The following is a 121,896-nucleotide window of genomic DNA, read 5'->3' as shown; positions in this document are numbered from 1 at the left end:
CGACCCTCCAGCAAGCACTCATTTTCCATTTTTAATCCCCGAGTCTTGACTTTGTCTCTGGACACACTCTCGTGGTTTTCTATTGCAGTCATTTGTCTCTCCTCCTGCCAATCAGTCGGGCTTCTGTTATCACTTTTCCACTGGTAGGAGATAAGAGTTGCTGTTGTGATTATAAACTGGGCTTGAGGATGATACAATCTGTCTCCATCTCCTCCCACTGCCAGTGCAGTTCTGATCCATAGTGGATACAAACACCGTCCCGCCTGCATCCTGGTGTCTGTAATCCACCGGAGAAGCAACATCTCATTCTCAGAGCCGTCTCCGTCACGTCCTGGTCTCTCACCTCTCTCACTAAAAACCTGTCAATATAAGACCATAGCTCACAACCAAAACTGATGCTACATACTGTACTTGTTAAGGGCACAATCTATAAATATATATAAAAAGCTAACAGACAGACAAACAAAAGCATAGTAACAAATAAATCATGACTTAGCAGTGTCTGCCACTCAAACTTTTACCTTTGCTACACTTTTTTGACTGCTTCTCCGTGAGTTTGTGGGTCGTGGTTGTCCGACGGCTCGAAGGCTTTCCCATCACCCTGTTTCCTTTTGGATGACCATCTCCCCCCCCCCCCACCACCACCTGCTCCCGATTCCTCTGATTGTGGTCTCTCAATCAATTATTTGTGGTGGCGGTTTCATTTGAGTTGAAATTGAAGTGCACTTCCAGATTCGATCCGTTGCACCTGAAATGTGTTCGCAAGGGCCGGGAAATCTTGTCACAATCTGACACCTGCGCCAAAGATAATTGGTTTAAAAGAGACTACCACACACACACACACATACACACACACACATGAGACAGCATGGTGGACGTTCTGTGAGCAAAGAATACACAAATCATTAGAATCAAAGATCAACTGAACAGCACTGGACAAAGAGGCAAAGTGATTTGAAGCTTTTGATTCAAAGCCTTCATACATATTTTCATCACAATATTCCTACCTTAGCTTCCATTTCCTTTATTTGCTTTACAAACTGCATTCTAACGTTCTGATAAGCCAAACAAACAACAGCTTACTGAAAATGAAAGAGAAAATGAGTAGCAGCCATTGGGATCCCAGAGCGGATTGCTCTGATTACAGGCTCAGCACACGTTTGTCAGCCGTGCACACACAGATGGAGACGGTTGCTTCCGGGGGCTCCTCGCCTGGGGCTTCTCAAAGCGTGGGAGTCTCAAAGACACAAATGCGTTTTATTCTCCACAACCCAGCAGGTTGTAATTATTGTCAACAGCGTGTCTCACTCTCTCAAAAGCCATCTCTCTCACACCAAACATTTTCCATCGGCCTGACTTTCCACCTGAGGATGTTGTTTACATGTCGATTTCCACTGCCGCTGCTTTAATATGGCAGAAATGTAAACGGTAGGGAATGCAGTATAATCAATACACTTATTTTTAGGCCATGTGCCACAGTCAGACTTTCTATTTCACCCCAGTTCTCTTTCATTTCTTCCAGACCTTTGCAACTATTTCCTCCCATTTTCCTTTTACCTCCCAAAGATAAGAGGAAATAAATTGTAAGGAAGAGGGAAAGCAAAGCAAAATGGAAGAATTGCGAGAAAATGGAATAGGAGTGTATGGAAATATGGAAGGGAATAGAAGGACCCGAGGCAAAAAACAAAGCAGGAAAACTGAATTAAAAGGGCAGCTGTTCTTACTTCTGAGTAGACCGACAATGCCATTTCAGTGCCTCTCCGATGGACGTGTAACGACTAAGAGGAGTCAGAGTGAGGAGGTGTTTTGGGAGGTTGGATTGTTCAGTTCAATTCAATTGTATTTTTATAGCGTCAGATCATAACAGAAAGTTATTTCAAGAGCAAGCACTTTGGAGACGGAGGCAAGGAAAAACAGTATGCATACAAAAGACGTTTGTGAGGACTTGCCCATTGAAAAGAAAGAGACAAGGTTACTTGTAGGAGATGGAAGACACAGTTGAGAGTGGAGAGCAGCAGAAAGCGAATGAGAAAAGGAGGTGACAGAGGGTGGTTACCTTGGTAACTAGGCCTCTGGTGACAACTGCCTCCCCAGAAATGTGTGTTCATTTCCCTTGTGGACCACCCAAACTGTGACTTCTCTTATTAAGAGTATTGATAAAGGGTGCTGGCACACTAAAGGCATATTTTACACCGCCAGGTAAAGGTAAGGTGGGACTCAGAACACATCCCCCAACTGGTGTCAGTACTCACGGGGTTAATGTCATGTTTTTCCAGGCCCGTTCGAGACAATGAAAACCGAGTGTGTAAATGACCAAAAAGAAATGATTTCAACCTTTAAGTAAGAGAAAAGATTCATTGACGTGAATCCAAGAAGCTTTTAACTGCATGAGAACTGCACTATTACTAGGATGAAGTACTGATTCATGTCGTCTAATATTTTAATCAAATGTAATCCTTACAAATCCTTCAGGACGCTCTCAGCTCAGCATCCTTTCTTCCGCCAACCGATAGCATCACGCCATCTTCTTACCCCATTTCCTCTTCTCTGAAGCCGGTCTCTGACAAACAGACTGCCATTATGCCAGAGATTTCTGATAAGAAATGCATTGCAGCAGACCTCACATACACACACACACACACACACACACACACACACACACACACACAGACAGGCACCATGCATTGCAGTTTTGCATCACCAATTAGATGGCTGATTAAAGATGTCACCCGCGCTCATCATTCCCTGCCGCCGCTCGGCTGCTACCTGGGAAATTCATGCTTATTAGTCTCACTTTCATAAAGACTCTTAAAGAATTTCATGACACTTTTGAAAGCAGACACCCGAGTAAAATCAATCAAATGGTGTTCCACTTTTTAATGTCATGGATTTATGCCTTAATACAGCTCCTATTTTTATTTTTAGTGATGTACTTTGTCACATGTGAATTAAAATATTACTTTTTGAACAGGAGTAGAACTATACCCTTTACAGTACAAAGTATTTCACATGAGCTTAGTCTTTATGTTCAGTCCATTCGCTGTAGATGGAATCTATGTATTTACAGCTGAATTTAACATGTTAATGTTTGGCTATATGTGATTTCTCTCTTTATTTGTGACCCTGGAAAAAACCAAAGCCCCATACCACTGGTTGTCACCCGAGGAAGGCTTGCTTTTATGCAGAGTTGGCAGTGAACCTCTAATAAATTCTGGGTGTAATCCACCAGTGATAAAGACACTATTGGTGTTGAGGGATTACATGTACCGGTACATGAATTTGGATAATGCGTTTGTTTTTAAATTATATGTATTATCACTCTCATCTCTAAGTGAAATGCGACACTGGAGCTCAGCTTAGTTTATCTTAATTTAGCTTAGTCTATAGATACGTAAAAATAAAAGAAGAGTACCAAAAGGCTCTACCCAAACTATCAGCTCTGTGACGTAGTACTTCAGGTTCATTTTTAGTAGGTACAGCCACTTTTCTTTAGTGTTTCAGCAAGCTAATATTTCTTAAATTACACTACACAAAATAGCACAAGAGATTGATGGTAATAATTTAGTGCTAAATTGCCAAGTTCCATTTAATCGGAAGTTTTGAACCATATTATAATAATATGGCCTTGTGATGAGATGGTAAAAATAGACTGGAATTACTATTTCTCCTGTGGAGATTATGAATATTTGAAACATATTTCAATCCATCAAATAGCTACGAAGATATTTAACACAAAAAATGAAAAGCCTCGGCCTCCTGTTGGCATCAAAGGGGTTCAGCTGCAGGAGCCCGTTGGCCCTCCTAGCAGGGCAACGTGAGCCGCTCAATCCAGCTCTGTCCCCATTCCAAAACCTTTCAACACAGCTCATCGAATAACTACTGACTGGACTAGTCTGACGGTGTCATCACGAATATTACCATGTTTTATGGAGAAAAAAATTAGTAATCCCTCCCTCTGATTGATTGCTTGTTTTCATTGGTCAGATTGACCCATCAGTTGCAGCTAGTTGCTTTGCTGATACAACAAATTTAGAGCAGCATTTCCTGGTACCCTCCTCACCTATCGGGGGTCCCTCCTGCCCCACATTCTGGCCCACTTCTCCTCTGGAGCTCCTCTTCGGTGCTGGAGTGTCTGATTGGCTTTGGGAAGCAGATGGGCCAGTGGTAAAACCTTCCTGCTGAAAAAGAAACAATCAAGAACAGAGAATCAAGCCTCCATGATTGACTCAACTCATAATGCACGACATTTATTGTGGATTCCTCTTAAATAGGATGGAATAAGAAAATCAAGGGAAGCCAATTCGTGCCAGATTAGGATGAAGGTCAGAGGAAGAGGAGAGGGATATATTCAGGAACACGATTGGGATCAATAAAAATGAGCCATTAAACCAGATTAAAAAAATAACTATCAGCACATTCATATCTCATTAATTAATTCATTCATAGTGTTGATATGCAGCAGTCAGGCATTAACCCTTGCAGCACTGCTTAATAGCCCACAAAAATTCAACAGTTGTGCAGTGACTCGTTTCGTGTTTGCTTGAGTGCTAGCCGTAGAAATTCCACATGATGAGGGTGAAGAGGAATCCGAATCCTATTTTTAAATGATTCCTTTTAGTTTCAGTCACTGAAAACAGAGCAAGTTAATTTGCCATGAATAGTGACTCATTATGCAGGATGTTGCCTGCTACAAGTCCTGACTACTTACAAATGAACGGGCTGCATTTCTCTTCATGCCCGACTAAAGTCCCTGAATGCTGCTGATTAGAAATTGTTGCACAGGTTCTGCAAACCAGCTGAAGTAAACGCTGGGATAAAGCTGGAATCTATCAAAAAGGTGTGCTACCACGAGGTCATCGATGAAGCGAGGGTATTTATATACCTCTTGATGCCACCACATGTGTACTACATGGTACCTTCGCTGGTAGCGAATGCTCAACCGTTGCATTGTGCACCACTGGCTGTGGTTTGCATTCATCTCTCCCTGCTCTCTTATGTGGTTGAATAATTTCAATCTCAAAAACGTTCCGATGCTGTGGTTTGGAAAGCGACTCCTGATGTGACATGGTTACTAAAGCTTCTTTTTTCCCCCTCAAGAAAGTGTGAAATCAGTAAAATAATGTACAAAATGATCTGGAAGAAAATAGACACATAGATGTCTTGTAGACAGTCATTACAGTAATTCCAATGTTGGTCGTTAGCTCTGCATTTACTGTAATACCAGTATCTTTCCTGGCTGTAATCCAGTCACACTCCTGCACACTTTGATCTGAAGTTAAGTCTCATCCATGTGCGACAGTATATGATACAGTATATGAGCTATAATGTATTTTTGCATACACATAATCCATACAAGCCTCACAATCACGTGTCCTGCTGAACGATCCCCGAAGTAGGAAGTGTGAGAAGCTCTCTGATGGATGGGCCGTCAGATTAAGGATTACCAAGCACCATCATTAAACTCACAGCCTTGCTTTTCTACTTTCGGCCCCCCCCCCCACCAGTTGTTTGTGAGGCCTGTCAGAGTGATGTGAAAAGTATCAAGGGTCTTAGAGAGAGGGCAGAAAGCGCTGGAAAGACGATGGAAAGGGATGACGTGTAGTGCAAACTGAGCACGAGACAATTATAAGGAGGCAGGGAGACGACGATGAACTGACTGTCGAAACGAAGAGCGCCAGAAGAGGAGAGTGTAACTGATAACGGCCGTGTTATCAGTCTTGATTTATGGAGCCGAGTAGCTTCTCCACAGCTTGCATTTCTAACACATTAACTTCCTCCATCAAACAATCTGAAAGCGTCTCTAACATTTCAACACTGCACTCTGCAGGCTGAAGATAAAATTCTACTCTCACAGGGGGAAAAGAAACAAAAACATATAAAGTGACAAATCGGTCTAAAAACACAATTTACCTCAACTACATAAATAATTGGACAAAAATATATTTTGTTTGGGGGGGTCGCCAATGTTGTTTTTGTCGCAAGGCCTTCTGGGAGTGACGCAGACAACACCAATCTGATCTCGCCAAAGGAGTTGGTCATCAAGCTGAATGTCTCCCCCCACCAAAAAATACAAAATAAAAAGTGAACTGAGGAAACTAACTCGCTACAAATTTTCAGTGAATGACATTTGTATTTCTTTTGTCCTGTAAATACCATGAAACTACATTTTCTTTATATTCAGAAATCATTCATTAGCTTGAAACCAAGACAATGCAGTACGAGATCTTTGTTTAGAATGTTTTATGAGATTGGACAGATCTTTGTGAGAGATCAAATATTCGGTGTCATCAGAAAAGGAACTGTAGATTTCGGGACATTAATGTATTCAGTACTGAATATATAACAAGTATGACATCTAAATGAATCAGCACAGCCATTTTCCACGAGTCCTTTAAATATGAACCTTCTGGATAACTTGACACCAGACTAATACCTGCATGAGTTCAGGTCATTTGTAAACACAAATCAACATCTCAACAAATGTAATAAAATCTATTCATACATTTTTGAATATTCCTGCTGAGAGTCAGACAAAAAAATGCAATATTCTGTACTGCAATACCATTCTGTCATCCTTAACCTCCATTATCCTAAGACCAATTTTAAGACTTGCATACATCAGAACTTTAAAAACGCTGCTGACCCAAGGCAAACTGCTGGAATGAGAAATCTGTCCTTGTGCGTGTGACACAAACCCCTGGAGGGAGGAAATCATCTGTTGCCCCTTATGTCAAACTGCACTCTAAATTATGTGTCGACAAATCTGTGAAGGATCACTGGTTTTCGGGATGAATCACCTTTTCGTGATGAAGGTTAATGAAGAAGAGGCTGATGTGCAGAATTTATCATGTCATTAGTTCTATTATGAATATCCCCCTTGTGTTTCAGGCGCAGCAGCCCCAGGAGTGGGGATGAGCAGAAAGTCCCTGCAGCTGGAATGTAATAGCCAACTCTATCTTGAGGCTAAAACCACCAGCAGAAATGAGAACCACAGATTCTTTTAAGATTTTATTCTCATGGGGAGGGGGGCACTCTGCAGAGAACAATCAACGGCTGCAGCTCTCCTGCTTTTACAGCAGGACAGAATGTATTTTAGTCACATTTTCTTTGGAGTACTGCAGTGCCTCATTAAAGACAATAACAAGATGTTTGTTTTTCGTTGCTGTATCTCCCTTTGAGTGTTCACAGGAGGAAATCCAGTAATCCATGGAATGGGTTCTTTGTTCCTCTCTTAAACCTTAGAGTCAACATTTGCTTCCACCTAGTGGAAAATGACGGGAAATACAATTCGTTTTATTCACCAGCATTAAATCGTTTGCACTCTCAATATTTTCACAAAATATTATTTTGATTAGCAAGTTAATTTTCTTCTTCTTTTATAATTGGCTAGAAATTAAGGCTTTAATCCACCTGCCAAGTTTCACTGTTCTCAAATTTTCATGCTATTTCTTTACTATTACGATTTCTTTTTCTTTTATCAATTCCTAAATTCTATCAAGAAGAATAAAAAGCTCTGAATGCAATGTTTTTCTGTGATTGGTGGTAATTTTCTTTTGGGTTTGAAGGGTAATTACATCCATAAATAGATTTATCTGGCCGTGCTTCTCACAATGCAACAATTTCTACATAAACAGCTTTTTGGAAAATGCACTTCTACGTCGTAATGTTTTGGATGGGAATGAATCTGTTGGGAACAAATGCAATGCAGTGCCTCCATTCTCTGTAAGAATCTATACATCTACAGAATATAATTTAACCTCACTGACTTTTTTTTCTCCAGAAGTCTGTGGTTTGAAATTACTTTATGGTCACAGAGCAAGGGTTTAATCGGAGGATTCGCACTATTGATCGAAGCAGTGCAGTTTGCAATTTGCACGAATTTCATAAACAACTTTAAATTGGCTTTGGAAAAACTTTGTGGGGCAGTGTGGCACCAGATAATTGGCAGTATAAATAAAGGAGCGGAAAGAGGTCACCAGGGTTGAGGCACCACTGAGGCAGCCGAGGACACACAAACGCCGCCGGTTGAATGTGACGTTCATCCGCAGGAATCGTTAAAGAAGCCTCATTCTAATAAGGCAGTTTTAACATCAAACTTAACGACCTATTAGCCACACAGGAGATATTTTAAGCCTCTCACAGAGCATGATTCATATATTTATTTATTTTTTCATATTGAGTATGCGCAACAGCCGCTCTGCTCCTTAAGAATGTTGTGTTGACTTAAGTCAATTAAAAAGAGTGTAAGCCTTAAGCTATTTTCCTGTCTGCCACAGTTCCTCGTGTAAATTGGTTGAGTTGCCTTCAGAGTAAGCCCAAGATAGATTTGAAAGATAACTACAAAACTATCTGTGGGAAGATACACAGATAGTTTTTCTTCTGACCCAAAAGACATTGTCAGATCAAGGGAGCCATGATCACAGTGGTGCTGAACTACTCATCCAGGGTTTGGGTTTCTTATTCATTCTTCACCCCGCCTAAAGCATCCAGAGAGCTGCCTGTATCAAGCGTCAACACGAGGTACCACTCGTACAGTGCTCTAGATCTTTTGGCTCGAGGCACAGTTTGGAAGTCTTTCTGCGGACCTCAGAAATACAGCTCGGCATCTCTGAAGAATAAATGATGTTAGAATACTGCTGGGTGAAATACAGATTAACTAGTATACAATAGTATACATTATTTATGTGGTTATTTTCTGAAATACTTTTAACTTTGTTTTTAGAAACTTGACCAATCAATATGGCCACTTGATTACATTTTTGGGCTATTGATCCCTTCTGTTGCCACAGCTTGGATAAAAATACAGATTTCTGGGAGTCACTATATCCTCCTGAGACCCAGCCAGCTAGCATGTCCTCTGTAATGGACATTTGTCCATTACAGAGGACGCATGTCAGCGGGCTGGGTCTCAGGAGGAGATAAAGCAAAGAGCCGGTGGCAATTGGCTTAGCATAGCATGAAAGGCGGCATATATATATTTTTAAAAAAGTCATGCATTTCTTGTTCGATTTTTCATTTGATATACTTTTTTGGGGCAGCACAGTTGCCTCACAATCTTTAGTGTGTTGCCATGCGATGAGCTGGTGACTCATCCGGGGTGTACACCGTCTGTTACCCGTAGCCAGCTGGGATAGGCTCCAGCAGACCGGCTGTGACCCACAAACTGGACAAGCGGCTGTACAAGAAACCAGACTGATGGATGGATGCCCTTTAAACATGAACATTTGCCAAACGTTTTGATGTATAATTGATGGAAAGAGTCTGAGATGACATTTGACTTCAGTGGGATAAAAAAAAAAAACTTTTATTGCATATAAAAATGAATTGCATTCAGACACTGAGTGACCTAATTTAAAGTGCCTCATTTGCTTGTGCTGCAGGAGCCTCATTGTAAAGCAAAGGAAACTCGAAAGTGATGCGGAGTATTTTAGAAATGATTGGCGCTGCCTTTGGCTTGATCGCCCGACTTCCCATCCTCTGCTTTGGAACTCTGTCGAAACATAAAAACATGTATAAGTTGAATAGAGATAAAATGACTTCACACATATGTGCTTGATAATAAATATAAGTACATTTGATCTTTCATACATTCAGATTGCTTTGAATAAGCTTGGATAGCTTAGCTTCAAACAAAAATAGGTATTTAGGTAACCTGGCTGTGTATAAAGACACAAAAATACATCCACCAGTAAAACAAACTATCGTATATACATACTGTTTAGTAGTTCACTGCAGAAGTACTGTATGTTAACCTTTAGATGGAATCATGCAAGTGGATTCCCCAGTTTTTATGCAATGTTAACCCTTTCCCGACTGTAGCTTCATGTTATTGATTGATTCCTATCATTGGCTCAGTCATTGCAGGGAAATGAACCAATCAACCAATCGAAACTGCGCTGATATTTCACGCTGGTGTTTCTCAACGCTGCCATCACCTTGGACTTGAAGAGGAGGTTGAGGACGCCCTTAGATCGTCTGTCCGCTGTCCGGTCAGAGGTCCCACAAACCGACAGGCTCTTACTGTCCCTCCGGACCCTGGCAGACTTCACTTCCTCTGCGCCCGCAATCACTGCCAAAGACAGGCCTAACGGCAGAATCAGAGTCTTACAGTCTCGCTGATTTAAAGGAACCCTTTCAGTTGTTCTACTAGTGAAGTCAGTGCTCTGGCAGCACCAGAGGCGCAGCGTGTTTGATCAGGGAGGTCACGCAAGTTCGATTCAGCAGTGCTAATCAGAGGTTGTGCTTTAGCACCAAATATGTCAACTCAGTTCAGCGTGACAGGATTATTCCGGAGCGAAGGAGAAATTATTATTGACTAAATGGATGGAAAAAAAAACCCACAAGTGTTTGATTTGATGTGATTCATAGGGTTAGCTGAGTGGCAGTATCCTATACAGCACTGTGTGGATATGTGTGTGTTTGTTTTCACCTGTAATGGCAGGCAGGGATCTGGAGTTGGCATTGGTCAACGACACATTTCCTACATTTTGCTCAGACAAGTTGGTGTCGCTGCGGAACTCCTGCTTCTTGGAGAGCTAGAGGGAGAAAGAGACTCAAACTCATCTTCGCTCAGCATCCTTTTGCTTTTCAGCCTCATTTTTATAGAACGCCTCCCCCCTCGTCTGTGAACGATCTCCCACTGAAGCTCTTCCTCACCCGTTTACAGTCCAGAGCATTTGCTCTTTCACTCTCCTCTGTGATGAAGATCATGCTGCTCCTTTTCTTCTTCTTCTTACTCTTCCTCAGTCTGACTTCTGCATCACCCACCGTCACCACCATCTCCTCCACTGCACTTGTGCTCACGCTGCCGCTGGAGCGCTGAAGAGTCCAGGAGGTTGGCGACTCGGGCGGGAGGTCTCTGACAGGAGAGAGGAAAGACGCAAGTTGTTTAGAAGATTTGATGTTCCCACACAAGGTTTTCTCTGGGGTGAGATTTTCATGATTCATCTTTACATTTTGAAATCAATTGTAGACTCTAGTTAGGTAATTTTGGTCCCCATTGTATTATTGTCATAAAGTTTATATATCCTGTGGATCCTAAATGCCATACTTTCATTATACTCTCAACACCAAGGTCGGGATTAATCTGTAACCACAAGATACCTGTCTGCATGGAGCCCAGTTGGAGTCCCACATTCAGAACCCTGGATTGAGGAGGTTGAGATGAGGGATTGACGAATGGAAAGCAGCACAGAGCGAGGACGAGTCGACTTCCTGTCATCCAAGTCTGGCTGGAAATAAAGAGTCGTACAATATGCCATCAGATAAAATCTACATATAAGATACAGTGAAACAACCCAAAGCTAGAGAAGTGAGTGTTAATATGAGCATTATCATCATTACTCAGTCTCGTGAGTTGAATCACTCCCGGAGGGTCGAGATAATTTACAGGTTAATGGCCACATTCAGCCTGAGTCAGACTCTCTCAACCCTGTTCTGCTAGTAGAGAAATATAAAGGTAAAATTTAGTTGGAGGCTTTTTATGAGCCATTTGCTCTTTAAAAATTTGCCCAAGTCAGCTCATTTCTGTCTAAGAGCCGGTCTACGTAATTCTCTTATATGTAAGACGACAGGACAGAAAGGCATTCAGGTAAAGGCTCCTCTTACCAAACTTCTCATCGGCCTCTCTCACCCTTTTCTTACCAGCTCTCTTAGGCCATACTCCTTTTCCACCTTCTTCCTCAGCAGCTTGAAACACTCCTCCATTCGCTCATGGAAAGGACGCAAGTCGTCCGTCACTCTCTTCCCATGGAGAGAGATCCCTCCGCCCAATAATGGGATCTAGAGATGCAAATGTTAGGCTGTTAAAACAGTCTTCACTGGCGACTGGTCATCAGAGACTCAGCCAGAAAGGGCTGTGCATACAAATCAAGATAATCATTTTCATATACAGTATTTTTTATTTACTACGCTATGGATACGGCATCGTTATAATCCAAAGAAATACTCCCTAATATTTAAATTCATGTCCTCCATGCTGATAAGATTGAGGTGCGAGTGTGAAGAGCATTTTTGTGGAGCCATGCATGATCTTTATGTTTTTAAAAACACCTGAGATTATGATGGAAGTATGCCTAGTACTGGTATCAATGTTTTACACATGTGTTAAAACACATGGTAAACAACTACGGTACACACGTTTAATGGCGTGTGTGTTATTGTTCTCACTACCTGCCATGCGATGAGGTCCTTGAGGCGCAGCAGTTTGTCTTCGTCTTCATGATGCTGCTGGGAGTATTCTTCAGTAAAAAATGCCTGATAGAGGGATTATCAAAAAGTTATGGCGTGGCTTTTCCACCCACTTTCAAATCACTTTCACAAATAATGCTGTATTTTATAAAGATGAATAATTGTGACGGTGAATGCAAATAATGTTCACTGCTATGAATACAGTGGACTTTAAGATGTTTAACAGCTTTAATGTAATATGGTAGATTTCACAGCATCCAGAAGTTACACTGAATATCATTGTATTCATCATGAGAAATTAATATCATGCTTCAAAACGAAACATTCAGTCATAACAACAAAATAAAATAAAAAGTACTAAGGTGGGGAATCACTGTCAGGCTGCTGTTTAAAATTCCACACACAGTCACAATGAGTGGGAACTGGAAGTGTAACCGGGGACATGCTGAGTATTCACCTCGTCCCACATAATCACAATCATAAGAAGAAATGGAGGGCTGTGGCACGAAAATATTTTCTTTGCAGTTTACCTTTTCATACTTGGCAAAGCCACCCATGACAGCTGGGTCCACGATCCCGTTGAGCAGCATGGACAGAGGGTTGATGGGAAGGCTCCAGTCAGTCTGATATTGGTTGATCATGGTCAAAATCTTCTCATTGGTGGACTCCATAGTCTCTATGGCATTCTCAAGTGGAGACAAGGTCGTCTGGACAGAGTGAGAAACATAGAAAATTGAAGGACGATGGGACCAAGGGGTCGGGGATAAGGGAATTATTCAAGCTACAGTAAAAAATAAAAATAAATAAACTAAAAAAATAATAGGTGTGAATGATTGTCTGTCTGTGCGTGGCCCTCCGATGAACTGGCGGCTTGTCCAGGGTGTGCACTGTCTCTCGCCTGTTGACTTCTGCGATAGTCTCCAGCACGGCCCGCGACCCGGTAACGGACATAGCGGTTTTGAAAACTAATGACTATCGACAAACATAAAGAGGGCGCAGACCTCCGCCAAGCAGCTCATTCCCCTCCTGATTGGATACACACATGGTGATCTGGATCATCATCATCAAGAGGTTACAAATAGTTCTCGGTATCTTTATACACCAACCATGAAAAGCAAAAGTGAATCAGAGTTCAGAGCATTTTTAACTGATTTCTGAATCCCTAAATGGGGTTTTCAATGTTAATATGTTTTCCTGACCTCATTCTGGATCAGACCCAGAGACATTTTGCATGATAGTTCATATCGGACCCCTTTATGACTATGATTTTTGGTGAGTGAATCAAATGCATCTATTTGGACCAAGACCCATCTTCAGATTCTTTTTCATCAAGATTCATGTACCGGTAGGTGTTTTTCTGTAATCCTGCTAAAACACAAACAAACAAACAAACAGACAAATGGCGTCTTAGCAAACGTAAAAAAAGTGAGGATGAAAATGAATCCTATTGGCGATGGTGAGGGACGTTGTTCCACTGAATCTGAACACCAAACACGTACATGTCAATCACGTCTTGGAATCATGCTCTACAGACTCACATGTTTCATGTCAGTAGCCTCAAACCAGCGCAGGATCCCGGGCAGCTTATACACAGTGGTGAAGGTCGTGCGTTCAATCCACATCGACTAAAGCCCGGAGATGAACGGGAGGAAGGATCAGTTAGATACTCATAACAAGATACCACATCAGCAGGTATTAAAGTCCCATTCACAGGAAAGCGTGTCGTGCTTGTTCAGAGGTGGGTTTAAAGACACACAGGCTGGACTCAAATACTACGAACAATGGTAGGGGGTGCAGAGGAGTCCTGTCTGTTTGGTCAGCATATTGCCGGTTGTAGACAAATCACTCTGTGGCTCTTCTTCCTGTCAAACCCCTCCAATCAGCAGTGAGGGGACATTGGTCTGAAGCAGCCCCAGCAAAACCCTCTATTTCAGCCATAGACTCAGGTTCAGTGTCAAACTTGTATGCAACCTTTAAAATTATGTTGAGTAGTTTAAAATGCTGTCAATAAATATATGCTTTGACTAAATTGGGTCGTAGGCCACTAGATTTTTTTCAGGCTGATAACAAGAAGGGAAAAAAAATGTTTATGGTCAAATTCAGTGATATATTTAATTAGTACTTTCATAGACAAAACAAACTTACTGCAAACTCATTGTTTGGGTCCACAGGTCCTTTCCTCACAGGTCTGGAATAGTGAAAACGCTGCACGTAGTTGGACTTGTAAAAGCTGATTTGTTGGAAGACAAAGGAAACAGAAGCGAAAGTCAAACAAAGGACATGGAAAAAAGAAAAACTTCAAAAAAAAGAGTGATGTTGTCAGAAAAGGCTATGCTCCAAAGAATATTTCCTAGATATTCCTGTTTACTTAAAGAACACATGGTGACTTAAAAGAGCTGTGGACTGACTTGATAATCTGGTCAGGAACAGGCTTGTTGTTCAGGCGAGGAGGAATCTCAAGGACTGGCTTCACTGTGAAACACTGGATGTCTGGTTCCGATCACTGAGGAATGAAGCGCTACAGGATGGAGCGCAGCCCTGAGCGCGTGGGAAGGCGGCGCTTCACAGTCGCTGTAAACTACGGATATCGTTTACATTGCCGCTTCCATTTGTTGGTTTGCATTTTGCAGTCTGAAGGATACACTGAAGTGGAGAGTTCCTGATCTCGTCTCCCGGCATGGTGGTGATGTTGAGGCGGACGGCGCTGGGGAACTGGCTCATCAGCTGGTTCTGGAATTCCTCTCTGCGTTCATACTCTTTGCCCCGGTGGATAAACACCTTGTTCTGAAACCATGTAATCAACACTGGAAACTTATTCTGCCCTTTGGTGTCTTTCTTGCACAAAACATAATTGTTTCAGTTACATCCATATTCAATTATTAGTGCATCATTATTTAATAATTAGCCTCAAATCACTGCCCTGTTCCCCTGAAAATGTGCTGTAGACTCCTTTCCAAAGCAGATTAAGAAGGCTAATGAATGAATGAGCTATTAAAAGTGGATTATTGTGCACATTACAGAAATACACACACACAGATCCACAGGATTCCATTGAAGCTCTTCATGTCTCATTCTGCCATGCCGGCGGTGTGTTTGGAAACTTGCCCACTGTAGCTTCGGCTCAGTGCATTTAAGGAAGAACAAAGTTTTAGGACTGATTTGCTCCAGGAAGGGAACTCATTTGTGTTAACTTGTACTCCTACCAAAGTGTTATATATATATATATATATTTAAAATACTATTACTACTGTTTAACTGTAAGAAGAACAAACCCTGAGGAATGGAGGGTAGCTCTGTCCGTAGTAGCCCACGGCAAAGTAGTCCGGCTTTGGCCTCAAGATCTTCATGATGTTCTCATAGAACTTGGCTTGTTTTTCCTGCACAGAGACAGAAGGAGTGTCCAGACTCGCAGGACGAGCAGCTGCAGCCGTGCTACCAGCTACCAGCTCATGTCAATGACAAACTTCCACTCAGCAGAGCTCTCGGACTCTGAGGGGAGGAAATGTGGAAATATATAGATATATAGCGCCCACCATCTAAGAGCAATGCCTGTCGTTTATATAAGCCCATCAATTCCGCATTAGTCGAGCTTGCCACTGCTGCACTCTCACAAAGAGAGACATTTTTCAATCATTGGAAAAAACTGGAAGTCTCTTTGGGCTGGAGGGGGGGAAGAAGAGTCGAGTGAAGGGGAGACGGAGGATAAGGAGGTTCTAAAGGACAAGTTACCATTTGGATGAGGAGGGAATGACCTCTGCTGCCTTGCAAAACCGAGGTGAACAAATAAAGTGTGATATGGGGAAGAGTGTAAAAATGGTGAGTTGAGGCTAAAGCTCCGGTGTCAGGACCTTTGGGGTCATGAGCGCGGTGGAAGTTTCCATTTGTAAGCAAGGCCGCGCTTTATCACTGATCATGCAGGTATGATTTAGCTTCACTGACACCAGTACAGTTTGAGATTTAAGCAAATTGATTACTTTGTGCCATTTACAGACCGAAATGCAGAGTTATATCACAGTTTAGCTGCGTAAGGCCGACTGCCAAACGGTAAATCGAGCACGGCTTCATCAAACAGCCGCTGCTCTAGAAGTGACTTACAGCTCTGCTGCTACGAAAAACCAAAGTGAATAAATTGCCTGAATTATTTTTCTTTTCCTTTAAATATCCCCTTGCACTAAAGAACATTCATAACATCTATTAAGGGAATTGTGGAAAGAATGCCGAGAGGAAAAATGCAGTAGGGAAGGTGAGATCATCATTTTAGTGGAGTCAGCGTTTCGGGTATTACAGACAAAGCTATTTCACACAGAAGACACAGCACGGCGGTTCGAGATAGAGCATTACCAGTCTCTTGCTGAGCAATTCGTAGTCAAAGATCTCATTTTCGTACTGCTCTGCCAACTCCTTGCACAGAGTGATGGCCTCTTCCCACATCTGAACACACAAAGCACAAACACAAGGAAAGACAAGAAGTGTCCTTCGTTACTCCATCTGCTCATAAACTGGCAGCCACCGTCGAGGTGGGAATTCATCTTGTGAACATTTCTGTTTCAAGGTCTCTTGAGAGAGAGGTGGAAATATTTATAGCTGGTTCAAAGAAAACAAAGCACTCATGGAGAACACAAATTGAGCACGACAACATAAGACTCTGAGACCGTCTCGCAAACATTTCAAATCATGACATTACTCTGTGAAGCGTGAAAACAGATCTGACCTTGCCCTTGTCAAAGTAGTCAATGATGGTGTCGTAGAGCGTCTCTTTCAGCTGCCGCTGGGTCTGTGAGCCGTGGGACTCAAACTGGGGGCTGCATATGTCGTCCAACCACTGGAATTGAGCCAGTAGGGGAAAGAAAGACACCAAAGAGAGGCCAAAAAATTAGGCTTCGGGCTTCTTTGCCGGAATGAATAAATATTAATCCAAAACTGAGCTCAAATGAAAACTTGTAGCCCAATGCTCATTTATCATATAAATGAGACAAACGTCCACCACATCCATTACACCCAAGCTAATTTAGGAACCAAACAAAAAGGGACATATTATTGGAACTGTTTTCTATGTGCAGCAACACGAGGCAGGGGGGGCTCTCTGAGACTCTAAGAGTCCCCCCAAAAAAGATATAAGAGATCAATCACACCCTGGCATGTAACACACACTGAATCAATCGCCATAGTGGTCAAGCTACAATGGCTAATATATACCATGCTTCGTGCGTGTGTGTGTGCATGTGTTTTTGTGCAAGTGTCCTACCTTGAGCAGGCGAGAGTGGAGGAGCAGTGTGTATGCCGCCTCAGTGTAATTTTCACCCTCCAAGTGAAGGTCCCTCAGCTTGTAAAGGTATCTGAACACAAACGGATTCACAGAAACACACACACACACACAAACACATGCATACACACATGTACACATACACTTACTGTCACAGATATCAGATTAAATTTAACATGCAACCTTCACTTTGCTCCACTAGATGTCACTGTTTGGCAACTTGAAGACCTGCAGATGGGTTTATAACACATTTATCACCATCTCATTGAATCTGTCTCTTAATCACACACACACACACACCATATACAACACCAAGCTCACAAAAACAATCGTGAAGTTCATGTATTTAATGGATTTACAAGTATTTTGTAGCCCAATAATGTTCTTAAATGCTGATCTAGAGCGAACTGGGACTGTTATTGGTTCTTCCTTGTTTGGGTTCAGACTCCCTCTCGATGGAGAAAATAAAGTAAAGGAGCAGAGGTTGCAAAGTGAACAATCACCTGTATGCCCAGACTTTATGGATGAGATCAGTCATTCCGTCTCGCTGACTCTTACATTCTCTCTCATTGAATTAAAACGTTTAGCTTTTGCACATTTGGATGACATTAGGGATAAAATCATATGCAGCAATCACGTTACTATTTTATGGTCATCTGACACCTCGGCTGCTCTCGAAAACCACTACTATCCACTACTGCCCCTTTGACTGGCGTGACCTTGGGAGACCTTGTAGTGAACCACAAATTGTTCCTGATGGCTGTTCCAGTGTATGAACATATGTATAAATGGCTGAGCCTAGAATTTATATTCCAGAGCACTTTGTACTCTTAGTGTTCTGTGGAGTAGGTCAGGTCCATGCATGGCAATTACTCTTATCACTGAATCGAGATGTGAATAGATGTCTATTTGAATTTATTGGTTGCTACCATTAAACACTGAGCGATTGATTCCATTATTCCCATAATCTACACAGGACAAATGGAGGCATCTGAACAATTACAGAGCGTTGAGCTCATATTCACACATTGAGATAACTAATTAGGTCCATAAAACATAACCAAATATGCACTTTGGGACCTTGCCGTGCCCTCCTCTCACTCCTGCCATCATCCTACATTCCCAGATTGCTCCACTTCTCCCTTCCTTATGCCCATCCCCTCCAGTCAGACAAAGAGCTGATCCTGTGGATTTTGACATTAATTCACTGGGAGTTTTATAATCCCTTGTCAGATTATGGAGTCTCTCTCACACTCACACACACACAGAGAGAGAGAGAGAGACGTGTGGACACACAGTCAGATGTACAGACAACACACACACATTTACAGTATACTATTTAAATTGCTGCACATAAATACCTGATATACATCCCTTCACGATTGATGTCCTTGTAAAAGTTCTGCAAAAACCAGAAAGCAGAATCAGGCTGAGGGTTTGTGTGTGTGCGTGTGTGTGTGTATGTGTGTGTGCACGCATTGGTCAAATGTTTTGAAAATAATTCTGGACTGAGCTGTGCTGTGGCTTAGCTTTCCTGTCATCGGTGTAAACATGGTTGTGTGTGTGTTATGTATGTTAAGCTTCTGATTGCTTGTGTGTATTAATGTGTGGGAATGCATGCATGCACGTTCATTAGTGCAGCATCTTAAACTACGAGTTAATGAAATGTAATGCCATCTAGAGAGGACAGAGGAGTGGAATGAACTGATACGAGCATGAACTCACCCAGAGACAAAAATGCAAAAGAAAAAAATAAAGCCTTCAAGTTGGGTTTGTTTGTTTATTTTGGCAGTGGTCTGATAAATTTTTGTTTGCATGGGTGCATTTTAACTCAGGGAAGCTTAATTTCCCATCGACACGGAGGTCACATGTCTTTCCCCAAAGCAACGCACGATGAGGCGGTTGATCAGTCATCCACAGTCATGTCAATATCCTATATGAGAATATCTGCTATACCAACAAGCTTTTGTGTACAGCTGAAAGTGTCCCCGAAGGGAAAGGTCAAAATGATCAGCGGATACTTTAAGATAATATGCATGTTCAGAATTATATTTGTTGGGGTGTGGGTGGAGTAATGTTTCAAGAGCCCACCAGAGCCCGCCTCCCCGCACATTCAATTTTCTTTAGTTGGCTAGACGAATAAAAGAGAATAACTAGTGGAAAACTGCTTCAGGCTAAAGGACAAATACCACTGCCTAATGCCATCAGCCTCCCCTCCTCAGGGAGGGAACCCCCATTATATAATACATACAGAATCAGATCAACTCAACATTAAATTATCTCACTAAATATTTGTACCTCTAAAATATCTACAAAGTAGAAAACATCAGCAGTGGCATAAAACTAAGTTAGAGGGAATTCAGAGGAGGAGCGCTATGATTTAATCTCCTCTGAAGACGATCGTGCGGTGGTTTGCTTTGATTCCCAACTAAACCCGAGGATACCGCTGGGGAGGACCTGATTCGGAGAAGATTTCAGAACAAGTATGAGGAACAGACAGCAGCTGATGCAATCCGCTGCAAACAGCGATAGACTGGACATGGAAATGAATCTTTTCCTTCAGATTAATTACCAAACAAATTCAATGTGGAGTATATGAATATTTGGCATGAGGATGAGATATAATCTGGGTTTCATGATGGACTCTGCAATCAGGGGTCTCTGGTATGGAAAATATTAACCAAGGTCTCGATGGAGCATACCCCCCCAGTTTACATGAGTATCTCATTTAATAGTTCTCTTATTGGAGGGTGTGCGCTCTGAGAGAAGTTGGTTCTTGCTGCCGCAAGGTAGACTACGTTATTCACAATACACACAAGTGTTAATATACAAAGATTAATGACGACATGCGCTACTTTGACAAAATATAGGAGATTATGAAACAGAGCATTTTGGCAAAACTAAAATCATGATGCTCTTGTGGAGGAAAGTCTTACAGGATCGTCATGCCGTTCCTGCTCATGCACTAGCTGTAGCCATACAGAGAACGCGTGAACGCTTGCGTTGTGCTGACTGCATGTGAAAAGCCCCAAAATGAAAGTACCGGTACATTGGAAGAAGAGGTCAGCGAGTTAAGCCTTCAATGGCAACGGGACGTACCAGGAGGTTGACGGTGCAGCTCATGCGGTTGTTGCGGCTGTCGTCGCTCATCACGGTGCGGTAATCAAGGAGACGAATGAGAAGTCCCTTCACCAAGGCGACAAAGTGTTGCACCTGTGGACTCAGCGTGGGTTTCTCAGCAGCACAGTCCAGCAGGCTGGCAGACATGCAATCACAAGTTAATCTGAGAGATCAGTGACATTTCAAAGTTTTAATGCAGAGGAGAACGCATTTTATCAGTTATTTATAGAGTATGTGGTTAGGTTGGTGTTGCTTCCTGAGCATCGGGGATAGAAATCAAAAGGGTAAAAAAGAACCTGAGCCATAGTGGGAAGGTGTGTGGAGATGATTGTGTCCCACTGACGGTTATCTAGAGTCTAGACTATGCTCTGACCATGTGTGCTGCTTATTGGAAGGCACAGACCACCTGCCTCAGCTTGAGTTTGGAATGCTTCAGACCAGTGATCTGGAATACCTCATTTCAAGTGTGATAAATATCTAAGGTCTTGTTTCCTGCACCATAACTGCAGGATTTGAACATAAAATATCCCTGCTAAAGATTGCACATGTACTTTTGGCATTTGAGAGGTAGCCTTGTAGAATGTATGTATTCTGTGCATTTCATTTGAAACTATATTGCAGAGAGTTTCTTGTCTGCACTTGTGTTGTTGATTTATCTTGCACTCCTGACTGTAAGCCAAGTTTCCTGTCTGCGATAATGAACGACTAAACTGAACAGAAGCAAAGTTAACTTTTGAGGATGAGCGTGCAAGCTTACATGGTCTCCAGTAGTTGCATGTATCGCTCGTCTCCTCCTCCACCCTCTACCTCGTGGTCCAGTTTCAGAATGATCTCATTCTCAAACTGCAGAGAGAGAGAGAGAGAGTAAAGTTGTCTCATATTTTTATTTACGTACACAAATGCAAATCTTCTCATAACTATGACTGCATTCTGTTTGCATGATGCTCTACCTTGTGGAAGTTTCCGAAGTGGCCATTCTCACAAACGATCATGTCAAAGAAGATAGGAATGGTGGCCCGACGCAGCTCCTCTTCTGGAATTAAAGTCATCTCCAGGATGGGCCCCACCATGCCAGGGATGAAACAGATCTTATGAGTACCTGGATGACCCACCCACAAAATGAGAAAGAGAGGCAAAATCATATCTGACTCATCTCCAACGGTCACCTGTTCCAACAGGTCTGCCTCCAATATTCGAACTTTGTATATATATTTTTTCCTTTCGGCAGTAGCTCATCTTCAGAATACATTTGAATGTAAAATTTGTGGAAGACTGATATATTATATTACACTGTAATGGTACTGACAACACCTTCATGATCCGGCTGCACTGATAACAAACTGAATGAAAGTGAAGACACCCCTTCATCCAAATACATATACATACATATATATATATATAAAACCTATTTCCGTACCTAGTTTGTACCACATATCACGTATAGCAAAGCCAATGAGCCTTCTCATATCTCCGTATCTGAAATGAGAAGTGAGAGAAGCACACAAAAACAAAAAGGGAAAACACATTGTTTAATTTGGAAACAAAAGCTGGATCAATACCACCATGTTGCCGTCACAACTTGAAAAGTGCAGCTGACAAGATAATGCTGCTCTAATCTGCCCAAGCAGAGCTAAATTGGATGCCTATCTACGGGCAGTAGATGCAAACTGCAGAAGATCATAAATCACTGAGAGTTTCAATAGAAAAATAGAATGAATGTGCGGTAATTATGGAAATTATATGGCCTCTCTCTCTCACTTGGCCAGAATCTTGTTCCTCTTAGTTGGTGAGAAATTCTGAAGTTGCAGGGATTCCTGGGTAATAAAAGCCACAGCCAAGTGGAAGTAGTTGTTCCATAACTAGACGGGGTCACAGAGAGAAATCCACGTTGAACGCAGTACGAGACAAAGCATGCACGTGTAGATAGAGAAACTTACCTGCACCTCAAAATCCTCATTATTGAGGAACTTTTGGTTCATGGTGTCTGCGTAGGTATTGATGGCTCGCAGGAACACTCTGACAGAATACAGCAACAAATCCAATCCATGTCAAATGAAACTGCAACCAGCGTGACAAAACACAGCTAACTGCTGAGAATGCACACATAATAAATAAAAGAACCATGACGGAAAAAGTACGAAAGAAAGAAGAATCTGTCGGTGACCATGAATGCCAGTTACTTGTAGTTTGCCTCGGAGTTCAAGCTTCGACTGCTGCTGCATAGCTTCTGACTGTACAACCGCTATTTCAAAGAAAGCTGTAATATTACGTCAGATTTAAAGATCTGCCACAATGACAGAGCATGACGCCGACTTCACACGGCACGCAGGTGCAGCAGCGAGGCGTGACTGTGCATTTCTTAAATGAAGCAGAAATCTGTGCCGTCTTTCAACCCCAGCACCTTCTATCTGTCATCATTATCCAGAGTCGACAGCCACACCTTCTCCCTCGCCTCCTTTTGTTGTCTTTCTCCCTCTCTCTCTCTCTCTGCATGCATGTCTCTTTTCCACCGCCGGACTGCAGACTCCTTATCAGTCTGTCCTCTCTGTGCTACCTTCACTTGTGCTGATATGCCTCTTCTCTTCCTCTCGCACAGCTGTCGCCTCGAGCTTACATCACAAAAATATGTTTTGCTTTTGCTTCATCAGGTCACACACACACACACACACACACACACACACACACACACATCTGTATATGTATGTTCACACTTGTATGGTACCTGTTCTGTACCATGATCATGGCCATCCAGTCAGAGGGATACACATGTTTCCCAATCAGGTCCTTGAAAAGTAGGAATGATTCCATCAGGAAATCCTGCAGTGAAAATATTAAGAGAGAGAGTGTAACTATCTTCACTCAGTACAGATTTAAAAAAGTGTCTCTGTGTGTGTGTGTTGCCTACCACAAGATCTGAGGTCCCACAGAACGTTTCTATGTACGTAGCATAGTGCCGATCCTCCATCTGACTGAGGATTGCTGTCATGCATGCTACGACTCTGGACTACACAGATAAAGTAAAGAGAGAGAGAGAGAGAGAGAGACACGCCATCACTGTTCAACCACCATGCAGCTGCCCTGAAATTGATTGCTATAACTCTCAAACCAAAGTCATTCAAATATATTCAGGTAATCTGGGGGTGTGCTTTCTGAAGTCCGCGTGAAAGGAAACGGCTCCAGTCATCTGGTAATTTGAAACATAATTTAAGACCAAACAACAGCGACATCCTGACACCACCTACTTTACCTGGAGTGAAAGTGTTGCTGTCGGAGAAGGGAACATTGTCGTGTTATTTGGAAAGTGCAACAAGCCACTTCGCCAACATTACTCGCACATAACTCTAATTATAGGGAACAAATGTAACCATGGGACACATATGAAAACATCAACAATATGAATCGCTAACGTATGCAAGCAAAAATATTGTTTAATACAGACATACAAATATACAGCCATAGAAATATGCATATACAAACACACAAACAACTGTGTGAGCACAAACACAACCAGAGAACGAGAGATAGAAAACTAAACTAAAGGACAGATTCTGTCTGTGAAAGCAAGACAGATAGTCTGAATACGGCTTTAGACATATTTATAAATGCACTTACGGTGGTTAACAGAAACGGCTGGAGCTGAGTGAAACTAAAATTCAGGGTTTTGTTAAACTCATTAGAGACTCATTAGAGGGAGAGAAGAAAGTGAGGAGTGAAGGTCAAAAACCAAACTGAGGACCAGAGAGAATAGAAACAACCGATGGTATGAATGTAAAAATAGTGTGCATATATTACAATCCTTAATCAATCAAACAATTCAAGTGCTAAAATATGAATTAGTACAAGCAGTGTAATCTAATGAAACCACTTCCATCTCGTCCGTCGACTCCACCGATCTGACATCTGACCTCTGTGTCACTGGATTCTACTCTCTTCCTGTCCAGCTAACAAAATGACCACCTGGAAACCTGAAACGAACCGCAGTGAGCTGTTATTTTTGGTCTTCTGGTACGATCAACATTGGCTGATCGTTCTCTCTGTTGTGCTTAATTACTGTAATGAAGCTCACAAAGTCTCCAGAGTAGCAGATGCCCGTGTGTCTGCCAGGGTTCCAATGAAATCCTCCTCCAGAGCCGGCAGCAGAATGGGAAACACGAAGACAGCAATGGAGGATGACGGATGACTAATTGGTGATGAAAGATGAATGTCATCTGATGTGGTGACAGCGTCACCTGACCAAAATGAACATTGTGTGTGTGTGTGTGTGCGTGTGTGCTTCCCTGCATATTAATAATAAAACATTCTAAGCCACACATAGACATGTTTGTCTATGTTCAGGATGGTGTATATTATTTGGATGCATAGCCACCCCCATCCTTTAATCAGCCGTCTCCATGCAGTGCAATCAAACCAGAGAACCTGTCAGCCCACTCCCTTCTTTAATATCTCTTTCCTTCTCCCCCTCTTGCTCTTCATTCATATTCAGTGTTGAACTTAAGCAATGAATAAGTCCTGCAAGTAGCAGTCACTAAAATGAATTGTTAAATTTACTTAAGCAAAACAGACAAGGCACTTAAATCTGAGTACAGAAATGTGAAATATAGAAAAATAGAAAACACCATAATTGCGTAGTGAGAGACTGATACTGTGACAGATGTACTCAGGAGCTCTACTCCTTCTCCTCACTTGTACTGCCGGCCCTGTTGCTGCTGTTGCCATTTTGCACTACTGCCTGTGATTCTCACTCTCTCTGTGTGTATATATATTGTTTCTTAAGAGAGAGAATTTAGTTTGTTATGATGTGTGCCTTAAGCCGTGGGCCTTCTCACGATTTTATTATGCTCGCATAATGACAATAAAGTATCTTGAATCTTGAATCTACTTCCGGGTGTGAAATGGTTAATCAGTAACAAGATTATGAAGACAAACTAACTGACTAACTAACTACTCTTTTGGAATTAGGTTTCACATTTGCTGTGTTTATATGTTGGAGTCTAACACATCACAACAATCTAAAACACACAAATTCATGATGATCCAGGAGCAAAATATCAAAGCATCAACTGTCTTCACATTCTAATGTGTTTCATTAACACGTTGCATTACGCGCAAAGACACAAGTGACGTGTTGGAATATCAATAAAACTATTGATTGCAGTGAGAGTGGGTTTATGGGGGGGTGGAGTGTGTGTGTGTGAGAGAGAGAGAGGGGGGGGGTGGTGTCTGGACTTGATGCAATACCGTTACACAACAGCAAAGAGATTAGTGACAAAACGGGACACAGATGCTGCGAGGTCTGGGATTTCTCGCCCTTCCTCTTCCTCCTCCCCCTCCTCCTCCTCATCCTCCTCCTCCATACTTTGCTTTTCCCCCATTTATCTACCCAGACTGTCACTCTGGACACTGTCATTAATAATCCATTAACAGCTTTAATTTCAGAGTTGCATCACAGTGATGAACATGCACCTGCGTAACAGCAAATGTAAGCCTCGTTAGGGACAATGGAACGTTCATGTCAGTCTGCAGTGTCTCCCCACAGGCAGCAGCGTCATGATGCATTCACTGTGCTCAGTTAATCCCTGGAGGTCCTGGGGGGGGGGGGGGGGGGGGGGGGGGGGGGGTCAGTACAAAGTCCTCACTGCAAAAGTCATCTAAACACTCGTTGGCAGTTAAAGCAGAGCATTTGGTTATTCCCGGTTTGTGAAGATGCTATCTTGTGTAAAAAGCAGTCAAATAGAACCGGATTACGTTTCTTACCTTTTAAAGTATTAAAGTATTACTTTAACAGTTGGTGGGACCATGCGCCAACTCTGAATAGAAACTAGTATCTGTGCAAGCATTTGCTCCAACAATGAATGATACATAATATATGCAAGGATAGCTGGGCGTGGGAACAACCGTACACATGTTTACATTTGTTTTGATGCTGTATTATTTGGGTGAGCAACAGGGAGTTATTAAAGGTGACTAGTGGGAAGTCGGTAGCTAATTCAAAGATGATGACACAAACTGGAGACACAGTAAAAGTGCTTAGAAATAGATCATGTTCTAAAGAAAGAAAGGCAGCGTGGACAACGGTCTTCTGTGCTTTATGATCTCAAAGTTGTAGCAGATTCATGATTAAAAACAAAAACACTCTGCTGAGCTGCGGCTGAAATTAATGTCCGGGGTGCCTGGGTTTGGCCGCCTCTCTGTGGCCTCGTCTGATGACCTGCTATCTGCCAGTAATGATCCTCCGTACCCCTCACATAAAAGACAAAAATGCTGGGTCTCTGAGGGTGCAGCTCTCAAAGCTGACCTACATCAATAACAGCTGCCGTTGTGTAATTAGCCTCGTGTAAATTCTTCACTGTTGTCTTAGCCTTATTAATTCTTGCTCACATCATTTCCACGGAGGCCAAGGCGAGCGGTGTAGAGAACATTACACCTAAATCTTTTCACCGTCGAGCAGCAGCCCTTCCTGCCTTCTTGCTTGCGGCTCTTCTGTTGTTATCACTCCCTCCTCTGCCATAACCCCAGATTGGAAGATAGGTGTGCCGGGAGCTGTCTCAGTGATTGTAGCACCCAAACCTTTTATCGTCAGATAAGCAGCACAATGATATCCCCCCCTGAAGCTCACCAACCTTTTCTGCAACAAACAATTGGTCAAAGCGAGGACATACTTTTAAATTAAACTTTCAATTGAGAGAAAGACTGTGCCAATTTTTTTTTCTTTCAAAATGGGCATCAACTCCCTTTATGTCCCCCAAAATTGAATTCTTTCTTTAATTATCCCAAAGAGATACCCTGTGTGATAAATAGTTCAACACAATTGATGCTATGAAATATAATTAACACATAATTCACTCTAAATGAAGACAGAGCATTAAAGCATTAATGTTCACAGTGCTAATTTGAATAATTAAGGTGTGAGGGTTTAATCTGTGTAAGAGGCACAAAGAAATGCTTCTGGCACGTTGGACAATTGTCTCTCGTGAGTATATGGGGGGGGGGGTTCAGGTATATGTGGGTAATTTTGGCAACTATTCTGGTGGTCTTGAGTATGAAAGGGCAAATATCCAAGATTTTTAGCCCGTTTTGAAGACAAGAATATAAAAAGTCAGGGAGCAAAACATTTTGATAATAATGACAACTCAATATCAGCTCAGGTTTCCAGCATTTATTTCGGGCCCATATTCTGGCTTTCTCCAAAGCATGGCTTCCTCGACTCTCTTTCGTCCTTTGATGGCTTCTCCCTGAGGTGGAACGTCATTACTCTGCTCTCAACTGTGATGCTTCACCACTTTGTAAAAATGGAACATCCAGAAAACACCGTCTCACTGGTTGCCTACAGCTTTCCTTGCTGTACAGACACACACTCATCTCTGACGCCTCTTCTCTTATAAACAAACACACACACACACACACACAGTTGTACTTGTTTTTCCCACACTTGGAGGCTGAGGGGAGAGGAAGTTGAGGGGGATGAAATAGACGAATTGTGCAGAGGTGTAATTAGAGCTCTGCATTTGTCAGGGTGATGTGACTGCGTGTTCATCTGAGGCAGAGAGGGAGAAACAACATGGGTGTGTATACACATGTAAACATGGACACTATTGTTTAGAAAGCAGATCATTGCGTCCGAGGACAGGGGAGGAGACATAATTACATGTTTGTAATTGCAAGGTCCAAATTGTAATTACTAAGACTGTCTCATTCATGGTGTATATTTGTGTTCACCGCTCTACTGTTTTTCTAAGGACTTCTGCACCATGTCTGCTTATGTAATGTGCACAAATTTACACGGTCACACACACACCCGTCTTTGCTTGTCTCACCAGAGGTCAATTGAAACACAATGCGATGTGAGCCAACCATTTTGCAGCAGGGACATGCATTGCTGGGTATTTTTGAGATGCTACTCAGAGAATGCAAGCACACACACACACCCACAGACACACACACTCAACCTTATTTCTCAGAAGTTCTACATCTATTTTGTAATTACTAATTCTGGCATCAAACTTACCATTATTTAATTAAAACTAGTCCAAGTCTGACTTAAAACTCAAAATGCTAAGCTTGCCTAAAAAATAAGTTAATAAATACTCCCGTCTTTCCTGACGCATGACCAATGAGGAAATTAGTTTAACCTCCCAGAGTGCCCTGAAGACAAAAAGTGTTTCAACCAAAGCTTTAAGCTTAATTAGAATCTGAAGTTAGGTAGCATTTAATCTCAGTTTCTCTATAATTCATCTCACTTTGTGTCTCAAAGAAGAAGTGAACATCCTCAGGTGGAATGAATAAGAGTAGAGGAATAATGCAAATGTGGTGGAGGGAGGGTGGGAGGAGGCTGCGAGATGAAGATGAAATAAGGGGAAAGAATGGCAAGCGATGCTAAAGTGGGGCAAAGGCACAGGAGCACAGTGACAAAAAAAAAAAGATAACAGGAGGAGAGGCGCCCCCTTAGAGAGAAAGCGACAGAACAGGACAGACAGGAGGACAGGCAGACAGACAGGGGTAACGGTAGAGTCACACACAGAGAGAGCAAAACCGAGAGTCGGTTTCTGTGTGTGGTCTGTTTGGGTTCTGGCTCGACTCCAGAGAGGAGATGCTTTCATGCTCCAAAAGTTACACTGAGCCTGTACCACCATGCCAGGGTCAGTGCACACACACACACACACATGCACACGCCAGGGCATGGCATTGGATTACCCTGTAAAAAGACAGAAATAGAGGCTGAGATAATAAAAGACAGTGACAGTGATAGTAAAGTTAAAGACTATAAAAGATCAATAGCGCGGAAGTCGGTACAAAAAACTGGAGCGAGTATTAGAAGATGGAAAGAACAGTACTGAAACTGAAAGAGGGAGAGAGAGAGGTAGATGGAGGGAGGGAGGGGGGAGGATCACTGTGCTCTGCGAGCATGCAAGGATCAGCAGCATCAGAGGAGACGGATGGAGCGGTAGAGAACAAGTCTGGTGAGAGTGCTATTGAGGACTAAAGGACTAAGACATGAGAGAGAGACACCGAGAACAGATGGGAGCAGGAGCATGCAGACCAAAAAGGAGAATAAGAAAAGGTAAGTGCTGGAGAAAAGGATGCAAGACAAAACATAAGACCATGCCCAGACAGCAAGCGTGTGCATTTCAGGCGGACAATTAAATCCGGAAATGTTTTCTTCTTTTGGTGAAGGCGCTCTGTAATTTCCTCACAGGTATTTTTTCTAGTTGTAGCCAACAGCAGCTCATTCAGGATTCAAGGTACTGGGCAGAATACCAATGGACGTAATAAAGATTGTATAGAAGGAAGTACCAAGTGAGCAATAATTTGAACGCCGCTAATGACAAAAAGCAGCAGCCTGCTGGCTTTAATAAGTACAAGCAGGAAAACTACTTAGAGCAACAATACATGCCTGTTTGTTCCAAAAACGCGTGTGAACACAGAATCAAAACTAAGAGTGGATCCATGCTGTCCCTTTTTACACTGTAATATTATTCGATTAAAGAATGACGTTCTGTGCGCTGAAGAACAGAACCTTCACATGTGTGGAGTGTTTGCAGTGTTTCTTCATCATATTAGTCTTTCTTGCCTGTGACAAATCTTTCTGCTGATTTACTTATGTATGAGTGTGCGTTGCCTAAACCAATCAGAACAGCTTCTGTAGCTTTAGTATGGGATTATACTCCAATAACCCGTTTCCTATACACTAATTCTGCTCCTGCGTGTGTTTGTGTGTGTGTGTGTCGGAGGGAGGTATGAATATATGCGGGTATGCTACAACAGTGCGGATAAACGTGACCCGTGCACTTAGCTCTTACACAACATTTATATCTAACTGTGTTACACTAAAATATGTTTCTTAGTACAGACAAATATATCAATGAATATAAAGCTGAGCAGCATTTTCTATTTTATTTAATTTGATTATTGGCTATTTTCCCACTGAAACAATTTCATATTTGAAATATGTATTAGGTCACAGTAATAGAGAATGGCAGAGACATGGAACCAGCTGAGAAAGTGCAGAACCAGAACCAGGTTCCGTCTATTAGATTCTATGCACCTGTCAAAGGCATAATGTTCCATCAACACTAGAAAGAAATGCATTCACCACCGCAGAAATGCTGCTCTGGTGTTCAGACACAAGGAATGAAGTGTTATTGCATAATTTGGCTAAAGACAGAAAGTGATGTCACCTGTAGTGAAAGCTGCGGTTAATTAAAACATTGATTTCCTGTGTATCACGGTGAGGAATTCTAACAGGATTGTATTGTGAACTCTCTTCTGATTGCTCAGGTTGAGTGACACTGGAGTTGATGAAGTTTTGTAATTGTATATTCAACATTTTGAATATATATTATAATAGATTTATTTTTGGCACAGGCACTTTGCTTACCCCAATAAGCCTAAAACAAAATCAGCATGTCAGGGCTACTGGAAGAGTATTTATGTGAATTGAGTCCTATGGATCCCCTTCACAAATAAATATAAGGTCCTAAAACAATTTCCACCTTCTAACATAAAATAGATTTTCTTTTTCCCCACATTGCCAGCTCATCACGGGGCCACTGAGAGAAAGACAACCACACACACACACACCACACACACACACACACACTCAGGAAAGGAAACTAGAGAACTCAGAGAAAACCCACACGGACATGGGGAGAACATACAAACTCCGCACAGATAGGACTGGAACCCGCAGTGAGGCGGCAGTGCTGACCACTACGCCACCGTGCCGCCCTAGTCTTTGATTATTTACGTTTTATGTGTGGAAGTGCAAATTAACGCAACACTTGTCCATCAAGCTTTGCCTAAATTGGTCAGCAATAATTTTCCTTTCAACGCCGAACTTGCCTATCGGGCTTACAAAGCTACTAGCCAGGTTCCCGCATGCAAAATCCAAATGAGGCCCTGGTCTACTGCGGAGGGCTAATAATGAATAAAGCAAGGCCTGGTTTAATGAACACTATGAAACGCTGTTTCCAAATATATGTGCACACGCTAAACCAGCATGGGCTCTCAGTGTTGGCTTAAATTACTTGTCTTATCTACCTCACTGTGAGCTCCAGGAAATTAACACTAAACTCAGAATCCCGATCCTCATTCATGTTGAGAGCAAAGTGAAATATTCATAAGGATGGCACCAACAGTGAGCCAGACTGGAGCCCACATTTACCCACGAGCAGAGGGCGCAACAGTCTGCAGAACAATGTTCCCAAGTTTGGAATCCGAAAATATGCACACTGCATTTTTAATAATGTAATACCACATTTACATGAACAATTTATTTTATCTTTCTCGCCTTGGCTGTGCATGACAACAATGAAGGAACAATTTGTTGGTGCATCACACCTTACGTGCAACTTTGATGAGACAAAGCGATGCTTCAAAGAGCCACACTTGTGCTGCTTTTGCTGAATTGCTTCCTTTTTGTGATGCATACATTTCTCTCTGTGCCTTCTGACTCTTCGGTGGAGATACTGTTTAAAGTGCTCTGCCCCTGAAGATACACTTGCGGCCAATTAAAGCGCAAAACAGGCTGCAGAGAGCGGAAGAAGCTTCATTTTCGCCTTGACGATCGCTATTGGATCCTTCCAATAGCGATCGTGATAAATGTTATACCATGAGGACAAAATAAAGCTTGTGACCAATTATTAAAGTAAAATAAAAATGATCAAATGGGCATGCATCTGCAATGCAGCACGCTATTAATTCACATGCAGAAATGAACCAAATCCAAATAGATTTTACTGTTGTTGAAAATACTGATGCAGTTTATACTCATGACGTGAATCTTAATTTCACATTAGAAGTCAAACAGAACCTGGCTTTTATTTCTAAAGCCAAACGTCTTCTGAGGAAGGATTCAAACTAATTCCAATGGCTTTCTTCTTATCATCACATCCTTCCAGGTGAAACTGTGAGGACTGTAATGAGCTGATGGTTCCAGCCGACCTGTCTGACAGACATCTGCTGATTATCAGCAGTCATTTTCAGGGAAGAGATCTTAATCGGAAAGCTCTCATTCTTACCGAGCAAATCGTGGTAGCAACTTTTGCTAACATCGCTCCATCGTCCTCCTGCATTTAAATACTCATCAACAGATGCCTGAGAAAGTTGTCCTGAAAGTCTGTTTCATCTTGTGTTACCACAATACACACCCATAGAATAGTAAAATAGTAAAAACAGAGAATGTTTTCCATAATAATTCAAAGTCACAGGGGAGTGCATTCAAGGGCAGAGCCTTTTTCTGCCAAGTACCATTGTTGTAATAAATAGTGATGAATTCTGGCATTTAGTGCTCCAGACAGAATAGTCTGTTAAATTACAGTTTTAATGGTTTGTATAATCTAAAAAAGAGTGATAATGATACATAAAAGTTCCTGAAACGGTATGTAAAATGTTAAATACACAATCAGATAAGTTTTATTTTGTTGCTTTGAGCCCAGAGCAAAGGGGGGGGGGAGATAACTACACTACCCAAAATGCAGTGGGTGGCTTGTCTCAATGGATGGAGATAAAGTGCTGTGTTTGTTCTGCTGTGGTGATGAGTGGGTGAGAGACAGTGAGTGAGAAGTAAAGCCAATCTCACTTTCCCCAAAACGCAAGCAGGGCCCGTCAATGGGCTGCTGACAAATGAGCTTCACCTTGAAACAACAGAGGACTCGAGTCGCAGGAGCTTCAGTGCTCTGTTAGCACAGCGCAGAAACGGGTCTGCACTCAGTGGCGCGCACACACACACACACACACACAAAACCTTGATGAGGCTGTCATCAAATTCTTGAACAGCTCAACCCACCAACTGGCAAATTAAACTCATTGCATGTATATACATATTTTAGTGTTTGTGTGTGTGTGTGTGTGTGTGTGTATGTGTGTGTGTCAGACCCTTGCAGTGGTTATTGATTAGCAAGTGGCCTGTGCAGCTTCCAGACCTCCTTGTTTCTCATCCTTTCATGCCTTCACGTATCCCTCTGTTCAATGCCTCTCTCTTGATTCTTCAAACACACACTATCAAACATTTCTAGAGATTTTATCTTTTTGGAAAATGGGCCTTTACATCCCATCCTCTAACGCACACACAGACAACCCGTTCATCTAATCTGAGATAGTTCTCCTTCATCTGATCTCTCCTGCTTATCCCTTCACCTGCATTCGCGTCCCCTTCATGCCCCCAGCGGAAACGGTTTCCTCCCCTTCCCCTCCAGAGTCATTTTACAAAGCCAAAGGTGTGATGTAGGAGAGAAAGCAAGATTAAATATAGAGCTACATGGAGGACACACACACACACACACACACACACAGAATCACCGAAGGTTGTGAGGCGAGCTACAAGACAATGGTTTCCACGGAAATATCTGAAATATTTGGTTTCACACCAAACCAGGGTTCTGGTTTTTTTATGAGGGAGGGGGGGAATGACAGGAATGCCGGAATGACAAGTTCTGGACAGACGGTCCAAACCCGAGCAAACATGTCAACATAATACTACAAACAATATTCTGTGAAACCATGTTGCTTCAGAAAATGATTTACTGTGTCACTGTGGAGGACAAATGCAGCGGAGCTCACAGGAAGCCGCTGGATCTCAGGCCGAGATCCGAGCCTCGGACTATCTAGCTGGTTTATAAAGTCACCCCATCCACATGGCTATCACTTCAACATTTCATTTTACATCTTGAATACACTTAGATTTGAATAAACGTTAATTGTTTATGATGAAACTCTCGTTGCATGTACTTTATATGTTAAATGTTTCATGTATCAAAGTTGAAGTCCATTTATTCCAGCTTTCAGTCCAAATATTCAGCGATTACAGAACTTTCATTCTACATATTCCAACTTTCATGCCATATATAAATCGTCCTTTTTTCTTTGATGTTGCCTGCCAACATCTTCCTAAGGAGGAAATATAATGTCATCTTCCCTCAATTTTATCATCTACTAAAAGATTCATGGAGTAACTTTGAAGTCATGTGAGGCAATTCTAGTAATGTGAAGTGACAACGATCAAAAGACTAACTTTGCTTCTCTCTCAGCTCCAGTGATAAAAAAAAAATGAAAAGAAAATGTATAAGGTGTCAACCAACTATAAATATTAGTATTGTGTAGGAAATAATCTACCAAAGTGAAAATCGGGAAATGGATATCTGTGAAAGATGCAGATCCATTAAGCAGTTTGCATACAATAAAAACGTCACCTGAAATGTGTCAAGAATTACAGACCAATTCAAGTTTGATGGAGACATATTCTATTTCCCCTTAAGATGTCCAGCCGCTATTCCTTTAAGAGAAAGCTTAATGTGACCTTTTGCCTCCGACTCTAATCCAACCTGCTGTTCTAAAAAGAGGTTGATAAATTTCTATCGATCTCGTCATCGTGTGCTTCCATGTCGAGGCCAAAGCTTTTAGATGCTCCTTTACGTACCTAATGACTTTGTCCTCTTGCCAGTTTGACTCTTTCTTGCTTTCTTCAGTTACTTCTATAATTTATTGCCTCTTTCTTTTCTCCTCAGAATCTATCCAACTCATCATCTGCAGGCCAGTGGGCACAAAAAAGCCGAACAAGTGAAGTCCATTCAGAAGTAGTCAGAATGCCGTTAACTGGAGGACATTAGGAGTATAAGGCCTCCTTGAATGTCCTCGTTTCCGAGGAACAAACTGTTACTCCGCCTCACAATATCACAAATTTATCCGAGTAAAAGAAAAGCTGGTCAAATTCCCACTCTCAATTGGATATAATCTGGATGCCATCACTTGGCTCCATCTTGTTCAGCTCCTCCGGGGGCTGACCCAGACTGCACAGGATTATGGGAAGAAGAGTGGCTGACCCAACAAATCCAGTGCCTGCGCTAGGGGTTCCCCTGGCGGGAGGGCGATGGGGTCCGCTGTGCAGTGTTGGAGTGCAAACATCTCCCGGGCTCCGGACTCTCCCCGCCATCAAACGAAACTGCAGCCAGTCAAGCAATGTAAAGCAACCAATCGCCGTGGCAGCAGACAAAATGACTGCAGTGCAGAAAGTTGGCGTGATCAAAAGTGACAGCGACAGTCTGCCAGTGTTCAAGGAGACATCTCAGAACGAGATCAACAGCCTGGCGCAGGACGACATGGGGTCACAGGGGTCAGGCAGCGGCGTCTATTGCCAGATTAAATCTACTGGGACAAATCCAAAGGACGCAAGAGCTAAAAGGATTGCTCGGTACACCAATGGCAGTGTGGTAGCCTCTGATGTCATGGGAGGGGTTTGCGCTGAGGCGGCAGACAGTAAGGAGTCATCGCACGAGAGGATGAGGGTGCAGTCACTCCGTGTGGAGGGTCATCGCTCCGTATTAAAGACAGGAAGCGTCTGCACAACTGTGCACGCCACCCCACCACGACCCTGTCGAGTGATGACAACTTCCCCCGCCCCTCTGTGCGAGACATGCGGGAGGAGGCGATCGCAGGTTACACCGTGCACAGGTGCATGTCGCAGGAGGGGGGCCGTCGATCACATAACGAGCAGCCAGACTTTACCCAATCCGCAGCAGACAGCTCTGAACCAGTCAAGGAAACAGTCTGCTCTGGACCCCCAGACCAAAAACACAGTCACCGCAAACACCTCGAGGCGCACGTCAGTAAAGACTACTCAGAGGCCTCACCTGTCACACACCATACCGAAGACACGCAGTTCACATCCCAATCACGCGTCGCAAACTGGAAGCAGGACAAAAGAGTCAAAGCAGCAGACAAGGCCGCATTCCGCAGAGTTTACAGATTACAAGGACTCAGCCACACAAACAACAGACACACACAACAACGCAGACACAACAGCCAACGCACATACGCCACAAACACGCACGCCTGCTGCAGAAACAGCAGCGTCGCAGTCGAGCGAGGAACACCAGTGCGACCGTTCCACAATCCAACACACTGATGAGCATAAATACACGCCGATCTGCATCACAACCAAACCGCCAGCGTCTTCCTTGCAGAGTGACCCTCAATCTACCATCGCACCACCACTCCCACCAAAAAACTCTCCTCAACCCACTCGCTCCCAACCGGACTCGCCCGCAGCACAAACCAAAAACACCCAGGAGACCACGGATGCTGATAAACAGCGGATTAAACTCAAGGACGACACAAAAAAGGAGAGCAAATCATTTGTAAACCACATTCTGCCTTGTAAAACTCATATGCAAGCACAATGTAACGGGGCTCCCGGAGGACTGCTGGGGGGGCCGGCAGGGAACGCGCCCCACGGGCTGGAGAGGCAGCTGCAGAGTGTGGAGGAGAACCTGGTGTCCAACCAGGAGAAGATCAAGGTGCTTCTCAATGTCATTCAAGACCTGGAGAAGAGCAAGGCCCTCAGTGAAGGGTAAGAGAGGGGGGTTATGGAGGGAAGAGAATAGAAATAAGATTCTAAAGAACTGGAGGACGACGTATTCAATGAGTTAAAAGAAAAGAGAGAGTTAGATATCAAGACTAGAGCAAAAAGGAGAGAAAGATAAAGATGAGGAACCTGAGAAGTGGGATGAGAAGAAAAAAGCGAAGAGAGGTGGAGATATCAAAAGTAATAGTACAAGCTTAAGTACAAGTGTGAGCGAGTCAGCTGCAGTGATAACGAGAAGAAAGACAGGGGAGGACAGGTGTCGAGAGAGACCACGAGATTAAGAGAGTGGATCCGAGGGTTTTTAGCAAGATATACCGACAAGCTTCAAATCTATGTAATGGATTTTATATGTCAGGAATGCCAGCAGGGAACTCCTGCAGTGTGTGTGTGTGTGTGTATGTGTGTGTGTGTGTGTGTGTGTTCAATCCCGTGGGGATGAGATACCAGGCCGCGCTGCTAGCAGGTCCCTCCTCTGTTCTTTAATGTAGTTTATCTTCCATGTTTTTCCCAGTTTAACTTGCCACTAAAAGATGTCATACTGCCCCCCCCCGACTTCAACTAACCATCTCTTGTTTTGCCTTTTATTCATGAATCCTCCCCTCCGGCTCGAGATCCACAGCCACATCCCAGCTGGCTTTCCTTATTCACTTCACTTTAATGAACACTTTCTCCCTTTCTCCGCTTCTGCCCTCACATCTCGTTGTTAATTCCCGTCTCTTCTTCTCTCAGTCTCGACCTCTGAATGTGAGTCATGTCTCAGCTGTGAATCACTTTCCCAACTTTGATCCTTCCATTGTCTCTCACTCTCACCTGCTGTCCTGTCATATGGCAGCAATCAGCGTGCTCAGGTTTCTGCTTCGTCTGCCGCTCTCCCGCCTCAACTTCGTCCTCTCTATTTCACCTTTTCACATTTACTCTCAGTACTTCTTCTCTCTTGTCCGCGTTCCATCCTCCCAACATACCCCCCCCCCCCCCCCAGTCTCTCATCGTATCCAAAAGTTATTTTTCCTTTCAAAACTCTATTATTTCCCCATCTAGGGATCTGGAAATCATTTTTCCTATTGCCGTTAATGTCTCCAGGTGAATCTGATCACATTTGAGCAATCGATATCTAAACTATTAAAACTGACTTCATCAGATCCTGTACTGATGATCTTGCCGCACAGTCAGTGTGTGACAAATAACATTTAAGGGGTTAAAAAGAAACAAAAAGAGTACAATTTAGAGTGGCAACGTATCTGATGCTGTGCCAGAAACGAAAGTACTTTCAGTGAGCTGAAAGTATTGGCCGAGTTAAAAGCTTGTTGCTGTGCTCAGCTTCTTTCCTGCAGCAAATACTTGTCTTGCTGTCATTGCCATTAATAAAGGGTGGGAGGGGAGGAAAGCCAACGCCAGTCACACTGCCTCCCTCCATCTTATTAAAATGTCTGCGATATCAACGTAAGCCAGCGGCGCGCTTGTCCTCATGGCTCAGAGGAAGGGCAGCCAAAAATATCTAAGAAATCGCAATAAGGCATTTTGATTACGCGAAAAACTTATTTTAGTTTCTCTTCATGTTCTGTGCTCCGTAAAACCTGAGAACACAGTTTGCATTATATTTTTAGGATCGCTCAAAAAGGAACGTAATGCAAATATTTTTTTCCCACTGATAATATTTACATGATGTAATGCTCTAAGACGCATTGATAGTCACTGAGGTCGGTGCGACTCCAGCGGGTCGATAAGTCCCGTTACCACTGGAGTGGAACATCAGATGACTTCTTGTTGTTGCACTGAAGAAATAGAGATCTAGATCAATAACCTTTATTATGACTCAGACAGTCAAGAGAGCAAGGAAGATGACTGTTTGTGTCTAACACAAAAAAGCCTTTCCGTTTCTGTATGTCAGTGCAGATTGGTATATTTATCAACCTCAATTTAACAGGGGGAGTTTCCAAGATGTCAAGATGGAGGTTCTTCTTGAAAACACTTATTTCATCAGTGGAGGATGAGTGAACAACGAAGGTGATCTGGAAGCCTGCGTGTGAATGCTTATTTCCGTCTGTTGTTTCCACAGTCGCAGCTCATACAGAACCGGTCAGGACATTAACAACTGCCCCACCTGTCAGAAGACAGCCTGCATCATCTACAGGTAACCTCATCGAGTCACCTGGCTTATTATGTTATAGAACCAACCAGACGAGTCATTCGTCCTGGGAGACAATACTACAAAGCGGAATGCCTTTTATAGCCATCAACGTCTTGAAATGTCCCCCCCCCCCCCATATATTCAGCGTGTTGTTCTGTTTTATGTTACGTATCCTGCTGTCGGCCTTTTCTCGGATGACAGTACGACTCATGCATTATGTCCCTATTATATGAACACTGCTAAAGCGTGAGCAAGCCCCTTCATATCTAAATGAATACATGCTGCATTAAAGAGATGAGAAGAGGATGCGCTCTCCAGGAAAGTTAGATACACATGACGATTCCACGCAAACAAGAATATTAATTCAGACCTAAATGATGCATCTTTCCTGTTTCTGCCATCCCTTTTGTGTGACCCAAATAAGTAATTGGATTCTTAGATCTGCAACTTGAAAAGCCAGGGCTTCACAATCTGATAACACATTCTGCAGTGTAATCCTCCCATTCCCACCGCCCCATCCTGATTTTCGTCTTTTCATTATGTAAATCATCACCATGCCTATTTGATTTCTCTCTTTCCTTTCCATCACACCGTCTTCCTCGGAACATGCTTGCCTCATCCTATGTGTCAAATGGCAAAGCAATAATTTGCCAGTTCTCCTCTCACAATCTCCTGGACTCTGACCTCCGAGATAGAAATTATGTTGTTTTCTTTTATTTTAAACAGCAGCTTCACTGAAAATACAAAAAATAGAGGAGAAAAGTAATTTTCAGATGCTGCGTGAATAATCTGGCATCAAATACTAGTCTTAGTCCAGAAATCAATACATATATCAATAAATATAATCATGCCTGGAACTAATTGTACTCTTTTGCAATCATGGCTCCCAACATGTGCATCCCTCCAGTATTCCTAACATCTGTTCCACTGTCGGCTCATCAATGCATTTGTTCACACACTTCTCCCTCTATGTAAAAGATCTGTATTGAACACCAAACTTAAAACGTTAACTAATTTAACTTGGTAATAAATGAGTGTTTGCGTCTCACATCTGTAGCCACAGTAGGCTGGCTGTGGTTTGTGGCCTCCAGGATTGGGGGAAAAGAGAGGTTATGGTGCAGATTGGCTGTTTTAGTATTATCAGTAATAAATGATGGGAGCTAAACAAATTTAATTTTAGATTTATTCCAAAGCTTAACAGTATAAACCTGCACAAACTAAAAAACAGACAAGCACATACACATACTTCCCGTAAGCAGGAAGATATAAATGGTTGAAATGTGACCTAGTTGTGGAGAATATGAATGTTAAGCCCGTCCACTGTGGATCTGAGGAAATCTCATGATTCACTTGTGGTTTAAGGGTGCCTTGAGCACAAATTGATTTTCAAAATAAATTCTTCATCTAAAGCCGATTTTTTAATTGCATGAATTGAAAATGTCAAGGTGGCATCACAGGTGCCGCTAGTGCCTTCCAGCAGGAAGGTCCTGGGTTTAAATCCGCCTGGGGATCTGTGTCCCTTCCACACAAAGTTTGCCTGGGTTGCCCCGGGTGATCTGGCTTCCTCCCAAAAACAAAGAACAAGAGCAATATAGATGACTTTGGCTATACGTTTCCTATAGGAGTGAATATAATTGTGAATATTGTTTTGTCGTGCCAAGTGTGGGCCGTGTGATGAACTGGCAGAGGGTACTTTCTCCCCAATGTCCGCTGGCATTGACCGATAAGCCGTGAGCACAGGATAAGAAGTGGCAGACATTTGGATGGATGAGTTGAACAGAATTTTAAGTGACCTTCTCCAGTATCTTGTATCAAAGCATTCGCCGATGTCCCAAATCCACTGCACTAATTAATTAAATTGAGCTAATGCTGCTATTGACGCTGCTGCACGTCTCCAGCATTGAAGAGCAGTCGCTGCCGCAGTTAGCTCAGTGGAAAACGATCGCATCACTCACATCCCTCTGCTCAAATATATCACTGTACCAAGACGCAGCGCAGACACGGGCGCTGTTTTAATGCTGCAGAGTGCACTGCTGGTCTAGTTCTTTATGACTAATCACTGATCAGGATTACAGTCTGGGTGATGCCATGGTAAGTATTGAAGGTATACATGTAGGCGATGCATGTATAGTCGTGCCCCTTTCCGCCCATCATCATCATGTTGATTTAGATTACTTTAGATAAGCAGCTGTTGACATTGGGCCATGACAGAACTGATTCAGAATTGCAAGTGATAAGGATCAAGATTCTGATGTGCATCACCCAAAACCCTTGCTGGCTAAATTATGTTATATTCCAAAACTCTATAGGAATAATAATCTAACTGCTTCTCGCAATGCTAACAAGCACGCACATATCCAGGCACGCAGTTGAACAAATGCAGAGGACGGCTTGCAGAATGAACGTAGCGCAGTAGCTTTCCCCGAAGTACAAAAATCAAAAAGAATACTGGTGAAAGTGGGGAAGGCATTGGTAGAGAGAGGAAGATAAGTAGTTGGAGAGATTGAGAGAGGGGGCATCTTGAAACCTAGTGAAGTGTGTGGGTAAAAAGGACCTGACAATGATAAGTCCTCCACTCAATCACAAGAACTGATTGAATGTAGTACAGGTGCTGCTTTATCTTTGCTTATAGATATTGTGCATCAGGCTGTGTGTGTGTGTGTGTGTGTGTGTGTGTGTACGTGCATGCTGAATAAATCTGTTATATTTTATTCATGGTAGCGGTCCCCCTCCTCTTTGCACGCAAGAGTTTTACCCCCCCTCTAGTTACCCCTTCCCTTGCTCTGTCCATCCCCGAGCTCTTTCTCAGTCATCTAAAATCGTTTCTGCCCTCCTTCTCTCCTCATCTCTGGTGGCCCTTATCTTCTCTTCCTTCACATCCTCCCTCTTTCTTGCTGTTTTCTCTTTCATTATTCAGTGATCTTTTTGCCCCCCTTTATTAAACCTTTGCTTTATTGCAGCTCTTCTCACATGAACCTACTCTTGTAGACAGAAACACTGTTTACCATAGCAGAGGGGAAGCTTATACCATAGTAGGACCTGCAGCAGTGGACACTTCAGAGATGAGGGGAGATGACAAGAGGCGAGAGAGGAGGGAGATGGATAGAGAAAGAAAAGCCAAGAGGGTCGCTTTGAACACATCAAAGGAGCAAAAAAGTTCCTCCCTTGCTCTTGCTCAAATTCTCCTCTCCTCTCTCCTGTAAACTGACATGCTGTTATCTATTGGAAGTGTATGTGTGTGTGTGGTGAAGATGAATGCATGTGAGAAAAGAACACCATTTTAAATATCCACATAAAACCGCGTTATGGGAAAGTGCTAATATGTTTTCACTATTCCTCAACTACATTGAAAACTTTCACTCTCCTGTCTCTCAATCTGTCATTTTCTAATCTCTCTCTCTCTCTGCTCAGCAGACCTCCACCCATCCTCTCATCCCTCTGCTCAACTGCATCTCTGGACCATGTTTAGTGTATTTCATCGGGAAGAAATCGATGTGACGTGATTTGACGTTACCCACATCCTAGTATAAATCATTCTCTCTCCTTTTTTTCCTCTTCTCATTCTTTCCCTCCTTTCCAGTGTGGAGCATGATTTCCGACAGCAAGAGGGACACCTACAGGGTGTCATGGAGGCCTTGGATGGGGAGTACGATGTGCCTGCCCCCACCTTGACCAAAACCACACCATCTCCTTCATCCACCAACCACCCTAGCACCAAGGGCCGAATCAAGAAACTCCGTAAGAAGTGTTTCTGGTGGCTATAAGATTTGGGGAAAGCGTGGGTGATGATTCCATCTCGGGAGACCCCACGGCGAAAGGTTTTGGAACAGAGCTTCTCTCTCGTGGTCCTGTGATTGCGCTTCAGCGTCATTAAAATGAGTGGGATCATTTTCCCACCTGCATCCCTGTAAATGGCCATTTTTCCCCAGAGAAATTGTACTGTGCTCTCAAAGTACAGCGGGGACCAGGTGGAGAAATAGGATAAGCATTATAGGAGAAGGAAACAGCTTAAAGTTCTCACCTACAAGGGAGGCATAACAGAGAAATGCAGCACTGGCACTTTGGATGACAGACAGGTGGACAGACTGATTCAAGCCTATTTGGGCTCATTTACAGCAATAAGCAAACTGGACCCTGGAAAATCCAAGGAATCTGGCATTTATTCGAAATACTGTATCTTTGGATGGCCTAATAGCCAAAATGTGAATGTAGCACTGGCTGAAGGGCTCCGAGGATGAGCGTGGAACTCAAGCTGACGAGCCCGTAGAAGCAAAGAGACGCTTCACTTGATGGATATCAGGGTTTCAGAGAGCACAATGGAGATTGCGTTCAGAATTCATTAACAGACAATGTGACGGGCAGCTGATCACAGACTTGCAGGCCATGTCAGAAAGTCAGAAGCCTGTCAGCGCTGACAGGATGATCGATTCCCCTGTATTAAAAATCCAAAATGGAAGCGTTTTGATGCAACGGCAGTCGTTTTATCAAGGCTTTTAACACACACAGAATTCTAAACAGGAGCACAAACAAGCATAGACTGTATACCCGCGCGCAAACATGATGACACGTGTGCACGTGTGAGCAAATTAAAGCTCGACGTTAACAAGTAATCACAGAATTATCGTTCTGTATTCAAGTTTCACCAATGTATCCGTGCATATTTGCAAAGTCTAAGATAATCAGGCACCGACTGTGTGTGAGAATTCTGGTGCATTATTCTTCATCTGATATTGCATAATGTACTTTTTGGAAAAACAAAACTACCAGTTTCATGGACTGCAGTTTCATAGTAAGTAAATACAGTCTACAACATTGAAAATTCAACAAACAAAATGAACGTGTGCTCAGGCTTTTTATTTATCCCACGAGTTGGTTAAACCTGTTTAGAGAGGAACCAATGATCTCCACGAGGGTTAGGGTCTTCAGTTGCTTCTGGATAGCAAGCTGCCACAAAGAAAAACCCTGGACCACTCCTACTAACTATCAGCCTGCGAGCTCCCACAATGCTCCTCTCCTCCTGATCCTCCTCTTACATGTGCAATAAAAGTCTGTATTTTAAACAAAATGTGCCGTCTTTAAAACATTTTGTGCTTCAGTATGAAATCTCATGGCAGACAGGCGCTGATGTAACGTCTTCTTGTTCTACTAGTTGGAGTGCAGGATTTCTCTGTACTTACAATGAGGGCATGCTCTCGGCCCATCGTGATGACAGTCCGGTTGATGATCCTCAGCAGAGACCCCACAATGTCCTGGATGTGTTGAAATGTTTGGCCCTGTGAGAAACAACGAAGCACAGACAAGTGAACAAAGATGGATGGAGAGAACGAATAAACAGGGAATAAATATTGTCACTCTTCCACAGGCGATAACACTCAAACACATGCAGATCAGAACAGTGACTTCCTGTCAGACTTCCTTTCTGCAGCCGTACTTCCCTCGCGTAAGCTCTCAGGACTGTGGGGAAAATCAAGCTGGCACTCACAGCCCAAAGCATCGTTCTGAATGGAAGGATTATAGACGAGATTAATTGAAAGCAGAGGGAAAGAAACTGTCAAAATATGAGTGATCTTTGCACGCGTGCTGCCAGCAGAGGCGACCTGCATCAAACCTACCGTTTCATCCATTTATATATATCTATGTTATAATAAACTTCCAGATGATGCAAAATCGTTCACAATATCATTACCTACTTTTCTTCGGTGCATTTTAACCATTTCACTACTACTTGATTAAGCACATAAAAAACCTTCAATGCGAAAGTACGTCGGAGTTGCATTTAGATAAAAAGCGGAAATGTGAGCATATAAATGTAATTTGTGAACACTTACACTAACATTACGAAATACACCGAACACACACACACACACACACAATGCTCGGTCAATATAAGCGGACTCTGGACTAACTGGGGGGCAGTAACTCACTAGCGAAGCATCTGCTACATCCTAACAGCAGATCAACATCAGCAGTAATGCTCAAAATGTGTGTGTGTGTGTGTGTGTGTGTGTGTGTGTGTGTGTGTGTGTGCGGGTGTGGTTTATGTTTGCCCATGAGCTGATCAGCAAAACAAAGAATGGGCCAAAAATAACAGATGCGCTAGAAGTAGATGGAGTCAAGTCTCTCTCTCTCTCACGCACACACACGCACACACACACCTACACACACACACACACACACACACACATCTGTTCATCCTGAATGGGCCTGAATATCTTTGGAACTCTCTATTCTGGTCTCCTACAACAGTTTCTGATGCAGTTGACTCAGAGCTCTCTTGTCCTGATTCTCTCCTGCTGAACACAAACAGAAGTCAATATTCTGTTTATTTATTCCAAACTGGTTCTTCATCTCTGCTGGTGACATCATTTAAAAAGAAAAACAGAGCACTAGGTGAAGAGGAGCCAGAACGCTGCGGCGATTTCTCTCTGACTCGCTCTCTCTTATTGTCCTCCTTTTAATCACACACACACGCACACACAAACACACACACAGTATATACACTTCCAAGTTACTTATGAATTCAGCATGCACTCTTCCCCAGTCAGAACTATCCATCTACTGTTCAGACTTCACCCTCGTTCTCCGTCTGCCTCGCTTTCTGCAGGTGTCCCTCGTTTGGAGGTATCTGTGTGACGATTTAATAAGGTCCCACCCAGAGAGAGGAAGAGAGGTGGAAAAAAACAGGGCAAAGATGCAAGGAAAATAAGAGGCGGAGGATGAAAAGGTGACACCTTCATCTGTCTCTCTCTCTCTCCTCTACTCTGTCATTCCCCCCTCTCGCTGTTATCTTGTTCTCCCCTCGTCCACTTCCAGACAGTCATCTCCATCTTATAGTCGATGAAACCTTCAGACTTCAGACAGACAAATAAAAGTTTGCATAAAGGTTTGGCACGACGCAGCATCATTGACGTCACGTACAGTATGTGCACAGTTTGATGAAGCTAAGCTACATGCTCTGGATATAAAATATGGGTTATGGATGAACAGAGGGGACTGAATGGACTACAACGACGAGCGTCCCCAGTCATTCTTGCATCAGGACAGATTTAGAGGTCAATGTCGGGCTTTCGGCAGGAACACGCTTCGCTATGAGTTCAACACCATTTCTCAGCACAGCATGATGGCAGGGTCTGTTTCCTGAATCAAAATGATTGTCAGTATATTTGCCGTTTCGTAGATCAAGCAGGTCAGAACTCACTGAACTACATTCAGCTTTGCTCTCATGACACTCCTAAAGATAGGTGGCCTCCCTATGCCTGCCATACACAGATGTGTGAGGCCGCCAGAAACACACGTCCTCTGGACTGGGACACCATGCACCAATTCTTGGGTCTCTGCAGCAGGGGAATAAAGGCCTGCAACCTTGAGTTCTTGATGGAAAGGGAGTAATGAACCGGTTGCAGACCAGGACTTGTCACTGGAGGAAAATCAATGGTGGACTCAACATTAGTGACAGCTCTGTTCCAGTGAGCCTCCCAGTATCAGGTTATAGTGAGGACTGTTCCCTTAATAAAGGCGAGTAGATCACCCCCCCAGATGTCATCAACAGTCTTAAGCCACGCGTGCAATGGGAACCAGTACACACAAGAGCATCGCCTCTTCAGAGTTGGGTTGACCTCAGTGCTGTTCAACCGGTACTTCATCCATCCTTGACTCTTTGGTTTGAGCTGAGTTTGAGTTTATTTATTCATTTACTTGAACGGGTTTACGCTGGAACCTGGCGGGGCACACCCTGGACAAGTTGCCAGCTTATCACAGGGCCAAATAGAGAGGCCCAAATGAACATACAGTGTGTGTAGATTTCTGTAGTACATTCTCACTTATATTATAATGGAAGTGGTAGTTTGATTTAAAAAGAAAAAAACAACAAAACAAACCGTATGAGGCAGTGTGTGTACTTTTTATTAGAGACTTCCATTCGATTGGAATGATGTGCTGTAATGTTGCACCTCAACTTGCTTTTATTTAAATTTCATAAATTTGCCTCCTCTCGAGTCGGTCCATTCTCCTTTTCCTCCGTGCTTCATGAGTGTTATCCAAATTAACAGAGCTGAAAGCCATGCCTTCACTTCAAAAGTCTCAGCAGGCTGCCAGCAGCATACAGCAGCAATCGGAGAGCCCTCAACTGAATGCTGCTGATGTATTTGTTCTCTGCATATTAAAGTTGTTTAGTTCAGGAATGAAAAGAGTTTGTTTCAACAGACAAACATCCAGCAACACGAATGAAACAAAATCAATTAGATTGTAATTGGTCAAGGTATGCTTCGTTGCATGACTTGATGAGTGAAGACAAAACAGCTTAAGGCTATTAGCTCTACCGTTCTTCACTACGGTGGCGCGGCGCTCAAGGGTAGCGCAAAGTCATCCAAAAGACGACAAAAGACGAGGAAGAAGAAGACTGCTGTTCAGTCGGTGATGACTTGCTGCTGATTGGATGACCTCGGCTAAGATAATGCAGCATGTATTTTATCCACACCTGTTTATCTTGTGATATGAATTGCAGGTGAAGTACCAGTACTCGAGTTTCCCACTGACATTTTTAGTATGCAGTCACCGAGGAAAGTTACAGATCACTGGAATTGATATTTACATGTGCAGGATAGGAAATGTCAAACTGTAAAATGCAATGAAAGAAACGCAGTAGAACTGAGAGAGCAACGGGATATTTGCGTCTCGCCTCATGAGAAGCTGTGACTGACAGTTTTCATACTTTATGCAAAAGTAAATACTGAGTTGAACCTAAATGTGACCTCAGCAATTACTTTTCAGGTTTATACACGTTTCCACTACTGTCTAAAAGTACTCCAAGATATGTCTAATTAATGACAAAGTAAGACTGTCTCACCACATTGTCCCGGCTGAGGACCTCCAGGATGTTATTGAGCAACTCCAGACTGTTCCTCCTCTCGCCGTGTGGACCATCAGCCATCGTGGCCAGAGCCCTGCTCAGCTCCCGCAGCATCATGGGTAACAACACATCACGGCACTCTGAAAAAACAAAGCCACACCTGACCGGTGACCTACGTAGTTCAGATTGTCAGTAAGAAGAATTCTGTGTACAGTATGACATGGTGTAAGCAATAGTCAGGGTATTTATTGTAGGAAGCTTAAACGCAGTCCCATGAAACGGCAGGGTTCAGTTTAAAGAGTCTTCAAAAGCCCAACCAGGGTGATAATTGGTGCCGTACCTGTGAAGCAATGAGTGATGATGCCTCTGCACCTTCATCCCTAACCCCAGACAGCACAATGGAGTTATATCCATCAAGTGTCTGTTTACGCTTAAGTGTGTGTCTGCTGCTCGGTCAGCCACACAGTCAACAAGCACATTGATCACTGGGGATGTTTTCCCCATTCCGTCTCTCTGAAGGATCCCAGTCTTAAATTCATTCATGAGTTAATTTGGTCTCACATGCAATGCATCGGCAATGACTTCATCCACATTAGAGGATCAGAGTCAAGTCAAATCATTTTGTTGAAATGCATGCTGTACACTTTTTTTTACTAGTGTTTCAACGGATTTGTTTGTTGTTATTTTTGTCATGGATGTTAAATGGTCACATTCCTTCCTTCCTAGAAGTCACTCTAGGAATTAAAGGAAATCTCAAAGAACTAATGCAGTTTTTAGAAAATGCAGGAAAAACATGCAAGGCTAAACTCTTCAAAATGCCTAATGAAATTGTTTTGTTGAGATGTCCTCCTGAACAAAATAATTTTATTGGCATAAAACCGGCTTCTAAAAATACATCTTGTTACAGCGACACTAATGCCGACGTTAACGAGTTAATGATGAGGCGATTTGACTAGGTACACTCTTCAAAGATAATTAAAATCATTGATTTTTGAGGAGGCCGTGCAGCCTATTAAAATTCTCTGCTGTTGAGAGGCTAACATTAAGCTGTTCAGGCTGCAGTAATGAAAATGCACTCAGTCTAATATTTAACTCAAGGTCAGATGCAAACATGGTATAATCCAGGTCTAATTCTGAAAGTGAAAAAAAAATAGACACGTTTAATGGAATATAACTGGTCCTTTTTATTACTACACACACACACATCCTTTATCCCACCCATAGCTGCAGGTAGAAGGAGTCCACTATAAACTCATTTAAGTTGATGCTTATTAGTTCTATTATTAACTGCATCATGCCAGGTTTGTGTGACACTCAAACCTGCAGGAGGAAGAAACACGAGTCATCAAATGCATCTTGTTACTCAGAAATGGAGGGAGGAGCCTATGGATTCTGGGCAGGTGGATGGGAATCCAGAGGAAAAAGAGGGAGGATCACACAGAATGAGATTGGATGACAGACAAAAGTAAAAATCTCTTTCTACTTTACATAATCACTAATGTACAGCTTCAAATAAAAATGCCCTTTTGTCACACAGGAATAAAATCAAAGAGAGTTGGACTGGTCTGTGCACTTAAAAGGAGAGAGGAGGATGTTTTTAATTCCGCCAGCTTTGTATTTAAGTAGAAACTGCTAAATCTGTTTAATCCATCAGAGCACATACTCATCATCCTCTGTCCTTTCACAAAGAGACAACAATGCGTACTTCATAGCAGCATTGTAGTGCGTGAACTTGAGAATTAATCCGCCCGGCTTCCGGCTCACTGGATGTGGCATTAAAACTGCGGAGAATTCCATTCCTCGGTGGAATGACCCCAAAGCCACCTGCTTCTTTATTTCTATTGATTTTAGACAGAAAACTAGCACATGTGTTTTGTGCAGCTTGTTCACAAGAGCGGACGTGAAACAGAATTCAGATGGAGAAGCTGAGAGAGTATCCTGAAATATTCCTCTTTTTATATATAATGTGAGGAGCCAAGCTGAAAGAATGACCACAATACCGAGTTCCAACGTTTATGTCTGACCTTACAAAGAAAGAAGTGCAAGATGCCGCCGTGGAATGCAACTGGTCTGCAGCTTAGCAGCACGTTACACAAGAAAAACACAGCAAATACGCGCAAAACAAACAAATGGAGTAAATACTTCAAAAGGTCATTAGTGCAATATCTGGTGTCTGGACATGACGTTACTGCAGGGCATGATGGGTGAAATGTGATGCTGTCATGCTGCAGCGGCTACTTTATGTGCACCTGCAGCACAGAGCAGCAAACGCCACAACTCACAACAAGCAAACTTCAAAAATGTTGTTGGTTTCATTGAATTTGATTGCTTTGATTGACAAAACCATGTCAAATGAAAAAGGGAAGCGTCTTATTTCAATGCAATGTCATTGTGAAAAATGTCTTTATGTACCAATATTTGGACAGGCCTGCACTTCTTTACAGTAATGGGTCAACTTTCTTGTTTTTAAATCATAAAACTGTGCCTCTTCAAAGTGGTCCAATCAAACATGATGGATGCCTCCTGTATTCATGTTCAGAGTGTTTAAACAGTTGCTTAACAGAACTCCGTGTGGAGTGGAGCCCCTGAAGGTCGTCTTAGTGGAATTTGATTTCTAGACTGAGCCAAAATAAACCTTAAGAGTGACATCATCTTGGCTCAGCAGCGTCGGTGTCTGTACAAATTTGCTCTTATTAACAGGAGCGTTCATAGATTCTGTGAAAAGCCTTTGACAACGAATGAAGTGAATTCCCCTGGAACCAATGCATGATGTGTTTGGTCCAGAAAGGCAAAAAGCTTAACTTGAGCTTCCTCATACATCCTAATTTTCTTTCTTAATTACATATCGGTCAATTGTTTCAAATTAAATGATCCACACTGCACACTTCTGTAAGTACAGAACAGTAACATATGGGACATGGGCTCTAGGTCTGCTACAAGATTAGAGCTTCTCAGGCAGAACTTCCTGCATGCAAATCCAGCCTCCTTTTGCAAGAGCTGCCAGCGTCCGACCGCAGCCTCGGACTTAATCCTATCATCTTCAACCATTTCTGCAGAGGTCTGTTTGGTGGCGCTTGCTAGCAGCTGCTTTGTCTGAAACAGAGCTGCTGTCTGAGCGGCTGAGCTAAAGCAAAGCGAGTGTTCTGGCAGTGCGATCAAGAGATGCAAAAACTACAAGAGGCACCTCAGAAAATAGCAGAAGAGCACAATAGAGTTTGTTGAAAATAAGATGTTTGATATAACAGATGGTTATCTTTGGAAGATAAGCACTTTTTCAAGTAAACACACACAAACATGCTGGACATAGCTGCAATAGCACTTTCCTCTGCAGAGTTGTGTTTCTATGTCCCACTTGCCTGTGTGATTTACAGTGAGCGCATGTTATGTGATTCACCCCACAGTGCAAATATGTTGTAAATCAATTTGGCCATGCTGTGGAAGAGAGCTTTGCCAAGGGGGCGCTGACTGGCAAAGGAAAGTCAAGGTCTCGGAAGGAATTGTAACTTTCGTCCTCATCTAGCATGGATCACGTGCAGATACACACCCTTGTTTGAAGAAAACACACACACACACAATGTATTCAAAGCATGCATCAATCTCAATTGGAAACAGCATATTTGTTCAAGCTGAAGTGTCCCTTTAATTTTTAATACAAATCCCTGTCCCAATGCCAGAGTCTGAATTTTCCTCTTCCCGCGTGACATTGCTTCACTGCCGTTTCACTGAAGAGATGGAATCTCTTTGCGTCTGTGTGAGGGTGCAGTTATGTGTTTGGTTTGCCAAGTTGCCCAGAGCCGGCAGCAAGCGCCGCTGGCAGGACACCACACAGAGAGCCAGCTTTGATGGCTCAGCAGTGAGCTCATCCTTTCTCTGCTCTATGTTTTTCAGTTGACAACCACACACAATAAAACATGGCGCATGATGAGATGTGATCTAATTTGCTAAGAGGCATGCAAATCAGAGGCGTCTGCTGTTTTCATCTCTCTCTCTCTCTCTCTCTCTCTCTGGAAGAAAGAACAATGCAAAAGATGATAATGCGGAGGTTTGATGGTGCAATGACAAGTAAATCCTCAAAGCCGAAGGAGGGTAAGAACCATGCGACCAGTCCTCCCACTTGGCGAGAACTTAATGTCTCTCTCAGCAGGCTCTTCATCGGTCTGTGTCACCCTAGGTGTCCCCTCTCCTCCGTTCTCCCTTCATCTCCTATTCATCTGCCTCCTTCTTGCCTCACTTCTTCATCCTAAAGCCCCATTAAAAGTAAAATGCAATACATTTCCTCTGGACATATATAAGATGAGCATATCTTCTCTCTCTCTCATTAATTGCTTTGCAGCTCAAGATCATAGAAAAAATATATTTCACACGTGTGATTTGTGGAAGTATGGGCTGTCACACAAAAGGTTTATGCGGGTAATATTTTTCACAGAAATACGCGAAACCGTCCTGCCGGCGAGTGAGTGAGTGAGTGCTCTACTAAAAGCGTAGGGCCAGCAGGTTATTGATGCTACCGTGACAGGCTGATGATGACGTTCATTGGTTTTCATGCCTCAAACGTGAATCTGAGTGATCGCTGGGATGTAAATAAGACAAAATGGTTTGAGCAAAACTTAAGCAAGTACAGTGTCAGAAGAGGTGCCCTCTTGAATAAAATTGATGATCTTCGTGTTTTCTCCTAAGAATGCATTATCTAGACAACAAAAAATGATAATCATCTTAGGTGTATTAACCCACGCAGGTGTGAATATTAATCCTTTGCTCAGACAACAATGCTCATGCAGGAACAAAAACAAATTAGATAAAGCTGTTAGTATTGACATAATCCCTGAAGTTTTGCCTCTCAGTAATCATTTTTCTTTCTTTTCTCCAATCACTGACTGAGTCCTCCCCTGATTACCTGCCCTAATCCACTGCTCTGTTCTCCATATGACCATTTAATTAACCAATTAGACCTGCTTGAAGCATGAGGTGCTACAGCAATGTTGTTGTGCCTTGACTGATGGGGTTGGTTTATTGCCTGTGTCATCGAAGAGGAGCGTAATATATCAGGAGGCGACCAGCGCTGGTTCAGCCTGCGCCTGATTTCTCTTTCAAAATCCGACTCTGCATTTGTTCAAGCTGGATAACAAAATAAGCAAATCTGTGGTGCAAACATGCTCACTCTGCAAGTATTTAATCACATATGCTTTATGTGATGTAGAAGTCGCTGAAAGGTTAATTAAAATCATTTATCACAATATCCTAAATGTCATCCACTTTATCTGCCATCGTTCATCTCACGTGTGATCATCAAGCTTTAACTCGTACGGTTCTAGCAGGATGCTGAAATCAGGGACAGCGTGTTGAAGCGCTGAAACCACACGCGACCCTCTGCTGTCCTCATCTGCATTCGGCTGTCATCAAGATCAGCCCTCCAGAAAGGAACATGGGTCAGAATATAAAAACACAAAGGAGGCTGTGAGACAGTCATCTACCAAAATGAGTAAACACTGCTCGCTTCGGCCCATTGGTCTCATCCATCGCTCGTTTCACCCGCAGCCGATCCCACTCAAACTGCAGTCTCTGCATACGCTGAAAGAATGAGCGCTACAACTTCTCTCTCGGTCTCATCTACAATCATGAACTATCAACCCTCAGCTCCGCAGTGAGTGCGGTTATTCTGGGTCAGGCTGTACAACAGTGAAAAAATATTTTGTGACAGATGGCTCCATTGCAGTGAAACATTCAAAAACATTTATTAGCAGCCACTTCACTCACTCTCACACACACACACACACACACACAAGTTCTTGCACAAAATATATCTTCACAAGAATGGATGGATGTTTGTGAGCAAGATGTCATTGCTATGACTGTAAGACGTGGCATGAACCCAAAGCCAGCGTCAGAGGCAAAGAAGTGCAGCTCAGAGATATAGTTCAGAGCGGCACACTTTGAAGCAGTATACAGCATATTGGCATGTGGGGGGGGGGGGGGGGGGTGCTTATTGGGCCACAACGCAACCTGTTACACAAGCATTCACACGTCCCGAGCAGCAGCAAAGCTGACAGCTTTGAAATTAAAGCTGGACCAGGTGCATGTGGAAAAAAAGCAGGGAGAAATGTATAAGAATAAATGGAGTGTGCAAAATCTCGGCGTAACACTCACACTTATTCCCTACAGCCTTCCCACTAATACAAACATCGGCTGTGCACAGGAGACCCTAACGCAGCTTCGGTTTGGACCACACAGAGCAAAGACATGAATTAGTGATTTGTTTAGTAGGTAATGCAGTTTTAATCCAACACTGTAACATGAAGCCATCATTATAGTTTTAGCCCAAAGTGACCTGTCCGTAATAATAAAGAACGTGGGGACAACTGAGACCAGTCAACACTGATCCAATCAGGTGATAGTAATTGTACAGTGCATCACTCTTCCATGTTCCCAAGCATTGATGAGGATCAGTTAAGTAAGGGAGCGAGAATAAAGATACGGACGTGCACCGTGTCAACAACACGCCATAACGTACTCCATTTCTAATTGTCTTTATTATAGTTTACGTTGTAGGCATGGACACGTCCATAGATTTTACACTGTTACATATGGACTAGATGATGAGTGACAGACAGACAGACAGACAGACAGACAGGGGTAAATGCTGGCTGAGAAAATACATTATGAATCGAGTCAGGAATTCCAGCCAGCTTTGGGAAATGAGTATGCAAACAAAATGACAGACTGATTTGTCCGTCCTTCTGCTCTTTGCTCTCCCCGAGCTTTCATTCATTTTCCCTTTATTTTATCAGCACTGATGCTCTCAATCTGCTGCAGCTATTGCCTGATGGCGTTATAATTTGCCTAAATTGAGTCAGAATGCGCCTTGTCAATTTAATTTGGTCTCAAAACCAGATTAACCCATATAGCAGGGAAATCGCACACACACATGCAGGATAGCGTGTGTGTGTGTGTGGTCATCTGCATAAGGGCACATTGTGCGGCTGTGTGTATACAGCAAGTGTTTGCCAAGATCCTTAATCCAAAGGGCGTATGGTGAGCTATGGTGAGGTGGTGTGTGTTTTGGTGAAAACACTGATGGCAGACAGTGCAAAAGAGTTGGGGTGAGGGACATGTGAGATGTTTCTTACTTAATCTTGACTAATCGTGGCTTCACAATTATTTTCTGTAGCTGCCATCGTTTAGAAAGTGAAGGTGAGAGTATTTGACTGATATCCCCTCTCGTGTTTCCTTTATCATTGCCTAAGGAGACCGTCTGGTCTCCCAGTCTGGAGCTGAGAGCAGCCCTCTGCTGCTTGTAAACGGTCTTCTCTTGCTGGAATATAAGACCAATGCTTTCTCAATTTGCCGGTGTCATCCAAGAGGGACGATGCCTCCCGTCTTCCTGAATTCGTGGGCAAGATTAGCGACCGACCCAAATCAACAGGCAGAATAATCCTCCTTGGAATAGGTCAGGGAATTAAGGGAAACAACCCTCGTCACTCAGTAAGCATTATTCTAAAGAGAAGAAAATGTGGAGCAAAACTACAGAATAGGACCAGACTGTAAGAACAAGACAGGAAGGGATTGACGGACTGTTTCATGATCATGTTAGTGATTGCGGATGTTGTGTTTTTATGCACTGCAGAATTGTGTTTATCTTATACGATACCTTCTGCCTTGTATTCTGAATTTGACTGTCACTAATGGAAAAATAGGTAGCTGAGTTTAGTTGCTAGCTGGGTCGAGATGTTAGATGCGGAAGATGCAGAAATAAACAGTAAGCAGAAGGCTTACAACAGAGAATATCTTCCAGATAAATGCGCGTGAGGACAGAAAGCTTTGCTAGAGATATCCATCGTCTAACCTCTCCCATTGCGACCGTAGCTTGGTATACGTGCTCAGACAGACAGACAGGCAGACGTGGGCTATTAAATATATATTACAGTGCAGTAATATGATCCCTGCGCTATTAGTTATTATGCATATCTAATTTTGCTGTGCATGATATTTTATTCTCCTAGACAGAATAGCAGTAGCATATACACACCCTCGAGTTAGCGTCCCAATGCTAAACTCCATCTCAATTTGACTGAGTGTCAGCCTCATCTGGGGAGGATGAGGACGAGATGGAATGGACCAATGTATAAATGAAGAAATCAATCCATCTGCGGTGTGCACCCTGCCAGAGATCAGAGAGACTTGCTGACCAATAGCAATCAGTTTACCCAATATAGTGTCTGCGCAGGTCCTAAACTTTGATTGGTGTCAGACTGTCTAATTGAAAAACAAGATAAATCTCCCACACTATTGAACACAGCTCAGGCTCTTTGGCTCTCTATTCTCTCATTGTCTTCTCAGATCTTTTGATTCTTCTTTTTCAGCCAACCTATTTACCTCTCCCCTAGCCACAACCATGTCATCCACTAATCTCTCCTTTCCTATTTTTATCACTCACTTCTAGTTCCTGCCCTCTCTAAATAAATCCCCCCATTTCTCCCTCCTCCTACCATTTCTATGTTAAATCCTCTTCTCTTCCTTGATGTTTCACTGACTCCATCTCCATGTTTAGAGTTTTTACTCCACAATTACAAAATACTCAAAAGGGGCACACAACATAGAAAAAAACAAAACAATAAAACTCTTCAAGCACTACAAAACTGTTCAAACTCTTTACTTCAAAAACAGTTAGCAGAGACATTTGTTTTTCACGTGTTGACTGATAATTCAGAAGTCTGTGGTTCAGCACGCCCCACATAGCTTTGATTCTTTGTTTCTCTGAATCCGCTGCCTTCCTGTCAACCCCACTGCTCCTTTTATCGCCCTGTTCTCTCTCCTCCTTCCTTTACTGGTGGCAGAGTGCGACTGAACGAGTCGATAGCTAGTCAGAGTGCCACGCCTGTCGCCTCAGCCCCAGGGGAGTCAATCATCTAAACTCTGATCAATACCAGAGGACCATATTCTAGACCGGCCACTGACTTGGTTGGCAGGATCTGACTAATGAGGAAGCCCACTGCTACACTGGGAAAAGACAACAATCCAGGCAGTGCACAACCCCATTGTGCATGCACTGCACCAACACAAACACACAAATACTCTCTTCATTCATGCACACACGGAGCCCGACGTGGTTCCCGACTCTGTCCCGCTCAGACCGATCTCTTCCTCCACACAATCATTAATAGTCTACTTGCAATTCTTTGTGCTGCAGATTATAGGTCTCCTTTCCAACTCTGTATTACAAGAGCACAACAGCAGCCCATTCTTTCCACCAGCATTTGCTCCCGTGTAGTAGAAACCACTACTTATCAGCCCACTGCAACTATATTAGACACAGACCCGCAGCAGGTAGAGGGCGGACCGATCGGCACGGATCATGTAATCATTGATGTGGAGAGCAATTTAAAGTGCAATACAGACTGAGTGGTGTTCCTGTCAGCATGCCGAAAGAAATGGGTCTGCAGCAATTTTGAGAAACAATCCATGAAAATCATCAGGTATCGTTTCGTATTCTTCTTTCGCCGAGGATGGCGATCACCAGTAGCATTAATATGGATGACAATTCTGTTTCTTCGGCAACAGGAAGCTCATGTTCTGTTCGGAAACTAAAATGTTAAAGCCACAACAGTAAAAGAAAACACATTCCTGTTTTAGGTCAAATGATCCTAAATACTAAAAAAAAACAATGAATCTCATTAATGTGATTGATAATCATTCCAATCAGAGAGGGGGTAGATTAATAGGTGTCACTTGTGCTGATTGTAATAATAAGATGGCTTCTGACTGTGGTCCACTGGGGTGAACATAGCAGCACTGCGATTGTGTTACAGCATCAGCATCTAAATTAAGAACAGCTCCAGTGAAAATGAACTCAAATATCCATGAATTTCATGTGTATAATCAAATATTCTTTTAATACCTAGTAAATGTAGTAAACATATTTGATATTATTTTGTTATGACTACATGTTGCAGTGAATTATATTTAATGCAGAAACACCGCTTTTTTACATTTAGCTGATGCTTTTGAGTGCCTTAATGGGTCACCTTACACTGGCTTACAGTATGACTACATTGTGAACAGACAACGTGGTGGGATCCATCGTGCTATGTCAAATAAAAGCTTTAAAGCAAAGCCAGTCCCTTAGTGGTTGTAAAGTGCAGTGGGAACAGCTGTCGGCCCACTGCCGTTACTGGGCTGGAATTAGACCTTTTAATGTGATCTCAACCGTAAAGCAGGAAGCAACTAATTCTATGCATGATTTTGCACAGAATAGTTTGACAGTTGTGTTTGCATCATGCTCATTTGTGATTGGTTCTCCTAAGATCCCTTAAGTGTGCAACTATTAGTCTCTCAGGACGGAGAAAATGGGACAAACCTTGTCTCTGGAAGAGTTGACTGCTGACAATTTCAGCCATCGAGGTCACCTTCTGTTTCTGAAGCTTCTCAGGGGGGATGCAGGAATAAAAGTCATGTAGTAACTGACTAGAGACAGAAGAAAAAAAAATACATAATGATGAATGTCAAAATAAAATGGGAATAAAACATGTCCAAAAGTCATTTTCTGCACATTGTTGAATTTGCTTTGAACTCGAACAAAATGTTTCCATTCATTCCAAACATGTAGCTGATTCAACATTGAGAGTGGAGCCATATCATAGTCGGTCAAACACAAAACAGCTGCTCCTTAAGGTCAGAAATATGTGAGCACTAAAAGGAATGGCTGTGCAGTTCACACAGGAGCAGAGCAGTGCATGTTGCATGAAAACAAATGAGTCAAAGCCTAATAATGCTTTAAAGAAGACACAGGTTTGAGTCATCCTATCCTAAATATAATTTCAGAAAAATCAAGCAGACCAGGATTCCCATTTAGAGAGACTGACTGCTTCAGAGCACAGAGTTTTCTAAGCATTATAATTATTAGTATGCTTTATTTATCTTTGTCAGAAGCTGTGGCAGCATTTTTTGCATAAAGGTTTGTATAATGTTTCACCTGCGTATGCTGGCATGCGGACAAGCTGTGGAGCAGAGGCTCACTGCAGACTTATCAGGCCCACTTATCTGAGCAGAATTTGATTAAAACCCTGAATGTCAGTCTGTTCCCACATGGGCTTGTAAAGGGTACACAAAAAGCTCATTGACAATGCAAAGTGGGCCCCTTTGTTTCTCACACAACAGGTGAGAATACAATGAATACCGAGGAGGTCCACGGTGATTGTAATCCACACAGTGAGCGAGTCTGTCCAAGGCAGTTCTGACCAGCAATGCAAATATGGATCTTGCTTTCGGATGCAGGTGGTTTTGGGATGTGTACGTGTGTGTGCATGTGTGTGTGTTTGTCTGTGCTTTACCACTGTCTGCTTTTAAAACTAGTATTAAAACTCACTTTTACTCCGTGGCTTTCAATTCAGCATGAGACTTTTGGTCTGGCTTTATTTGTTTTTTATGGTCTGTTTAATGCCTTTTATGATTATTGTTTGCCTCATGTTTTTATGTTTGTGTGTGCGTTCATGCGTGGATGCACGCGTGCGTGCGTGAAATGGAGAAGAGAGACAATATAAGTCCGGGGCCTTGAACTTGGGGGATGATAATGTTTCGTTGACAATGTCACCGAGGGGAGTGGCCCTCCGATAGGGCCACTCGGCTAAAGTTCTCATCCGCCGCCCCATTTCAGAGTCAGGCTCCAACCTGGAGACGAACTATAGCTCGGTTATAAAGTCGACGGAACATCGGCGTTGGCGAGAACAAACCGTCGAATTCATTTTAAAAAATAACACAAAGTAACGCCTACATAGCTGCATCCCATGGTTAATGCATATTATATGTAATATACATTACCGGTGCAACAACACATCATCAATAGGGTAAAACTAACCTAAACTAAAGAACGAACGGTTACTAATCATGTTGGATAAGATTTTTATTCTTTTAACGAAGCTTTTTTGGTGGGAATACCTGATGCGGCTCAACCTCCCCCAGACTCTGCCTAAGGCGGCCCCCCAGGTAGTTTGATAACTGAATGAATGTATGTGGAGGAGAAAGAAAGAGAAAGTGAGAGCATGCGCTGAATTCATTCTAGATTCTCTTTTTATTCATCAACTTTCTACCACGTGTGTGTGTGTGTGTGTGGGTGTGTGTGTGGTGTTTGATAGCACCTCTGAACGTGGAACTTCGGTGTCAAGTGAGGATAATCCAAAAATACACATGCTACAGAAGTGAGGTCATTTTACTTTTACTTTTTGTCTGCCCAAATTTTAATGTTTTTTGTGTTGTCATGGCCTGCGATGGACTGGCGGCTTGTCCAGGGTGTACCCCGCCTCTCGCCCATTGACTGCTGAGATTGGCTCCAGCTTGGCCCGCGACCCGATGACGGAATAAGCGGTGGGAAAATGAATGAATTAATGTGTTGTCATGGCAATTTATAATATATTCATCAAATTTTGTCATTGGTAATTCCACTTTATTTTACTCTATGCAACCACATGCACTTTTTAAAAATCATAAACATTATTTCCTCTTTCTGGCTTTTAAATTTATTTTCAAACCCTGGAAATTTTCTTCTTCCACGCATTTTCAATACATTAACTTGTTCCAACAGGTTTTAATGGTTAGCAGCATCATTATTGTTTATGTCAAATTAAGTATACGTTTTAAATGTTGCAGTGTTTGTTTGAATGAGGCATAAGTGGAGGACAAATCAAATGCTTGAAATTCCTTTTTTGTTGAAGTTGGAGATCGTACACTAAGAACATCCCCTGGGCTAAACAGTAATGTTGTGCATCTCATTTTGAGTCAAAGATAAGTCGTTTTTTCGTTGCTTTGGTCTCTGGGATGCCGAGAATGCCCCTCAAAGGTTCCGTTGGGTTCAACTTGATGGTCTCACTGAAATTGTCAATTCACTCCGAGGCAGAGTGCGTCAGATCGGTGAGATTTTTATATCCAAAGAGAAGAGAAGGCTTGACCGAAATGAAACGTGGTGTGACTGAAGAACAGGAGTCGGTGAATAAACCCAGGAGAAATGTTTCATCTGAAAGCTGCAGTTTATATCCTGTCAGTTTCCCCGAGCTACACCAAAGATAAGTGTCTCTGCATCTTTAACAAGAAAACGTACCTGAGGAGTTTGGCATCAAACACTTTCTCAACATCATGCAACACTGTTGGCAGGTATTTCAGAGCAGCAACCTGATGACACACACACACAGTTAATACACCTAAATCACTCTCTTGAAAGCTTGTGGAAGAAGGTGACTTTGTCATTATCTTCGCCGTCTCTCCTGACAAGTGTGACAGCAGTTTGCTTTTATTTATTTTTTAAATGACTGTTTCTGTCTGCCTGGCTTTCTCTGAAATGTTGGTGAAGTGAGAGGATGAACACATCGAATATCAGAACAATGATGCTGTCAGGGTCCGATTGAGAGGCCACCTGCGAGAAGAGGGAGCCTGAGGAGGGAGATGGGTCAGACAGAAATGTTCAGAAAGAAACAGAGTAGAAAAGGAGGACAAGGGGTGAAGATGAAGACCTTAGATTGCAGGCAGCAGGTGAAGGTGTGTGATTACCCTGAGCAGCAGAGTGGTCGTGTAGTCGGTTCTCATCAGGCTGTTGATGGATTTGAACAGCCTCCTCAGCGACTCTTCAAAATCTGCTTGCTCCTTCCCTTCATAAAGCCTGAAGGTAAGAAGGAGGAAATTAATTAGTGGAAATTCAATGTGGAAAAATACAAAAGGGCGGAGAGGGTGAAGATATATGAGGCAGCAAACATCTGGAAGCATAGCATGACGTTACTGACAAGGAAGAAGGATAGACGGAGCGGAAACAGATCAGTGAAAAGGAAGCAATGATACAGAGTCAGGAATTCACTTATTTAATGAAGGTTCTTACATTTAATTTCAACTCTGAAGTCAGTATTTCATTATTCAAATGAAGCAGTGAGACCATGCATGACGTCATAAATGGGCTCAAATTTACATGCTTGTAAATCAATGAATTTTAAACAAGCAATTATGCATTCCATCTCTTCAGTTTCTCTTCCTTCCGTCCAATCATCAACCATCTTTCCTTCACCATCTTGATCCCTTTGTGTTTCAGTGGAGCTGTGCAGTTGTTAATCAAAATAAAAGTTTTGAGCGCTGGAGGGAAGGATTAGCATGTGGCAAATGTAGCATGTGGGGGCGGGATTAGGTGGTAACACGCAGGCGTATTATTACGCCGCTCAGAGAAGAGTTATGATGTCCTGTATTGTTCTGTTTAAAGCCATCAGGCATAACTGTGTATTAATGCGTGGATGGATGGAGGGGGGGGGGGGGGGGATGAAGAGATAGAGGATGTCTAGATGTGTCAGGGTCATTATGTGTCCCATTAGTGCAGTATAACATGCTGCTACATGCAGCAGTATAACTGCAACAATTAAAATGTAATAATACAAAAACAAATGAAAGACATACAATAATGTTGTTTCTCATACAGAAGCTCTCGTCGTGCCAACATATTGGAGGAGCATCTGATAGAAAAACTTTGCAAGCTGAAGCTGAATGCAGGATGGAGGATGACAAACACAGGGAGGGAGAGAGGGAGAGAGAGAGAGAGAGAGAGAGAGAGTTATCGGTTCACAGATACCCCAGGGAGGTTGGTGACTGGAGCTCAGTCAATCCAGAACCAGCAGAGCGATAATGCAATGCTCGCGCGCACACACATACACACACACACACGACATTATGAATAATAAAAAAGATGACAAATGGACACCAAGCATTTCAACAAGTTGAATTCTTCAATATATGACATCCTTCATTCTTTTTTTGATATCAAAATATGCTCCAGAAGAAATTAGATAATAACAACTATCACTTTAGTGATAGTCACTTTAATGTTAAGAGGATAACAAATAACACTAATATACACACTCACACACTGACAATGCACCGCTCCGAACAGGCTAACAGACTAACCACTGCACCGCCAATTGCTATTAATAAATGAATAAACACCAGACATGATGTGTTATATATATATCTACACCTAGCAGCTCACCAATAGGCCTAGTATGTCCCCAATCTATCATTATGATAAGGACTTCAAACCTCTTCTGAATGATCGGTTCACATAGAAACAAAGCAAAACTCACTGAGAGTAGAGCATGCGTGAGCGGACGATGAACTTAAAGATGTATTCAAGGGCTTTGAGGGTTCGGAGGATGGGCTCGCACTGTTCCCCTCGACTGGACACATCCAGATACGTCTTCAACACTGACATCAGCTTTCTGGAAGAGAACGGCGAGATGGAGATATGAGAGGAAAAAGAGGCAGAGCAGAAAGAAAGAAAGAAAGAAAGAAGGAATCAGTCATCAGAATTGCCATGTCATTCTTTGGTGTTCCACAGGTTGGAAACGTAATCGCTGATTGCATTTTTCACTTCCTTGGAGCAGAAGGAAAGCGTGCACCAGAGTTAGAGTGAAGGAGTGAGAGAGAGAAAGACTGGAGAGGAGGTAGAGGTGCATGGAAAAATAGCAAAAGAGCATTTCACACTTCGAGAAGATGTACCGTTCATAAAGCTCACAGATATTTTTATTTGCCCTAAAGGCATTTCAGACACACATAAATATTCTTGTGTGTCAAACCTGTTGGCAAAAGGTGTGGGTGACAGAGTTCATTCCAAGTCTTTGATCAGATCCCGATCCCTTCTGAATTACCACGATTACAGACGGATTCATAACACATAACAGTGTAACCCGACAGGGGATTGAGACTTCTGGCTTTGTGATGTCTCCACTTTTATTAAATCTTAACAAAACTTCACCCATTAACTGGTTTAAACGCTTAAAAAAAAAACATTTCTGCTACACTGGCATAAAAAATCAAATTAATGAAAACAACAAAAGTCCCCTTAAACCATGTACGGCTACTCTGATCTGGCCTCGCTGTCATTAGGCCGACCTTCTGAATGTTGCCGTTATTGCTATTCAGTCCTGCCCGGTTTTGTTTTGCTGCGTGGCTTAAGGGTAAACACAAGAGAGTGTAATATTTTTTTAAGAGCCAGACACACAGGGCATTTAAAGCATAGTGAGTTGGAGAGTTTAACATAACAGCCTCTGGGCTGACAGGTGCGGGAGCTGCACTGGCCCCACCAGAGTGAGCACCAGCTCACTACAGCAGGAGAGGATAATAGTGATGGCAGGAAGGTGAATAAATAGTTGGTATGAGGCACAGACGGGAGGCTGTTCTGACAGGGTGAAGAGTGGCAGCGATAATTGGGTAAATGAGGCAGAAAGAATCAGAAAAATAAGGAGGGTAAAGACAGCAGGAACACTCATTCATGGGGTTTTTTAATTGCCTGACTGAAGCTTTGGCAATGCAAATGTTTTATTTTGCACTCACGGCATCAAGTCAGGTGATTAATTCACCCGAGTGCAAAGATGACAGGAACATGTGTGGAGTTTGCGTTGGTTCGTACTCCACGGGGAGGCGGGGTAATAACGCAAGCTCGCTGGGTGTTGTCACTCTGTCGTGCTCAGAAGGCCGACGCATCCACCGACTACGGATGCAATACTTGTGTATTATATTTTGTGTCAACACACTTATTCTATATGCAATGCATATGTGGCACAGAGACACGCGCCGCCCTTTAAAGCTTCTGTCTAGGAACCACAAAGCAACCACTTGGTTTGATTGCGCAGCATTATTGAGATTATCTAATGGATTCCAGAATTAGATTAAATTATCTAATGGAATCTAGAATATTTAATACATTAATTCCCAAAATGTGGAACAATTGCCTCATGAAAGATCGCATAATCCTTCATTTGATATGTAAACTTGCTGATATACTGCTAACACCTTGAGCCAACGCAAGTATTTGAATTTTTTTTCCTAACATCTAGAAGCCCACAACCTGAAATATCTCGTCAAACTCAGTGAGTTCAATTGATAAAGTCTTGTGTGGTAAATTCAACAAGGTGATAGAAAAAAAAAGATGAATATGAATGTTCTTAACGTATTTGCTGACTAACTTTTTAGTATTGTAATTTAGGAAATATTTGATCAAATGTTTCAGTTATATCATAATCATGCCTGAGTGCAACCTACTTGTAGGCCAGCGTAGCACTGAAGTGCTGCTTGATGTAGGCCTCCAACACTGTGTTGAAGTGCTGGAACTTTCTGTCAGCAATCAGTCCTATAATGTATATCTAGGGAGGGAGGGAGACACAAAGTTGTCAAATTCCATGCAAGATGTCAAGAAATCTGGTGCATCTGTTGACACGGCACACACACACACACACACACACACACTCACCAATGCGTCAAACACAAGGATGTCATAGTCGTCTCTTTGGGAATGCTCCATCATGATGTTGAACAAGGCATCCAGAGTATCCTGCAGAAACTGTATCATACAAACAAGACAAAGACAAAGAAAGGTGATACCTAACTCCGCATCTACTGATTTATGCAAAGACACACTTGCATTCACCTTGACCACCTCCTCTCCATCGACAATTTTGAGTTTCTCCAGGTTGTCTTTGAGGAGTTCAGGTCGCATTCTCCACTTCAGCAGTCCCAGCAAGCCGACTAGAGACGAGACACACAGGAGTACATTATTTTTTTCCACAAATGTATTTGTCAAGCCCAATGATTCCTCATCGAGTAGTCATTTTTTATTAATTGTTACGACCATCGCTGCTCTTCCTCTGCTCTCCAGCTGGACGTTCAGATCCACAGGTTCCCTCATTATGTCACAGTTTGACTCGCTGCAGAGTTCCTTCTCTCTGCAGGGCTGACCCGCTGAGGCGCTCTGTTTCACCTCTCCAATAATTTCCGAGTCATCGTGCCAAGCTGCACATCTGGCAGGTGACCCCCAAACAACACTCTGCATGCACGAGTCTGTGCATGTCTCTGTATGTGGCACAGGTGATTAATGCTGCAGGATAATGTTCATCACAGTGATGGACTGGTTTCCTCAGTAGCAGCTGTTGCACTGCACCTGTGCCTGATGCACCTTATTGTGTGGAAAGTTAGTGTGTGTTTTTGTAAATGCCTGCTTGAGTAAGCAGGACAAAATGGCAACACTTCCTGCTAACAGCAGACGAGAAGCCGACAGATTAATCTGATTACTTAACATCGATGGATGAACTCTTGTCCGGATAGTGGCCGATTGCTTCATCCAGATTTAGTCATGTATTTATTTATGACTTTTTATCCATCCATCTATAGCTGTCACCTGCTGGCACCTGTGTTTGTGTGTGTCTTGACAGGTGCTGCGGTTTATAGCACTCTTAATGATCTACCACAATACAGAGTGTTTTTACGATTAGAATAGTCAAGGAAAGTATTTCTATTTTTGTTGTTGTTGGTGTCTATCAGCTTTTTCCTGAAATAAATTGTTGTCGCCCTTTGAAAACCCGCCACCAGTCAACCTTTAATTTACATACAGATTCCTCCATGTCTTGCTCAATATCCGCTGACCTTGTTGGCTGCACACAAACACGTCCGGCAGCATTAGCCTAATTAAAGAACAATCACCACTAACTAGCTTGACATCTCCTGCACCTTTACCTACCTCACCCTTAAGCTCGAGCCAATGCGATACAAGCCCTAAACACGAAATCAGCACTAATGAGATCATAAAATAAACGTGCATTTCATGAGCGGCTTCATGGATTATCTCAACCACTTGGATCTTCTAATTGGAGAATCTGTCCTGTACTAATGTCACAACAGAGATCCATTGATTCACTGTCTAAACCTGATTGCTCTGCTCAAAGATGACATCAATCAATATTTTTTATGTGCCAGGTTTCATTTCAAAACCCCTCATACTCATAATGCGCGTGTGTGTGTGTGTGTGTGGGGGGGGGGGGGGGGGGTAGTCTCTGGAACATCTTAATATCAACACAATGCCACACAGGGGCTGCTTTGGACACGTTAGAATCTGCATGCAGCTACCGTTCTGGGTGAGTTTGGTGGAGCAGACCAGCGTGGAAATGGCGAAGCTGTCTCTGGAGCTGACTGACAGGCCTCCTCCTCCACTCGCAGACAGGCTGCTGGAGCTACGGCTCAGCGATGTCATCTTGTGGGAGTCGCTCTGGTGGGGGCGGGTGGAGGGCAGCGACAAGTAGCAGTTCAGATCCTCCATGCGCTTGCTGTCACCCTGCCAGGAACGTGTGAAGGTCGATAAGCCAGTTATTCCACCACTTTGTAAATGACGGCACAAGAAAACATGGAGACAAAATGTCTCGCTGCCAGCAAAGGAGTCGAGAGTTAGACTCGTCATCAGTCCCACCTGAGAACAACCTAATAATATATGAGTATATTGAAGTCAGTTTCACACTAGCAATCATCCATGAACTCTTCGCTTCGCCTACTTTAGCTTGTCTCGTCATTAATTTGGAAACAGGAAGGCCACAACTATAAGCAGAGCATTTTTCTTCTTCATAAAAAAAAAAAGTGCAGAAAATATTAAGAACAGGAAATATGAAGGTGATATATCTTCTATCTCTCATGTTATAATCAATTCCTGTTTTATTTACGTCGTCACACTTCTCTTAAATATTCCTCTAAATATTTACGTTTACTCAAACCTCAGGTTTCAGTTCTTCCATCTTTAAAGCCAAACCAGTGAATAAAAAGAAACAAATTGTTGAAAAAGAAGTGAGTAAAAGATTGAGACCTCAAGCGGCCACAGACACGAGGGGAACAAAAGCTAATAGAGAAAGAGTGCTCAATGCGGCCATTAACGCGGTCTTTGAACGATGACTAATTCATCTTCAGTGCATTTGGCATTTAATTATGGGGATTCGATAATAGCTCTGACGTGTGGTCAGAAATCTGTTTGGCTTCATTCATTCTGTTTGGGCGGCCATAATCTCCTGTCCAAACTGGGTTATTATTATGTTTTACTTTTCTCGGCTACAGTAGAAAGTTCTTCTGAGTATCAGTTTGTCCCCATTAAACATGAGAATAATAAAGAGCATCACGCGTGGATCGGTGCTGAGCTGCAGTAGGATTCGAATAAATGTCTCCATTCATTTATGTCTCGAAATGAGTGATGGATAAAAGGATTCTGTCAAATAATTTTGTCATTTACCACCAACTGACACTTTCATTTGACAGATTACTGATTTCAAATCTAGTATGTTAGATGTTTCATCTGAATAAATGATCGGTGACACTTTTTCATCACAAAACACTTGCTTTTACTCTGAAGGGGAACTATCGCATCTAAGTCTGAAAGCTTTGTCGGGTGATGATTCTGCATTTAAGGTCAAGGTAGATGAAATTTTGGCTTTCAGCGAAAGAAACTGAGCCCATTGACTATAGGTTTATCCGTTTCGTCTTCAGAAAAGTTCCGGTCTGGTTCTAACCTTGAAGACCACAAGGTCATGCAGACCATCTTGTAGGACCGTCCCATCTTCTTTCATCAGACGCACAAAGGCCATGGCAAAGTTCTTTTCGCTCTTGTCCTTGGCTGGAGGTGAAAGCAGTGGATGTGCAAACAGAGGCAGAAAAGGGTCAGGGAGAGAAGCATTAGAATAATGGACAGGGATGATGGAGGGGAGGAATGCACACACAGGAGGAGGGAAAAGTCTAATCAGGTGCATGCAAAGATCCCTAGGGTTGTTTTTCTCCTGTCATTCTGTCCTCGCACTGTCACATTATACTGGGATGAAGGGAAAGGGATGCGGATGGATGCAGACAACACACAGACGGAGGACCAGCGGCTGATACTCACACTCCTGGGAAGAGCGGTGTCTGAACATAAAGCGTAAATGAATTCTGTGCATTTCTTCCAGAGGGACTGCCACCTGGAGGATAGCTCATGTCAATATAGGATAGTAAAAGAAAAAAATAATATCTAAAGTTTTTTTGTCAAGGAATTCCATGACATTCTGGGGTTTACTTTCTTCAAAGCAGAATGGAAAAAAAGAAATGAAAATGCTTTATCAACAGACATCTTTGAGACAACTGAAAGAAAACTCTGGGACAGACAGAAGTTAAACTCCACCGCTAACCTTTGAAACTTGACTCTCTACACACACACACACACCTTTATTGTCTCCATCCAGCGGGGTTGTTTGATTTGATAGTAGATGACAGATCTGTATTCCTTGACCACTTTATCCCCTGCTCCCAGACAGATGGAGTTCTAGTAGAGAGGGAGAGAGAAACCTATGTCTAATTAAGCTTAAGGATTTCATTTGTGCATGCATGTGTGTGCGTGTGTGTGTTTGCCGATTCTGGGATAAAGCAACCACCACAATCTGTTTAACACTGCATGTGTAGCATGCACACACACACACACACGCATTTACACCTGCAGGTTGTGTCTCAACGCCACCATAGACAAAGCAATAATGTTTACACAAAGCCGCATCATGGCTGCTGACCTGTATAACCTTGCCCTCCTCGTCGCAGACCAGCATGATGACCTCCACGTTTTTCTGTGTGGTCTTGTTGTATTTGTCGAAGTCGCCTCCCTGTAAGGTGAGGTAAATATCATTGCGAACATCTCCTGGCATGATGATCTCTGGGAAGCCCAGTTTGCGGGCCACCACAGTGCTTCGATCAACCAGGTGAGGATATTCCTTCCGTATCTGGACTATGTCGCCGACCAGAGCCTTCATAGTCACCCACAAACCTGGATGGAGGCAGAGGAGAATTAAAAAATGATGTGTCAATGTTTGGCATGTGTGTGTCATACAATATTTACTGTTTCTCCTAAAAAATACACATTCTTGATGAGACATATTTGATTATGTCCATTATCAGTGATTAAACTGAAGAACATGAAATGGAAAACATTTGAGGTGTATTTCCTGTTGGGGTGTGTGCTTTCCCTTGCAAATTACATAGGATTTTGTCCCTGAGACTGTTCACAAACCCCCCTAAACGATCCATCACCGTGACCTTGTCATAATTTCATAGTAAAGACAATTTAACACTCAAAGCAACTCAGGAAAAGTAAAGGCGCTGTCTGAGATCAGAGAACCAGATTTAATACTTTGCAGCGCCTGCACCACTCTATTTTAAATTAGGGCTTAACAATGAGGTTTTTTCTTTCTCTTCTGCATGGAAGTAACTTTAAATTAAATTATTATTGCAATTGAATGAATAAATATTTCCACGGTTCTGTGCAACAATCCTGAACCTAAAACATTTTAAGATGTTTTCAGGGAGTACAGTGGTTGACAATATGAGGCCCACATGAGCTGAACGCAAAGTAAAATCCACTTTGTGTGAAATGATTGTATTTATCTGCGGAAAACATAAAGTGAGCGACTTAAGGTGAACCAGGGATGTGGAAATGCAAGGGGGGGTTAAATGCTACACAGATGCATTAATAATATACAGAAATGTTTTCCCCCCCAGAGACAGAATGACAGAAAATACCGAAAAAGCACGAGCAGAACAATGAAAAATGGGTCAAGCTATTTTTGGGAAACACATACTGAAATTTGGAGCACAAACATTTTCAAGCAAGCTACATAGCAACATGAAAAACTCGCAGAATGAGGGTACAGTGTGGCAGAAGCTCTCAAAGCAACAAGAGTGAGAACGAGGGGTGTGATAACGTTAAGAAGAGATATCTGGTGGCCACAGGGGCGCTTTTCCTATCAGCTCTTCTGGGTTCACTTTTCATATCGAGGTTATGCCCCAGGCCTTCAGGAGCAGGGAGGCAAAAATAAAAGCTGAGCGTTTAAACATTGCAGAACAACACTTGGGGTTTACTCTATGTTGTCAAAGTCAGCCATAAACATGAGGCTGGGGCTAAAGGGTAAGTAATATGAAAATATCACCTCAAGGGTGAATACAATCCATCAGGATAATGTCCTTTGTGTGCATAGCAGAAAGAAGAGGCAAGGATGTGAGAAAAGGTCATTTTGTCTGATCATGAAAGGCAGCGGTGCGCTCAGCACATTGGAAACCTCCAGCTCATACAGTGCAAACAACAACAGGGCCGTCACAAATGCTTGCACAATGAAAAACAGGCAGTAAGGCCTGGAAATGCTGAGTAATACCTTGGCCACCGCTGTCTCCTCGTGAGGCTGTCACTTTGTTCAGCAAGGTGTGGAGAAAGTCATTTTCAGCAACTACTCTGGAGCCAAACATACAAACGCACAATCAATTGGGAACGCCAAGAAGCAGCGTCGTCTGGAAATCACGCAGATGCTAAAGTCCTCACATATGTAGAACTGTACAGAGGCGAAAAGGGGAAAGCAAGAGCAGTATAAGAGGACAACGGGACATACGGGAAGAAAGGGATGAAAAACTGCTTCTCCTCATCGCACTCCGTCTTCCCTTTGATGATATCGCTGATGTCCATCACTGCCAAGAAGAGAAGACAAACGTGTCTGATGGCAGAATCAAAGTGGACGCTTTTACAAACATTTCTGCTGTGGTTTCGCACCGGTGAAGGAGGGCCGTCTCCATAACCAACAGTAACGCAGCCCAACCTACAGGCGCCGATGCTTGCTTTGCGTTGTTACACGAGGATACGAGCAACAACCAGAGGCACAACAACAGGCCCAAGGGTACAGAAAGGAGAGTGCAAGCTTTATTAATATTTGATTTAGGTTTGTTTCTGTTGCATCAGGTAGCTCCCAGGTGTAGACATGGCTGGCTACGCCCACGGCAGCAGCAGCATTCAGCAAATGAGACAAACCGACTCCGATCTGAGGGGGCTGAAGCAATGCACATAAATATTGACACTATTAAGTACAAGTGATAACGTATGTTATCTGGCCACTTTATTGCCACTTTAGCAGCAACTTCAATCAGATAAAAAAAACATATTTCATTTGATTTCATTTATTACCCCTGGGATTCAAAATAATATACATAAATCGAAAGGTAAAAAGGCTGCTTCGTGCACCTGCCACCCCAAACGGGCGTCTCAGGCCCTGCGTGCACTTCTTGTTGTTCATCTCTTTCAGGTCCATCCTGCCCATTCTCACTATCTGACAGATCAGATAGATCTTTTCTCTGTTCAGGTCCTTGTTACCCAAGTCCTGGAAGAAGAGGAAAAATCAAGGAAAGGGTTGATGAGTGGAAAGAAAAGCATTAGAGTAAGTGTCAGATGTGGGAATAATAAGGAAAGGTAAAGGAGACAGGAGATTAGCAGCAAAGAGTGTATAGAAAATGTTTAAAAAGGAAACGTCTGAGAGGGATAAATCCCTTCATTCATGCAATAAGCAGTCTGTAGAGTTCAGGCACAATGTGAGAGTGTCCTCCTGTGGTCACTTACAGTAAAGACAACTTTCAGGTTGTTAAGCATGTCGATCTCTTTGGGGAATCCTTTGCTGCCCCACCGGACCAAATAGTTCTCACTGCAGAATTCAAGAGTTTAAAGACAGACAGCAGGATACGTAAACATATAACAATAGACAGTAACACTTATAGGCTGTAGTTTCATGTTAAAGCAAAAGGAACATTTGTCAACTTCTGACTGACACTGCAGTATAAAAAATTACCACTACTGTGAATATTACATCATTCCACTTGACTTCAAATTTGCAGAAATTCAGAAAATGAATTCGGTTTTTAAGTTGAGCATGGACATTTCCACTTATACATTTAAAAAAAAAAAGTAAACGATATCTCAGCCCTCGGCTAAAGGTGTGCTATGCGGATCGTTCCATCTTTTGGAATAAATTGGGAGAGGATCACAAAGTAGCCTGTCCGATCTGCATAATTCATGGGAAAAACTTAATCTAGCGTCTGTGGATCTATGAAAATTCAGCATAGTAATATTACTAGGATTCGAGCGCTTCTATTCCCAAAGACATTTTCTTATGATGACTCCATGTGGCAGATAAGGACATCGGGATAAAACACAGCAAGGCTGAACCACGGCCGAGGGAGCTCAGATATTACTGTTACTTTGATCGTTCATCACGCAAAACAAGTTTGCGTGATTTTCTTCAGGATCCAGCTCAGAAAATATGTTGAATTTGAAGTCTAACTGCACGTCAGCGCGTCTACGACTGGAGTGTCATTGTTTGATATGACACAGCGGGGATTGTTCTGGCAGTGCTGTAGATTTAAACCGTCTGGATCCCCCCAGTTCTGGAGTGTTACCTGTATCCGGATCATAAATTAATGTGTGGAATTATATTGACATGTCACGAAGTACGTTTTTGTCCCAAGTATTGTTCCCATTATCTTGGAAGTGCAGACATCTAGAAAAACCTTCCCCTCCTTAGTAGAGATAATAAACACATGCTGACTAGCGAGACGGAAGGGAATCTGGATGAGAAACAAGAGGGTAAGAGACAACTGTCTTGGTGGCGGATGTACAATATATCCAGGTCTTGATACGTTCAGCTGCAGAGGCAGAGACAGATGTGCTCACTGTGACAGTGAGTGGCGGCCCTCGGCATTTAAGCCTGTCAGGCACCATGTAGCGCTGCCAGTCACTATCTGCTTCCCTATGATTTGTGTCTTCTGTGTTTTTATTTTTGGCATATTGTTATTATAATGTATGCAGAGGGTTTCGGAAATGAAGGAGTGAAGACAAGTGAAAGCACAAAAGGAAAAGCACTATGATGGTATATGTGTAAGTGTGTGGGTGTGTCTGCTATGTGATCAATCACAGATCATTCAGAATGTAATGGTTGGGAGATTATCTTTCCCCCCACATAGTGTTAGGTAGGTCTGTGTAGCTTCTTTTGCTTAATAAATATGATCACTCTTTGAAAACTGTACTTTGTATTTGCTCGCGTTATTGTCGTCTAATATTGCATTTTGTTTGATGGTCTGAAATCAGGAATTAGGAATGGAACACATGTATTTATATTAATCTGGAGTTTAAATCCCAAATAAACGTGAAAAGAACGCACCACTGTCTCAGTGCAAAAGGTGATGAAGGACAAGATAATCGGCACCTGATGATGGTCTGCTTGATGGGGTCATAGAGGGACATGAAGAGCTCCGAGTCCTCTCCGATGCGACAAACAAAGTTCCTGACAAAGACGAAGAGGCTGTGTGTGGGGGAAGACTGGATCCGTGCGGACATCCCGCTGTGGTCAGTGTGGATGTTGGACTGGAGACGGGAAACAGGAGGCCATTCACCAGATTGTGTTGGTAAGGAAGGGGAAAAAATAAAAATAATTATCTAAATGAGTCACTGTTATAATGTTCAATTGTCTGGGTGAAGTTTATGTAGGGTCAAGACAGATTGTGTGGAAGTGAATTATCAATTAAAATGGTCTTGATAATCTGATTAGCAATAATCTATGTATGGTATTTTCAGGAAAATGCACTTTAATCTTACTGCTTCCATCTGTGGAAAATGCTACATGAAGATGCACCAATTTATGCATATCCAGTTTGCAGTGGCTTTCACATTATTGACAATATAGATCAATATACTCTTGAAAAGGAAGAACAGGTTCTCAAGAAATATCACACTTTACAGTCTATAATAATCTATAGTGGAGTTAAACTGCAGCAGCGTCAAATAAAGCCAATTGAATCACAACACAAACCTTTCCCTCCGAGTTCACACCGATCACCTCCCTTACCTGCTCCTCTTTGATGCGCTCATTGATCTTGGCCGTGGCCTCCTCATGGGCCCGGAACAGACTAATTACATTGGCCTTCTCCGGGTCCAAGATGTTCCCATTCTCATCTCGAACAACCTGGTCCAGTTCCAAGATCCTGTAGTGCAAATTAGGGCAGGTGAAGAGTAGGAGATTGACAAAATTCAGAGAGAGAAAAAAAGAGTGATGGGAGGGAGCAAAGCGTAAAGAAAGAAGGTAGAAAACGGTGCTTAATATGTGAACCGGTAGGAGAGAAGAGAAAAGATTTGCTTGTGTGAAGAGGTCTCCCATTTATGCAGACACACTTGTTTCCATAATCAATCTTGGAAGTGACTTTCTGCTTGAGCTCCTTGAATTCATCACCAGGCAGGGTGCCAGACAGGAGCTGGGAACGCCACTCCATGAGTTCCCACATGAGCCTCTGGACCTGCTTCACACGCGCCCGTTTATTGGCCTAGACAGGTAGACGTATCGCGTTACACTCCAACATGCATTCATTAGCACAGAGTGCCATTTCATTTTCAGTTTTTTTGCCAGCTTACCATAAAGAGCTGCTTCCATATGCTTCCCCACTCTCTTAAAGTCGTGGTCACCTCCTTCACCAAGGGCATCTCTGATGACATCACTATCTCCTTGTCCCTGTCGTTGCACACACACGTACATGAGACTTACATTCAAATAACAAAACCTTTGGAGAGATGAAAACTCATGTAATAAACTCACCCTAGCTTCTCAATGAAGACCTCCTTAAGATGGATAAAACTGACAGGGAACAGTCCCTGGGGAGGGAGGCGGGGGTTATGGAGCATAAAGAATTCACTGGTAGTTCTCATTTTTATTATTTAAAGCAGAAGGAACGAGTTCTTACCTGTTTGGCTTTGTTTCGAGCCAAGTAGCCTCTGTACCATCCTGAAAGACAAATATCACCATATCACCGGCATTCCATACTAGCAAACAGCAGCATGTAAACCATTATGGCACATAGTCCATTAGAAATAACATTTAAAAAAATACAACCTTTTCATTAATAAATATCTTAAAAAGGAGTTAGAAACAGGTGAAACGATGTTGAAATATTCTTACCATCACAGACTTCCTGGATTTGAACCACATCTCCTACTTCAAGGGAAAGCTGCTTCTCTCCTTGGCTGACAAAATTCCACTTTGCTAAATAATAGTAAAAAATAAATAAATAAATAACACATTGGTGGAAAAATTCCCTTACATGAAGAAAAGTGACGATAATTTGTACGTAACCAACAATTACTGTTTTTTAGATAAATGACTGTTAACATCTCAGAATTGTGTTACATCTCAGAATTATGTTATTTTACAATAATAATAAAAAAGATTAAAAAAAGCTTATCTAGTTCTGATTTTAATTTTGTATTTGATTATTCAGTATTTTATATCAATGTTTTTGAGGCTTTGAGACAGAGATAATTATCAATTAAAAATAACATCAGCAGGTAAATCAGCAATAAGAATATTTATCAGTCGCAGTCTTGGATTTACTGCAAGAGCAGCATGTTAGCAGCAGTGGCATGGCTGCATGCCCGCTAAAGGGGTCACGTACAAAACACCATTCTGGTACACAGCCATTAAACAAGCGATAACCGAGGTCATTCTTTTAAACTGTATAAAAAGCAGACTGCTGTTGTTGAACAAGTCGAGGAGACAACAGTTATAAAACATTGTGTACATTTCATAACAATGTGTATTTTGTACTTTCTAACTTCTATTCTCGACTCTTTATTTTGCTGTACAGCTTTCTCAGCTGCACGCTCTGTTCCATCACCCACCACTTCCTGTCTGTGGTCTTACACAGACCAGGAAGATGTTCACTCTGCAGTAGACATGCAACACCTGATTGAGAAATAATTGCTGTTAATAATTTCACTATAAAAGCAACATTAATTAGGATTTTTTGGATGTAGGGCTTTAATTTCTTTATTTTGACAATTTAATTTATTCCTTACTTATAGCAAGAAATGGATAAATCAATGCATCGTCTGTAAAATGCTTAGTGAACCACTGCTATTATAATCAATATTACAAGCCAGGAAGCAGCACGACTGACCATATTAAACACTCATACCAGACAAGACCATTAGCACCTGCATACATCCTGTTTAGGGGGAAGAGATGGACATCCACTTCTGTCTTACTCTTTGATTACTTTACATTGATTATATTATTACATGAATAATTGGCCATCAAGCCAACACCAACAGCGAAAAATCATAGCGACATGTGTGTGCACCTAGAGAGACAAAGACACACACTTCTGAGCACACACCAACTTACCTACACCAAACCGCTCTGAGGCTGTCTTTGTCCAAGGAGTCATGATTGCTCGTCTTTTGCCTACCATCTACTCCTCGTTCTTACTTTCCCCATATGTCTGTCTCTTTATTTTGAGAGTATGTGCTTCTAACTTCTCTTTTCTGCATTTGTTCTTTTTTTACTTTAAATGAAAGCAGTAAGCCCATCCCCCTGTGCCTCTCTTCCTCTTCTGTCTCTCGTCTCTTCCTGCATTCAGACCGTTAAGGGGAAGTGGGTGAGTACAACAAGGTGGAGTCCGTTTGAACCCAAAAGAGTGCAGAGTGTGTCAGTGAGTCTCCATTTTGCTCATTTGGACTCAGTGGAATAAATCAATTTCTCAATGGTTGTTAAACATCAGAAAAAACAGATTCAACTTTTTTTTACTTCCCATTAACACAAAGCTAGACCTGATGATGTACATTTTTTCAAATGTAGGTAAAAAAAAAATATGTAATCCATTCTAAAACCTGAGCAAAATTCATATTGGATACCACAAATTGTACAAAGTTGACTTGAATTGATTGACAATTCACAGGATCACACCTATTTGTCCCTGTGAAGTCAAAAGTGCTTTAACGCCAAAGAAGCAGCAGCAGAAGAAACAGCTTGATGTTGTTTCTGTCCACACCTCAGCCCACTTGTCTTCACCTCGCCTTGTCTGATAAGGTTGCAAGTCTGACGTCTCTAAAAACGTCATTCAGGTGTGTGCAGGCAAAATTGCAAAACATTTAGATGGTCAAAATGTTCTGATAGATGTTGGTTAGATGTTCATTCATAAAGTCAAATCCAATTCCTGATTATTATCTTTGTTAAACACAAATATATCAAGTTAGCTAGTTCGTTCGTTAGAGTGTCTGGCTATTTTAAAAGGAAAGAAATAAAACAGGCAGAACAAATGAACAGAAAAGAGAAAAAAATTATAAAGATATGTTATCACATACATAAGTCTGGGTAATGGAACAAAACCTTTCGAATGGAACCTTGTTGCTATGACTCAAGGATAAATAAGGGCGGAGTTTAACGGTAGGGGGTGAAATATGCAACTGACGTCTTCATATAACAAGAGAAGAACAAATACACAGATGAAGGAATACAGGTCGACTGCTTCTATAGAAAAAGTGTAAGAGACGGGGGAAATGTCAATTCAGCATCAGTTTAGACACGAGTCCACTGAAACTGAGACAGAGCCAAAGCCCGTCAGGGATCGCAACAGATAAGGAGATGGCAGGCAAAAAAAATGGACAACAGTTATGAAAAGAGAGGAGATGATAACTTATGAATGTTAGCCTAAAGCTGAGAAGATGAATTGACATTGGAAAGGGAACAGTGCCCACGCCAGGGACCAAGCCACATGAAAAATAGATGCAAAGGCTGAGTAACAGGCTGCTTCAGAAATAGAGATATTGATTTAGATTTCATCCTCACCTCTCAGGTCATTAACATAATTCCCATCCAACCAGTGCCAATTCTCAAAGACTCACCCAAACATCATCCAAAAAGCTCTAAAAAAGCCCGAAATAATTCATATGGAGAAAGTTTAGACAGTAGAGGTGCCCCCCCCCCCCCCCAAACTGGGCTAATTTCCCAGGGATTGCATTAGGGCCGATTGCAACAGGTGGGGATAATCAATTAATACAGTCTGCAAAGGCAGGAGTTCAGCCATGCGTCATTGCAGCAGCTGACACGTGGGAGTTGGAGGGAGATAAGAGCATGAAGAGCTATTAGAATTACTTCAGATGCAAATTACCCCCAAAGAGAGAGAAGAACAATGTAGAGAGGGAGGGAGAGAAAGAGCTACGTGAGAGTCACTGGTGCTCCCACACAAACTTGAACACTTAGTACACACACACACTAACACCCACACACATACACACACACTACACTTCATGATCGAGACTGGTTCTCAGGGAGCAGTGCAGAGCAGCGGGGCAGTTGTCAGGGAGAAAGGAAAGCAATGCTGAGGTGAGTTTGACAAATCCCTTCTATATTTTAAACAATGCACTGAGCTTGAACCTGAATTCATCCAGATGTGTCTGGTGCAACAACATTATTTTTTATTTTATTTTTTTACTCCATCTGCATTGATTTGCTGGTATTTATTTCAGCAGCAAGCAAGAATATCATGGGTCCTTTTTTAATGTAGCCAAGATTGCATAAACCTTGTATTGAATCGCAATCAATGTAGAAAAATGTATTTTAATCACAAGGATGTTTTTTTTTATTTAGTCTCAATTTGAATCAAGGTGACGAAGGTGATGAAAAGTAAAAGCTGTATGCGTGGAGATTGACATGAACACAGCTTCAGATGTTCCGGCTCTGAAAGGCTGTCAGCTCAGTTGTCCGGAAACAATTGTGTCCTTCCTTTAAATTTAAAGTGGCGTACTTGTGTTTATCTAGTGCGAGTGCAGTGCACAATGACAAAGACACAAAAAGGGTCATTTAATCGGTTCTAAAAATGAGGAAGTGAGATTATTCTGTGTGGACATGCGTTAGTAACAGAGTCAAACACGTTTGTCGTTTACATGCTTCTGCAGCTTTGCCATACTTAAAAGCTTTTCAGCTTTCAATTTATAAAAGAAATAAAGTCAATTCCGATGAAAACTATATCAACGGACATAGACAGATCTCTGCTTTGACTTTTATGTTTATAGGTTAGTTGGTCAGGACGCGGAACCGTTACCAAGCGACCAGCCATCCTCCCAGACTACCTTCTCTTTGTCTCTCAGGTCTCCCTGTCAAGGGCAAAGACAAACAGTATATGACAGACAAGGGCACACATAAACAGACCCCCCCCCCCCCCACCCCCAACAGGCATTGGCACGTCACAGAACAAATAGCGACAGATTGATTTTCAAAAGCAGAGGAAATGAGTGAGCCAAGAGTTTGGTACTCAATTGAATTATATTGGGATAAATGAAACCATTCGGATGTCTGATTGCATTACAACGCTTTTATGGATGCACACTGTCCAGGGACAAAAGTTGCTTTCAACATCTTCAGGCCTGTTCAGTGTTACAGCCTCCAGAGTAAAATACTTAAAGAGTGTTAAGTATTAATTAAAATCCCTTGCTTTTCTTTTTTACATGCAATAAAAATCTACCTCGATGTACCGGCAGCACATTTTCACCTTCACTATAAAGATAACAGAATCAACACAAGCTCCTGCCGGTTTCAACCGCATGCTTTAGGTTTCTAATCTTCGGCCAGATTGTAGGTGACCATCATATGTGTGCATTACTGAGAACACACAGTCAGTGTATGTGCATGTGCCAAGCAGCCCTGCTGATTGGCGACAGATGATGCAAATGTATTTATTCTGTGCATCATCTCCTGACTCCTCCCCACCCTCCCCAGGTGGCAAATCAGATAGCTGTAATGGGGGGCTTAATTGGCTGCATCAATTAAGCCGTAGATTCATGTATGGGTGGAAGGTTTCCTGCATCAAAGGGTTGGACATGCCTTTTTTCATTCCCTGCTGATAGTTCAGAGCTCAAGTCATTCTTGCAGCGACTTTTGAAAGCCGAATTTGTTAATGTCCTCACATCTTGTAAACACATTCAAACGTCGTATTTCGCACATGTGATGACATATGTGATTAATTTGGTTGCATAGTGAGCTGAAGAAGAGAATCTTGTGTATAAAAAGACATCTGGCTGCTGGGGGCGGGTGCAGAATGAATACTTTGGAGAATCTTACAAATCAAGAAGCAAGTCCCAGCAGAGAGGTAAATAACCTCATTACTCATCTCTATGCACCGACCATGTTTCGGAGGGAGATGCTTTTCCCACGTTCTTTTCTGCCTGCCTTTCATCTCAATACCAAATTGGGTTCTATTCACCAGACCACTCATCGTGCAATGGAAGGCTAATAGGGTAGAAGGTTGCCATTCAAGGTCGTTTTCATTTTTCCTGCGTTGGAAGATAGGAGCAAAGACATCCACCTATCTAGGCTCCCCAGAACATGACAGATTTTGCTGCATCCATGCAACCTGTGCAAAGTTTGTCTGCTGAAAACATTAACGTTCTTCTGCAGAATTTCAGCAGCCTTATCATTCTTCTGCAGAATTTCAGCAGCCTTATCGCCTAGTAGAACGCAAGGCACTTAACCATTACAAGACATGTTTTTGGGTCATGCTAGAGTGTGCATACACACCTCCATGCCAATGTGCGTGCTTCTCATTATATATATACAGATTCAATAACACTCTTTGTTTTCCATGAGGGGCAAGTAATGAGAAGTTTGAGAAGGAAAACAGATGGTCTGCAATAAAGTACTACACCGCCTGAATGAGTACAGCTTTAGTTATTATTAGAGGTTATTATACTTCCCCCGTATAAAAGGTGAACAACTTTCGACTGTTACAGAGATTAATAGGGACTGATGAAGATAAATTGCAAGTACTGTAAGTCCCTAACATCTTACTTGTATTTAATCAGTCTCACTCTGCGTTGTCGTCTTAAGATGAGTGAGAGGACAGGATTGTATATTAAAATGTTTTCATTAAAGATAAATGTTTATCCAAAAATAAACACAGGAAACTAATGTGGCTATTCTCTCACACACAGACAGGAACATGGGAAAAGGAACTAAGGCATTCAACAGAGTCTCCTTCAACACACGCCATTAAATATTTGTCCAATGTTGAGACAAGGTTATTGATAAATGTCGAGTAGTCATAATTCATGCTGATCTTCAAGAAAAATAAAAAAGAATCTGATCCAAGCGCCGTCTCCAACGGTTTGTGCGAGTGCGTTTGACATAGTGGAGTGACAAACCGTCTCTGAGGTAGATTTAGCCTATATGAAAGCGGATGATACGTGAGTAAGCCTGTGGTTCTCTGCGATGTCATGTGCATTTGAGAGCCGCACTTCATACATAGCGGTGTTATCGGTGTTTGCTCTGGATGGAGCTCCAAAGCCGCGAGCCGGTAACAGGATTGTGTTCACGCAACAAAGAAGTGAAGATTGAAAGATTTCAGAGATGCTCTTTTGGTTTTTAGACACAGACTTAATTAAAAATGTATTTCCCTGATTTTTCATTACATAGATAATGCTCTTTTTTTTCCTTTTCACATTCATGTGACGCCAATGTATTCCCCACTCTCGACGTCACTCGTTCTCTCTCGCCTTCTTTCCAAGGTGATAAGTGAGTGGCTCTTGACCATGTCTGGCAAGCGTCCCAGTACCCATTAAAGTGGTAGAAAACAGAGCAAACATTAGCAACCGCCGACTGACGCAAGCACATGCACTATACTCACACACGTCTTCGCTTATCAATTAGTTAGCCTCCGCAGAGTACACATTAAAAAAATCATGCCCACATGCCATCGATGACTGTGTTCACAGAGGGAAAGCAACACTGTGCAACACTTTCCCGCATGTCTATGCAATTTTAAATGTGTTAATAACACATCAACATAAACAGGCTGTGTACAACGGCCAATTCTTTTTTTTTTTATGAATAAATAAAAATATGCATTTAGTGAGACGGTGAGGTCTTATCATAGAGAGTCTAATGCATATGTGTCAAACTCAAGGCCCGGGGGCCAATGTGGCCCGCCACGTCATGTTTTGTGGCTTGCAAGAGCTTTGTGCAGACATTTGTTTTTGTAAAATGCTGAAAAGTAAAAGTGAATCAGAGTTGATGTGTATTTGTAACTGATTTTTAATCTGTAAATTGGGTTTTAATGTTAAAATTAAATATTTGTTGCTGACTCCATTCTGGATCTGACCAGATGATATTCAGTGGTGAGATAGAGACCCCCACCCGACCAGAGAGAGAGAGAGAGAGAGAGAGAGAGACATTGTTTACTAACATAAAGACTAAAGCACTCAGTTTTAACATTATAAGCAACTGTTGTATAACATAGACTGTATAAGACAAGCTAGTTATTTAAAATGCACCTTTCACATAAATACAACTATAAAACTGGCTCCATGTCAATGAATGAATGACTTCCAGGCCTTACACAGTTTTATCATTGGGGAATGAAACTGTAAGTTTCCATTGTTCCTCAAATTGCTAACATCCATTGTTTTTCTGTAACGAGCAGTACAGAAAAGCTGTGATTATTGATTGTGATTATTTTCATGCACATGATACCCAGTATTGATTTTGTTTTTACCTATAACACATGTGGCACCACTCATTGTATATTTAACACAAGGTGGGCTGACCTTCTATGGTGGGCCATATATATGTGGAGCAATTCACAAAGTTGAAAGAAAGGAAATATAAAAGGTATTAATTCAAGAATATTGCTTTTGAATCAATATTTTCGATATTGATTGCAGTACTATAATAGTTTATATCCATGTAATATGATTTGATTCACGTGATTTGATATGATCAATCACACAGTTTAGAAGGCACTTACCAGACCAAAGGAATATGACTGCTTTGTCGTATCAACGAGGAAGTCCTGCTCTGATTGGCTGTGCTTCTCCTCTCTGCCCACTAGGTGTCGCCACAGCCATAGAAGATGATGTTGACTCTGAAGTGATGCCATGGACCACCACGTTATCTACACAGACAGAAAGCTGTTCAGTAGACGTCACAAACATTTTCACAACAAGCATAGGGCTGATGAGACAAACTCTTTGAACAAGACTTTTTTGGTGCTTGTAGTGAACTGGAATATTGATGAGGTTGAGTCCTAGAAGAGTTGAAAGGTATAATTAGTGGGGTTCTGCCCCCACAAGAACAGCCATCAGTCAAGTATATTTGCAGGTAAAGCAGAAGACGCTTTGGAGGAAAGACAGAGAGAGAAATTTCACATGGCCAAGAGCTTTGATCATCTTTTCATTTAGACTGCATTGAGAAAATGTAAGAACCAAATACTATGAATGTATTTAATAACAAAAGTATTTAAATTATTTTTGAAAAGTGAGGCATCTCATCTTACTAAAAGGAAAAGAAAACAACAAAAAAGTTATAATGATGATCAACAAGAGCAAGCAAGTCCAGATTGTTCTGATGCTCTTATTGATTTACCTCGACCTGGATGACTGAGCACCTACACGGACTTTCAATGATGATGTCATCTCCTCTTCAGTCTGTCCCCGCCAAAAACCTGCAATGATGTTGTCAACTGTGATGCTGGGTGTCCTCCTGTGCCTCCTCATCCTCCTGACTGTCGGTGGTAACGTGTTGGTCTGCCTGGCCGTCTGTGCCTCGCGACGTCTCCGCTGCCACACTAACTGCTTCATTGTGTCACTGGCTATCACAGACTTGCTGCTCGGCCTCCTCGTCCTCCCATTTTCAGCCCTCCTCCAGCTCAAGGAAGATTGGCCTCTCGGACCAGTCTTCTGCAACTTCTACATCTCTATGGATGTCATGCTGTGCACCGCCTCCATTCTGACCCTGCTGGCCATCAGTGTGGACCGCTACCTGGCTGTGACCATGCCTCTAAGATATGCTGCGCTTGTGCTGCCATGGAAGGTTGCTGTGGCAATGGCCACTGTTTGGACAGTGTCTTTGGCGGTGTCTTTCCTGCCCATTCAAATGGGGTGGAACACTGTAAATGGGACCGTGCAGAACCACGGACCCTGGGCCCAAGAGGGGAGATGTCGTTTTGAGCTGAACAGACCCTACGCACTGACTGACTCGCTTCTCACTTTCTTCTTGCCACTGATTACAATGTGCTGGACCTACCTCAGAATATTTCGAATTGCGCGGGCACAGGCAAAACGCATCATCAGTGCCCGACCCACTTGCATCACCACCTACAACTGCAGAAACAATCCTTCCATCAGTACCACTTTACTGTCCAGTGTTTCAGCAGTGGCTCTGCGGGAGCACAAGGCCACAGTGACACTGGCAGCAGTTATCGGGGCTTTTGTGGTGTGCTGGTTGCCATATTTTATTCTCTTCACAATTTATGGTCTGAAGGAGCTTCCGGACCCGAGCTCAGAACCTGGATACCCATATGTACTGTGGCTGGGTTATGCCAACTCAGCCCTCAACCCTGTTCTTTACGGAGCTCTCAACAGGGACTTCAGGTCAGCCTACACTCATCTACTGAGATGCCGATGCCCTTCTTATAATGGGTTGAAGAGCCATCAACCACCATATCCTACAGTAGCAGCGGGTAAAGCTTTGGAATTATCTTAAGTATGCAGATAAATCTGAAACTTTGTCTTCTTCGGCCTCACAAGCTGTTCCATTTAAGAGTTTTGTACACAGACTGCTAGAACGAGGTCAAAAACATTATTTCCTTCTCATCCCCACTTAGCCAGAGATGAGCTCACAGAGGTGACACTGCTCTGTGGCCACACCCCTTCCACCTGCAGGGCAGGTCATACAGATCAAAACTTCAAGCTTCAAGGAATAGAGAAGAGTGCAGTCACAGCAGCTATCCGATTTACAAATGGCGCTGCTGCGACAGATGTCAGTGGCAATGAAAGGTAAATTACTACAAAGCATATCACAAAATGTTCGTACATGCAACAAACATGAAGCAGATACGTAAAAAAAAAAAGGTCATAATTTGCTCAAACACTCCAATGAGTGGTACTTCTCTCATTTCCACTTCCCTCTGTGAGCCCAGGTCGTGCTGAGACTTCTGGTTGTGTGGATGTTGTGTTCCTCATGTAAGCATCGGTCAAAGAAGACAGAACAGACAAAACGACATGGATTTATCGCCCCACTATTTGGAAACCTTCGGTTTGACTGTCGCAGCACCCATAATCCAACGTGTAAGTAGATAACCATGACATCTTTACACCCACCACAGACCACGTCAAGCCCAGAGCAAATGACTTCTGCCGCGCAGATCATAGTGTCTGTAACGGTGCCATCAGGCCATATGGCATTACGCTTATTAGGTCAAGAAATCTGCCATCAGTACAGAGGAGTGGCGTTCTCCAGTTTCACATCCTGCTCACTTTGGTTCTTCTTTTGTCTATTTAAAAAATATTTTTTTTTAGCTAAGGCAACAAAAGCACTATTTCTTTATGATTTCTGCTGCATTTTAAACACTCGGTCCACTCATAAAGACAATAAATCCCAAAACAGTTTTCTCCAAGTACACCTTTTGTTCATGCAGTGTTAAAAGCACCTTGAGATTTACTGCTTATTAATTACCGTGTCTTGAGATCTAAAAATCATTTCAAGTTCATTGCTTCAACAACAGATAGAATTCACTAAGTCAATCAAGTTAAGACTTTTGAACTGAAATAAACATTGTATTTACAATATTTGACTTTGTTTAAAATAAAATAGAGATAACTCGTATAAAAAGGGAGAAATTATTTTTTCAATCTGAATATTATTGCTAGAATTTTATGACTGTCTTTTTATAAGAGGAGGCTAAATAGCAACCAGTAAAAAATTATAGTAATCATCGTAAATCATTTATTTATTGATTGTTCTAAGTAATTGTTTTACTGTTTCTCTTGCTCAGGCATTAACTGATTTCTTTTGTTTGTTTTATACACTACACAATTATGTGAAGTGCTTTTATCAATTTTCTTAACAGAAAATATTACAACATTTTCAAATCAGTGCAATTCTTGTACGTGCAAACAGCTTTTAACCGCCGCTAGATTCTGCATGTTGCAATGTTGTTCTGTAGTTTTGTTGACACAGAAAAGTCATTGATCTCAGTACAAACAGTATGAGTAATCGCTTCTCTCTGTGTCTCTCTTCTCCTGCATGGCAGCAATTACTCCGAGCAAGCAAAAATGGAAGATCCTGAGTACCTGGTCTGCCACTGAAGACCAAACAAGTACACACGCTTCTGCTTGGATGGATCTCAATGTCCAGTCATCTAAAAAAAAATGACTAACAAACTCCACCAACATGACTCAAGTGTGCACTCTAGCGGAATTAAACAAGTATTGCAACCGTATCCTCGATGAAATGGATGTTTCGCAAAAATCAGGGAATGAAAGGGGAGGATGAATGAACTTTTATTACCCTTACCACTTTGTGTGTTTGTGCTGAAATGTGTGGCATTTAAACATGAAGCAAAGGAACTACGGTAGTGTTATGTGTTTATTTTTGACAAATGCAGCCGCCTCAGAACTTCTGATCTTCACTGGTACAGTTGGGAAATGTGTATATTGTATCATACTGTTAAAGTAACTGAGGACTGAATATGGCATGTTTCTCCAAAGTAGAAAAATACCAACCATATTGCAGAGCATCTTAAATAACAGATCAAATGTATACTACCACTGGAGAAAATATAGATGTATTTAAGAATGTGTGGAGATGATCCTGGGAGACGGCGTAGGAAACGCTGTGCGAGCGTAAAGAAATACGCGTAGAGTGGAAACAATTCATCACATCTGTCAACAAACATTGCCTCAAACTAGTGCCACATTAAAACTTAACCTTCTGCATCCTTCAAGTAATTTCCTTTGAGGACTGACGCAGAACTGCACACAATACCTAATCTGCATGTCAGCACCTGGAAACAAGCGTGGGGGAGATTGCATTTCATTCAACCACATGGAAGCACTTTGGTATTATGACTATGAGGTTAATCGTGTCTTGAATTCAGCTTCCCAGATTGTGTACCCCGGTGTTAAACTGAGAGACAACGCTCTTCCCAAACTTCCTGCTTCGCGCTCCTTCACACCGGCAGCCATTCCTGTTGACTAATGAGTCACTCGACTGGATCAAATTGGGAGTTTTGCGGGGGGGTTATGTACTTTAACATTCCCTCTTCTCTGCTAGGAAGTGATGACTTTCTACATTGACAAGACTTTAAGATACAGGGGCCAAATATGCAGACCTTGTTAATTATTCACAGATAAAAATAATTAACATTGTTTTATAGTTAGATTTGGAGACTGCTCTTAACAGGAGCTCTTAAAGGATCTGAAAAGCTATGAAGATTGTGCATGGGGAGCTAATTCGCCCATGCATGACCAGGAAAACCATTACGTCTTGTTTTCCTGTGGGCAGTGTTGGTGGAGGAGCACACACTAGCTAGGGGGACTACCCTCATCACGGAGTCCTGTTTTCAATCACTTAATTTTTGACATGAATAAGAAAACATCTGCCTTTGGCATAGCCAGATTGAACTGAGGAAGTGGACAAGTCAAAGAGTTGGAAATCAAACTCAAAACTCATTGTCTTTAGTGTTCTTTGAAGTCACCTTGTTAACATTCTTGCCAGAAAGGAAAAATGCTCAGCAAAATGGCAGCTGCTAAGCTTGTGAATTTAGATAAATATGATGCTAAGTTAGCATTAGCTGCTTATGTGTGTTACTTATGCCAGAGAGTGACAGTAGCAGTTTGTATCATGTCATATAGTTTTCACACAAGAAAAATTATAATGTCCACTTTCTGCACTTTTCTCTAGCTAGTAAGTTTGATTAGCTCAGCCATTTAGCTCAATCTATGTTGAGGCTCAGTTGGCTGCTGTCGCTTCTCAGTATTTAAACATTAAATGTGAAAATTCTGTGATTTTAAATAATCTAAAAATGAAAAGGAAAAAAGCATTTCATTTTACTTTTTTTGCACGATAGCAGGCCTCCCCTGGTACCACTGAAGAGGAAATGTCTGCAGACTCAGTAAAGTTAATGTCACTGTGCATTTCTGTCCTTCTCCCATTCACTTCCACGAACTGTGTTTGTGTTATGCATTTACCTGCATCAGCAAAGTGACATCACATCCTAATTCCGACTGCTTCCATGAAACAGAGGGGTAGCATGGGCTCATCTTTAGCAGTTTGCAGCTTCACTGACAGTGCTGGGAAATACACAGATAATTTGATTACAAGGACGTATCCAACCAACCGTGGCTCAGCAGTCAGCACTGTTCAAAGAAGAATTTCATCATGTAGAATGTAGATGCTGTAACTTTTAAAATATCCTCTTACTTTGACTCTGGCTGCACAGACTGCTGAAACCACTTATTTGAACATTAAAATGCATTTATGCACAGAACAACAACTGGGTTTTGTTTCCTATCATGTACAGTGTGGTGATGCCAGAAGGAATCAGTTATTGAAGAGGAATGATTCTAAAATACTGCTAAATAATAATTCACTTGTATATATACATATTTCCTGCAGATTCTGACTCAGAGTGATGAAAACATGAATACATTTCAGTTGATTTTCGGTTTTTCATGTTTAAAACACAAAGTGGGTGCCAATCACTTGTTCGTAGTCACACTCTGTCTCCGGTACCTGAAATGCACCTGTAATGTTTTCATCTCTATGCCTTTGCGTGCAGAAACCTGATGTGTCCCTTTTTAATTCTGGTCACTTGTTACCCTTTACATCGCTCTCTCTCTCAGAGTGACCACTGACAGCTCAAACTACATGAAAGCCATTCATCATTTCTTCTTTAACATCAGATTAATGTGTGGAAAAATAGAACACAGAGACTCTTTCTGTCACGCTCACATGCACACACAAATATAGTACAAAGACCCACCAGCTCGCTATAAGCTATCAATCATAGATATTGTCATTATTCAGCTCTGTCATTGACAAGCTCCTCTCCTCTCTCTTTCTTCTGTCTCAGCCAGTGTCTCTCTTTCCTCCCTGTTATTCTCCATATTCTCTCTATCTCTCTCACACACACACAAAGAGGATAGAATCATGAATCATAAATCTCATGAATGCCATCTAAAGACTGCTCAGTGCTATGAGAGGGAGAGATGATTGATAGACGTGAGTGACTCTGGCAAAAGCATGAGACGGACAGAAGGTTGCAACCAGCAACACTGATCTCAGAAACTGCAGTTCAAGGGTCAAACGCATCGGAGGAGGCACACTATATCCAAGAAGGACGAAAGAGAAGGGGATGGGGGGGTAAGACAGTAAATAGTTGAAGGGGAAGAGAGAGAGAGGAGGCGGAGGGGAGATGCTGCCACAGTGAGGCTAAAGCCATAACTCATCTTTTATTAAAAATAATGAAAAAAAACTTAATGAGTTAATAATATCATGGAGAAAGTGATAGGGAGTGAGACAGAGATGGAGGAAGGGACAGGAGGACAGAGGAGAGGAGGTGAAGAAGGAATAGAACGCACAAACAGGGTCAACGTGTGTCTCTCCTCGCCCTTCGGTCATTTATTCCGCTTTTTTAAAGTTCACACACAAGATCCATCCCAGCGGCATGCAGGGACAATGGAGGAGCGACCCCCCCCCCCCTCCCTCTGCCTGCACACCGGCAACCCAAAGCCTGCCTGGTAATTAAAGGCACTTAACAACCAATTAACGGTGATGAGCTAAATTAGCGGGATCCTGTCTCCTTTGACTCGGTTACTGCATTATCAGTGTATTGAAACGGGGAGGAACAAACCTCAGTGGCCCGTGTTTGCGTGTAGGCAAATGACGGATTAATTACTATTAAAGCATCAGCATCTTAATGAGCTTGGAAACAATTAGAGGGGTCGTTAGCGTGCGTGAGGAGAACGACCAGAAAGAGAAGACGGTGCATGGAGCCAGAAGAAAACAGAGGCGAGAAATCTTTGGTTGGGAAGCAATCCTGATTAAATGGACGCACGGTCGCATTCATTGCCCAATATCCACGGACCTATTAAAAAGATGGCATCACCATTTGTCTTTTCCACCGTCAAGCTATTCTTTCTCCCTCCCTCCGTCGTTATCTTTGGCCCCCCTTTCCTCTCCATCCTCCGCAGGCTTCCCCGACTCTCTTCGTGCCTTTTGTTTCGCCTCTCATAAAAAGCCCTTTTCTCACTCTTGCAACCCTTTCCCCCCACTTCCTTGCTTTTTCCACTCCCATTTCTTCCTTCCCTCCTTCACGCTTGAGGGGCACAGTCCTGTGAAGGAATTTAATATGCAACTTTTATATGAGAAACCAATCGCATACGTCTGGGTCTATTGGGCTCGCAATCTATCGGCCTGGACGCTTAATGCAATAGAGAAGAGCCGGGGCTATTTATCACACAGGGAGCCATCTTTTCCTCCCTCTCTCTCTCTCTCTCTCTCTCTCTCTCTCTCTCTCTCTCTCTCTTTCTCTCTCGCTCTCTCTCTCTCTTGTCTTTATTCAAGCCCAGATTCCTGGCTGCCACAAATCAGGCCAACTATGAGCTATGGCTACCCAGAGGGCATCTCCTTTTTTTATAGGGGAATTTTGTATCCGCTGGTTCCTCAGTGGTCGTTGAGACTGTGTAACGGAAGCTATAAACATTCAACAAACAAAGGCAACAACTTAAATGTCCCTACATCCCTATTCTGTAATGATCAGGAACGCTGAGAGATTTATAAAAGTGTGTGTATAGGATGTATAAACCTGATGAATAAGCTGTTGAGGCCTTTCAAATGATCTGTCGTGTATGTTCAGACAGAAATACGTTTAAAACACATACACACACACATAGAGGCTGTTATATTGACGCAACAAAAAGGCCGTTTAATTCACACAATGTCACTGATATCAGTTACCAACAGAAGCAGCCTCAAAGGTTTACTGCTGAAGAACATCAAGGACAGTGCGGAGAGGATAGTGGCAGCACCTGCAGCAATTACAAGGCCTCAGAAAACCAAATTCATTTCAACAAATTAGCCACATTACGATCGACTGTGTAATTGCTGATGGCAATTAATAAGAAATTATCCACAACCAGCCCTATATTAACATCTCACCCAGGGGCCGCGGCTGGAAATTAATAACCGGAGATCCATCTCTCTTACTGTCTTTCTGGCTGCACGCACGCTCGCACACACACACACACACCTAGGCCCACCTATATTGTTCATGAATCTCCATTAAGACGCTGACTTTTTTTTTCTGTGTGGATCATCTCATATGATCCACAATCTGCTCATGTCAGCGAGCCAGCTTCCTCTTTACTGGGGGTGTGAAACCCCCTGAAAGCTGAAAGACGTGTGTGTGTGCACGGACACACATGCATGCGCTGATAATTTATCAAACAGTGGACATATATGCCAGACACGTGTGTATTTGTGTTGTGTGTTTGATGTAAGATGTTAGAGGTGCTGCAGCTACACAACGTAGAGATAGAGAATGGGCCCGCCTCTAGGGGTCCTCACACCAATCAGCAAAGCGCACCAAGAATCAATTAACACCAGTGGGAGGGGGCAGAGAGGACACACTTAGATACACACACATGGTACTGTCTGAGGGGATATCCATCAGATCACACATAGTGCGATATGCCATGTGTGTATGCAAGCATGCATTTGTGTGTCTTTGGATCTTGGTGTGCCCCGGTCTCTCATGGTGTGAGGTTGGGGAACAGATTGGCGGTCAGCAGGGGGGTCAGGCCAGGGTCACCCCCGTCCGAGCCGTGCATGTGTGTGTTTCAGCGTCTATGTGTGTCGTGTATCCTGACCGGCACTTCTAGGCTCAGTGGCAGGCAGGAGTGAAGAAGATGGATGGTGTTGCTTCATACTATATGAATTCATTGTTCCCCCCGAATCCAGAGAGAATAAATACAGCCACAGAAATTATGAAGGAAGGGACCGAAATGAGCATCTCACATTTTATATTCCTCTTTCCCTTCTTTTCCCTGCCGTCTTGTCTCTCTCTCTGCTGTGGGGGGGGACCAGCTGCTGGTGACATGAAAACCATTCATCATTGCATCATTTACCATAAAATTATTGACAGCGAGGAGGGCGCGGCGCATTTGTGGCTGCATTTTACTAGGTTGGACAAAAGGGGGAAAATATCGCTTCAGTGGAAACAAAAAAAAAAAACTTTAATAAAGTAAAGACAAAAGGCAACCATGTTATCTGTAGGGCATGGATACGCAGCTGAGAAGGAAGGCAGAGAGCAAGAAAGTGCAACAAGACGTTTCCATTGCAACAGAGCAGCCAGATAAAGTTATCAAAGAGTGTCTTCCATTTGCCCATAAATGTTCCACTGCAAAAAAAAAAAACAGCTCTTTTCTCTTCCTCTCTCTCTAAACATCGCTGTCTCCATCTGTTAGCGCATTGCACTCGTCCGTCCACTGCCCCCCCTCCTTCGTTTCCTCTGCTCCTCTCTGGCCTTCCTACCCTCGGGGAGGTAAGGAGATCTTCCTGTGCTGGTGTAAGTGACTGGTATTAGTCTCTTTCTCTGTCTGTCTGTTTGATCCCAGCACTAATGACTCCACGGGGACTGGGATCTGATAATGGGAAATCAATATAGAGAATAGCGCTCTGGAGCGGCCTCACTTAGCCCTCGCTCTTTCACGCCTCAAAGCAAAGTGCATACGTGTGTGTGTGTGTGTGTGTGTGTGTGTGTGTCTCCATGGAAGAAATCTGTGCCTGAGAGGAGCAGAATTTGACGATGAGAATATTGAATGTTGTGCTCAAGGGTACAAAACATTATTTGCTTATTACTTTGTTGAAATCACGCATACGGACTGAAAGAATCCTGCATTCAGAGAAATACTTAAACACACTGGATTCAACCGAAGCTACTGGACAGCTGACGTTTTCAGGGTCATCCTGCACTAACGTGCATATGTGGCTTTGACTGTGTCTAATTGGTACCACTCCTGTGCCTAGGGCCAGACAGGTGGGGCTGGTGGCATGAGGCTGCCCCCATACCCCCCCACCCCCTCCCAACATCCACCCTGAGGGGCCAGAAGGCCGGGCAAAGCAGGGGGCTGAAGTAGCTCCCTCTGCCAGGCACCAAAGCACTATGGCTGGTGGCAGCTGGTCCCCTGCTCCCCCCTCCTCCCCTGCATGAGCACCCTGCAGGCAGGCAACAGGAGGGGTGAGGAGGTCAAGAGGCTGGAGAGAACGGGTGGAACGGCAGCGACATGCAGGATAATCGGCTTTTATGAAGCGGAGAGGACACAGACAGAGAGAGATGGGAAACACGTCTGACACAATGCAACCGACTACAAGCAGTAATGAATTAACACATTAGCGCCACGTCCAGGGGCGTTCATGAGCGCTCAGCTGCTCTTAAACTCAAACCCTCAGCGGCATGCTCTCTGTCTCACACGCACACACACACACACACACAAGGCGCAGGCATAAGTCATTAAAGCAACAGCATACACACACATTTATTAATTGCATCAGTCATTTTGGTGATGGCAGGTCCATCTGAAAGCCGCTGAGTGTGATAAAAGGTTAAAAAGAAAATGTCTCCACAACAAAAACAGCAGTGAAACATCAGTTCTCAGAGTAGCTGAGACGGAGTTTAAGCCACATGCACAAAGACCAGACAATCCTCCCGTCCAAACTCAAGCCAGGTGCTCAATTATCATCAGCCCCAAATGATATCCATTAATGCCTTAACTGTTTCTCTCACATCTCAATCTAAGCCATCCTGTTCTTGCTCTCTGTCCATCCCTGTAATTCCCCATGCGGTTACTTATACTCCCCTCTCCCATGCTCTTCCCCTCTATCCTCCTCACCCTCCCTCCAGGACTTTTAACCAGCGTGAAGAGGCAGCCATGCATTCAACCATCACACAGGCTTACATGGTCTGCCCTCACACACGCACACACAGAGTCGTAGCATATTGATTCCTTAAGTGTAATAACAATGCTCACTGAAACAAATATTCACCATATCAGGGTGTACTTATGAGGTTAAACGTGCATCCTGATACTTGCAGTAAAAATGACTGATTTGTACACAAAGTCACACTGAACGTCTTTCCTGCTTGACTTCATATAGAAAGTTGTATTAAATATTCCACCACAAATCCTCTTCTAAAACATTCTGTCTTATCTTTCCTATACAATAAAGAAAGGTTTGCAAGATGGCAACCGTGATTTATTTCTTTTTTTGTCTTTTCTACACACTATATTTGTGACATTTTGCATGGTTTATCCACTTTGTATACGTTTTCGTCAGATAAAATGCATCCACTCAGAGCAGCGGTCTAGTGACAGGCCAGTGATGATGATGGGCCAGACCGAGTCCCTGATGGAGGATCCCATTCCTCTCTTCTCCTCCAACAATCCCACTGAGCATGTCAATATGAAACACTATCACCCCCCCCACACACACACACACACACACACTGAGGCCATGCTGGGCTATCCCTCCCATTATAGGTAAGACAGGCTTAAATTGATAGAATGACCCTGTAACTGCTGCATCTGCGTGTGAAAGTATGCGCGACATGGAAAGGAGAAATTACGAGACTCTATATTATAATATTGGTCTGAATGTGAGCATAATTTATTATAAAACCTTTAAAGCCTGGCCCAACTTTGAGGAACCCGCAGCCTTGTATGCTGTCAGATGGCCGATGCAGCGTCTTTCAGCTTAATACCACCTATATTAAATAGTTTAAATATTTCATAAGGGCGGTTTTTAGAGCGAGGGAGGGGAAATCGTTAGCTGCGGTAAAGTTTCATTAACTGGTCCCCATTTCGCTGCGAGGCAAACTCATCTCCTCTTATTGTAATAAAACAATCTCTCTCCCTCTCTCTCTCTGGGTGCCGCTCTCCCCTCATCTCCCTCTCTCCTTCTCTTTTACATCATAATAATACACTACATCCCCTTTAAATGCACTATTACTTACCGCTGCCTTTTCATATTGTAACATCACGGGCACTTTAGCGACAATATAAACGCGTGTCATTCATTATTCAGAGGCAGCCGGCCTCGTCCCCCTTTTAAAAAGTCAGGCGTGCTGCTGAAATTGATAACGGCGAAGAGACGCGCAATAAAAACGCAGCCCCCGGGTACCCAGCCGCAGCACCAGACCCCCCCGATTATGCAGATCAAGTGGTAATTTCTCAAACAAATCGCACTCTTTCACTCTTTTGTTGTCGTTTCTTTTTGGACTTTTGGAATCAGGGTGTCAGCATTTATATTGCCTATGGGGGGGGGGGGGGGGGATTGATGTGCTTCCTAATTGCTGAAGCAGGCTGTGGGCTTTTCAGGGACGCCGTTTAAACGTTTCAGCCTATACAAAGAGATCACCTTACATCTGCTTTTAAATGCATCGATGCATTTGATCCTTTCTGCTGTAATCATGAATCGATGATGTGACGTCACTTCAACGTGCGGGCGTGAATCCGCATTCGGGAAGGCTCCGGTGAAGCCTGCTGGATATAGCCGGTGTCACGGGTATTCCGCTAGGCTAGGTCACATCTAATGTGTCATAATCACTGGATTACACCGGATTACCAACATCCCGTCTGCTCCCTGCATGTTTTGGGGGGACCGCAGTCACTCTGAGGCAAAGTCGAGATGAACGCGCGTCACCGTGATGGAGCCGTTTTCTCGGTATTCCTCATGCTATTAATAACGGTTTAATTATATATAAAATAAAATAAAAACATTACATTCGTTTGACTATCGGGGCTCGGATTAGCAACCCCAACATATTTCTTGATGGGGACATTATTTTTGAAAATGTCATCAAGAGAAACATAAAACTGTCTAACTCTCCACCAGTGAGTTGACATATGGCAGCAGGAACCAGCCAACACCCAGTCTGTCCATATTGCCACACAAACACCTCGGGCCTTGTCCAATATTGCCTCATAAGACTTTATTGTGAAGGGCGAGATAGAGGGTCGCGTTTTAAAATATATATGATCAAATATTCCTGTGTTTGCATCCTGAACGCGTTTAATCAATTACATTTAATTTCGTTTTTTTTTTTACTGTAACATCGATAATCATCAGATGGTTCAACTGAAGCTGGATCAGTGATTGAAATATTATTAAATAAAACAAGTGATAGCCTGTGTATAGATTATAGAATCGATCCGAGAAGGCAAATACATAAAAAAAAAAAAAAAACATTTCTATTAGAGTCTTCAAAAACTGTATGATTAATGGACGCATGTTTGAAAAGCTTACAAATAGAAACCCCATCGTCACTAAATGAATATGTTGGCCATTAGTTGGTTTCAGTACTGCAATGTGATATCTTAGAAAGCCACCTGCCGCAACTAAACCCCGAATCGCATTTGTCCCGTCCCCGAGACAAGTTAGTGAAAATGTGATTATCCGGTCACTCCGGGCGCCCGTTCGGTTGAATGTGGGCGGTCAGCAGCTTGCAGAGGCCGGACACTTTATCTGAGGGAGCCCAGAGCCTTCGTTTGTCAGGCATTTAACACGGAGCCGCCTTCAAGGACAGAATAAGACATTTGATTCCATGCTCATTAGGTCCAGGAGAGTCAGGGACAATTCTCAATTATACTTAATTTCATTTTTTTTACGCGTTGAAGTAAATCGATCACCCTAAAATTATTTAATTTAGTCTGTAAATGTTTTCAATGAGTTTACGTAATTTTCTCGAGTAAATATGAAAATGACAGCTTTTGTATTTTACTAACATTCAAAGGTTTTGTTCCGTCTTTAGAAGACCCACATTTTTTAAGCACCACTTGTTCCGGCTGCATTTAATATACGCACAACTCTCCTCGTTTGATTGCAAAGCGTGACTTCGAAAGATTTTAAATTAAGCCCCATACCGAGGCTGACATTTCTCATTTCCAGTCTCTCCTTTATAATATGATAAATAATCCTCGAGTCATATAAAGCACTGCCTGCGTTCAAATTTATTATCCCCCCCCACATTGTCAAACAAATGCCTCAGAGAAGACGGAGACGGAGGACAAATGGCGCGCACTGAAAAGGCATCAATTCATTAGACCCTTAGGTGTGTAAAAACTTTTTCCCTTTAATATCATCTGTCACCCAAACTTGTAAATCTTTTCAGCGAATCATTTTTTAAGCGCGAAATTAAATGTTCCCCACCAAAGAACCTTAAAAATATTCCTCTTCAGCGGTTTGTGCTGCTATTTGTTACACTTGTTCCTTATGGAATAAATTTCCATGAAGCCGACACTTGCGCTTTATTCTATTTCCATAACAACGGAAACGTCAATGTCACACCCGAGACATGAAAATGCCACATCTTGACATATACGTGCAATAGAAGCTGCCGCGCGTTGTTTTAGATGTACTACGTTGCTACTGTGTCAAACAGCCGTGGCCTTCCCTCCATTAACATTCAATCAGTCTTTCTGGTGGCAGCCAATGAATGGAGGAGGAGGATGGAGGAGGACGGAGCTGCGAGACGGCGCGTTTTGACGCGCTGAGGAGAGAACGGAGCGTCACATCTCTCCAAACGCCCATCAAACTTTCACCACAGCCTGTGGAAGAGGAGCCAGTCCTCTGGAGGAGGCCTGCTGTAGACAACAAGGACGCGGTGGATTCTGGACACGCGGCTGGACAGCGATGGAGACACTACTGGCGACATCTTTCGGTGCAATTTGACCCGCGATAGTGAATTTCCCAGAAAACGTTTCAAGTTTTTTTTTCCCCTTCTTCCTGCAACAACAACAACGACAGAGATGGAGCAAGCTCCATGCGCGCCGAGCCCTCCTCCCAAAGCGACCCAACACGAGCCCATCAGCTTCGGCATCGACCAGATCCTGGGAGCCGGCACAGAGCCGGAACACGGGCGCATGGCTGGAAGACAAAATGGATCCGATTCAAGCAGCGGGGCCGGTGACAATTATTACAGTTTGGGAAGCCCGACCGGAGCCAGCGCGCCCTCGTACGCCGCGCTGTCCATCTCGCTCTCCGGTATCATGCCTCCGATGGAGGCTTCGGGTTCATACGGAGAGAGCAGGACTCTGGGAAGTCGCGGAGTGATTCGGGTCCCAGCCCACAGACCCATGGTGGCCCCCGGGCCCCCGGGTCCCGTGCAGAGCGCCGTCCCGGGGTTTGGAGGGCTGTGCTTCCCTTGGATTGGAAACCGGTTCGCTAAAGACAGAATCTCAGGTAGGCCAGGCTGAACACATAATCGTTCATATTTACTTGTTTAGAATACTACCTGTTAATAAACACTTTAAATACCTGTTAAATACTTTAAATATAACAAGTGTGCCAAATATTATAGGAAAGCGAAAGTGTTTTCCTTTGTCTTATTTAAAATCCTTAAATCATGGCGTAAAACAGGATGCAAGATGTAGTAAATAATGGCTTATTATTATTATTTATTATTAGTAATATTTGTATTAATATTATTTTTATTGTAGGCGTCTTTTCACGTTATTAATATCGTCTTAATTCTTGTTTGAGGCGTTGAATAGTTAATTTCTTCATCTAAATAAATAAAATCATGTACAATCACTGCAGATAATTGTTGTGATCATTAGAATTATAATTTATAAATTGTAAACTTTGTCTATAATGATCAAAACATAATAAACTTTGTTGATTATGATCAAACCTCGATATGATCATTTATTTTCTAATGAAAACGAACTAAGATGTTTATAATCTAAATAATTTCGCTCGCCTTCAAAAAGTAAAGACAACTTCTAAATTGATCAAGTGATTCAGTTGTTTTTGTGTCTAAAAAAGGTGAACAAGGTTGAAATGGAGAGGAAGCAGATCTAGTTTTGGGTTGTTTTAAACATTCATCACACAACCTGCTGCGCTGCAGGTTTAACAGCTGCTTGTATTATCAAAGGCCGATATTCCAGATAAACAGACCAATGGGAGCACAATTACCACTGCAGTGACCATGTGTAAGAAGCCCCAACACTTTAAAGAGGAGCAGCCCTGTTGTTTCTAGTAATTGCACTGTTCCCTCCACTCATCTCTCACAATAAACTTCAGATCACATTTCTCACGCGGCCGCGCACAGTCTAAACCGGGAATTGTTGTCAAGCAGGGCGGATAGCTGTGATCTACGGCCTGGAATTTCCATACAGAGTGGGGCGTGAATTAGCCTGTTTTGTGCCGTTTCCAATCCCATCTTCTACTCACTGCTGTGCGCGTCATGTCTCCCCCCGCAGCGGCTCTGGTGCCGTTCGCTGTTACGCGGCGGATAGGGCACCCGTACCAGAACCGAACGCCTCCCAAAAGGAAAAAGCCCCGCACGTCCTTCTCCAGGGTCCAGATCTGTGAGCTGGAGAAGCGCTTCCACCGACAGAAGTACTTGGCCAGCGCAGAACGGGCATCCCTGGCCAAGAGTCTGAAGATGACCGACGCACAGGTGAAAACCTGGTTCCAGAACCGCAGGACCAAGTGGAGGTTAGTGCGGCGCTTCGTGTTCAACTCTCAGATGGTTCTGTTCTTACACCTGCGGCAATACTTCATCACAAGTAGAGCGCGTAAAGCCCGTTCTACACGAAATGGCATATTTTAAGGCTCCGGTTCGCGTAATCCAAATTGAGCAGATTGTTTCCACGTGCGACTTCCTGTGACGTGGACACGGAACAAAAAAAGACGGAACGTTCATGAAAACAATAAAATCATTTAATTCATGTTTTTATTTCTTTTATTATTCATTTAGAATGTATGCAACATTACGCGGCCTTAATTAATTTAACCATGGAACCAAAATGTTTTATATTTTGCCAATACATCAAATACATATTTTTTATTATTTTGAGAGCTTTAGTTTAATCCTGATAGTTGCATCGATCCAGAAAATGTTGTTCTAATAAGCTACCGGTGGAGCCACAGTGATTTTCCACGCCTCTGCACGCTTTCTTACGCACCGTAAAATTTACGCAACCGCATTTCTTACTTTATCAACATTATTATTTTTTTATTATTATTATTATTTATCAATGCTAAATTCTTCTCTCCTGTCTTCTTTCAGGAGACAAACAGCCGAGGAGCGAGAGGCGGAGCGTCAGCAGGCCAATCGCCTCATCCTGCAGCTGCAGCAGTCTGCCCTCCAGAAGTCCCTCGGCGAATCAGCGGTGTCGGATCCACTGTGCGCCCATAATTCCTCCCTGTATGCCCTGCAGAACCTTCAGCCTTGGGCCGAGGAAAGGGAATAAAGGCCAGACAGCACGCTTCAATCAATAAACATTTTTCTATTATCCCTGGGAGAATAGATACATTCAATAAAGCCCACACGAGGACAAGGGACACTTTAATCCATGAAATGGAAAACAATATATATATAATATTCTGGACCAAAAAAGCTGAAGACGGTGTCACAGCTGATTTTGTGGATGATGTGAACATGGACTTGCCATAATGGTAAGTGATTGAAGAAGGAAGCATTGGAAACGGACTTGCAGCTCTGAACTATTATAAAATCCATAATGAAACAGAACTTATAATAATTAGAAGTTCTTGCGTTGTCCTTGTTATGAGCGTGCTTATTCTTTTTTACTAGAATAAGATGCAGAGAGGCATTTTCTCTATTGTCCCGAAAGAGACAACTAATTCTTCAGAGTGAGACACAACAAGATTGTTTTCTGAAGGCTCTGTCCCTCAATGAAACCATCTCTTTTCCAGAAACAGTCATTTTGGAAAGGCCAGATGAAGGCAAAGCTTTCAATAAAACATTCTATACAAGAGAATTTGCATTACAATGTGCTTATTAGTTATGAATGAATCTCATCTTGTTTTATATCGAATCTCAACAAGAATATCTTCCCAAAAATGACCTGGAGCAGAGATTGCTTTCTTTCTCCTGATCTCATTCAGCTGTACATTCAACCGCGGAGAAAATGAGGCCCATGTTGCATTACGGGGAAATGCTTTTGTGAGCGACAACGAAAGGAAAATAGATGTCAGGGTTGTAGGGCGAAGATATAAAAGAGGCTGTGCGTTGGGTAATAAAGGGAGTGATGCATGTTCAGTGACGGTGGTGACATTTTTTCACTTGCACATTGTTTTTGCTTTATTTGTTGGCTGTGTCATCTTGAATAGAGACACAAATGTACAATACTTTCTGTACGTCTATTGTAAATGTGTAAATAACAGTATAAACTGATCATGTGACTGACTCTGTTTGTTTGTTGCTGATGCTCTTTATCTGCAAAAAAAATAGGATTTAATACACAGTAATTATAAGCCGTATAAAAGTGAGTAGCATACACAATTTTGTTGTTTCTTGAAAAGTTTATTGATAAATATAATAACTTTATACAATATTTCGATACATACATGGTTTCAGTCTCACAGTTTTAAGATGTCTATCTGCTTGTCTGTCTGTCTGTCTGTCTGTCTGGACGTATGCGTGGGTTCATTTAAGTTGAGCAGCAAAACAAATCAGCGAGAATGTTTTGGTACCACAGTGAGAGGGCATGACAGTAAATCATTTATAAATCTACATGGTTTTCTTTGTCCGGCTCAATTTTCACAAAGATGGCTATGGTTTGAAACATGGCTTCCATTCCTTCAGATTCAGTGGAAAGATTGTTTTCTATCTTTGTCTCACTCTCACTCTATTATTCCTTTTCACAGTGAAAGATTTCGTCACTCCGGATCAAGACCTTTTTTTTTCATGGCGAAAACTCTCTTCTCTCGCAAAAATAAAAAACATGATCAGTTGAGCTGTACTGACGTCCACAAGATAGCGCTGCATGCTAGGAAGTGACACACATCTGTATTCAGGCAAACAGAATCTTTACATCAGGACAACACACACACACACACACACACACACAAACATGCAGGTCCCTTTATCCCTCTGCGTCTGTGTAGAAGTAATCCTCAAAATAGACTCTTTATTAAGAGCAATTACAGTTCTATTCGTTTTGACAGAGAGATAGACAGATGGAAGCTTACAGACGAGACACGAATGATTCTGTGTCATGATAAAAAGCCAGAGATACAACAGTTAATAAATATGTACAGTCGAGTCGTTACAACATTGAAACACTGAATGACGCCACTGGAATGCACGCAGTAAGAATAGAGTTATCAAGCTGCAAGCTGGCTGAGCTCAGCTTCAGCGCTGCCAGCAATTCAAAACGCCTGTGTCTGAATTTAGTGCATGTAAACAGATGAGGCGGCTCCATATGCTGCAACCACAACAAGGTTTCCTCGATTTAGGTTTCTTTTTTGTTTTTATGGCAGATATAGGTTAAATATGCCATATGCCTTTGTATTGCAAGCTTTACAATATTGCTGACATTTTGCTTCATTGACACCAAAAGTTAGGACGAATAAGAATTAAGCCTCCAACACAAGAAGTAAGAATGAAATTCCAATCTTGCTTGAAAATGTGGCTGATTCTTCAAAAGTAACTGACCAAATATGAGAGAATTAACGTTTACGCACTCTTCAGGGTGACGGGAATGACATCGACAAATGAGGCAGACAGAGACAAAGTAAATGAGATTAAAAAGTCAAATGTCTTGGGGACATTTCCCAAAACCGATGACATTTTGTCTCCACAGATGCGCTACAACACGACATCCTCCATGAAGTACGGAAGCCAGCCTACACAGCAAAGCAAGATCACTTCAATCGCCAACCATGTTAGTTCCTTTCTTCCTGTCTTGTGCATCGCTTTCTCTTTGTTCATTCCTCTTCTCTCCCGCTGTGCCTCCATCCGCTCCTTCTCCCTCCTCTGTGTTGTCTAGATAACGTTTTCAAAGAGCTGTAGGGACCTCATGATGTTCTCATCCTGCGTAAAAAGAAAATGGAAAATTAAGAGGCTGACTGTGAGGAGAAAGTCTTCAAACAGTAGACATTTAATTCAATTTACTGGTCACTAGAGGGCAGTGAAAGCTTGGAAATGTCAAAGTCAGCGATCTCTGCAGATAAACACATGGATGCAGAAAGTTGCAAACCCTGTAATTAATAGCCTGTAAAGACAGTTTAACTAAGTAAAATAGACCTGTTGACTTTTGGTGAGTTCATAGAGGCCACATGAGAAAAAGGATTTTGAGCAGGAAAAGCAGGAAAAGCACGGACATAACCTCAGTGATTGTTATGAATGGCACTCGTCAATTACTAAGATCTGTGCTTTTACTACAATGTCAGATTTTAAAGGTACGATTTGGAATATGCTCGAGATTAGGATCTTAAATTAAATACAAATAGAAAATAAAGAGTACCTCTTGACAGGAGATGATGAATTCATCAAGAGTGACCACGCCATCTCTGTTTTTGTCCATTTTCTATTAAAGGAAAACACATGATGTCAAAGATACACACCCATCGTATACAAAATTTATATTATTGGAATTATCACAAATTTTCATGTCACACATTCTGATCTTTTGAATCTTTGAGGGATAAATTTTGTTTTCATAAAGTTGAGAGACTCTTCTTCCTATTAAAACAGATAAATGCACAACGAAAACCTCAAAACTCGGTTCCTTTTCTCAGCTCGTAAAACATAATTATTTTGAAAGGACACGGGAGAGCCACACTACAGTCACATGTCGACCTTATGGTGACGCATTGCTGCAGATATTACAATAACAGCATATTTTTATCAGGCTGTAAAAAACTGAAAATGTACTGTAAGTATTTACAGTAGTTGTAGTAATTTCTGTTTTTTATTGTATACTAAACAATATAAAAGCATGAGCATTTAGTCAATTACTTATTTTAAGTGCATTGCCACTCACTCTACACTGCATTTATTATTTATTTTTACAAAAACTACTATACAATTTGTACAATACTTGTTTCTTTCTTTCGATCTTCCTTATCGTTTGGTGTGTGTGTGTGTGTGTGTGTGTGCGCGCCCCATGCAGTTTTGAAGCATGTGTTTTGCGTGTGAATTTTCTGTGGGGAAAAAATCTTCCTATTCTTATTCTCTGTCTTTAGGAATAAAAACATTAACTGTAAAAATGTCATATTAATCCGATTTTTGACCGACACATCCTTGTTTAGTCAATCAGTCAATATTTGCATTGTTGTTATTTTCACTTCAATAAAGGATGCAGATGTTGTTACCTGAAAGAAGGCATCCACATGTTGTTTAGGTGCGTCAGTTTTCAACACAGGGTAAGTGTATTTTCCCATCATGTCATATATTGCTCTAACGATGTCGGTCATCTCCTGTGAAACACAGATGAGACATGAGCTGTGACAGAAATCCAAAAGCAATATGCTTATAATCATAACCACACACCTCTTTGTTAATATATCCATCTCTGTTAATATCATAGAGGTTGAAGGTCCACTGTAGTTTCTCAGTGACGGTGCCCCTCAGCAGGATGGACAGAGCCGTCACAAAGTCCTGATGGAGAGAAAAAGAAGCAGTGAAAGCAAGAATTTTATTTCGAACAAGAACAATTCAAAACTCAACAAACATTTTTGGGCAATAATGTGGAAGAATGCATCAAGCAAGTAAACCTCAAACTTTATGGAGCCACTATTTCCTGAGTCAAATGCATTGAACAGGAAATGCGCGTAGGCGCTTGCATCTGCAAGAAAAGAAGACGTACGCAAGTGAATACATCAGGCAGAAACAGCACAGAGACCCATGCGGTGCAGAAAACCCTCTTTTTTACCTCCATGTGGGAAGAACTGAGAGTATATTTGTTTGAAAGTTTCTTCGTTTACGACGCCACTCGGACACTCCTGGAGAGGGAGGTCAGAGAGAGGTGAGGATGTGAGATTTAAACCGCTAACCCGAGGGATGGTTTAATCAGAGACTGGTGGAGGGAGTGTGATGAACAGACTGGCGAAAGGAACAATTCTAGGATTCAATCGAACATCACCAAGCGTTTCTAAAACTGCAGTTGCATATTTAAGTAAATTAAATACTTGGGTTTTCTTATAAATGTTTCCTTTTTGATATCTGTCTGATTTTTATAAAATGTTTTAATAAAGCTTTTTTTAATGAACTTTCGCTTATCAATATTTAATTGTAACGTTAAGTAAATTAAACATTGAACATTTTTAATAATGATATGCACATCTCATTTTCTCAGACTCATTTTCTCAATTTGAGTTATTGACTACATCTTTGATTGGCTCATAAAGATGTATGCTTAAATTAAATTCACAATTATTGGCAGAAGAATTCTTTATACTTGAATATCTTTTTTTATTCTTTATACTTGGTTTTCAAGTCCTGAAAACACTTAGTGGAGCTGGCAAAGCATTTGATTTGCAAGCCAAATGAATACTACATGTCAGCAGCAGAGCAGACGTCTACTGATCGACACATGGACTCAGATATCGATCTGCGGTATAAAGTACTGCAAGACAAATGTCATGGAATAATAATAAAGTGTTGGTCTTCTTCTTTGAGAAGTGGTCGTCGACTTACGTTCTTAAAGCCCCGGTACAGCACCTGGAGCTCTCTTTTGCTGAAGTTGGTTTGAGCCTCCAGTTGGTCCAGCCCCTCTGGCCGATGGCACACCATGGTCATCTCCAAGTCATCGTCACCCTTGTCTGAAGAAACATAGGCAGAAACAAAACATAGCTACACAACATATACAAAGGAATGAAAAGTAAGCCAAAGGAGGGAGCAAGCAACTAAAGTAATGCACCAGAGAAGGACGTTCATATCGCCAGGAAAGAGGTCACGCTGCTGCAAGAATCACTTAATGTAATCATCAGAAGAAGAAAAAAAAGGATACAAGGTAGAGGTCAGTCTAACAGCTCCATGTTCCTCCCCTAACACGCCCTTTGATTAACAACTCGTTATTCTCCTCGCTGGAGGGGAGGGGACAGAGGACAAAACCACACACACACACACACACACACACACACACAGGCTCAGGCCCATAGGTGGACATGACTCCTCCCCTCTCTCTGTCTCAGACACTACACTGCAACATATTCCCTGAAGCAATCTAAAGTCGAATAATTATGCATGCTGTTATAATTGTGCATGATTTAATTGAAATAGTAATAAAAATTTCAGCATATGATAAAGTGGCCATAATGAGCAGTAGTAAAATATTAGTATGTAAAAAGAAAGTCCTGGTGGTTTAGTAAAGACGGTGTGTGTTATGAACGCCATCCCAGAGTAATGCCTGTCAGATGGGTCACCAGTGACCAGCCTGTCCAGTTGTGTCTGCATTACAGTGATGGATGGACCGTTAGACGGTTTGGAGGAGCAGACCTCCCGTCTGAGGGGCCGCAGGGGGGATCAGCATCTTCCAGTTCTCAGCTTATATATGCTAAGTGTAATCAGACAGTACTGCCAACGTGCACTGAAGCATTCCTTCGCATCACAGAGCCCAGTGTTCACATTGGCCTTTGTGTATTTTCTATCATCTGAAACACTGACAGTGTTGAAATAGAAACGTTTTGATCTGTGTGGCCAAACCATTCGTGCTGTTTGTCCTCTTCCCTCAGTCGGGCACGGCTACCAGATCTGCGTCTTCCTTGTTCCAGACAAAGACTACTTCATTTGGCTGCTAATTTATACCTCAGTCTGCAGCCTCTTATTCAGTAAACAGTGTTATCATTTAATGCATCAGCAGGCTTCTTCGTGGAAATAATTGCACAACACTGCCGTCATGGCTTTAGAGTAAATTTGTATTTAAAATGTCAGTTATGATCTTACATCTGTGAAGAACTAAATCTAAATTTGATCCTCGAATACAGCGCCGCATATTCTCGATAATGACAAGCTAATAGAAACACAAGTTTAACAATTGCAAGTGTCAACATAAATTACAATAACAATAATGTAATGTTACCCAGTAAGAGCTTATTACACTGTGCACGCTAATTTCCTACATTAAGGGTACATTAGTACTTTATGCTAAGCAGGCTTTCCGTATATCACCCCTGCTGCTTTCTCTCTCTCTCCCTCCCTCCCTCTCTCTTTCTCATGCACACTCACACAATAAATGGGGTGCACATGCACATGTCCTTGTAAATGCTTTCAAATACAGAGCCTGGTTTGATGCATATAGGGAACAGCTAAGTCAAAGCTTCACTGGGACTCCATTGTCCGTGCTGCAACCTTGATTGCACGTGCACAGTCACCGTCACGCTAAAGACCGACCACAGCACAGGATGTCCTGTCTAGTAGTTCTCCGTATATTTATGTCTCCTAAAAAAAAATCACACCAATCATGTCTACTTGAATAAAAATAAGTCTGACTCTACTTACTAATGATACAAGTGTGAGAGTTACAGATGTGCTCACACACACACAGCTGTCTAGAGCAATAATTTCAACTTTTGTATTCAAATATTTGCAAAAAAAACCAACAAGAATATATTATTTGGACAAAGAAATGTTATCATGTGCAGAGACAGGCTGCACAGGTATGCAGTTAAGAGGAAAGTGAAGTATGTGTGACATTAGGATATGAATATGTTTACGTTATATTCCTGTGAATGGACAGTCTGTGGATTTAATCATCAATAGCTGCAATTAAAGCATGTAGAATGGGAGCATCCATCCACATTAAGTTAGTTAGAGCTGCAGCCGAGTTATTATCCGATGTCCTTGATGACATCAGTTATTGTAGTAATCAGAGTATTTGCTGTGTATTGAGGGAAAGTTTTTACTGAGGCACCAGCAGGCTTGAAGTGTCAAAGGTAAAAAATAAAGAACTATGAATTAAATTCCCACAGAAATAATCCATGTTTGTTTAATAACCGGCGGAAACCAAATCGGATTGCGTTCTGACTCACCCTCCACAGAGATGACGCCCAGCAGGTGCAGCATTTTGACGAGCCCACAGCACAGCAGAATGATGGCGAGCGTGTGTAAACTCTTATCGCTCTGCTGTTCTTGGTCCATTTGAATGATTTCTTTCTTTCCTCTGGATTTTAGAAGCTTTGTGACTGACTTTTAGTCCTTTGCCTGGTCTGTTTCTTTGTATTTGTTATTCTTGTAACTTATTAAAATACATGTACGAATGATAAACTTTCAAAGTTGTTTGCCTGTATCTTTATTTCCCATCCTATAGCATCAACATCCTGTCCATCCTGCTTCCTCCTGCTATGAGCAAACACCTGCCTTTCTGTACCTCTGTCTTTTTATCCTCCTGTCTCTCCACTCCCTGGACTATCTCCCTCTTTTTATCCTGACCTTCGCTCCATCTCACTAAATACGCCACCAGCACCAGCCCATTCTCCTAAACCCCCCCTCCCCTCGTTTACAGTCACTGTGTCCTTCAATCTTGGGAACTTGGCTTCATCTCAAGGGTCTGACATGAAATCACTGCAACGAGAAACTCACCTTCTACTCTATGACCGCATTCTTATTTTGTAGCAGTGTGTGTGTGTGAGCAAAAAGATCAGCTATTGATTAATTGGATCATTAAGATGCACAGTGGCGCCTGAACAACAGAAGGCTTTGTTTACTACAAAGTGACTTTTCTAACTAGTAATGTTTCAGCCCTGTCAGGAGGATTTTTACTAAAAACACTTGGATTCAAATTAGTGAGACTGTAAATTTGGCAGGATCCGTTGTAATCTGCACCTTGGCCATTGATAATCTCAATATTCTGACATACATTCATGTTCAAAGTATAACTATAACCTGCTGTAACATAGTAGCACCAGCAGGTGGGAGCACAATCTCACTCAGGAACCAGAATGAGTACATTACAGTATTCCATTTAATTAAATGTTTGGTAGATATAACTTATATTATTTTTATTCATGTGTTTGACAATGCAAAGGAAATCATAAGATTTAATTAGGTAAAATCAAATCAAATGTCCTTTTCGTGCTTTTTATTATAACCTTTTGATGTAAAATATGTTCAGTGTGATAAAAGAACATAGAACATATCACAATGAAATAATGATGGAATAATTTTTCACCAACACTTCAGCGAAACCAGCTGGCGTTCTTAGCAGTTAGCATGAATTATCTCTTAGCCTTAGTGTAAATGCATTAGATGCGACGTGGCTGTGATTGGCTGGCACGCTGAAGGACGACTGCTGACCTTCAGACAGCAGGGGGCGCTGCTGCATCACAAGGTTTCCCACACAGTTGGAAACTCAAGGGCTGCTTTACTTACTGTTGCGTTGACTGTGGCAGGAGCGAAAGAGAGAAAAAAATAATTTGACAAAAAAATGTTTTTTAAATGTTTGATAATGTAAACATGACCTGCTAAGGATGGCGGAATACGTATCGTATCGCTTTTATATACGCATCATTTTTGTTTTGGTACTTACTTAACCTTCAATCATCAGGGATTGTCACAGCGGATGATAGAACATGCAATAATTAATCCAATATTAAGGAGCTGATGAAGCATCTTTGTCTTAAAGAGAGAATAATTTGAACTGCAGTGTTAAAAAGGTGAGCTCTGGTGCACCAAAGTCTAATAGCATCATTTGGATGAGGCGAAGATCTTCTGCGTGACGTGACATTGCACTGTTCTAAAGATTTTACTGCTAGAAGTTGAGCTCTAGAAACCTGCATGAAGCTGAAACTCAGCCGGTTAGGGACACCAACACAACCTGGGAAGCCTCCTGGGGGGCTTCGCCTCCGTCGGTTACACCAGCTATTCTAAACTGTAGCGCCTGAGCACTATTCTTTCCTGTTTGTGGAGCTAAGCGGTCGCCTGAACTGTCGATAGTCTGCCTGTCAGCCTCCTGTCAGCAAAGTGACACAAAGAACTCCGCTTAAATCGATGCTGATGCACATTTCCTCCAGCCCAGGGACAGGATTTATCTCCAACTCCAACTGGTTCTTTTGTTTAAAGCTCTCATTTCTCTTCCATCTTTTCCATTCTTCTCTCACCCATTTGATCACCCTTTCCCCCTTAATTTCTTATCTCGCTCTCACTATGCAACTCTCCCTTTCCTTCTCAGACCTCGGGAAAAAGTATGTCATTGGCAGAATATGAATTAGCCAAATCTGCCATCCAGGCGGCGATGGAGAGGACTTGCTTTTGCCGGCCTCTTCCGTAGGGGAAAGCACCTTCTGAGAAAGTAGCTGCTCTCATGACCGTTGACCCCCTGGAGGTATGGATGGAGTGTCTTAAAAATAGATTTCAGCTACATCAGCGCTATTTACACCATGCAAAACCTCCACAACGTAATCGTGATTTCAAGATCTCATTTTTTGAGAAGAATTGTTTTTGCACAGCGACACAGGGGGGTGAATAAAAGTCCAGTGTCACAACACATCAAGCAGTTGTGCGCCTAAAACAACATGCAATCCGTTGCTTCTATGTTCACACACACACAGATCTGTTTTCTTACTGATCTTCCAACTGTCACTGAGTGCTGGAGGGAGTTTGCAGGGTTGTGTGTTTGTGTTTACACAGGCTGCAGACAAAGCTACACAGAAACCAGCCCAATGTCACTTCCTTACATGTTATTGTGCCAATGTTGATTATATTTGGAAAGTGTGAAACACAGCTCATTTGCAAACCTAACAGAATATTATTAGCAACATGCCACCATTGATTTTTATTTTTGTTAAGAAAACACATGTCTAGACTCTTCGGAAACACATAAAAACACACACGCCGCTGCATGCCAAGAGAGAAGAATGATGAGATGACTTAATAAGCACTCGCTCCAGCTAATGGAAGCGTGGGTGATGAAGAAAGGGAGCAAATGAGCGAAAGAATGGAATAATGAAGGAGCGAGGGGAGAAAGGTAAAGAGACTCGAGTGCCAAGAGCAGACTGTGTTGGTGGCGTGCGAGATGAGTGGGCGGGAGATAAGGGGGTTAGAAAAGCAGCAGGGTAAAATGGAAGAGAGAAATATGTGAAACTGGAGAGAAAAAAGGTTGAAGGGAGGGGGGGGGGGGCAGAAATCAAAAAGGAAGCAAGATATGAAGAGGAGCAGCGGAGTGAAAGAGAAAATGGGAGAGAGGGAGGACGAGGCTCACTGCTGCAGGAAATAAGAGAAGAAAGTCGAGATATGTGGGCTCAGATGAAGTGAAAAGCTCTACAGCGAGGACAGGAAAAAGCCAGGAGAGATTTGTGTGAGAGAGATGAGATATGAGAGGCCGGCATGACAGAGGGGGAGGACAGAGCGGCTGGCGTGTCAGACAAAACCACAAACCGACGAGACAACAGGTAGGAGGAAAGGAACGCTTAAGGGAGGCTTTCACCAGACAGACAAAAAAGCAGGCTGAGAAAACGAGCAAATAATCTGCATGCAAACACAGTGCGGAGCTCAAGCTGAGAGGATCAATCATGCAGGAACATCATCTCAGAATATTACAGCTTTACGACCCCCCCCCCCCCCCCCAGTGTTGTAGCCAGTGTCAGGATCCCAGATAACAGGTTATCTGCAACACCACATGCACCGCTGCACACAGCGATACACATCCAATACCACAACACAACACAACACAAACACCTCGTGATCTACGTCCCGTTCCTCGTCCTCCTGCAGCTGTAAAGAGGACATTCCTGCTTACGACTGAAGGAGGATTTACAGTGTCTCTCGAGCGACTACAAGCCCTGACACCCATGGGAGAAGGATGAATGAACAATAAAGCCTGTAAAGGAAGGAATTTTAAAAAATGAAGCGGGCCATAGGCACTCACTTGGGAAATGTCCTGTGTGGGTAAAATTTACATCAGAAACCAATAATAAATAATCCCCATAATCCCAACAAGGAACCGCCTGCACACGACTAATGGGCTGTTCGTGCTCTGATACTGATCTCCTGCTCAGTGTGTTTTGCATATATAGATATTTACATCGATAAGGTTCACAGGCTTTTATCAGGAAGGTAAATGAGTGACTAAAATATTTGTCGAAGCCAACGGGTCTTCATAATAAAAATCTCCGTGCACGTTTGTATCTCTCACCATCTCCATCTCATTAACATGGCCTTGACTTACTAAGGAATGCCCCAATCTCATCACCCCCCACCCTCGCAATCATCCCACCCCAAAACTGACATCTTTTGTTGCCATGGCTACCATGCTACCAAGGTAACGGCAAGACAGAGAAGCTGCGTGTGAGCAGAGTGACAAATACCTTCGACATGTGTGTTTACCAGCGTCAGTGGCAACATCTGCATGCACAACCGGACAAAGACACACACAGACCCCCCCCCCCCCCCCCACACACACACACACACACACACACACACACACACACACAGTCTGTTGTGAAGCATAAGCCCGACAGCGCACATGGGCACACGTTGTCACACCACAACTTTAACTGTAATGAAAAGATGATCTTGTTTCTCTGGGAACACTTGTTGCGGTCTCTCTCTCTCTCTCTCTCTTGCTCTTTCCCTTCCTCTCTCTCTCTTTCACTGCATCTTCACGGAAACACCAGCAGTCGTTCCTCCTTAGTCTGCAGGTCACGTCTGTACTCCTGATATTCACACTGGAGTGTGTGTTTGGTAGATGTAGTAAAACACCTGGTTAAAAGTTTCCCTGCACATACAGAATGTGTGCGTGCATGTAAGGTGTGTGTGCGAGCGTGTGCGTGTGCGTGTGCGTGTGTGTGTTCCCTCACCGCTGGACGGCCTCCTCTGCTTGGTCTGCATGGTCAGCGTACCCACCACAGCCCCCATGTTTGCTGTCGTCGTGGTGGCGGAGAGGAACGCGTCTGTATGCTGAAGTCTGTATCTATCTGTCACGTGTTTGGATGGGGAGAACATGCACATGCACATGCACGCTCACTCGCCCTCTCCCCTTCTCTCTCTCTCCCTCTCTCCTGCTCCGCTCTCCTTAGAAAACCCTCTTTCTATCATCCCCCCTTCAAGCTTTTCCACTCCATCTCATGCGGCAACACCTCTCTCTCTCTCTCTCTCTCTTGCTCTAGCCCCCTTTTTCTACCTTCACTCTCCATCACACGCCCTACAATTCACTTGTTTTTCATTAAAGGTTTTAGACTGCCTTTAGCCTCCCCCCTCTCTCCCTTCCAGACTTATACTAATAAAGAAATGCCACATTGTTGATTCACTGATTTATGAATTCACATGCGTGCATTGGTTTGTACTTGATAGCACTCTGGAAGAAAATAACAAATATGCCGATTATATTTCACACCTAAATGCATCTGGAGGACAAATAAACAAATAGACATGCAGTTAATTATTAACCTGATTGGTAATGTGAATTAACAAACCTAATACCGTTCTAAAAGGAAAACAGAAAATGAGTCACATTGTTTTTCCTCAACGTTACAATTTGCTCATGAAAAGGTCACTTCAAAATGTCAACAGCTGCAGAGTCCATCGATCATTCTTGTTTATAATGTATAGTTTGCCCCACATTTATGGTGATGGGATGGATAGTGTGTGTGCGCGCGCGTACGTGCATGCGTACGTGCATGCGTACGAAGGGAAGGGAAGGCAGGCAGCAAGTGAGCAGAAGGGAGTGAATTGGAAATCAGGATAAAGTCAATAGATGAGAATAATCAGACTCAACAGGAGATCAAAACAAGAGTCATTTAATGCAGAAAGTGCTTTCGGCTGTCTGAGCTGCCCACACACCAGATGAAATGGCATTTCAATTACAGCTGGATCAATACAAACTAGTCTTAGTCGATAAGGAAAGAACAACTTCTGCTCCATATGCAAAAGCTATTCGAGGATTTCCTAGGAGGCCCTGCTGGAGGCAGCACTCAGATGATTTGATTTTAGGCAAAAGTGAAAGCATTGGAAAAAGGAACGGATCGTAAATAAAGATGTATAAAATAAACTCATCCCAGTAACATTATAGATGACTTGAATTTTAACTGGTTTAAACTGGTTGGAGATTATCCAATTAGATGCTTGTGTTTAAATCCTGAAAGTGTAGTTTTGGACTTAGAACTGAGCAGTGTGAGATGAGAAGATGGACATGCTCTGCTCCTGTCCACGTCTCCCTTCTCTGGCTGTCAATCTGCTGTTACAGATATAAAAGCCTTGAGCCAGACGATGGGATCTTCAGCTTTCATGAAGTTAGTTTGTTTCAGGAAAATGGAAGCATTTTACTTCTACTTTTTGCCACTGGAAAGATGTCATGTTTAATAGAGTCGCAATCGCTCCAGCAAACGATGCATATGCAGGGATTTACGGCCAATTTTGCAGCAATGGATTTGGAGAATGGACGCATTGTCATAATGAAACATCCTTTCGTGATATTGTCTCTGCGACTGTGGCAACTTCTCTGAATATGGGACACCTCTTTGTCTGCCGATGATAAATTATGAAAGACGTTTCATTGTTATGAAGCCATATGGAAAGATTTACTTTGAAAATCTGCAATCTGCTTTGGTGAATGTGTGCTGGGATATATGGATTGACAGAGACAGAATGGACAGCAGTGGGGGAGTAATGCTTACCCTTCCTACACACTCTGTATAACATTTCTCCTTATCTTTAGAGCTCGCTGCTCTCTCTTAAGCCTTAAACCGTAAATATCCATCTCACCTGTCTCTAATCTATGAATTTGTCAGAGAGCATACGGCCGACAGCGGCACACACCTTTATCAGGCTATCTCCCCCCGTAAATCTCTGCGAGTACATCAGCCCAGTGTTCCTGTCGTTTCAAACACTGGTCTCCGCTTGCTCCAATCTCCAATCTCCATCACTCACCATCTCCCGCCGGTCTCTGACGGGCTTGTTTCCACACACTGACAGAAATGTTTCCCCTTCAGGTAATCACTTCAAAGCCTGTTTGCAGAGCCGAGGAAGTGTTTGTGCCTGTTCCTATGTGCGTCAAGCCTATTTGCCTTCATGCATGTGTGTTTGTTTTGCTTGTGTGTATAATATTGGCACAAAATTGCCTCGTGTTGCCCTGCAGGCATGCCGGAAAATGGCTGCAGACTATATTACAAGAACCCAGTGACACTTCTGGGTGAAGGGACGATAAGAGACGGAGGACAAAACAACACGAGAAGGACAAGGCAGAACAGCAGCATATGTGGAGGATGGGAAATGCAGCAAAGGTGGAGATGCAAACATATTTGGAAAAAAAAAGATGAAGAAGAAGGAAACACACTAGGAAGGCTTCCAAATGGAGATTAGAGTGTGTGTGTGTGAGAGAGAGAAAGAAGTTGGTAACAAGATCCAGGAGAGTGGGCGAGGGGCATGGTGAGAAATAAAAGCAGAGGAGCGAGCGAGTGGGACATTCAAGCATTACATTTCCACAGAGAAGAACTGAAGAGCAAAGAGAATTAGAATTAAAATTGGCGGGGAAAAGCATGAAAGAAAATTAAACTCTAAAGATCTTGATTGAGATTAAACCGCTGGGTGGAAGCTTCAGTAAATCAGCTCAGCTCTTCAAAGCAGCGCATTCAGACTAAGCTCAGTGCTAAAGTGCAGATCTGTGAGATAGAAATCATCCTCTGCCTCTGAAACATTCTCAACAGCTCATTCACAAATCCTTCATGAGGGCATGCGACACTGTCTTGTTTGGAGGACAAGGTCGTAGCAAGTACTCGCCAGAGTGGCGAGGTTTTCTACAGGGAAGAATGCGTTTATTGGGAAAACCAAAATAAATATCCACTGCTGTCCAAATGACTTACAGCACTGGCACTCATATATACACATATATATATACGTTAGAATCCCGGTAAGGGCAACAACATCCAGGTGTGCCCTTAGGCAAGACCGCTGCACTCCTATACGTCGGAATGAGCAAAACAAGGATAAATAGAGTCACACGGGCTCGAACGTCATCACCCCCAAACATCAAGATTGGGTACCAAGTCCCAAGAACAGAGCCAAATAGGGAGAGCAGCTGACGTCCTGGGGGAACTCAGCTACCTCCTCCTGCTTGCCAAGGCTAAGTAACCATCAGACTCTCTACTGGAGGATTGTGAACACAGCATTGCTATCCGTACCGCAAACATCACCAAGACCAATCAGATGATATATGCAGCAGCATCAGTAATCCTAGAGACTACTGGTTGACAGGCCAGAAGCACCAACCTGTACAGTGTACACCGTCTGGATTGACTACAAGAAAGCCTATGACTCAAATAATGAAAAGGAGCCTAAGATTGATCTGTCATCATCTTGAGGGAGGAACAAAGAAAAAGAAAGATGGAGTGGGTAAATATTGACATCAATAAATGAGAAGAGGGGAAATACTGATGGATGGGCCATACGTGTGGAGAACATAAAGAGGAGTAAAGCAGAAAGACTTTTCGTATATATATTCCAGAGTTCGGTCCATATTCTCAGACTTTTCATAGTTCGGTCCATATTCTCAGACTTTTCGTATATATATTCCAGAGTTCGGTCCATATTCTCAGACTTTTCATAGTTCGGTCCATATATTCCAGCACTTTTGATATATATATATAATAAGTTCCTGAACGGCATGCCATAGTAGACACATGCAGCGAGAATTTGACCGAGATGCTGAGTGATTAAATATGGAAGTGATGCGTAAGAAGGAACGAGATGCGTCTGACACAGTTTATGCTCCTTCTTCTCAGGACTTTCAGCAGGAGGGGGAGGCAGGAAAGGGAAAGGAATTGTGTCTTTTCTGGAGGTTGGTTTTGAAAAAGACCAAGAAGAACTTGGACTGATGGTCAGTCTGTTGGAGGGGGGGAGGGGCCTCAGACCAGTCATTTAAAATGATTCGTCAACTGAATCAATCAGTTCACAGACAGAAAATTAAAGAAAATAAATTCCAGGTAAAATCTTTTCACTTGGATGGATTGAAACATTAATGCTTGGACAAAAATAAATTACTTAAATATTCAGTGGTGGCGAAAAAAAGTACGGTAATCACCAGAAACGTGTTTCATTGCAAAATTTATTCCATTTTCATTTCCTATTTATTTGTTGCTCCGTTGTGCAGATGGAGATAACTGTTCACTGCATGACACAACAGTGAATCATGAGTCACTGACCTGATGCTGATGAGGGCACAGGGATATGGCGTGCATTATTTAAGACAAAACTGGGGCTGCGTGCTCTGTCTCTCTCTCTCTCACACACACACACGCGCACACACGCACACACGCACATCTTTAGTCACATTCCATACTTTTTAACAGTTGAAGAGTCACAGTGTTATTTCCAGTGCACAGCAAGACAAACAGAAACGGCACACGCATGGTGGCGCGTCATTGATCATTGTCCTGGTTTATCATCACCCCTCTGTGCTCTGTGTCCTTCTTACCACAACAATTTATTTTTCAGAGGGGAAGATTTACTTGATGTGACATAGCCCTCACTAAAATATATTTTGTTTTTAAATTGGTCTTTCTAACATTACATCATTTTTTATGATCTGATCTTCTGCTGTCCTGTTTAAATCAAGTCTTTGTATGTAGAAATTAATACAAATGTGTTTATATTACACAAATTCAAACGACAGACATGCTTTAGTCCAGCAGAGGCTGGAAATGGATCCGACTCTGCTCTGAAAATTGAGATCAACAGTCCGTTGTAGTCAACTATCACATTCATTTAGTTCAAATCATGTGCCACTGCTGTCTTAACCGTGCATAGGGGTCTAACCATATAATTAACTATATAGCCAACTATCTCTATTCATCATCTGCACTTCTCTCATTGGCTCCAGTAAAACAAAGGCCTTAAGGGCAAGCAGAGGGCTGAGCTGTCTGTGGAGATCAAATGCACGGGGAACACTGTTCATCTTTGAAAAGCAGCAGCAAATACTGCGAACTGAATCATATTGATTCATTTTGATTTCTGACGTAACAAAAATCTGAATGTGGGATTGATTTAAAGCACTGAAAGATGAAACGTTGACTGAGGAATTTAAATGAGATCGTTTTCAAATCATCTGTGAAAATCGAAGTATATGGAGAATGTGATGTGAATAAATATGAGATGAAGAGGTTGAAATCACGGATTCAATCTTGCATGCTCATACTCACACAAAACATGCTTTGGGCACAGGTTTATCCCGATATGCATTTTAATGTTGCCATGCGCCTAATAAAGCTCTTTGCTGTCCTAATTGGATCTTTTGGTGGAATTCTTTTGATGTGCAGGGACGAGAGAGAGAGGGGTGGAAAGCAGAGAGCCGACCGAGTTCCTCTCCTCTCAGCCGTTTAGCCCCGAAGCAGATGGAAACGCGCTTGTTCTGAATGAGACTCACACATAGGGCTTTTGTTTTTACATGTATTCTGCCAGCCCCAAACTCCACATGAAAGCTCCAAGAAGTTATTTGCAAAACTTACAGCACAAGGAAGATGAGAGAGGGAAAGTGAGGAGTAGACAGAGAGACACAGAAAGCCTGAGATAAAGAGCAAGAGCGCCGCACCGATGGCTATACATCCAAAAAAATCACTTGAGCAAGACACTACAGAAGAATTAAAGTAGAGGTAGAAACAAATGGACGGAGTGGGCAGGGAGAGATGCATGGGACGGATTGTAGCTCACCTGCTGGGAAATATTTCATACCGCACAATGACAGCAAATAAATATGTATTCGGTCCCGGGTGACAGCAGACTAATAGAGCAACTCCTTAACAGCAATCTATGGCCACATCTGACCAGCCAGGACACAGGCTGAGATTTATGATTTTCAGTTTCTCTGGAGGAAAGGCTACGAGTCGACTTAGACAGCAGCATCAGTTTAGATTAATCTAGTAGGCCTCACCTAAACTAGGAATACCTACATCAGCAAATTTCCTGAATTAATTTCCTGAACTCCATTTCTACAAAATGACCCGGATAGGCCCGGGAATAGTCACTATATATTCAGCGCTGCTGTGCCCACGCACTGTACAGTGTTCCTCCCATTCAGCATGCAGTCACGTGGTGTGCAAAGGGGGACACAGGTCAAAGCAGCCATTAAGATGAACCTGTTCCACCTCCTGCGTCGCTGCAGCATTAAGTTATTGAATACCTCAACCAGAGGAAATGTTCTCAGCATTTCTTGGCCTGCGTCCCATGAAAGCAAAGCAGCTTCCGCACGTGACTTTGGGTTCTATTATAGTTTATATATTGGCCAACGTCAGATTTTACCTCCTAAAATAATGAATAATATTTGTGAAAAGGGATAAAAACCATCAACTGGTCACGGAACACAATGATTATAGAGCATCGTGTAGTGCAGGGATCGGCAACCAAAGACACGCGTCCTTTAGTCAGCGCGTCACCCGAGGATCTTTGTTTCAGTTGACTGGTTGGTGTGATCGCTTACAATTGAATTACCAAGTTCCCTTAATTATTTCCAAACTTAAAATGTGAGATCCGAGACTGCAGGTCAGAACTGAGTAGTTACTGGTAGTTGTGTAGGATTAATTAAATGTATAATCAGCATTGTCTTAAGTCGTTTTCACACCTGCCCAAACGAAGCGGACCATCCGAGGAAATGAACTCTGGACAGTGTGAAAGCGACTTCAGTCATATCGCGCCACTCCCATCAGGAGTGCTACTGCAGGGTGAGGTAACGTGTCACTCTCAGGTTTGATTACGTCCGTCTACAGTCATCAAACTCAGTGTACATCTTCTGCTTTACACAAAGGCGAAGTCGAAGTAAAATATTCTTTATCCTAAAAAGTTAACGAGTTAAAGAGTTAACTTTTTCGTCTATCCCAGTTGGTTGTTTCCTTATGTTGGGCCAAGATTCCTCGCAAAAGGATTCCTGCCCTGCTTTCGCGAGGCTGCTTTTTGTAACACTGCAGCAGATGGTGATACACACACACACACACTGCAGCCCCCTGAGGACAGACCTCGCCTCCACTCTCTTTAAACTTTACTCAATTTTTCTCTCCCACTATCACTCATCTATAGCACTCTTGCTCACACTCCAAGGGTGCAAACATCAAAGTCGCAGCTATTTCGAGGTTACCCCGACTAAAGGAGCTTTTCCCGTACAAAAAGAGCTAAAAATACTTCTACAGTGGCTTCGCAAGCGTCGTTTCCTTCCACAACTAGGTTGAGCTCAAAAGCAAAGGAAGACAACATGAACAAGACACGTTTCCTCTGTTCTTTTCATGGATTGCATATTTTATAAAGGGTCTGCACGTTTAAAACCTCCTTCATCTGTTCAGCACAGATCTGGCGTGTCTCCGTGAGCCGTTGCCATGCAATGAAATGAGGTGAGGGTCAGGAATTGGAATAGACATCCCTACTCAGGGTGCTATATATTCCTGTTTCTCCAGAAGCACATCTGCTGGGATAATGATCCATTATGGAAGCATAATGCAACTGGATGTCTGTTGGCAATAACCATCAGGTCAGCAGACGCCGGACCGACCACGGCCAAAGGCTGGCGGATTACAACGCACTGATTAATGCACAATGTGCCTGCTGAGCAAAAACACGGCAGGGGAATAAGCTACAACTCCTTCCTTACACACTCCTGCGTGTTAGGAGTGGATTATGTGCGTTTTTATTTTTATTTGTATGTGTTTCTATAAATTTGCAAACATCAGTGTTATGTGTCGGTTCTCCTGTCAAACAGGAGAGAGAGGAGAAGCAGGTCAGTTTTGGAAGCCGCCAGGGGTAAATACCATCACCTTTTATAGACATGCCTATGGCACAACTGCACATAAACACACACACACACATCTCTTCTATTCCTGCTTCAGATTGCATCATAAACCTAAAACGAATGACAATTCTGTTGACCAGTTTACCAACTTCACATCGCTGCTCAATGTGCTATAAGCTCATTCCCACAATGCATTTGTTGTGCAATATTTATGACTCTTAGTGCAAGCATGCCTGACTCGCTCATCAAGAAGCACAAACATGCAAACCGCGCATTAGGAGGAAGACATCTGGCATCTGAGAAAATAAATCGTTCTTACCTTTGAGATAATTCACCTGCTTGGATTGCAAGGAAAAGGTTCCCATTACAATGCCCATGTTGACTTCGGCTTCAGACAGGTTGTGGGATTTTGTGTGCGCCGGTAAACAAGGTGTGCCGGTGAGTGTTTTTGCAGTGGGTGTGTGTGTGGGAAGTAATTAAGTTAGTCTATCAGCCAGCTGTAATTGTGGAAGTACAGATATCACTTCTCATCCTGCCTCACACCCACACAGCTCTGCTGCTTCTGCTCTAGTATATGTGCATGTGTCTGTGAGAGAGAGAGAGCGAGAGAGAGAGAGAGCGAGAGAGAGAGAGGCATATGCATGCTGAAGCTACCTTTGTTTGCTCTCACTGAAGCTGCCTATTTTACATCGTTTCCATCGCTCTCTCCGCCACCATTTCTTCTTTCTTTTTCCTCTCTCCTTTCTCTCCCTCGATGCATCCCCCTGTCACTGGACTGTCATTCCATCAAGTCCCTCGGTGCCTCTTTACATAGCCGTCTCTCTGTCTCCCTTCCTTTCTACTCCCTCTTTCCCTCCTTTTCGTCTGAGTCGCTCTCTCGCTTTGTCTGTCTCATTGGGAGAGAGGGATTGAGCACTGTTGCCCGGGAAAAGGCATTCACAGAGAGGGGAGGAGGAGGAGAGGAGCGGTCCGAGGGAGAGAGAAGAGAAGGACAATCCTCAAGGGATATCGGAAGAGGTGAGGGAGAGGGAAGAAGAAAATGAGGAGGGGGGGGGGGGGGGGGCAAGACGGCAAAAAGACAGAGACAAAGAAGCATTCCGAAAAAACAGGGAAGGAAAGACAGGGATGGAAAGAACAGAGTGAGAGACATGAGGCGCATCAGAGGTGAAGGGAGACACCGGAGGGCTCGACTGATCTGTCCTTTGCTGTTCAGCGGAGTCTATTTATCTCAACATGCACGAGTGTGACAGGTGGCGTGTGTTAACGTGTGCGTCCGTAATTACGCTGCTGGCTGTGG

The 121,896-nt window shown here is 42.6% G+C and overlaps 4 protein-coding genes across 4 annotated transcripts; 2 read left to right on the top strand and 2 right to left on the bottom strand.

Annotated features, from left to right (window-relative positions):
• Positions 1-9,242: 9,242 nt before the first annotated feature.
• dock2-like (dedicator of cytokinesis protein 2) lies at positions 9,243-76,759 on the bottom strand. Its single transcript, XM_068740507.1, has 51 exons — positions 76,717-76,759; positions 75,493-75,576; positions 75,278-75,318; positions 75,133-75,188; positions 74,952-75,048; positions 74,715-74,863; positions 74,392-74,527; positions 73,753-73,910; positions 72,114-72,195; positions 71,742-71,877; positions 71,119-71,194; positions 70,888-70,964; positions 69,256-69,506; positions 68,916-69,014; positions 68,601-68,673; positions 68,233-68,336; positions 66,815-67,019; positions 65,343-65,440; positions 65,166-65,255; positions 64,958-65,058; positions 63,001-63,135; positions 61,436-61,544; positions 60,990-61,060; positions 58,257-58,363; positions 47,903-48,045; positions 44,235-44,330; positions 23,478-23,576; positions 23,295-23,389; positions 22,510-22,588; positions 22,331-22,431; positions 21,990-22,048; positions 21,523-21,671; positions 21,330-21,415; positions 20,552-20,708; positions 18,814-18,854; positions 17,435-17,525; positions 16,901-17,011; positions 16,531-16,620; positions 15,462-15,566; positions 14,832-14,973; positions 14,598-14,679; positions 14,335-14,419; positions 13,728-13,814; positions 12,720-12,896; positions 12,172-12,255; positions 11,644-11,781; positions 11,104-11,231; positions 10,657-10,858; positions 10,430-10,535; positions 9,936-10,084; positions 9,243-9,490 (listed from the first exon to the last, which is right to left on the bottom strand). The coding sequence occupies exons 1-51, from the start codon at positions 76,757-76,759 to the stop codon at positions 9,428-9,430; spliced, it is 5,523 nt and encodes a 1,840-aa protein (XP_068596608.1). The 3' UTR covers positions 9,243-9,427.
• A 7,052-nt stretch (positions 76,760-83,811) lies between these two features.
• Positions 83,812-86,450, top strand: hrh2a (histamine receptor H2a). Its single transcript, XM_068740704.1, has 3 exons — positions 83,812-84,823; positions 84,968-85,139; positions 86,396-86,450. Exons 1-3 carry the CDS (start codon positions 83,812-83,814, stop codon positions 86,448-86,450), a joined length of 1,239 nt encoding a protein of 412 aa, XP_068596805.1.
• Positions 86,451-97,952: 11,502 nt separating this feature from the next.
• tlx3b (T cell leukemia homeobox 3b) lies at positions 97,953-100,403 on the top strand. The gene is made up of 3 exons (XM_068740596.1): positions 97,953-98,385; positions 99,408-99,645; positions 100,220-100,403. The coding sequence occupies exons 1-3, from the start codon at positions 97,953-97,955 to the stop codon at positions 100,401-100,403; spliced, it is 855 nt and encodes a 284-aa protein (XP_068596697.1).
• Positions 100,404-102,943: 2,540 nt separating this feature from the next.
• Positions 102,944-112,753, bottom strand: LOC137894598 (A-type potassium channel modulatory protein KCNIP1-like). Its single transcript, XM_068740035.1, has 8 exons — positions 112,696-112,753; positions 105,599-105,723; positions 104,835-104,904; positions 104,677-104,747; positions 104,453-104,560; positions 104,275-104,379; positions 103,425-103,487; positions 102,944-102,991 (listed from the first exon to the last, which is right to left on the bottom strand). Exons 1-8 carry the CDS (start codon positions 112,751-112,753, stop codon positions 102,944-102,946), a joined length of 648 nt encoding a protein of 215 aa, XP_068596136.1.
• Positions 112,754-121,896: the final 9,143 nt, after the last annotated feature.

Source organism: Brachionichthys hirsutus, chromosome 6, assembly GCF_040956055.1.
Source record: "Brachionichthys hirsutus isolate HB-005 chromosome 6, CSIRO-AGI_Bhir_v1, whole genome shotgun sequence".
In the NCBI taxonomy this organism is placed as follows: Eukaryota; Metazoa; Chordata; class Actinopteri; order Lophiiformes; family Brachionichthyidae; genus Brachionichthys; species Brachionichthys hirsutus.
This window is presented reverse-complemented; position numbering and strand designations above follow the sequence as displayed.

Excerpts from the sequence above, each read along its gene's own strand:
- LOC137894598 (XM_068740035.1), bottom strand. The coding sequence starts at position 112,753 with ATGGGGGCTGTGGTGGGTACGCTGACCATGCAGACCAAGCAGAGGAGG. Across the intron at positions 104,905-105,598 it reads TGTACCGGGGCTTTAAGAAC|GAGTGTCCGAGTGGCGTCGT; the intron begins GTAAGTCGACGA and ends CTCCCTCTCCAG. Across the intron at positions 104,380-104,452 it reads ATGGATATATTAACAAAGAG|GAGATGACCGACATCGTTAG; the intron begins GTGTGTGGTTAT and ends TGTGTTTCACAG.
- hrh2a (XM_068740704.1), top strand. The coding sequence starts at position 83,812 with ATGATGTTGTCAACTGTGATGCTGGGTGTCCTCCTGTGCCTCCTCATC. Across the intron at positions 84,824-84,967 it reads ATATCCTACAGTAGCAGCGG|CCAGAGATGAGCTCACAGAG; the intron begins GTAAAGCTTTGG and ends ATCCCCACTTAG. Across the intron at positions 85,140-86,395 it reads GATGTCAGTGGCAATGAAAG|CAATTACTCCGAGCAAGCAA; the intron begins GTAAATTACTAC and ends CCTGCATGGCAG.
- tlx3b (XM_068740596.1), top strand. The coding sequence starts at position 97,953 with ATGGAGCAAGCTCCATGCGCGCCGAGCCCTCCTCCCAAAGCGACCCAA. Across the intron at positions 98,386-99,407 it reads CGCTAAAGACAGAATCTCAG|CGGCTCTGGTGCCGTTCGCT; the intron begins GTAGGCCAGGCT and ends CTCCCCCCGCAG. Across the intron at positions 99,646-100,219 it reads AACCGCAGGACCAAGTGGAG|GAGACAAACAGCCGAGGAGC; the intron begins GTTAGTGCGGCG and ends GTCTTCTTTCAG.
- dock2-like (XM_068740507.1), bottom strand. The coding sequence starts at position 76,759 with ATGACTCCTTGGACAAAGACAGCCTCAGAGCGGTTTGGTGTAG. Across the intron at positions 61,545-63,000 it reads TCACGCATGCTCTACTCTCA|GCTTTATGAAGGGAAGGAGC; the intron begins GTGAGTTTTGCT and ends TCTTACCTTCAG. Across the intron at positions 15,567-16,530 it reads AATTGCTCAGCAAGAGACTG|GAAAAACAAGCCAAGTTCTA; the intron begins GTAATGCTCTAT and ends GTCTCTGTGCAG.